General features: G+C 41.8%; 5 protein-coding genes across 12 annotated transcripts; 2 read left to right on the top strand and 3 right to left on the bottom strand.

Moving 5' to 3' along the window:
- Positions 1-30,273: 30,273 nt before the first annotated feature.
- Positions 30,274-43,011, bottom strand: SHCBP1 (SHC binding and spindle associated 1). The gene is made up of 13 exons (XM_048317073.1): positions 42,901-43,011; positions 42,158-42,346; positions 41,439-41,554; positions 40,580-40,788; positions 39,716-39,808; positions 38,750-38,983; positions 38,478-38,643; positions 37,077-37,197; positions 33,246-33,377; positions 32,259-32,377; positions 31,447-31,533; positions 30,966-31,107; positions 30,274-30,729 (listed from the first exon to the last, which is right to left on the bottom strand). Exons 1-13 carry the CDS (start codon positions 43,001-43,003, stop codon positions 30,410-30,412), a joined length of 2,031 nt encoding a protein of 676 aa, XP_048173030.1. The 5' UTR covers positions 43,004-43,011; the 3' UTR covers positions 30,274-30,409.
- An 18,422-nt stretch (positions 43,012-61,433) lies between these two features.
- Positions 61,434-66,463, top strand: LOC125331944 (histamine H3 receptor-like). The gene is made up of 3 exons (XM_048316397.1): positions 61,434-61,692; positions 61,761-61,927; positions 64,147-66,463. The coding sequence occupies exons 1-3, from the start codon at positions 61,467-61,469 to the stop codon at positions 65,032-65,034; spliced, it is 1,281 nt and encodes a 426-aa protein (XP_048172354.1). The 5' UTR covers positions 61,434-61,466; the 3' UTR covers positions 65,035-66,463.
- On the bottom strand, positions 65,992-93,306 carry VPS35 (VPS35 retromer complex component). Of its 4 annotated transcripts, none has more exons than XM_048316393.1 (17): positions 93,214-93,306; positions 85,808-85,906; positions 84,368-84,464; positions 83,756-83,879; positions 82,164-82,346; positions 81,633-81,846; positions 80,804-80,887; positions 80,252-80,361; positions 77,132-77,228; positions 76,892-77,040; positions 76,186-76,393; positions 75,400-75,555; positions 73,575-73,697; positions 71,892-72,071; positions 70,513-70,752; positions 69,682-69,825; positions 65,992-68,387 (listed from the first exon to the last, which is right to left on the bottom strand). In XM_048316393.1, the coding sequence occupies exons 1-17, from the start codon at positions 93,289-93,291 to the stop codon at positions 68,208-68,210; spliced, it is 2,466 nt and encodes an 821-aa protein (XP_048172350.1). In that variant the 5' UTR covers positions 93,292-93,306; the 3' UTR covers positions 65,992-68,207. The 4 variants fall into 4 exon arrangements, with proteins under 4 accessions (XP_048172350.1, XP_048172351.1, XP_048172353.1 ...); XM_048316394.1 differs by lacking the exon at positions 93,214-93,306 and adding an exon at positions 92,781-92,837; XM_048316396.1 differs by lacking the exon at positions 93,214-93,306 and adding an exon at positions 89,150-89,170.
- ORC6 (origin recognition complex subunit 6) lies at positions 92,972-99,057 on the top strand. 2 transcript variants are annotated; one of them, XM_048316399.1, is made up of 7 exons: positions 92,972-93,048; positions 93,484-93,613; positions 94,398-94,561; positions 95,656-95,745; positions 96,546-96,658; positions 97,931-97,999; positions 98,389-99,057. In XM_048316399.1, exons 1-7 carry the CDS (start codon positions 92,984-92,986, stop codon positions 98,553-98,555), a joined length of 798 nt encoding a protein of 265 aa, XP_048172356.1. In that variant the 5' UTR covers positions 92,972-92,983; the 3' UTR covers positions 98,556-99,057. The 2 variants fall into 2 exon arrangements, with proteins under 2 accessions (XP_048172356.1, XP_048172355.1); XM_048316398.1 differs by having other exon boundaries at positions 97,928-97,999.
- A 274-nt stretch (positions 99,058-99,331) lies between these two features.
- On the bottom strand, positions 99,332-131,789 carry MYLK3 (myosin light chain kinase 3). 4 transcript variants are annotated; one of them, XM_048316674.1, is made up of 14 exons: positions 130,763-131,390; positions 116,260-116,325; positions 115,188-115,278; positions 113,560-113,998; positions 110,972-111,531; positions 109,652-109,757; positions 108,489-108,582; positions 108,093-108,202; positions 107,325-107,466; positions 106,514-106,584; positions 105,034-105,162; positions 103,836-103,988; positions 101,959-102,091; positions 99,332-101,000 (listed from the first exon to the last, which is right to left on the bottom strand). In XM_048316674.1, the coding sequence occupies exons 1-14, from the start codon at positions 130,784-130,786 to the stop codon at positions 100,929-100,931; spliced, it is 2,190 nt and encodes a 729-aa protein (XP_048172631.1). In that variant the 5' UTR covers positions 130,787-131,390; the 3' UTR covers positions 99,332-100,928. The 4 variants fall into 4 exon arrangements, with proteins under 4 accessions (XP_048172631.1, XP_048172627.1, XP_048172630.1 ...); XM_048316670.1 differs by lacking the exon at positions 130,763-131,390 and adding an exon at positions 118,406-119,202; XM_048316673.1 differs by lacking the exons at positions 116,260-116,325; positions 130,763-131,390 and adding an exon at positions 131,445-131,789.
- Between the last annotated feature and the right edge of the window lie 12,390 nt (positions 131,790-144,179).

Raw genomic sequence — 144,179 nt, 5'->3', positions numbered from 1 at the left:
GTGATGTTAATGTTTCAGAAGACATAAAAATCCTTAGATATTTGGAAAATTTAAAAGCATTTATTAGCCTTGCCTTAATCTACATTATATTGGGTATTTTCAAGGAACAGGTGTTTAAAGGACTGAATTACATGAAAGTTGTATTCCCTGTTCAACCATCAACTGTATTTAAAAGGTACATAAACAATTTATGCCATTTTTTTAAAATCTCTTCTCTAAATTTATTGTATTTGAAATATTTATTTCACTTCTTAAGCATTCATGTAGCCAATAATTCACTATGCATTTCAAATAGTACTTAGGGTCTTATTTGTTCACAAGGCCAAATACATTAAAGATTATTATTTTATTCACCAACACGTCACCACTTTTTAATTTCTTTTCAGGCCTGACACATTTACCTAACATTTGATGGAATGCACTGCCACGGGCAGGTAGGATGCAAATCAAAGGAAGTGCTTCTGAAACTTCACAGCAAGTAAAATTTCTCTCTTACAAGTGTCCCAGACAGCAGATGCTAAAGCTTGCACTACTTTTTTCTTTTTCAACTTCCCAGCTTTCGTAGAGCTCTGCTGGATCAGGATTTTACACCAAATATGCTATCTACTGCTGATCTACACTTTTTCAACTACAAATGGTTATATAATTAACAGGCAACTGACCCAAAGGAAATCTCAAAACCTCAGACACCTGGCCCATGTTTAAGGTACTCATCATCATCATCATCATCTAGTGACTAGAGTCAGCTTAGTGAGACCCGGAACAAATATAATTTAATTTTTAAAATAACAGGGCAAGGGAGAGAACCAGGATATGAACTCAGCCCCTCTCTCTCGTCCAACTCATTTATCCCAGCTGAAACCATTTCCATGCACCACTGTGGGAGATAAAGAGAAGCCACAAGGAGAAGCCATCTACATTCTAATAGTTTAGACCTCACAGGACATGAAAGGCCAATGTGAACACCTCTGCATTTAAAATCAAACTTCAACATTTGGGTCTTCTCACACTAGGTCAGCACTTTTAACTCCAAAAGAAGTCGGTAGTTCGTGACCTTTTAAGGCCATTTTGGAAGTTTATTTTTCAAATTAAAGCCTTTTCTAACATTCTGGTGAGGCAAATTTTCAGATTTTTCCATCTTCAAAGTAAAATGTTTATTTCATTAATTTTTCATTGTCACGGATGCCTCTGCTAAAGCTTCCAGTTTTGACTAAATTGGTGCTTTTTATACTATTCTATTTGGTTGCAATATTTTTCTGTGAACACAGAACTGCTGTATCTCCAGTATGGCAAAGCAGGGTGAGTCTTTGACAATATTTTTTAATCAGATTTTTCATTTTTAAATACTGATTAAACTGTGGTTTAACATTCAGCTTTCCAGCCAGCCTTTTCTTAAAAACAGAATGGGGTTTTCCCTTCAGAAGGAGCACAGAACTGATTAGAACAACGAGCATCTATCCCAGGCATTATTCAGAGCAGAAACCAATTTCTGCAAGAACTCTGCAGTTTGAAACTAAGTTGTAACATACACTCAGGGAATAATATTTTTTTGTACAGAACTTACGGGTTTGTCATTTAAGAGGTATAATACTGCTATGACAATCCTGCTTCCCACTTTTTTCACTGCAGTTGACACCTTTGGACATCACTGGGAGAAGTGTCACTATTTGCTTTAAGAAACACCACACCAAAATGAGAAATGCATAATTCTCATTTTGCAAAATGCTAACATGGGACTTACTGTAATTCAGAGGACTGGTGGTAAGCAGGAAGGAGAAGAGATGCAAACCACTGAATGCAACACTCCTCCTATAGATGGAGGTAGAAATGGAAGGAACAGGATTAATTTTTTCATGTGATACAGAAAACACAAACCCCTGGACCTTCAGATCAACTGGCTGCATAAGGGAAAAAAAAGACCAACTGTCTATTCTCAACTTCCAAAATACTTAAAAATGGAAGATGTTACCAGGTATGCTGAGCATCAGAATTCTGATCATATTTCAAAATGCATGTGATGCTTTATAGAAACAGGATATCTTTATTAAACTTTTTCAAAATCTTACACGTGACTTTTGGCTTACACATCATAGATTCCCATAACTCCTGATGGAACTTGTAGTCTTCTGATGTCAACAAAACAGTATTATTCAAGGAAATGACCAGAAACACTGAAAAAGTCTTATGACCAGCTGCTGAGAGCTTAGGCATCTCCCAGCTGCCCCAACCTCACAGACAGATCCACTCCCCAGTCCCATTTTACGGACATGCATTAATTTATAAACAGCAAAGTACATTTTGGGGCTATTCTTTCATTTGACCTATAGCAAAGTATTAAATTTAATATTGGAAATCCTGCTTGGAAGTAAGGGTAGAATAACCCATTCTGCACCTTCCTAGCTGCACTTGCACAGCCTTTACAGCCAGAAATATTTTGAAATTGAAAACAATCGGAAATTTGTGCAGACCAAAGACAAAGTAGACAAACAAAAAAAAAAAAAAAATCACAAGTATTGCTTAAACACCTAAAGCTGTTCTAAGCTTCCAAACATCAGGTACCAAAGTGCATTTACTTTCTGCTGCCAGCTGAGAGGCAGCTCTACAATCCAGAGCCTGCCAGTCTTTAATTAGAGACAGTTCAGTGATCCATAACCAGGGTACTTTCTGCAATCATTGACAATTAATTTCCATTTAATTCACAAGGGGCCAAGGCTGCCCTTATCTGTGAGTCAATATTCTTTCATCACCCACATGTTACAGGAGGGCTCACTTCCCATGAGGATTTCTGATCAGAAATCTGTGCCACTGATGTCCCAGCTTTCAACAATCTAATTATGGTATCCATGAACAAACAACACTCAGAGGGGATTTTCTGATGCTTCGTTTTGGGGTTTTGTGAATGTTCCCTTTCAAACATATAACAGTAATGAGTGAAAATTATCTGGCACATGATATGTAACTTAAATAATGAATATTTACTCCATATGCAAAAGTCCAATTGGCTCTAGTGAAAATTTGACATCTTGGATGTGTCACAGAAAACTAAACACCAGAAGGAATAAACCTTTAGTAGAATAATGGCATCTATTTCTAAAATTTGACAGAAATTATTCTTTAACATTATCCCATTGAATAGAACTTTCTCCCCGAGTTTCAAAGGACTGCTACTGCCTTTTTAAACATACTCTTTTCAAACAATCATGCTGGTTTAGTGAATTGTGTGCTCTGTCATTCTGAGATGAACTGAGACAGCAGGGCAGAAAAAAAAAGAAAAAAAAAAAATCCAGCAACCCCACAGGATCTATGCACAGCATGTATCCCAACACTGACAGAAGCAATATATTTTCAGGGCCTGAAAAAAGCAGCACTAGCTGCACAAAAACAAGGTTCAGTTAAATAATAGCCTGTTCTTGTATTTATTGCAGTCAAACCAAGCATCTTCAAGGGTGCTTCTGAATTTTCATTCATTAAAGTAATGTGCACAAAATAAGGCTGAAAGGGCTAAGATTTTGACCTGAGATTGAAATATTAAACCTGATCTAACCCCCCAAAAGTCTTTTAATTTCTGAGGTACTCCATTGAAATAAAACCTGTCTCAAAGTGGCACATCTTACATTAAGAGTCCTCAAATCAAAACCTGTTGTCATTCTTTCTGTACCACATTTATTTCTAACAGTTAACATGCTCCCAAACACATTTTAGCCTCTGCCAGAGATTGTCCATAACCATTTAATCCTCAGCATTTTTGACCTGCTACAGATGTAGGTTAAACTTTCAGATGCATTTCTAGAATGAAGGAAGGCAAGTGAATCTCATTTATCACTTTGAGCTTCAAAAGTTTGTGCTTTATAGATCAAGACACTGTGACTATTCCTTGGAACGTAACATCAGCACTGCTCAAATAGGAGCTGTTCTCATCAGACTGTTGAGCACCTTTTAGGAATATTGTGTTGTTATGAAGGCTGGCAGTTCCTTGGTTAAGAAGAAAATGAGCCATTTCATTACTGGAACCTTGTAAAACACTGCATCTAAAAACCCTTACAGTTTGTATTAGACCCAGTCTTTCAACCTGAAGAATAATGTATTTGTGCATTACTTCTTAAACTGATTGGATGCTGCAAGCTCTTGTCTGTGTGGGAGTCTGCCCACTTTAGAATTTCAACAGCTTCTTTATGAGCTGTATGTTGGGATTCATAGCACATCTACGGTTTGTCGTAGGCAGTACCCTTTATATCATTTGCTTTCAAAGCTGCTTGCTACAAATCCTCTGCAATCAGGTTGTTATTAATACCTTTAATCTGTCCTCAGACAAGAAATCTAGTGCAGTGTGGTTGTGCCAAACAGGCTGAACAGTTATCAGCAACCATATCTGATGGATTATGTTCTCTGTACACTATTTACAGTGAGCAAGGAATAGAAAAACACGCATATGCTCATGCCTTGTGCTACTGTGCATGCAGGCACTGGTGCTGAGTCCATCTGTATTCTCACCAGTATGTTCTCTGCACCCAAAGCAGCTGAGAAGAAATAGAGTTTTGGGGAAAGGTGCCATACTGCCTCTGTAATGGAATGAAATATTCACAGCTTTTATCAGGTAACATAAAAGGTGCTACAAGTTGTTTATAATGTGCAGTAAATAACTCTGAGCACTGCTGTACATTGTTGTCTTTTGCATATTGAATGGAAAATCCAGGAGCTTACTGAAATTTAGGAAAAATGAATACAAGTTTCTGTTCTCCTTCTGGAAAATATCACTCATCACTGCTACTTACCCCTTCAAAATCAAAATCCCTTCAATTTAAACTGCCATTACAGTCATAGTTCTGAGATCCATGTAACTAGAAGGCAGTCCTGTGCTACTAATTTAAGTGAATTTTCCTTTCACAGAACTCATTCTGGCAGTTGTTCCTCCTTTGTTGTTGTTGGGGTTTTTTTGTTTATTGTGTTGGTTTTCTTTGTTAGGTTGTTTTTAATGTATAGCCAAAGGCAATATTCTATGTATATACTCTTGTCTAGACTCTTGGGCCCATGGTGGCTACAAAATTCCTTTCCTTTGTGCACGAAGAGCACATCTCCAAGGTTCTGGTAAATAGCACAAATTTAGCACAGACACAGAAAAAAAAAAAGCAAAACCCACATTCTTTGTCAGTAGAAGTTAAATGAAAATTCGTAGCATGCAGTTTTCAAGCAAGGCAAATCTGCTGAAAATAATACAGCACAATGAACTGAAATGTTGACAAAGATAACAGGAAAACACCCAAGATTCACTTTGAACAAACACACTTTACTTGGAATGCCCCCGCAAAATCCAGGAAATATCAGTGATGAGTGAAAACTGGGAGTCAGCTGAATTAAAGGAGTAATTTCGTGCAACCAGACCTTATCACTTTTGGCTTACTCTAAATCATTATCACTTGTTAATTTTGACAAATTATTTTTCAGCTTCCACTTGAAGAAACTCTTGCTAGAGACAATTACACTTAATTTATAGCTGTACAATACCTGGATAAAGGTTGCTGAGTTAGGAAATTAGCTATGGCCATCCTCTAACTCTCAGTTCAAGAACTGGAGAAGCAAACTAAATCAATGAAGCACAGAGAAAACAAACCATTAGTTATTCAAAAAAAGCATGAGATTACACACTGCAGGACTTGTGTGAGTACCAAAGAACAAAATTCAGCTGAGGGATTTCCCTGCACAGGTCTGGCAGTATTGTGTATTACCCTGAGTGCATTTGGTGAGTAAATACGTAGATTTAAGCATTTGCAGAATAGGCTGGAATTGGCTGGCCACACCAGCAGGGTGCAGGAACTAATTACTGATAATCAACATAATCACGCCCAGAGAAAAATGCCAGTAAACATGTCTCACTCTTACAAAATCTCTCTGAAAGCCCCTTTTCTGAAGTAGTTTTATCTGCCAGATAATAACAGCCATCACCAACACTCTGAAACAGCCAGTAGTTATTTTTATGGAAACAAACACAATAATTTTCATCTGCTGCCTATTGATTTTGTTCTACAGCTTAGGCAGGGTCTGTGTGTTTAGTGTATCTGAAATGTTCACTAATACTGATCTCTAGAGGCTCCCAAATCAGGACAGGAAAAGAATCTCTCCCTTACTCTGTCGTTTCCATTTATTTAACAACACCCCCTTATGCGGTTCTCCTTGCTGTTTTATCTGATCCACAGCTATTTTAGCATGTTACAAGGTGGGGAAAAGGCAGTAAAAACTGGCACTAGAAAGAACAGTATATCCTGATAATAATCTAATATGCATGTAAATAATTACACACTGCATGGCAGAAAAGAATAGATTTTCAGGCCTGACTCAGGATCATTTCATCCAACTGTGTGTACATTTCAGACCACAGATGCTGCAGTGTTTGTACTATGGAACATGTATCATTTTCTGGTGTATTTTAAATTTAGTACATACCTCTCCATTTCAGCAATTCTGTGCATTTGAACTATCCCTACACAAAAAGGCATTTTTCAATCATCAAAGCTAATACTTAAAGTGTCATGAATATCAAAGCATGAACATATTCTATGTTGACACCCTCTGTTTTTCCCCAAGTTCACTGTGATCTGTAGCATAGAAATATCTTCTGAGAAACACCAAAATATGACAGTAAACTGACTGGGCCATAGCAATGGCTCCTCAAGTTCTTTTAGATTAAAAAAATAATAATTGAAAAAGAATCCTTCTTACTTTAGCCAAAATTTTAAAAAAGAAAAGAAATCCTGCACCTCATTTTGGATCCCACAGCTCTCCCTGCTTTTCAGATAAAGGGGTCTGATCATGACTAATATCATTTCCTGAGCATAATTTGCTCACATCAGTGAGATAATTCGACAAAATTCTGGGAAAGATATAGCCTGCCAGCAGGCAAAACTCAGGAAAGAACCTCAGGACTGGAGGCATGGGAGGGGCTTTGAACCCCATAGTACATTTTTCCTTACCAATAGGCAAACAGTGCAAGGACAAAAGGAAATACATGGAATTACTTCCCTTGGCAAGCATAAGAGTTTATTCAGAAGTGCTGAAGAGTTTTGCAGACAGGCTAAGAGTTCACCTATTTTTGCAAAATATTCTGCAGAGTGAAACAGCTGTGATGTAGAAATTCTAAGTCTGAACAGAATCTGATCAACGTTTTCAGAAACTCAGCTGAAGCATTTATTTCATGGAAATCTTCAGAGAAAAAAGTCAGATAGTAAGAACAGACAAGGTTATAGTACATGGGCTTGTTTCATGTTTTTAAATGACTTAGTTCAAATGGATTTCATCCGAAAATATTTCATTTGCCAAGAAATCAAGTTGTAAGCTCTGAGAATCCAAGGAAGACAAAGGTAGTGCCAGAACACTGGAAAAAATGGGAAACAAGGAACTGATCTTTCAAGAGGAAACTTGGGGAAATCATTAAACAGCTTATTTGAGCTCTACCAAAACTCAGAACAAAAACCAAAACAGAACAAAAAACCATCAGCACCAATGGTGAAACAAACAAAACACCCTCATGCAATCAATAAGCTCCTGGAAATAAAACACAATTATATAGCAGGCAACATTGATTTTTTTTTCCAGAACAAACCAAGTTAAACTTAATTTTCCTCTGTAACAGTGCACAAATGTCTAGATACCAGGTTTCCTGTAACTTGTCTGTACGAGGTTTTTTTAATAGTATTTCATGTGACAGTCCAAAGCAAGCCTGGAAATGAGATGAAGATGAAACTATTGCGTGATAAGAGACAAAATGGTTAAACAATCTCATTCCGAGACCAGTTATTCATTATTCCCTGTCCAGAACACACCAGGAAGGTTTCACCAAGGTCTGTCAGTAATTTTGGGAATCACCTGGGTGATGGAATAGAGACTTCTCTTAGCCAAAGATGCACCTGGATACAAAGTTAGTGACCACAGCCATGCTGTAAAACAGGTTTAGAATTCAGAATGAGAGTAAAAAACATTAAAAATGGTCTCTATAGGAAATAAATATTGCTAAGCTCAAGGGCTGATGTAAAAACAGGAATATCCAACAGTGACTAATACAGAAAGAAGGTGGTTAATTAGCAAGACTGGTAAGGCTTGCTTAGGCTTAGACTCTGAGTTACCACGAGCTGAACAAGGTTAACAGAGCAATGCTGTTGGACGAAAGGCAACACAACCAAGTGTGAAGGGCAGACAGGGAATATTTCCATTCTATTCACACTAATGATGTCCCTAATGGGAAACTCTGCCCTGAGATGGAGACACCACAGAGAAACACAACTTTCCAGACTAACTGGAAAGATTCAAGAAATTGATCTCTGTTCTGTGGAAGGAGGTTAAGGCAGTGTAAGCCACATTACAACAGTTAGTAAGCAAAAGCAGTGCTCCAGGCTACATTTCTCTCAGCTTTTGCCAGAGATCAGCTCAAAATTATCTTTAAAATGAAGAAATAAAATAGATAACTCTGTAAAAAGAAGTAATGAAAAAGCTCATCTTAGTGAGGAACTCCATGCAGTCCTTTCTTACTTACACTGGGCATTGGTATCATCTTTACTAGTTAAATGTATGTATTTCTTACTAAAGTACAGAAGCTAGGGCACAAAACATTACCACTCTTGCACTGAGGAGCCAAGTCAGTGTACTGCCAGTTTCAGAGATCAATTTTTATGTGGTACAGGCTATCCTTGTGCCCACTGTTAATATATTTCTTTAGCCCAGGATGAAACTTCCTCACTACGAAAGGCAAAAATGCTGATTTTATCACGTTAAACTATTTCAAAACCTGAAAAAAAATAGATTCTTATTTTGAATAAATGCCACACCAGAATGAAAAGGAGGCACTTCACTGCTTTCACACCCTTATGACTGCTTGATTAACACAGCAATTCACAGTAAGGGAGACGAGCAGCCTCTATGGGCCATATGCAGCTACACTGTGACTTATAGCATTATATTCTTAAACTGGCCTCTCCAGCACCATCTGATAAATCAACACACAAGTCATTAAATGGTTCATTATCCCAGCAATATGATTCATTCTCTCTGTCAGGAAGCACAAGAAATGATGGGCATCTTCTACTTGCAACCATGACTGTCCATCAATATAACAGATTAAGTGTATGAGGGAGTTTAGTTTGGTGTAAAGGTCAATGGGATGCTTCATGTGTCAATTTTTCTTCTGCAAGGCTTGACCTCTTAGCAGGAAAAAAGAAGTGTGGACAAAGAAGAGAATGTGGTTATCCTGCTGTGTAGACAGCTTTTAAAAATAAAATAATCATTACCTTAAAAAATAATAGCCATGACAGAAGAGAATGGAAACAGGGCTTGCACCTGGTCACCATGAAGTCTGGCACCATCTGTGCTTAGAAAAGGTCCAAAACTAAAATCCCAGGGAACGTGCTACAGACCAAGTGAGCTGTACTGGCAGCTTCACATGTGCTGCCGTTTCATGTCTCTGTTCTCTCTAGTCTAACTCCTGCTACCAGTTCCTAAACTTATTTAACTTATTACAGTTACCACTTAATCAGGGAATGCTCTCTGTGATTATCAGCCTGCTAAGAGTTTTAAATGTCTCCCTGAGGAATTTCAGTACACTTACTGTAGTATGAGGGCATTCAATATACTTCTAAATGAAAACACAGACATAAAAATTATCTGATTCAAGTGAAAGAGCAATGCAGCCTTGCAAACCTACACATGAATTACCTTGAAGAAAATTTATTTGAAGCATTCAGAGAACAGTATCCAAGTGGGTGTAGAACAGCTGCTCTACCATGACAGAACCAAATATCACTTCTTTACTATGAATTCGCATTTCAGATTGTCCATGACAGTCAGTAGGTCTGAATTAAAATTACTAGATATATAAAAAGTAAGTCTCTGTCATCAGTGTATTATGCTGAAGATCATGCAACATCCCTCTAAAAATAAAAGAGTTTGAAAAAAACCCTGTGGCCTAACCTAAGTAGAAAAATGTGTATGATCATTAATTCACAGAAACAATGAATAGAAGCAAGTATGTATTCCTACTTCCAGTTACTCATCATATATCAGCATCCATTACAAAATTTAAGGACATGCTGATTTATAAAAAGATTGTGTCTTTACCTTAATCACAGTAACTCAAGCTTTGTCTTCAAAATTGAAGGATTGTTATATTCCTTCCCAAGATTTTAATCGCAACAAGAGTTTGCCTTTTTAAGGCTGGTTGGGGCTTTTTTTTTCTGGTGTCAGAAAAACACTCAAAAAACAACAGCAGAAGCACTTGTAGTATGATACTTACAGGAGATGGGAAAGATTAGGTTTTTCTAAAGATATCAGGGAATTGTGCAAAGCCATAGTAAGAGCCAGGATTTGGGCTACTTTTGTACCCAGGGTAAGGCCAAGCATTTTACCAGAACCTTTGGCTGGAGCTTTCCACACAAAATTAGATACAGAAAGATTCAAAGGATATTTATGCAAATTAATACATGGTGACAGTATTTATATAAATTATTTTATATAGTTACAGCAGGGAGATCTATTCCTCACAAGCAAACATTTCCAAATTTACAGATTATGAACTTTCCTTATAAAACATCACACTTCAGTATCCGTGTAACTATGGGCCAGAGAGATGAAGATGTTCAGGCACAAATTACAATAATATCAGTGTACTTGTATAAAGATCCCATTTTCTGAAAGTTGAAAGCCCTGGTATTTTCACCAATGCCAGCTGCATTTTAACTACAGACCTGTTACATTTATTTCTAGATATCAGCTATCATGTATTTCTCAGGAGGTGAAATATAAACTGCCAGAGCAGCAGGATGGTTATGCTTGGACAACTGGCAAATCAAGTAGATTGTATGGTCTGGCTTTGAGGCTTAACAGAACTGCAGCTCTTACTGCCCAGAAACTCTTAACAAATATCTGCTCCTCTAGCTGGCAGAGCACACAAACACAACAGGTTTAGGAGGCAGTAGAAAGATTCTTTGCTGTTTCAAGTTACTGATCAGAAATAAGCATGGCTCAAAAGGATTAAGTCTCAAAATCATGCCTTATTTTGAATGGCTGACAAAATTCCCTATGGAAAGTAGCAATTCAGGAATTGGAAGAAAAGAATATTTGTTTGCTTAAATTTGGGGGTAAAAAAACTTAACCAAAAAAAAAAAAAAAAGAGTACCATATTCCTAAAGCAACTTAGAACTTGCTGCTTCTGTGGAATACATGAAGTGAAGAGGTGGAAGAAATGAAAAAGGAAAAAAGAAAATGCAATGTATGGACCTAAATTGTTTCCTTTTAATCTAGAGATATTCCCATAATTTGCTACTGGTAATAGAAGGTAACAATTCCTGCCTTTCTCCTTGGGGAAGGGGGACAGAGTTCCAGAGTTTCAGGGCAAGCAAAGCATCTTCACATCTGCTTGGCTGAAAAGTCCTGGAGTGACATGAACAGTCATCAGGTGATAGTCTCAGCTGACATGCAAATTCCTGAGAATCAATAGGTTTTTGGGATTAAAAAAAAAAAAAAAAGCACCATGTGTAGCGTTCCTCTAGATTTGATTTAGTCACAAATGATCATGTTATAAAGATTTACCTCTCTGCACTAAATGGCAGAACTGTGACCCCTCCCAGGCAGAATTCACTGGTTCTTAGGGCAAGAAAATAACTGCTTTAACAAAGTTCAAACATGCAAGGCCCCAGCCCCCCCATTCCAGCAAGCTGACTTGACAAAGTTACCTCATCTCTGTAGCTGCTCTTATGCAGGAAAACCATCAAATGCATGAGTGCCAGGCTCCAACAGGTGCTCAGCAGCCTGCCTTGGATCACTGATGAAAAATAAAAGCCAGAAAGGACTTTCCCAAGAATTCATCACTTTGATTCTTCAAGCTGGCATAAAAGCATTTGTTTTATCTCTTGTCAAAGACTAAACTATTTTATTCTTTGAATTTAATGCCAACCATATTCTGCACTTCAGATTTTTGAAAAAAAAGCATATCCTGTGAGGTTTTAATTTGAAATGTTAGTACGTTCTAAACAGTTCTACATTTCCACAAAAGCATTGATTTCAACTTTTTTCCATCTCACTAAGTGTTCCTAGGAATCAAATGGAAATGACAGCAACAGAATTGGTTGTGAATAATGTATTTGGAACCAGACTACATAAACTAGTATTATGTATAATTAATTGATGTCCACACAGAGAGTTCTGCCTTTCCAGATTCACTTATATAAAGAGCACCTTATGGCATATCTTTGCAAATCTCTTTTCCTACAACTGGGAAAAATTTATATCAAAAAGCAATGAAATGTGACATATTCCTCCAGAGCAGAGATATTAACTTTTTCTGAAACTAGTCTGCATAAAATTTTAAAAATTAGCATATAATTAACATTTTTAAAGACTCCTAATATGCAAAATTACGTTATTGAAATTGACAGCAGTGAGGTTTATCTCTCAGCATAGGTCTAGGAAAGCATAACCTCAGAAGGACCGATGGACCAGCCTCAACAACTGATCATGATTCAGATACTTGGCAGAAGTAGTAAGAAAAAGTAATATAAATAATAAATCTCTTGGAAGAGATTTTTCCCTCTGTCCTGCCAGACAGCGCTTTAGTGAGACTCAGGAAGGGGAAGGTGAGGGTGTAGAGCAAAGAAAAAAAACTAATCATCAGGAAAGATCACATATGAGGAAAAAGAAGAAAGTCGGAATTAATGAAGTTACAAAAAGCTCAAGATCTCCTGATTTTTTACATTTTCCTAACATTTTCCTAATTATGTGTTTTCTTTGTCAAAATGCAAACTTTTAACAAAATTAAGAAGAATAAGCATATTATTCAAAATAATATAATATTTAAATGAGGTTAAAAACATTTCTGATGTTTTAGAATTTGACCTTCAACGTTTAGCTATAATGACTATCAGTTTTCATGCTGACATATACTGAATTTCACAACTTAGGTGATTTCTCCCAGCAGAACTGCCTTTTCTGATCAGGATATATAGTCCTGCATATCTATTCAGTAACTACTGGCAAGTATCAAAGGTGCTAAATATAATGTCACAGAACACCTTTCAAAAACGTTGAGACTGAAATTGTTCCAATATTGAATTCCAGAGGTCTGGGGTGTTTTAACCCAATATGCAACACTGAAATTATTAAATCAGAAAATCAGTACTACAGATGAAGTAAAGAGAAGAGAAGTTATGTTGTTTATTTTAACAATGTTTTAACTTGAAAACGACTGTCTTCCAAACTACTCACTAAACTGGAAACACCTCATAACCTGACTAAACAGAAGCAATTTCCAAGTGCCAGCACACTCCACACAAAACAACTTAGTGTTACTGTAGCAACACATTCCCATTTCTAGACTCGTGTGTCAAACTGTGAACCTCAGCCCTGCGCGAGTGCAGTTCCACTCAAATCCACGGCGCTGGAGTCACAGCGCGCTCGGAGAGATCCCGTGCTGGAAGCAGAGTGTGGTGGGTGAAAAATCCCCCCGGCAGCAATGCCAGGAGCGTGTTTGGTACACCTGTAGAGACCACTGACCATGAGACAGCCAGCCCCCTGCTGCTTCGAGGCAGCAGCACCGCACACGGCTTACCCCGCACACGCGGTGAGCTGGAGGAACGATATTCTCAAGGTTATCGCCCCAAATCAGAGCCAGCGCAACTCTCTTTAGAGAGAAATCGCTTAAAGCCAGTCGTGTTTATGTTTTGTCCTTACGTACAGCGGTGTTTGTAGGCAGCTGAAGGAAGTTTTATACCAGAGTGCCTTCTAGTGGTTACAGAGCTCAAACTTCAGCTCCGAACAGAAATCCTAACACTTGCCAAATAATTATTCACTAAATGAAATCACGAAAGTGTTTTTATAGATGTCTTATGGGAAATATTTGCTGCATGTCACACCCACAGTTTTCCATGGTAAAGCTGTTTATAAAAATAGAAACATAATTCAGCAATAAAAGGGTATTACTTACCAAACAAATAAGCAAGAAAATAACAGATACTAAAATAGAGTGTTCAGCTTTGGGAATACACTTAACCTGAATTGCAGGTTTATGCCAGGTAGGACAATTAGCAATACTGTGAGTTAATTTCATTTAATAACTCTAAGAGCAGTATTCATTAGGAAGACTTTTAACTGTACCAGCCACACATTTACATAATATTGAGCTATAAAAGACATAGAAGTTTACACTTGGATACCAAAAAAAAATTCAGTGTCATCTCAACTGGAAATTCCCTAAGACGTAAAACTGTCTGAAAAGGTGAAAAAGAAATGGTCAGACTGTTCAGGAACCATTGCATTTTTCTCAGCCCATCAACCTGATCTGTAAAGTGTTTTGCAGAAAGTTTGCATTTTTATATTTGCACTGCAGGTGTAGCTGCTGTGTTTAATGTACTTTCACTAATGGCAGCAGGCCTTGGAACAACTCTCTAACTTAAAGTGTTAAAGGAAGAAGTGGAAACTACTGGTGAGGGAAATTTGTGCATCTTCAGTTAACCTCTGAGCTGTGTCAGCAGCACTACACCACATTGGAGTCACTTCTTCAAATATCTTTGCCTTTTCTGGAAACATTGCAAACCACTGTCCAAAAGCCATAGGAAACAATACCATTTCCAAGGAACACCAAAACATGCTGATTATGCACCAAACTGCCGCTGAATTTATTCGAATGTTTCAAATGCACCTCAGAAGAGAAGCTTTATGGTTACAGAAAATGTACGGGGTAGGCTTCATTCTAATTTAGGGTCCACTAGTAAAAGTAGTCAAAGCTGATTACAAAATTCTATAGACAAAAAATAAACAAACCTTAAATTCCAACTCACTTCTGTGACTGCCAACCACATTAGCACACACATCCTTCTTAATTACCTTATTTAAACTCAAAAGTAAATGCTGCTGCTCCCATAATCCCCAATGCAGACCTCTCAATTATGACAGCTTTATACCAGAGGATCTATTTCTCTCCCATTATGCTGTGTTTAATTTATTTACATTTGTTGAAAAACACAACAAAAATCTCTAGTAATTTAGGGAATTGTTTGTGCAGACAAAATCTGCCAACTTTAGACACTAGCTGAAGTACCAGCGCTACTGGAAAGCCCTCGGGTGACCTCTGAGACAATCATTTATTAGGAAAAAATATAGATAAAAAATAGAAAATGAGGCAGCTTTTCTTTCTGCTATGGGGCAACCACCGCCGGGTCTCCCTCAGCACCTGAGGGGAGGAGCCCTGTGGGGCTGCTCACCCTCAGCACAGACATTCCTCCCTTCCCAAGGCAGGGTCATCTGAACCTCCCGGGCCTACCTCGGGCATCCCACGGCTGGAAGATGGGATCCAAGACAGCAATCCCGGCTCGGACCGGGGCCCAGGATCCTTCTGGGACCTGCGGGCTCCACCGACCCCACTTAAAGGCCCGGGAGCAGCGGCAGCGCTGGAGGCGCAGCTCCGCTCTGGGTGGGGCTGAGGCGGCACAGGTGTGTCCTCGGGATTGGGATACAGGAGTTCCTTCACCCTGGGTGGGGCTGAGGCGGCACAGGTGTGTCCTCGGGATTGGGATACAGGAGTTCCTTCACCCTGGGTGGGGCTGAGGCGGCACAGGTGTGTCCTCGGGATTGGGATACAGGAGTTCCTTCACCCTGGGTGGGGCTGAGGCGGCACAGGTGTGTCCTCGGGATTGGGATACAGGAATTCCTTCACCCTGGGTGGGGCTGAGGCGGCACAGGTATGCCCTCGGGATTGGGATACAGGAGTTCCTTCACCCTGGGTGGGGCTGAGGCGGCACAGGTGTGCCCTCGGGGTTGGGATACAGGAGTTCCTTCACCCTGGGTGGGGCTGAGGCGGCACAGGTGTGTCCTCGGGATTGGGATACAGGAATTCCTTCACCCTGGGTGGGGCTGAGGCGGCACAGGTGTGTCCTCGGGATTGGGATACAGGAATTCCTTCACCCTGGGTGGGGCTGAGGCGGCACAGGTGTGCCCTCGGGGTTGGGATACAGGAGCTCCATGCCCTGGGTGGGGCTGGGGTGGCACAGGTGTGTCCTCGGGATTGGGATACAGGAGTTCCTTCACCCTGGGTGGGGCTGAGGCGGCACAGGTGTGCCCTCGGGGTTGGGATACAGGAGCTCCATGCCCTGGGTGGGGCTGGGGTGGCACAGGTGTGTCCTCGGGATTGGGATACAGGAGCTCCATGCCCTGGGTGGGGCTGGGGTGGCACAGGTGTGTCCTCGGGATTGGGATAAAGGAGCTCCATGCCCTGGGTGGGGCTGGGGTGGCACAGGTGTGCCCTCGGGATTGGGATACAGGAGCTCCATGCCCTGGGTGGGGCTGGGGTGGCACAGGTGTGCCCTCGGGATTGGGATACAGGAGCTCCATGCCCTGGGTGGGGCTGGGGTGGCACAGGTGTGCCCTCGGGATTGGGATACAGGAGCTCCATGCCCTGGGTGGAGCGGGGGTGGCACAGGTGTGCCCTCGGGATTGGGATACAGGAGCTCCATGCCCTGGGTGGGGCTGGGGTGGCACAGGTGTTCCCTCACAGCTGGGATACAGAAGCTCCACTCAGTTTGTTCTCTGTGGCAGCACTGACCTGTTGGAATCTCTGCTGTGAGCAGGACTCAGTGCCTGGTGAATCCAGACAGTGAGGGATGCTGTGGGATTTCCCCCCAGCTCCCCAGGTGTGCCAAACTGTGCCTGCAGCCCAACAGTGCAGGGGCCATGTCACCTCACCCTGGCTGTGATAAATCACCTGTGTGCTTTGTTCCCCACATTCAAGCAGCACAACACAGCCTTTGCACAGAGCCCCTCTCGAAGGAGTCGCTGCCTCTCTCACCTGCACAGTCACAGAATTATTCATTTTACACCAGTGAGGCCACATTGCACACATGCAAAGTGAAACACTATGGAAAGGGGAATCATATATAAACTATACCCTTAGCATCCTATTAATGTTACTGAGACTCAATGAAGACTTTTAACCAGAGTCACATTAACTGGTTAACTGCATATGTAGATTCTTAACAGCTGTCAGACAGCTAAACTGACAAAGGTAAATGCTCTCCCCTTGGCATCAGGAATGGATCAGGCAGCCTACCCTATGGCAAAGCAAGCCTTGTGGACCTGCCTCCAGTCTGCTTTTCAGGACTGCAAAGATGGCAGAACACAGTATCCCAAATGAAGCATCAGAAACAAAGTACAGTCTTCTCCAAAGACATTTTCCCAGTTGCAGTCTGGCTCAGCATACCTGCATGGAAAGAGAAGCCAGGTGAGGTCATCTGCCATCTTCTACTTTGGCAACAGTTGTGTGGACAGGCCTGGATCACAGCAACATCTCTTCTTGCTGGAGCTGAACTGTTTCTGTAAACCCACACCTTCTTCACAGCTACTCCTCTCTCCTCCAGTGGTAATTTCTGTGAATTCATAAATGCAAGAGGTGTCCAGTACATAAACATTCCTGCACCCCTTTCTGATATATGCAGTTCTGTGTATATGACTATACTTAATGATTTCAGGTTATCTTTGATTAGTGTACAAAACCAGAGAAATTTCTAATACATGACCACAGCTGCAACTCTCTCCAAACCATTCTGCTCATGAAGAAAATTCCCTCTTACTCCCCCCCAAATAGTCTATGTGCTGGTGGTTATATATTCCTTCTAGGTGGGGGAACGATAACAAGGTGAATTTTCCATACTATGACTCGACTCAACACATCAATAGTACAAGAATAATTCTCTAATACTGTTTCAGCTTCTCCTCTTTCTCCCAATATATTTGTAATACCTATTGTAATAGGTGTATTGTGACAGATTGCACTTTGGCAGCAATTAGAAAGCTTGAAGAGTGTGCTGGTATTTTAGGAACACTTCATTTCAAATCCAAGCATGTTTTCTAAAGATGTTTCCTTTCTGATTTGTTTCAAATGCATATGGAACTTTCGCTGCATCTTCACTCTACTCTGTCCTGCTGCTGGAGTGTTCAACTGCCCGAAGTGCAGCAAACCACACATAAAAGCAGCTAAGCTATGTCTGTTGGTACAGAGACACCAGCAGCCACAGGCAACTGAAATCTTGAGCACTTGGAAATCAAGAAATGGACTTTCAGACATCAGTGGCTTTTTCAAAGGGTGCTTTATGGTTCTGGAAAATTCTAGCAAAGCTATTCATATGCCCAATGCATGTGGGTAGTATTTCCAGCTGAATGTCCTGATAACAAGAAGGGTCCCGTCAAAGACAACAAGAAGAGACTGGGTTGGCTTTTACTGAAGGAAGCAATTAAATAGTATACAACATTTTAAAAAAATCACTAAAAATGCATATCTAGAATTATGGAAATATAAACAGCATTTAATCAAGTGGGAAAGTTTCAATGAGACAGAGCACGGATTTGACAAACACTTTGTTAGCACAAATAAATCCTGCTTTTTCAGAGCTTAAGTGAAGAAGAAAAGCATTGCTACAGCTGAGAGGACTCTCCAAAAATTCTTGACTGAGTAGTAAGTGCATTTTTTACACCAGTACAGATGGAAATGTTTTAGATCTGTTAAAATGGAAAGAATGTAATGTTGGCTGCTTTACCAAAGTAACTGAAGAAATCCCAGCTTTACGGTTTTGCTCTTTATCTATATCTTTTATTAAATTGCTTCATAAATAGTCTTCCTCTGAAACAAGAGAAAGCTCATCCTTCTGAAGGTAGTGAATCGATGGAATGAATATCCATTTCTGATTGCTATCAGGCAGACAGCAGTTTAGTAGAACACTTAAGCTTTAAAGAACAAGCTTAAATCTTACTGGAGACAATTATGTCCTTTGCTAACTGAAGAAAATGGTTGTAGTACCTTTAACAGAGGCTCATGGTTATGTTCAGCAGTAAGAAAAATAGTATAAGTAAAAGGTAATAATGGAGTAGCCTGGGCACAAAAATACATAAGACAAATAGAAATTACCTGCTGAATTGGAGTGTGTTATATTAAAAAAAAAAATGTTCTTCCAGTTCAAACTTATAACCAGTGGGTCAGCCTCTGTATTTCTGTTTGCCAGGACTGAGATGGTTTCACAAGGAACAGAAAAGAATGTGCGTGCAAAATCATTTCACCCCAGACATTCCTGGCACTGAGTTGCTACCTTATCCAGCATTCTTACAGTTCTCAGCTGGAAATAGCAGCTACCAAAATGTTTGTAACTGTGGGAGTTGCTGGTGCTGGGCCAGGAACTGGAGGTGCAATGGAGCCCAGGAATCAGCACTTTGGCTCAGAGGAGAGAATCAAAGCATTTTCTCTCTTTCACACAGCACACCTTGAAGGAGCAGAGATCCACTTGTCAGCATAAACCAGCATGACGAGGATGCACATGTGTTTCTCTGTTAAGGAAAGGGAAAGTATCTTCCAAGAGTCCAAGGCAGTAGGAGGCTGAGAAGGAATCTGTGCCACTGCCACTGTAACCTACTCTCTGTGGTGTTACAGTGGCACAAACTCCTCCTGTGCCATCACTGGCACATTACAGAGCCCATCCAGAGAAGTGTGCAGGTACTCTCAGTGGCTGTAACTAAACCACAGCAGCTCCAGCGGTGAGAATGTTTGCCACTGTCACTGTGCTGAAGGACCAAAATATGCAAGAGACACTGGGCAGTGTCAGCCTCCAATAAATCTCCTGGTCATCCGTTGTGCCTGGCTGCATATCAGAGCTTTTAACCCAAGTTTGTTCATTCTAAATCATGTTTACTTCACATCCTTCTGCAGAAAAGGTCAGTTTTCTCTGATTTTTTGGTGTTAGCTCATCTTTCCTTTGTACATGTGCAGCTCAAATTATGACGGAACCCTCCCCCATATGGTGCCCCAAGCTTTCCTAAATTGATTACAATTAAAATAGACAGTTCTTTGACAGATCCTCTTTTCTTAAGCACAGCTAATGCAGATTAACTGTCCACGGAAAGAGGCTTTAAGTATCCAGTGCAAGAAAAACCTCATATTAAACATTAGCAGTGGCATCACCATGTGTCACTGTCATCATTTAATGCATTGTGCTGTTTGACAATATAATAAAAATGAGCAACTAAAAATACACTTCTGTGCTAAAAGACCCATGTTTTTACTCTCTCTCATGCATTTCATGTGTGCTGTCTCATTGAATGGTGGTTCAGACTACAGCAAGAAGTAATCCTTGGGTGTCCTTCTGTCTAAGAATGACTACAGTTGTAGCTACTGAAAAGTTTGGCTGTACACAGAGCCACAAATTTGAAATTTCTTAACTACTGTTCAATCTTAATTTTCTAAACATATCCAAATACATAAAATGAAAGAGATGTGTAATATGAGAATGAAAACATGACAAACTCTCATATTAGAGCATAATATTTTTCACTACATTCTAAGAAAAAAACCCCACAAAGTGCGAGTACACGTACATTATTAAACCACAGGACTTTCAAAATACGTTTCTTAATTTTGAAAAAGGGTTTTACTCTGTTCTGATGAAAAGTCATGGTCAAGGAAAAAATTTCCAGCAAAAGGAGGCAGATTAATAGAATTTGTACAACTTACTACATAAAAGCCAACAAGTTTTCTGTAAGATAAACTGTGCCCATAAAAAGCAGATGGATGCAAAGGACTGATTCCTAGGATACTGTAAGTGAAATAAATAGCAACCTTGCTCCATTGTGATTAGTCCTTACAGAACAGGTTGATGAGTATCTCAGCAGCTGTTGACAGCACAGCAATCAATGCCTGTGAAATGTATGCAGTTTAAAAATCCTTGCTACTACAAGATTTTTTTAAGTATTCATTTGCTCACCTCCCTTTCTCCTCCAGTGACTCACAGAGCTTAGACTACAGCTATTTAAACCCTCCAAAGACATTCCTGGATACAAGCATGAAAGGCATGAATGAATCCAAGGCTAGGGGAAAAGGAGCATGTTTTGATTCTTAATGTTGCCAGACATGAATACTCAGGAATTACCAAAACAAAACAGAAGGGTTATTCAAGCAAAACTAAGCAGTGGAATGTTTGTCAGTTCTTCCTTAAGAAATGCACTTGTTTATCTATCATCCAATTCTACATGGAGATTTGGCCCAGTTTTGGGAAAGATTTTCACTCCCAAATAATTTCATTCTTTCAACACTTCAGTATCTGAGGAATTATTATCTGAGGAATCTATTAGCTTTTAGAACTAAACAAAATTATGTCTTAAAAATTGCTTTGCAACCACTACTTGCCAAATAAAAAGAATCTTTGATGACTAATACTGCAGGTATTGAATTTGACTGGTACAGAGTTGACAATGCATCAAAATAAATGTCATGGTTAAATTTATCTGGACTCATATCAGTATGACAGCACAACCAGGACAGCCATACACCAGAAATATAGTACCTGCTCATGCTGAACTGGAAGGAAACACTTTTTCAAACTTGTCTAGTATCCAATAAAATAGTTTAATAACAAAAACCAAAATTACGATGACAGTTTTCTGACAGACACAAGCAGCAAGGATGAGCCATGCTCCCTGCAGGCCACCATCAGGCACGTGAACTTTATCAGAGTAACCACACAAAAACCAGCTAGCAGGACCTGTTCATGCTCACAAAAGGCCTGTGACAGAATTTTTCACAGGAGTCTGCTAGGAAACCCAAATAAAGATATGATAAGAAGCAAAATACTTGCTCAAAACTACAAAACTGACCAGGGCATAGAAATTAAAGAAGTAATAATTGGCTTACTGTCAGTATGGCTAAAGAGTAACAGTAATGCCTTGAGATTCTGTACAGAACTTTTCTCAGCAATTTGACAGAAAATAAGAAAATTTTCTATCTGGCCAGCTTGTTAAAAAAACCCACCAAAACAAAACTGACTGGATGATCTGGAATAGAGATGGTAAGCAACATCCAGAGGCACAGATTGGTGGTTTTGTTAGGTAGATTGTGTCCTGCACACAAAATAATTGTTGGGAGAATTGTCGTGTGTGTTCCTCCAGAGCAGAGCCATGGAGTTATGCCACTGCTGCTGAAGAGCCTCTGCCAGGGCTCCTGTGATTGCCATGGCTGGGGGCAGCTCTGTTCCTGAACTGCACTCTGCCAGCTCCTACAGATTTATGCACCCTATCTCCAGAACAAAGGAAGCGTTCATGTAAGTACTGCTAATTTATTATGTCAGGAAAATTCATCCACAAACACCAGAGGTTTATATCCAAAAAGGAGACAGAGGAGTCCTGTTACTTTATTCAAATAAAGGGAGAGGCCATGGGGCATTTCCCCTGAGGTCTCTCAAATTTTTGGAGGGCATAGCCTCCTATTTATTCTAATTTCCCAACCACATTTCCCTCTCTCTTTCCCCATTGGCCAAGGTACTTGAGAGGTACAGACTTCCCGGAATGCCTAAGACTCCCTTCTAATGTATAATCCCCCCTTTATTTTAATTCCTATGGAATTTATGGTTCTTCCCATTGTTTCTTTCATCTCTCAATATCCAATTTAATTTGTCAGTAGACCTATAGTTTATTTGTAAAGACAAATCTCTTCCTTTCCATTCATCAAACAGTGGAATCCTTCCCGTTGTTTCTTTTATCTCTCAGTACTAGTTTTATCTTCCAGCAGGCCCACAGCTTGTTTGTAAAGACAAGTCCCATTCCTTTCAATCATAATCACAAGATGAATTTTAGGCATATGTTAGATTTTCTATTGAAGAAGAAAATTACTCCTGTTCTTTTTCTGAATGAGTAAGGTCATCAGGAGGCAGCTTTCACCTGCTGAATCACAGGGTAGAGCTGGATATTTTAAACCCACAGACCTTTTTTTTTTTTCCAATAAAATGGAAAAGCTTTCCATGCACATTTCAGCACAAAATCCATATAACTCCCTATTCTTTATCCTGATTGCAGCACTTATCGAAGAGAAACATCTGCTGAACCACAAATACTGCAGAATAATCTTCTTTGGGTTAACATTCTGTATTATCATTATGAATTTTGTTTTCTAACCAGATAGCTATAATAAGTTTAAATCAAACTAATGTACTATGATTAAATACTATGATTAAATGAAGGAGAAAATTAAGGTAAGACCATACACACCTCAAGGCTTCTGCAGCATCTGCTCCCTGTTGTACGTACAGGAGGGACTTACTAGAGTTGGCAAGAAATTGCAACTTTCCACAGAACCTTGGCATATCAGAAACATCAGATATGACTTGATGTGCAATAAATGTAGCTTTTAATTACATAACAGTAAACTACTTTGCATGGCATTGTACACAGGTAAGATATCTAAATGAATTACCATTTTTGGCAGTGTCTATCAGGGTTTTTCTGAGATGCTCACTTCTAGCAGGTGAGGAGCAGAATCACATAGAATAAAGAAGGTATGGCTGGGTCAGTTACAGTAAATCCTTTCCCAAACAGAGCCATGAGGTCCCTGGGCCACAGGGATGTGGTTGGTTTCAGCTTGTGCCAAGCTCACCCGCACACAAGGACACCTGCACTCATTGTGCTCTCCATATTTTGTAGCAGCTGTTCAGGCTACAAAGACTGACCACTTTACCTGTCCAAAAGCACCACTGCTTTGGTGGAAAGTCCAGAGCAGCTTTGCAAAGTGATTTGTGAAGTTCCTTCTCTTGCTGGGAACTAGTGTTTTTCAGTAGCCAAATAACTCCCAAGGAAGAAGGCTCAGCGTAAAAGCACAATTGTCCTTCGCTCATGTTCATCCTTTTTCTCCACTGACAATTGCCCTACCCTTTACTCACTACCTTCCTCACTGGCAGTGTTGTTTCAGTCAATGAAGCTGCTGTGGCTTTCTCCTCAGTGTCCCAATTTGAAAGCCCTGTGTCTTGATATATGAAACTATCAAGCTTTACAGGCACTTTTTATGTACACCCACTTTTCCTGGTGTGTTCACCTTGATTTAGTGCAGGGGTTTTTTTACGAAAACAAATAGATGTGTTCCAGGAGAGAAGAAGCACATATGCAGTAGCAATGCTTCTGACAATACACCCTTACACACAAAAATGACTGAGGAAACTGAGAGGACTCAGGCAGAGCACTCCCACAAACAAGTGATTTACACAAGGGAAAAGGGCTGTACGCCCCATGGGACTGGCTTACACGAGCTTTAAACTGTTTGTGCAGAGACATTACATTGGCATGTTTCCCATCTCAAGCAAAATACAAGAAAATAGAAAGCCACACACACAGAGTGAAGTAACAAATTTAAACCAGCCTCCTTTGTCTGTTTCTATAGTAACCAGCTGCAGTAAGTGCTTGGCAGAAATCCTAGACCTAGACTATATGAATTGTTTATGTAATCATATTTTACATGCAGACAGATCTCTGCTTTAATAAAGTCACTGTATCACAGGAGAGATGTGTGCTTCACTGCCTGCCTTAGCAGAACAGATGGAATACATGGCACCACCATGAATACAGCAAGGGACTGAATTTTCACTCTGAATTTTTAACAGTTCTGGCACGTTGTTACTCTATGATGTGTCTGTTCTCGGACGTGAAATGGAGCATTCTGTCCTTAGGGCTGTCAGTCAAGCATATCAGACAGCACTAAATTCACTTGTAAAATATCTAAGTGTTGTTTCTCTTATACAGTAAATATTTTCCAAAATTACAAATATTTTTATATAATCAGAGAGTTTAGAGAAAATAAAAGCCTTATTCGAAGTACATCTACAATCTGGATTGAAACCTTAGGAATGTCCTCAGAATATATAATAGTCAGTCAGCTGTAACTGTTTTGTCTGTGGAGATAATTTGAAAGTTGAAGCCCCCTACAGATATTTTGTTTCCCCTTAAAAAATGTTGAATTGCTCGTAAAAAGGAATATACTCAAAAGCTCTAGACCTTCCTGTTAAAGTCTAAGAGGATGCAAAATAGGAAAGTTATACGTACTTCCCTACACCTGAAACGCAGCATGAACCTCTTTTCAGCATTTATAACAGATTTAAAACATTGCATGTTACAAAGTAGCACATCTAACGAGAGCCTTAGTTACAGAAAAGCACAGCACTTCACCCCTTTACCCCTAGGATGTGATTAGTACAGCCCAAAATACTATTTTCTTACCAATTTGAAAACACTGAAGCAAGAGAAGTTATGAAGTTTGTCTGTGTTAACTCTAAATCCCTTATGAACTCATTTGAAAATAAGTTCTCCCAAAAGAAAGGCGTGAGTAGCACAAAGTAAAAGCCTGTACAGCATTTGGGTGACATATGTCTGTTATTCTGTGTTCATTTCTTCCTACTTTTGGCTGAAGCATTTCAGAATTTAGAACAGTGAATTATTCATAGCAGGCTAAGCTTTATTTTTAACTCTCCACATAATCTGACATTACAGTAATGGATTTAGTATAAATTTAAATCAAACTCTTGTACTGCAAAGTCAGATAAGTCCCCTTTAAAACATTTTGTCTTCAAGAAAGTTCTCCCTGCTATTTTAACTCTCTGCACATTTGGCATAACTGGTTTCTAAGTCTTTTATTCCACTGTTCTTTTTTTCCTCACTTGCTGACACACTTACCCAGGGTAGAAGTTACTGGCTATTAATGATCCTTTTTTCTTTATGTCACTGAATGAGTTTTTCCCCATTATTTGTAGAGTTGTTGTAGAAATAAAACAATCATTCATTCTGTACTTCAGATGTAGCTTCTAAAACATTCTACTGGTGTCATCCAATACCTGTGTTCTTAAATAATTCAGGTAGTTAATTCTATTGCAACCACATCTTCAAAAAGCAATGTGATAAGGCCAGACTGCTGCTTCTGATGATGATCAATAGCAAACAAGAGAGGAAAGCAGAATTAGCAATTTTATACAAAGTTTTGTAGAAACAGCATTACTGCAGTTGCAAAAGTAAGACAGTATGTTACTGGAAGATACAACTGAAATTAGGCTGGCTATCCAACCCATAATAGAATTATAATCTAAGAAGTATCCAAAGATCACATGAAACACAATTCAAGATGCATTCTGAAACTGCTTTCCACATTAACTAGTCCTGGCATTAGGCTGGGAACAGAAATGGTGGATTTCACCATAACAAAGGGGTCATATACATATTATTAGTCTCATCGAGGTTCCTATCACAGCTTTTTATAAGCTACAATATACATTTATCAGAGTGAGAATTTCTTCTGTGCCTTTACTATAATTTCCCCATAACATTAGAGAAGTCTCAGACAAGTTTTCCCACTAATATAGCAATAGAGTCAAAGAAAATTCTAAAACAGCACTAACAAAATAATTATTGGTTTGTTCAAATTACTCTCAGTCAGGGAAGGAACATAAACACAGGTGATGTTTAAATTGAAAACTGCAGAGTAGCATCCTCAAACAGTAGGAATGATCAAAGTTACCTTACATTGAAATTATTAAATTGATTTTTCATTAGGATTAAAAATACAAGTACCTCATATACCTAATGGGAAAAACAAAATCAATGTTCATCTGTGTGGAGGTTTTGGCAATTTCTTTATTGATTTGAAAGAAATTGCAATTTTAAAAGTCCAAGAGATTAATTTATTGTATCACTTTACTATTCAGCAAACAGCAAGAGTAAGCCTGGTATATATGGCCAAAAAGGCAGAATAGAACTTACCACAATGAAATGTCCATGCATAAATGGATACACTGAAATAACAAATCTGGCTAATTCAGCTGCTCGCTCTGAACTTAATTATTCTAATTAAAATCATCAAGCATCTATCTGCCATGAGACAATTACAGGCTTGCATTTTCATGTCCAAAAGAAAATGCAAAGCTTCCCATCTGAAAAGCAATCTATTACTACAGGATACAATGCCAAAAAGAAAAATATGATAACCTATGAAACCTCCCCCAAGAATGGAAATGGAACACAAGACAGATATATCTGAACAGTGAATATTCGAGGCAGTCATGGTTTATGGTATGTTTCCACTAAATCAGGGTGCAGAAGGGAATGACTTCAAAGACTCGAAAAGTGGTGAGATGCCAGCAAGACAAAGGCTTTCACGCCTCCTGTCATCCCATCTTAAGGCTAAAAAGTTTCTGCTGTTTCTTCTTATATTTCAAACAAGTCGAAAAAGGAAGAGATTCTTCTGTACTTAAAAAGACAAAAGTAATCTGGAGTTCTGTCTGCCCTCAAAACACCAACACCCAGCAGCAGGGAAAGGATGGCACACCCTCCCAGGCTGCTTTGTAAATCAAGATCTAATCTTGCAAAACCTTATTCTTTCTGGCATGCCTTATCTTGCCTTCTGTGTCATCATTAGCATAAAGCAGACTTTTGGAATTCAAAGAAGAAAAGAGTAGCATAGTCCAAAAGCTGTAGGTGTGAGGTGGTCAGGAATCCCAGCAATGAACATGAGTTTGCAAACGAGTACCAAGACCTGGGAATAGCATTAAAAGCACTGGTACGGACCCTCAGAGAGCTTAAACAAGAAGCAAGTCATATATCACCATCATACCTTTAAGTAAATCACCCACATTTCCCTGTTACCTTCCTCTCTCTATAAACACAGACAAATCTAAGTGATGCAAGAAGATGCCTTTTGTCCCATATAGAATATTCACCAGGTACAAACATTAATTGCAGTTGGGTTCAGATTTAAATAATGTGTTTGAGACTTCCTGAAAACAGAACCCAAATCTCATCTTAGAAAGTATCTCTAAAAGGACTTGTATCAAACTAAGGAAGTCCAAAAATCCAGAAGCTTGTAGATAGGGGAATGATAACCACAGGAAAAGAGAAGATGCTGCAACACTTTGTACCTCACAAGAGAAAAAAAAAAAGTGTATCAAGCATGTTTTACAAGTGAGTGCATTGCACTTTCAGATACTGATTTCTCCATTTATACAAGGCCCTAATGACACTAAGAATTATTGTCTGCTATTGTTATAAAGTGTAGAAAATAGGACAAACTGAAAGACACCTTTGAACAAGGCAACAACACTCCAATGTGGTGGTGTAGCATCATGGAGTAAAAAGGAAAGGTATTTGCAGGCTGCAAAGTGTCTTAACAGCTTGACAAACACAGCTATGCACAAGTCTACAGAGACATGGATAGGAGCAAAATAGGGTCAGGTATTGGAAATACTTCCCTCAAGTCACAAAACACTATTGATAGTTTAAATATCATTATGGAACCAATATTGCATTTGTGACCTCATTTCAGTTTCAGAGCAATAAAACGGTTGGAAAGCCTTGGAGGCACTGAGCATCAGCCATTTCAAAGGTGGTCTGCCAGGCAAACACCAGCTTTAACCTGTAGTATTTCTCTCCCAAACCGCAGTAGCACATCAATGAATAGCACTTCCTTGTAAGTCCTTACAGGTGACTTTGTGAGGACTAAGAATGTGCTAATGTGAAAAATACCTGTGAAAACCATGCTTCACACTACTAAACATTCACACCATTAAACAAGCACACCAAACCTGGAGAAAAGCATTTGAACAAAAGGGCACATTTTAAAATGCATTTGAAGAAAAGCTCTGAAAGACTCTTTGAGGACTCTCAAGTAACGCGGTACTTGGTTACACTGCTGCTTCCATGTTTTAATTTTCTGCTGAGAGATTAAGGCCTTATTAGAGTGGGTTAAGACCACCCAGTGATTTACCAACAATTACACAAGTGCATCCTACTGTGGGAATGACTCAGGTGCAGTTTGCAGAGCACAAAACACGCGGGTGGACCTACCCAGAGCAGGACCCAACCACAGCAGTCAGGCACGATCAACTACAAACAGGCACAATAAAGCAGCTGGAATAGTTTCTGTATGAGCCACTGGAATGAAAGCATTTGTAAAAAGGAGGAAAGGGTAACTATTTCTGCTAGAACTGGATGATCATTCACGAAGTAAGCTAAGAAATCTGCTTGTCTGTGGGCCTAAGGAGGAACCCCGAGTTGAGGAGCTTTTCAGAAAGCCAAGCTCTCACGGAGGTCTGACCTGCACCCTTCACACGCACATCAAAACATGCATTGAGTGGCCTCAGTGTCTGTCAAGATTGGCCTGTTACACATTTCAGTGATGGGAGCTTTGTCTTCCCAGGCATTTGTAATATTACAAATATTTGGGCAGTGATGGTAGAAGCTGCATTGAAATACCTACTAAACACATATATTAGTTTCCATTTCCATCCACTCCACTTCCATTGTTGTGGTGATGCAATGTTTTATTTAACTTGCCTTCCTCATCCTCCTTTCTTTCCACTATTTATTTTTAACCAGTGTGTCCTCCAGGGCTCAATACTGGACATGCTATTGTTTAACTTACTCATCAATGGCATGGATGAGGGAGCAGAGGCCTCATCAACAAGTTCACTGAAGACACAAAGCTGGGAGGAGCAGCCAATGCCCCTGAGTGCTGTGCAGCCCTTCAGAAGGGCCTCAACAGGCTGACAGGATGGCAGGGAAGAACTTGATTAAGTTCGAAGGCAGTGCAGGGTCCTGCACCTGGGAGGAACAACCCCAGCACCTGCACGAGCTGGGGGTGACCTGGAACAGCTCTGAGGAGAAGGGCCTGGGGGTCCTGGTGACAGCCAGGCTGTCCATGAGCCAGCACCGTGTCCTTGTGACCATAAGGCCAATGGGATCGTGGGGGCCTTTAGGAAGAGCATTGGAGCAGGTCAGGGAGGTGACCCTGCCCCTCTACTCAGCCCTGGGGAGGATCAGCTGGAATGCTGTGTCCAGGTCTCAGATCCTCAGCGCAGGAAAGACACAGGACTCCTGGAGCGGGGCCAGCAGAGGGTGACAAAGATATTGAAGGGACTGGAGCATCTCTCTGATGAGGAAAGGCTGAGGGAGCTGGGCTTGCTCAGCCTCGAGAAGAGATGACTGAGAGGGGACCTCATCCTTGTCTGTCAGTGTCCAAAGGGAGGTGTCAGAGCAGGGACCAGGCTCTGCTCCGTGGAGCCCAGCAGTGGGACAAGAGGCTATAGGCAGGAACTGATGCCCAGGAAGTTCCACCTGAACATGAGGATTTATTTGCTGTGCAGTGACCAAGCACTGAACAGGCTGCCCAGAGAGGGTGTGGAGTCTCCCTCACTGGGGACATTCCACAGTAGTCTGGATGCAATCCTGTGCTGTGAGCTCTGGTATGGCCCTGCCTGAGCAGGGAGGTGGGACCAGACGACCCACTGTGTTCCCTTCCAACCTGACCCATTCTGCCATTTGATAACAAAGCTGATTTTAAAAACAAGACATTATCAAGAGATAAGCCAGGCTTAAAATGAAGTGCAAGGGAAAGAAGTGCTATGTGAGCATCACAAAGGCAGCTCACCAAGGAGATTTAAGGTTTGGAAAACATGAGACAAAAGAACCAAGTGAGTTTTTAGCCCCAGTCCTTTAATAAGGATTACACTTGGGAAATAAAAGTGTAACAACATAGCACAACTCCTGGCATGTGATCTGACCAGTAACTGTACAAATCCTACTGCAATGCCAGCAGGAGTCAGGACAGTCAGAAAAGAAAGATACCAAAGCTTCCTTTCCCATTCCATTTGAACTGATTGCCCTCAACAGAGACAAACATTTTCTGTGACATTAAGTTGTCATCAGCTTCTGTAAAGCCCAGTTCACTCAGTCTTTTCTTGTGCATCTGGCACTTCTTCGCAGAAGTAGCCCCAAGTACATTTGCAATTTCAGAGTTGTTTTCAGTTTGTTCAGAAGTCCCAGCTCGCTTATAAAGCTCCAACTCATCAGTTACACATCCAGGTTGTTCTTGTCTGGAGCCCTCGGCACAGGCTGTCTCATCACCTGCCTGGGTAGGTTGTGTATTCCCTAAGGCAGGAAAGAGTCAATGTCACCAACAGTCATGCAAAACAGCCACATCATTAAGAAATCCTGGAATTAATTTTCTTCAATCTTAGCATTGTCACCTCATCCCACTCACTCTTTGGTTAAGCACTTCATGACAGCCACAAATTTCAAATAAAAGTTATGAATTATGCAATCCAAAAACCTGGGTATACTAGACTTACTAGTTTTACAAGTTTCTTCAAGGAAAAGAAAAATACCTTTAGTTCCCTGTGCTGAAGCATCCTTCATTTCAGAGGCCATCACTGGTCTAACCAGGACCACACCATATCCTTCATTATTATGGATCATATTATTAACCATGGTTATCTTGGGAGCCTCATAATCCTCATCTAAGAAGTTCTACAGAACAAAACAGAAATCCAACATGTCACGTCCAGCTAAAGGGATAAAAAACCTTCCAGTTTTAGGTAGAATCAGTTCTCTGCATTGGCTAGAGCACAATTATTTGCCTACACAAGCAGCATTGCAAAAGGTATTTTCTCCTTCTGGCAGATAAGAAATAAAACCAGGTGACTGCTTTGGTGGTCAGGCCAAAGCAAGCAAGTCCCATTGTCATCATGTGTGACGTGTACAAGTTCCAGCACAGCACAGCAGGTTTTAAGCCAACCCAAACCTACTGGCACTAATGGATGCAGTGATAAGCTTTTGGCAAACCAGTACCTTGTGGCTGGGACTGACCTTGACCAGTATTCCCTCCTTGCAGTGGTGGATCCCATTGTGCAGCAGGGTGCACGCACTTCCTGGATAGATTTCCACACCAGCACCCTACAAGATACAGTTGGTAGCAGTTCACAAACAGTTCAGGCACATTTACAATGGAACTTGACCACTCCATGGCAGATCTTTGTGTTCATCTACCAGTTTGCACAATGCAAAACTCTTGTTACCCCTCCAGCTTCACAGCTTTGCTACCCAGCTCAAGCAGCATTACTCAAGGCTGAGGCCCCCCAGTATTACTGGCACCAGTCCATGAAGGCCTGCTGAAGAGTAGATGCACAGCTTTGAATTACTTGCTTGTTTTTCAGTCATCCCTCTCAATACCTCAAGCCCCATCATTCTACAAAATATCCAAATCAGAGTCCATTTTTGTGTTTATCATCCCTCTGTAAGAATCAAAGGTGCCAAAAAGGGCATTTCACTTGCATAACAAATGGAAATGAGAAAACTAGTTATGGGCAGAGAAACCAGGAAATCACTTTAAAAGTACTGCAGGACATGAATCAGCAATGCAAACAATGATTATTTCACAGATGTCCCCTGTTACTGCATCACTTTGCTATCACCACACACAGACCAGCCTGACACGTTTCACTAGAGGCTACAAGACCCCTGGGACCAATCTTGATTCAGTAACATGTAGCTGTCCAAAATGAATTTGTAAAGTTCTCTCCAGAGCGACAGAAGCCACTCTGTGACTGACTGCACTATTTCGAAAGAGAAACCTTTATTTTCAATTAGGCAATAAGTCAAAGTTAAGAATGAGTGTGTACCTTGGCCCCATAAAGATCTGAGTTTTTCATCAGTAGCTCAGCTGATGTCCTCACTGTTATTCCTGTGGTTTCACACTGTAACACACAATTCTCCAGCGTGGTTTTCCCATGATGGACATCTACATACACAGAAACAGTTATTGCTGGATGAACCAGTTCTGCAAAGACAAACGCCTCCAACACACAGCCTTAGAGCAGCTTTGCAGTGTGATATTTTCATTTCATCCACTTCAGATTCAATTCACTGATTTGTTCGTGTGTGGTTTGAACTCATGCTGTTTTTGTGGTCTAAGCAGAGACAAACTGGTTGAAGATTTGTCTTCAAGTTTTTTTGTCTTTTTTTTTTATGACAGCAGTAATTCTTTTCATTACATTCCTAAGAGACTTCTGGACTCAAAAGATATTAAATACATGCATACAAGTGTTAATAAACTTTTTAACATGTTTAAAACCCAAATTTCTGTTGAGGCAAAATATTAATTAGCATCTTCTGCAAAGACAAGGCCATGCCCAATAAACTCATTGGATACAATTTAGACTTAGTTGAGTGTCAGTTTGAAGGTGCTGGAAACAAAGCCCTACAGGACTCCTACAGCACATGCTGTTCCTCAGTGGAGCACTGGCTGAAGTCAGCTGCAGCTGCATATTGCCATGGAGGCTTTTCTATGGAAAGTGGAATTTCTTCCTTTTCCACTCAGCCTGACACAGGCTGCACAGCACTCAGAGACACAGCAGATCAAGTCAAAAGATCTTATCCCAGTATAAGAATAAAGTGTAAGAGCCACAATAGCTTGAAAGTACAAACAGAAGTTATTTTGATGTCCACATTATGAGCAAGTTAAAAAAAAGAGGGGGAAGACTTGATACTTATACCTGTAGGGCTCCTCTCTACAATATTTTGTCAAACTGCAACACTGGGTCCCCTGCTTTAATTCTAACACTATTTATAGAAGAGTCACAAAAAGGTCAAGATGCTTTTACACTTACTTAAAATCCCCTCCACAGCATCATGTTGTACTAACTTCAAATTGGAGATCTTTATATTGGCTCCTGTACAGTCAAAGAAGTTGTCTCCTTTACCTTGTTTTTCTATCACGACATCATCTGGCAGGCCATAGCCTAAGGGCAGAGGTGAAAGATGCAAGTTTGGAGAATATCTGGTGACAATGAGGTGTTCAGTACGTAACAGACTCTTAAATTAATGAAAGAAGTTTAAAGCTTGATGCTTTAATACCTTGAATAGGATTTTCACCAAGTGGCCAGGCTACACGTTACACCCCCTCTGTGCCAAGGTATGGGCACTCCAAAAAGTTACCTTACTTGAATAGCACACAACAAAATGCAAGGTTATTTGAGAAAGTTGAACAAATGGGTAACTGAGCTCACATTTGCCAAGGCCGAAGTTCTCACTCCCAAAAGTTACAACAGAGAAGGGGGGATGCAGGAATTGAGGACACACAGGCACCTCCAGTCTGCTCTCCAAGGACAGAAGTTCACTAGAACATGCAAAGCTTCCAAAGAACACAGCGGGGAACAGCAGCCACACCACAACACCAGAAAAAAAAGTGGAAAGGGCTTGATACTGTTAGTATGCCTCACTCAACTTCCCTATTTGCCTGGAATTTGGGGAGAAATTCAGCGTTCCTGTGTTGCACAGGCTCCCCAATTAATTCGGTTTAAAAAGAAGCTTTCACAAGCACATGCCAACATTGATTTACTAAGCCATCCACAGTTGTCAGCATTTAAGCACTTACAGGAAAATTTATGAGCATGTAAAGCTTTTATTGCTTGTCACTGACAAGAATCATGATAAGGAAAGCAATAATGCAACATCCATTAAAGCAGCATGAGTCCTATCATTTTCTGAAAGCACACACAAGATAAGAAGGGCCCAAGCAGAATGCCAGCTTTTAACCAAGTACATAAATTAATAAATACTGCCACGTGCAAGTAGAAAGGTTAAAAACAAACAAAAAAACCCCAAAAAAACAAAAAAAAACCCAAAAACCTGTGGTGATGCGATACTTTTACTGTATTTTCATATGTTCTCTGTACCCCGATGGTTCATCCCTACCTTCCCCACTTCTATTCCCAGTTGGCTTGCCCCAGACCCAAGCCGCTCCCCCGGTGTTCCCTATATTGTTGTTCTCCTCCCCTTGTTCCGCATCAATCACCCAAACCCCTCCTGTTATTCCCGAAAGTTCTGTGCCTGTCACCAGAGCCCCCCCTAATTACCCAAATATGGTCCCCGTCAATCCCCCGAGATCCTGCCCCCTCAGATACCTCCCCTCTTGGAGATCCCCTGAACCACCACGCCCCATTGGGGCCTGTGATCCCTTTCCCTCCACCCCTCAAGACTGTTGGTTTATGTGAACGTCTATCCCTGTCCATATCCCTCCCTTAGAGATCCCTATTGGTCCCCTGACAATTCATCCCCGTTGTAACGCCTCCCTTTATAAATTGTTCAGCTCTGATCCGGATACCCTCCAATAAAGTTGGATTACCTCCTGTGGCAAGCCTCCTCACTACTTTTTATCCTCCCCCTCGTCTGGGCTGCTGTGCCTGGAGCTTCAGCTCCCCTGGGCAGAGCTGAACTCCAGAGGAGCAGCTTTAAAGCCGAGAGCCTCTGGTTGCTCCCCACTCCTGTCACACACCACAGGGAGTAGCCGAGCAGAGGAGCGAGCAGTCAGTGCGACACAAAAACCAAAACCCAAACAACCAACCTTTGAACAAGAGTTGGCAGAAAGTTTTAAAGACAGGCAATTTAATGCAAAGTTAAGTGATTGATATTTCAACACATGGTATTACCCAGAAACCTTTTCCCACTGCTATGTAGATTTAGGGTCACCCCTGGAAAGGAGGGGGCATGGGACAGTTCCAGCATGGAAAACACCACAGGACAGCAAAAGTCAGATGTAGCTTAACTTCTCACCACTACAGAACGAGGTTATTATCCAAAGCAGGAGTTTAGGAATGATTGTCCTACAGAGTGCCTGCAGTTTTCTGACTGTGCCTTTAGCTTGCTTTACACTTCACCTCTGAAGCAGCAGCCCTAGAACAAAGGAAGGTTCACCTGCTGCCCAGGGGTGTTCGCTCCCCAGCAGGGCTGTGCCCCTGCCTGAGGCTGAGGGGCTCCACAGGCAGCCCAAGGCCACTGTCATCCACTGACACAGAGCACAGACAGAGAAGGGCTGATGCTGCAGGTTCCCAGCCAGCTTGAACAACTATGGCACAAGCAGAAGGGAAGTTCTCAGGTGCCTTTGCAACACCTTTTTGTCCAGCATGGAAGTTATCTTTACCATGACTTCCTGCAACAGCTACTGCTTTAGCCTTATTTAGCTCCTGAAAGTTTTTATTTATCCCTGACTTACTAATCTTCATACTTTCAACCCTGGTACTGACTTGCACAGAGGCTGGGAAAAAATAAAAGCTCTATGAAGCAAAGTCACATATCTTCCATGAGTCACCCCTTCATCCCAAAAAAGCCACCAAAGCAGTCAGCTGCTCAGATTAGTGCCAGCAAAGTTTGTCTTGATGCTCCTACTTCAAACGTTCCTGGCTGCTCCTACTGCTATAATACCTTATCTAACAGGAGTCCATATAAGAAGATTAAATACCTGACAAGTACTTGTTATTCAGAGCATGGTTTGTACTAAAAATACATATTTATGTGCCTTGCTCCTTAAAATAGAGCAGCTCATCCTTTAATGTGTGGTACTGCACTATTTGTATTTCAGTTTCCTCAAAGCTAGAAAAGCAATAAATAGCACCACACACATTTTAGAACAATGTCATTCTTGAGATAAATAAAGCACTTTATCGAGGTCCCTTGTCCTGCAGGTGCACTGGTTATCACAATATCTTTATAAATCGAACACACACAGGAGATGGGCAAGAAAGAAAATGACGCTCATAAAACAAGAAGGGCGAGAAAAATAAAAGTCCAGAACATCAGGAAATTAAACTCTCAGCCTTCTTCTCATTAAGAAGCTTTGACAAGATAAAAATGTAATTAAATAAGTGTATGAACAGCTGCAGAAGCCCCAGTGATAAACAGACTGTAACACTGCAACAGAGTGCGCCTGCCTAAAGCACAGGAATACACTGAGAAATCAAGAGTGGTGAGACAGCAACATATCCTAGGCAAAGCAGAAGTATTTAAAACACAAATATTTTGCAAGAAAAATTCTAAAATCACATCTGTTGTGTCTGTTTCTACAGAAAAAAATGTGTTAATCAAAAGCTTCCTCCTCCCCCTGCGTGCCTCCCACAAATGCAGTCAGGTTGGCAGCCCCTGCTCCCCATCACTGACATGCTCCAAGTGCCATCACTAAATCCTAAGAGCACCTCCTGGCTCCTTCCTCCTGCTCTCACTGGGGCTGTAGCAGCAGTGGGGCTCAGAGGCTGCCCGAGGCCCATTCAGACATGCAAAGAACCACAAAGACATTTCTCAAGTACTCTTAAGTTAGTAGAAGCCTCTCAGAATAACTTCTCTGTTTCCACTATTACAACAAGTAAGTCCCTTAGGTTTCTGTTGAATCCTGTCTATTACCTGCATAATCACCACTTATGCAGACAAAGAGGAGGAAATTATGAGTTTCTACCAATTAACAAAATCTGCAGTTTATCTGCACTATGGCTAACAAAACAGCTCACTCCACCCTGCATTAGGCACAGCTCTGCAGCACAAACAGGAATACTTTGCAGAAAAAAGCAAACGCTCCTGGCAAACTCTGCAGAGAGTAAATCCTTACACAGAGCTAGTTTAAGGCATTCCATTTACTTGTTTAAGGACCTTTAGACTAGCAAACCTTCTACCTTCTATCTCAACGGAATCAGCAATGCAGAAGACGCCATCGACAACATAATGACCAGGACAGATGATGACTCTGTCTCCTTCATAACAGGCATTTACAGCTGCCAGTGGATCACAGTGAAACTGCAATAGACAAAAAAATACAATCAGATCCCAAAGAATGCTGTAAAAATGGATGCTTTTATGCCCTTAGAGCTTGCTTTCAATTAAGTGCTGCTGCTTTTGCTTAAAAGAAACCCTTTTAATGGCACCAATAATACAAAATTTCTACTTTGAATTCAAGAATTGTAGCCCTCTGTGGACAAAACCAGCCTTAACACATGTCTTTGATGTTTGTGTCATGCCCATTCCCCCAAGAGAAAACTGTGGACACACAGATCAAGCAACACATTCACCCCAAAGCAAACTTCACCACCGCCTGGAGCCAACACTTCAATTGAGCCTAAGTGATTTGCCATGAATTTACCACAAAGAAATGGATGACAGAAGGTAAAGAAAATAAAAACCAAACAATTCAGCAAGTAGATCAGAGCTGGTCTGAATACTCCTGTGTTTGCTCGTGGTATGAGTCACCCCCAAACACAGTTCCAATACCACAGTGGTAAATAGTGTCCACATGGTCCTTTTCCTTGATAAAGAGGGCAGGCTGATATCCTTCACAAACATTACTGAGGAATTCTATACTGAAGGATGACAGCACAGAAAAACTACACCTTTATTGCATCCCAGCAAATTCCAAGGTAAACATAATAAGAGCATTTTTTCAGTTGCCAAGTCAGAAAATCAGATTTATAGCCTGGAAGTTATTCCAGGACCTTCCCCATGGCTCCATCTTGGCAAAGTGTAATTCATGAACATGATCAGAATACAGCAAACCATTTCATCTGGGTGCAAGGAATTCAGCCTGTTCTTAACTGCTGAAGTAGCAAGTCTTGTCTGAGTTCACTGAAACTAAACATAGCTGCTCCTGAAATAAATTATTTCCTACACAGTACCGAAGCAAGAAAATGACATTTCTTCCTTCAAACTCTAGATCATGATCAGCAGCATCAAGAGACATGGGCATTTCAAACCTAAATTCAAGTGTTACACCTTACCACGTTTCACTGTAGAATTATTACAGGTTCATCTCATTTCCTACACACAGGAAGTTAAGTTGCTTGTATAGAGTACTCAATAGGCACAAATGAATAAAAAGAAATTATTTGTATCATCCAGTTTTACCACTTATTGTTTAAATTACAGTGACTTTTTTGTTTTGAACTGACAAAAAAATCCCAGCCCTGTAGTGTAGTATGTTGCAAATGTAGTATCTTCGTATCTTGCACATGGTAAATTAACTTATTCTTCCACATCGTTTCTTGAGAGGAAAAACTATTAGCAGACAATTCCTGTCACTGCACCTGTATTTCTAGGCCTTCACAAGATTCTGGGCAAAGTTTATCCCTTGCCAACAGATGAAGCAGACTTGCTGTCATGGTCCAGGGCACAACATGAGTGACCTTGGCACCCGTTGGTCTCAGTCCTTTAGCCTGGAGGCTGCCATACTTCTGGTAACCAAACACGTACCTGCAACAAGAGCAACACAGCCAACAGCTCTTCCTTCAGTAAACACCTCCTCTAAGTTATGCGATTGCCCTTAGGAGCCTCCTCCCCGCACAAACCTACCAATTACCTCAGCAGAGGATTCTCAATTAGTTTTAGCTTTTGTTTTAAGTGCTCCACTTTGTCATACAATTTTAGTCCTTCCACCATGGAAACATTTTCTGCTTCTGAGTCCGAATCATTGCTTGATATGCTGTTCCTCACATTTAAAAACTTCTCATAAAGTTCTTCACATTTAGCCAACAAGTTCTGATAATCAGCTACCAGCCCAGAAGGCACCCGGTGTTCCAGGACATCATAGTGCCTGCAATTCAGAGCAAGGGGTCAGCACATTCACAATCCACAAAGACCAAACATGAGACTGGAGAGAACCTGAGGAGTTCTGCATCAGTGCTTAAGTCAAAGTTCTCTGCAGTCTGCATCAACACTGCTCCACTTTATTTGCAAGCAGCAAAACGAGAAAATCAGAACATTTTACTTTCTAAATAGCTGCCCATCCGCCTTGAAAGATTGTATACAACTATCAGAAACTCACTCTAAAATAAAGGCATAAGCACAGCCATAAAAAAAGGGTAACAATTTAGAAGGTAATATCTAAGCCTTTATTAGAAAAACTAAGAGAGATTCACACACATTCTTCCTGCAGAATGACCGATTTACAAGTTTTTGTTTACATTCAGCTCCATTCTGGTTTTTATTTTATGCCCAGAGGTAAAGAATGGAGTATCCTATGCCAGCCTTTATTAAGATTACAACTTGTACCAGTGTGAGGGTGACTATTGCTGAATTTAGGGCACCATCTGATGGAATGCCAAAGACTACAGGGAAAAACTGAGGGCTCAGAAATCAAGTGGCAGCCTCAGTTGTGCTCTCTTTCCATACAAAATTTTGACCAGCTGACAGTGAATGCTGTTACAACAAACTTGCTTTGGTTTACGAGTCAACAGGGTTTTTTTACACCTAATTTTGAGTCACTATTCCCACATGGCACATTCCAGTGGTTCTGCCCTAAGAACAGCAAAGGTGTTGCACTCACAGTCTCAGTCGAGGCTCAACACATCGAACGAAGTAATCAAACTCATCCTCCTCCTCCTCGTCCCACGTCCTCCAGATGCACTGGTAGAAGAACCTTTGGAAGCCAAGTGTGAAATCATACAGAGGAGAGCAGAGTCAAGAGCACTGGAAACACCAATGTAACCAATGTGAGAATTCACCTCAAAGCATCACCTTTCTCTAAATTCATGCTACTGTCCCCTAAGCTGCTCAGTACACACAAGTCACCTCTCCTGTTGCTTACCTGCATAAAGAGTTTTACTTTGTCTCTAAGTTTAAAATTCATAATAATTTCCTACTTCCTCAAAAGGGAGTGAACAGCTAAAAGCTGGATTTGAAAAGCAAGACTGACACTCTTCATATTCTGAGGCTTTTTGGTTGTTTGGTTTCGGCCAATCGCCCTTCAGCTAAGCTTTCTTTCTGACAATGTAGGTCATTCCTCCTATTTTAGCTTCTTTGTCCACTCCTAACAGCCAATTTTGTATAGAGATTTCAAACAGCATGTAGTGCCTGAAAGAAAGGAAGATGGAAAAGAAGAAAAAATATACAGAATATGTAAAGAGACACCTAAAGAATAAAGAGCAAATTTAGGGGAGGAGGCAAAATGCAGAAAGAAGAACAGGACCAAAAAAATTAAAAATCCACCAAAATGTTATTAAAGAGAAAGAATAGTGTATTAGGCTGCAAGTGACACAGTCACTCTGGGGTGAAAAAGAGAGGGAAAGCAGTCTCCTCAGAGTACCAGTCATCAGATTTACTTTGGAAAACTTGGCTTGTGGAGCTGCCAGCATGGCCCAAGAATTCAGGACAGGACGCACGGGGTACTAGCAGGGCGTAATTGTCCTACCTGACATGCTCTATGGCTAGTGCTGTCTGGTCAAACTCTCCTGACTCATCATACACAACCCACAGCTCCTGCAGCAGGATCTGATGTTCCTTCAGCTCCAGGAGCTCCTGCATGCATTCCAGGGTAAAGCTGCCATCCTGGGACTCGCACAGGAACGGCTCACTGAGCTGCACAACTGCCTTCAGAGCCAAGAAATTCACACCAACCACCTGTGGGAACAAACAGCTCTGCAGATTCCCTCAGAACTGCAGATCCAGCTGAGGGAGGGGAACATGATGTGCCTCAGCCATGGCCATTCTGGGTCCCAACTGACCCACACAAACCAACACAAATGGCACAGTACAGCCAAGGCCATCTCGACAGCTGAATGATGACCCGGAGTTAAGCTTCTCACATCCACAATGCTAGAGAGCCTTTCCCACATCCAAAACTTCATTCAAATCCCTCATAATGCTCATAGCAAGGCCAGTAAGTTGCTCTCTTTTTTTTTTGTTTTGTTTTGTTTTGCTGTTTTAAAAAAATGGCAAAAGCAGTATCCTCAGACTCAAACAAACCAATACTTCACAGCTCTTTGGGACCCCTTTGAGGCTCATTTTTCAAAGTGCCCACAGGATACAAACAATCCAAGTTTCTTCTTAGTCTGGGCCAGTGACAGCCATTTTTGTCACTAACTGGACAGAAGAGCTGAGAGGCTACAGAGTTTTTCCCTCCTCAACCATGTGATAAAACTGCAAGTTTGAACATCCAAGGTTTGCAACAGGGATGTATGACCTGGACATTGAGAGACCTAGAAAAGTCTGTTGCAGAGGTAAATTATGTAAACTGGAGACAAATGCCTGAGCAGCAGCGATCCACTCACCCCAACAAGGACCTCAAACACATCAGTGCGCCAGATTGCCTGCCAGCCAGAGGGCTCAAGGACCTTCCCCAGGTATTCGGCTATGAACTGCTTCACCTCAGAAGCTTTGCAGTCAGCTAAAAAGAAATTGAAGACATACATTTATGCAAGGAATGGATGAAAAGTCCTCCACATCACTGGAAAATGAAAGTCAACACAATTGAAATGTTCCTCTACCACCTGTCATGTTGGACTTCATTTTGTTTTGCTCGTGATAACCATAAGCATTTTTGCTAGTTTTCTTAGTATTGAGAGAGCTGGAGACCATCTGGTTTGTGCTCCTCTGAAAGACATCCAGGACTCAACATTCCAGTCACTGAAGGTTTCAGTGCCAATCGTATTAAGCACATAACCTCTGCCTTATCTTAAACAGGTTTACAATACACAAAAAAATTCTAGGAAGACCAGGTAAAAGAAGGCACAGAATCCACTATTAACACCTCTGCCTTTCCATCACTCAGATTTTATTTACTTATATTAAAATTACTGCCTCCTGGTCCACCAGCTAGAGCAGCTGAGGTTACAGCATAAGTGATGACAGGACACTGTATATTTTCCAGCCCCCATTATTAAAGGCATCTCGCACCTTAATATACAAGTGATTCCATTTAAACTAGATCGTTTAAAGTCACTACAAGAAAACTGACACCACCTTATTTGCCTATGAAAAAATTACTTACCCAAGATGTAATCCTGGTAAGCTCTGAATCGCTCGTAAAACAAAAGATGATCGGTGTGAAAAATATCTGGAAAAAGCACGTTCCCGTCTGGCACTGTTCTTCCTAAAGTAGTCCCTGGTTTGTCACGACTGCCATAGTCACTCCAGGAGTCAGCACTCGAATCACTCTCAGCATCTTCCCGGTGCAGATCTGGGAAGAGGAGCGGGAGTAAAGCAAACCCCACGAGCTGTCAGTTCAGCCACTCACTGGTCTATTCCCAGAGAACTCCTGTTCAGCCCAAGGCCTATCAGGAACCTGCTTTCTACGGCACGTCTTAAAATTATCCTTGATGAAGCGTTTCAAACCCATACACATTCCTCGACGCCCATTTCAGCGCCCGTAGTAGGCACTGACAAACATACCAGAACTTTACGATTAAAAGGAAAGAAACCCCACCACATTTTAGTGTTGATTTCCAGAGCCATCCCTACGTGCGCTCCCTCGTTTCCAGGCCGGTGCCCACGCCCCGAGCCGGGGGGCGGCTGCGGGGCCGGCCGGGTACGAGGGACGTTCAGCCAAGCAGGCGTTACCCTGCCCAGGGGGCGGCCCGTGGTGGATCCGAACCCCAGCCGGAGCAGCCCGGACAGCACAGCCTGACCTGGCCGCTCCTCGCCTCCACACCATCCACAGCTGCATGCCTCGGGCACCGCCCGAGCGCGGGGCGCAGGCTGCCCGCGGCCCTCCCGGCTGCCCGCGGCCCATACCTCTCTCGGCCTGCTCGGCGCGGTCCCGCGGGCCGGCGCCGGCACCGGCAGCCGGCGAGTCCCGGCCATCCCCCTGTGGTCCCGGCGGCCGCGGCTCCGCCATTCCGCCTGCTCGGCTTCAAACCGCCCGGGCCGCCAACGGCCGCGCCGGCGCACGCCTGGGGAGCTGCCGGCCACCAGCGCCGCGCCCTCATTGGCTGGCGGCAGACAGCGCCCCGTCTTTATTGGCTGGCGGCAGAGAGCGCCCCGCCCTGATTGGCTGGCGGCAGCGGCGGCCGTTGGAGCGCGGGTTCCTCAGCAGCCGCCGCTGTCCCGTGCCTGGCGGGGCTCGCTCTGCAGCAGGGCGGGAACAGCGCAGAGCGGCCGGAGCCTTCCCCATCAGGGCCAACCGAGCCCACGGACTGGTGCGGTCCTGGCAGGCAAGGGGCCGCCCTGCCGGCGGGGACGGGCGTTCCACACACAGCCTGGCGGCCGGGGATGCTGCCATCCCTGCCCAGAGTGGATGCACAGCGCCCGGAGAGAAGGAGCAGACAAGCCGCAAAAAATGTAAAAGCACCCAATAATCAGCACCCTCAAAAAAAGCAAACAAGACAAACAATAAAATAAAAAAACCCACCAAAATTCAACACCAAATAAACGAACTAAGACCCCAGCCCACGACAAAAGGAACGGAATTCTCTGGAGCGCCGGGTAGCCCCGCTTTGCTTTCAGCCCTGGCCGGTTCGTACACAAAAAGCACCTGATCAAAACGTAAAACACGGGTCTGTTTCATGCCCCAGCCCTTCTCCTGACACCACCCCGTATGTTTCGAGCTGTGACCACAAGCACCGATAGGGATTAAAGCCAAAGCAATTGCTCCGAAACAGCCGTGGCCACGAGAGGGCTGCCTTGGATTTCTGACAAGGCGATGGAGCAGCTCCCACGTCAGAGCCGCTTGTGTTCACTTTCCAAATATCGCTTGTTCTGCAGCAGCAGCACCGTGACCGCAGCATCTCACGTTCGGAGTACGCCAACAGCCCAAATTGTTGTAAACGAGGCTGAGACTTTTTGGAAAGAAAAGCCAGCCCGTTTATTTATTAACAACTGAGAGCGGGGACCCAAGCCCAGGCTCCGCGTGACAAGCCACAGTCAAACAACACACAAAAAACTGTGACCCACGGGGTACTCCCTTGGACACTTAAGTTCCACAAGAGGACCCGGGACAGAGTCCCAGGACAATTCTTATGCCCTCTGTCAGTTCATGATTGGTGTGTTTTGGATCTTTCCTCTGATTGGCTAATTTCCAGGGCTTCTACTGCTCTTTATCAATACGCATTTTTGTCCAATCATTTCTTGAGGGCGTCGAAGATTGGATGATTCTTCATCCAGTAGCGGTCTAAGCTGTTGACATCACCTGCATGAGGTAATCTGCTAGTCTATCACATCATCACACCTCAATTACATCCCACTTAGAGTTCACACTTTGATATTACACCCGTACAGTTTCGCAATATCCTCAATTAACATGTTCATCTATTTAACTATCAACTCCCCTCTTTTACTTCTCATGAACAGTAACAATCAACGCCCTGAAACAAATTCATTTATTACACAAATCATCCCGACATTACCGGAGTTGGAACTGCCGTAGGTCCACTGAAACCAACTCTTGCCCATCATAACCCCAGGAAGAGAATGGCTTAGTCCCCAAGACTTTTCTGTCATACGCTGTCAGACTTTAACCATGATAGTGGGCATGGGTGTTTAACCATCCACTTGTAGTTTTGTTCTATCAAAATTAGTTACAAAATTACAGTTAAACACCTAAGCAAAAGCTTATTTTTTGGCAAGCTCAGGCTTTCAGTGCAGCGTGTTTGTAAATAAAGTGTCTTTAAATTGGCACATTTTAACTTGATTAAATGGAGGGAAGGGATGCCATCCAGTGGGATTTTCACAGGCTGAAAGGGGGCTCTTCGCGAAATTCATGCAGTTCTATGAAGCCAAGTAAGGTTCTGCACCTGGGTTGGGGCGATCCCGAGCACAGGTACAGGCTGGACAGAGAATGGACTGAGACTATTCCTAGGGAGAAAGACTTGGGGGTGTTGGTGGATGAGTAACTATATAACCATAAAGTTATGGGTATGGAGGTTTCCATATTATTTAGATGTTTAGGATTTTTTTTCTCTAAATAAGTACAATGAATTCAGGGACTCCTCAGGGCTTACAATGGGAAGATGAGTTCTTCCAAACCAAGGTGAAACACTGGCACAACACTGTGATCAGGACAACCCATTTACCCCTATCTCTTTTGTTTACAGAATAACTGGCAGCAGACTGTGTTCCATTTTGTAAGACTTACACACCATTCGGTTAACTATCCCCAATCCCTGTAAAAGAGCTCTTTTACTTCAAACAAACACAGCCCTGGCAGTGATTGCTGCTGCAAGTGTCATGGACATATCAAGCTCCATTTGGTCAAAAACCTCCACTGCAGTTGGTTTGCTTCCCCTCATACTGGAAATAGAAACAGTCTTCTTATTGTTGGAAACCTTCCACTTTCCAGCTTGCATGTGCATGCAGAGCACAAACCATCAGTTATTTTCTTGAGCTCAAACAGTTATTTTTCTCCCTACAATGTTTATTGATCCAATTTATTATTGAGCATGAATTAGTACTTTCCTGAACCTCATTGGGCAAGTCACAGTCTGTCTCCTTTTGCACAGCACGCTTTCCATTTACCTCAGCTGCTCTATTTTGCACTTTTTCCCATGCTTAGTTTTTTTCTTGTGTAAGACTGACCAGGTCTTTGTGCAGTGCAGAGGACTGGCAATATTGTACATGGAACATTGACACTCAAGTTTGAGAGGATGGAGAGAAAGTGGCTGCCCTCACATTCTGTTCTCAGCTCTCACACTTTTGAATGAAATCTGACTGCTGTTGCTCCTGTGAATGAGTCACTGAGATGTTTCTAAAACCCCCAGCCTTATCTTAGGCCCCAAATAGATTTTTTCACCTGCTGTTTCCCTTGAAATATTAAAACAGTGAGGAGTGCTCATATGCAGAAGTCTGTCTTTTGAAATCTGAAACAGGCCTTCACTTCAAAACTTGACACAGCAAATAGAGTTGAAAATCACAAAAGGTCATTCACTGCTTTACAGAAATTAGTGCAAGAGCCGCTACATAAACCTAAGGAAATGCAGAGAGGAACTAGTGTCTTACTACTGAAAGATAATGGTCTTTTGGTATTTCAGTAATTTTAACTGAAGAAACACAATGGTAAAACAGATCCCACATGTGGGATTTGGCTCATCTGGGTGTCCCAGACACATCACGAGCAGTCAAATCACAGTAGTTCCAATGCAGGTGCCACAAAGGCATCAGTGAGGCTGTGGCAGCTCAAAGCCTGGTGGTAGCACACCCCCCTGGGTAAGAGGAGCCTCAGCTGTCCACAGTGCAGGTGTGTGGTGGCTCCAGTTATTATAGGTAAGAGCATGCAGCCAACAGGGCCAGGACATCCCTGCCTTCTGTATGTGTGCTTATGAAAAAATCCATTCATCTGCAGGAGTGTACATAGGAGAACAAACTCACCTGGTCACTCTCAACCAGAGCTTCATTGTGCCACTGATTTCACTGGAGCAATGTCTGTTCATGCCCACTGAAAATTTGATCCAGAGTTAAAAACCTGAAGAAAAACAGTAGAGTGTTTTAGGCAGTGTTCTTACCCAAAATAAAAAAAATCTCTTTATTCTAATTTGCTGCTTCTACTAGCTCTCTTTTGTGGACATACATATATATCATTCGAGAGCACAGACTATTTCTGCTTTAAGATGTCTTAAAATAGTGTCTTCTTAACCATGTCTCATTACAAGGCAACCTTAAATTACAAATCAAATCCAAAGATCAAATTATTTAATTACATGCAATGAAAAAAATTGTTCGTTGATATAAGGCTTGCAAATCAGAAAATATCTATGAAATATGTGGAATAAACAGCTGAGACAAACCAGCAGAGATGTGATAGTGATGGGAAAGAAACAAGTATGCACAAAAGAAAAAAATCCAGGAAGAGATTGCTATGTGTGACAGTAAAACATTCCTGTGTATTCTCCTCGTTTTGGCACACATTTTCTTTGTTGCCATGGCAATCATTGTAGTCTTTCTAGGCCTCCATTTCTGCACTATAAAATGCAGATAATATTTTTTACTGCATATGTTTCAGTAATTCATTTGCAAACCACTTTTATGGCAGGGGATGGATGGTGTCACAAAACTGCAGATTGTTGTTAATTAGATGGCTTATTACATATTGGGTTAGATAACTGATGTCCTTTGACAGGTATCTCTTCAGTCTTTATATTTTCTTTTGTAGCAGTATAAACTTAAACCATTGTAAACCTAAATGCATTGATTCTCACTAGGAAAGCAATTGAATTTTGAAAACCTGTTCTCAATTTTTTTCAGCATCTTCTCAATATTGGCTTTTCAGGAAGATACTGGCTGGCTTTAGGATTGTTCTAACAGCCACTTTATATTTTTAAAAAAAATCCAGTAACAGCATTGCTTATTTGGATTTTCATGTTTATAGACCATTCTTCTCTTGCAATTCACTTTAACTGCTTCCAAAATTCTTACTGTTTTCCCTGCTGGGCATTGAGTTTTTCTTAACCACAAACATACCCAGTACTGCCAACCACTTAATTTTCAGAAATGCAAGTTTCAGCTGACTGACCTTGCAAACTGAATCTCGTGTCCTCTTATCAAGAAGGTGGTAAAACAGATTTTAGCCCTTTTGCTCACTGAAGGGGATACTGCAGTTCTGTTTTCAAGATCCACTGAAGAGCAGGCAAAGTAATGTTCTAGGAAACCCTGCTTTGAGCAGGGAGATTGGATTAATGACCTCCAGTGGTCCCTTCCAACCTTACCCATTCTGTGATGCTGTGAAAATGCTTCAGTAGAACTGGATGCAGCTGAGAACTGATCTAATACAGGTGAGGCATTCCTTTTTTTCCCTCTTTTTTTCCTTTCCTTATTTTACATATATTGAGACATATCAGCTACTCAGCTACGTAGCTGATACAACAGCTACTCAACCTTGCTCTCATCTGAGAGAACTTTCAATCTAGATATTGATTTACAGAAGGACTCTACATTATGATGGAAAGTTCAAGTTCATGCCGAGTGCTTGACTAAGACTCATTTACAACAGAAGAGCTACCGATCATGTTCCCTAGGAACTGGGTAGATCCCTTCTTCAGGTACTCATCTCTCTGGAGAAATGCCTTAAAAGAGCCAGGAAGCTCTTTTTGAGATGCTTCAAAGTTTTCAGGAGCACCAGAGGCATAAAACAAGCCTCATGCAAGGTGTTCCTCAACTGACTGCAGAGGTACAATAGGAACACAGCCCACAACAAAACGTTTTCTTTGTTTGGAGATAGACAATAGGCAGGCAGATTTTTCCAACAGATGTTAAAATTGAAATTAAGAATTGACAGGAATAAATAGAGACTTTGGGCAAAACCAGAAACTGTAGACAGGCTTCAGCTTTATGACTAATGCTGTGAGCTTCATATATCAGGCATTTAGCATTGTATAACAGAGTGAATGCTTTGTTTTGCTTTATTACTGTCAAAATTTTCACTGGTATCATTGCCATTACTGGCCCCTTAACTTTCTGCTGCTCTAGAGCTGCTGACCGTATCTTTGAAAGAAAAGCTAAGATGCAGTGACTAAATGTGAGGATGAAATCATGATAACACCAGATGCAGAATGCAATAAACTGTTAGGCACAATTAGGAAGAAGGCATGGTTGAAGAGAATGGAAATCACTTGCACTAGTGATTTTGCATGATCACTGCACCTCTTCATTCATTGTAAACAAAACAAAATTAAATTTACTAATGATGCAACAGAATGCAGCTGTTGGAGATGGGATATGTTTTAATCTGTGCTTCCTTTCATCTCAGTTAAAATTTTGAACATGGCCATTTAAAAGCAATTCTCCTATAATTTTGTGATAGTTCAAGTATTTCAGCTTTTTTCCAGAGGACAGCTGTGTTGTTATCATGACAACTAATGTGTAGTAATGACAGATTTAGGTTTTAAAAATTAGCTACTAAAGTGTGTCAGAAAAAGAGATAAATTAGCCTGCAGTGATTTCTGACAAACACTTGTCAGTGGGTTTATGATTGTCTTAGCAGATGGCAGTTTGGGAAGTTGGAGCTATCTCAGTGTGCTCCCTGCAGTGCCAGTTAGAGCAGAGACAGACACTTCAGTCTGGGCAACAGAAGCCAGAATAAGGAATGCAGAGTACAATGGACTTGTGTGTTGGGAATTATGGGATCAATAAAAGAACTATACAGGCAATAGGCCTGCAAGCAAAAGGCCTGTGTGAGAAAAACTGTCTGCATGAGAAAAATCCCTGTGTGAGAAACAAGCCTGAGAAACAAAGAGGGAGTTTTGAAGCGATGCAGCTGTGCTGATAAGATGTGCTAACCGGGAGAGAAGGAAGGCTGAACTCTGAATTCTTTTAATCATAACATAGCTGTAGAAGCTTGCCAATGTAAGTCCAATTAGGTAGAAGCAGAAATTCGCTTTGATAGGTTTTAAGCCACTTAAGAGTTAACAAGCTGGTATACTATATCAGTGCCTTTGGATTGCTAATAAACGGAGCTTGCTTTTATCAACCATATTGGCTGGGTCAGCAATTTCTCCCCCCCTCCCGGAGTCCACGGACTTTTTTCTTTTTTCCAACACTTGTGGATTTGCTTTTCTGGTGTTGATTTGGTTTTCTGCAATCTGCTTAGCAATTTGTGCATGATCACAATAATCTTATTACATGCTCCAATAATGACACAACATTTAACTACACACACACTTACATGATAAAGCCAATTCTTGTTCTAACAGAATTCTTAAGATATTTGGGAATTATAAAAACATATTGAAGGCCTTTCAGGAAAAAAAAAGTTTCAGACAAAATACATGTTTTCTGTTCAGTACAGCAGGTACTGGGGTACATTCTAAGGTCTGTGGTTTATAAAACAATAGAATATGTGACCCAGTGATCCCCAACAACTGCAATCTATTTAATTAACAGAACAGCTTGTATCAAAAAAGCAGCTTTTTTTTTTCCTTCAAAAACATATTTTGGTTATTTAGTGAAATGCTTCAATTCAAAAATGACAATGAAAAGATGCATTTCTACCCATATACACTATCTTTAAATTATACCCAAATAAATAAATAAAATAATTATTAAGTAGGGTAAAACAAAGTATTCTTTTTCTCTTTAAAAAAACCCTTTCATTTTATCCAAACCAATTTCCTCTCTGGTGGCCCTTTAATTAGCTGCAAATCTTACCCTTCAAAATGAGACCCCTATTTATTTAAAAAAAAAAAAAGATCTTAAAGTATATGAAGCCACTGCATTTCTTTCCTTTGTACATATCCCCACCCTGGAAGACTGTCTATAATGTAGAATACATTCCACTGAGATGGAAAAAGGATCTTGGCCAGCTAAAAAGAAAACAAAATTAAATTAAATTAAATTAAATTAAATTAAATAATTTCCAAGTTCTTAATGTTGTTTTTATGCTCTTTTTTTAGATAAACCTTTTTGTTGGGAGCAAACCAAAGCACTGTGTGCTGATGAGAATCCATTGCTCTGTCTGTATGGTCGGGCTTCTTCACAAACTAGAGATTGTCCTTAAAATGGGACTGCTGCTAATGAGCTCTCTCCCTTGCCAGCTTCCCTCCTTGCTTTCCAACACAGAAAAAAAATTATATTTTATTGCTTTTTCTTTTACTACATCCTTTTAGACTCCCTCCTCTGATACCCTTGTTCTCTGAATACGATACCTGTCATGGTGTTTGAAATAAAGGGCAACTTAAAAGCAAAGAGTATTCCTGAGGTAGAAAGCTCAGCCCCATACATGGCAGGACAGTGACCCCACCTGTTACTGGAACAAAGCTTGGGGGAAGCAAGCAATAAAAATCCAGTTAAAGCTGCATTAAAGCATAGGCAGTAGAGGGTGGCCTAATTCCCACAGCTCCCAGGCACTATTGCTGTGGTACACTCAGCACCTGTTCCAGGAGCTGGTGTCACATGGAAGCATGGATGTGCTCAGGTGGGTGGTATTCCCAGGGGATGACAACAATTTCTGTGTGTTCATGACAGTGCTGATGAATAAAGGCTGACTCACCTCCTATCTCATCTGTAACATACTAAATATGCAGCCTCCTGCTAGACAGATAAAACTCCACTATTCCAAATCTTGTTCATAAAAAGCATCTTTTACTAACACCCTTCTCTTGGTATCAAGCATTCTGCAGCACTTGTAACCACATCCCCGGCATGTGCTCATCACTGACTTTTTCATCCCAGATTCCCTCCATTCATTAACTCCATTCCAAGTACAAAAATGCAGAGGTTCCCATGTTGTCAGTGGCAACAATACATCAGTCATCCCTACCACAGCACCCTGCATGACACACCAGCTCCTGTTTTCCTGCTGAAGTCTGGAGGAGTGAGCAGGCATTGAAATACAGCAGACGACCTGAAAAGCCTTCACAGGAATATCATCAATATGCTTCTAACAAATGTGCCCAGTGAGAGATCCTGCTTTTGACAAGGCAGCAGACAGACTACTCTCAAAAGCTGCCAAGAAATGGCACAGTCCTCATTCCCCATATCACAAAAAGGTGTTGCTGTCCAGGAGTTAACACTGGTACTGAGCCAGATCTTTCACCTCTGAGAAGATAAGGCTGAGAGGGGCAGGGAGAGACAATGTTTTTGTTCAGAGCTCTGCTACTGATAACAGGAAGATAACAGCAAGTGGTTTTCTCTAACTATCAAACAAACCTGGTCCAAACGGGAATATCCCATGTTTACATACATTTACTTTCTATGTGCCTCATCCATCCTGATCTGTAGCAATTTCCTTGAGTTTATCAAACATTATTCTTTATAGAACTCTGCTAATACCAACACACAGCCTGGCTTTTCAAAGTATATAATAGGTGAAAATGAAATGTCCCAGATATTGCACTGGAAAGATCGAAAGGAGTTACTGCACTCATCACTTGTCCAATTAGCCTGGGAAAAACAACTTGTCACAACTCCTTGCCAGAATTGATAAATACTTGGGAATGATAAAAACCAGTAGCTCTTAATAAAAGGGCAGGACCAAATCTGGTTATTTTCAGTGTTAATCACACGTACATTGAGCTGTTGTACTGCATGAGAACCAAAACGTCCTCCAGAAACTTGCATAGCCAGGACAAAACTCAAAGATAAAGCATAAAAGTAGGAGCTGAAAGACCAAAACAGTAGCAGAAATCCCAGCCAAAGCAGTGAGTTTTAAGAGAGGACAGAAAATGTATTTGAGGTGTGTCTGTACCTATGCATATAAACATGCACAGAGAAACCTTACTCAGTCTAGGAAAAGACAGCATGAAATCAGTAATAGAGCAGATTATAGCTGCACCCAAAAAATGCACAAGTGATACAAAACCCCTCTCCTAGGTACTAGAAGGGGAAGTACAGCAAATATTTTACCTGTGACTAGAAAAGGGACTGACTTCTAGTGAAATCAGGTTAGCCTAAATACCGTAGATATATGGGATGTTCTTATACTTTACTCATGATGTTATTCATTTAAGCTTTCTGAGGCCCTGGATACAAATAACATCATATCATATCATATATCATATCATCTTAGTCTAAGGTAAGAAAGCTCAGCCTGGCACCACTGCTCTCTTCTAAAGCATCTCCCTCCAAAGCAGCTACTTGGCATGGCCCTTGTTGCAGGCTTAACACCCTTAACACTTACTGCAGAGCCATGAACTGTAACTGAGAATTCCTGCTCAGAAACAGGAAACCTTGCCCAAATAATTTGTTTGCATAGTTTGTTGGGATCCTGGTCTCATATGGTTATCTGGGGATAGAAGCAGATCCTTCAAAACATGAAGGTTTTGTTGCAACCAAAACAGATGGAGACACACAGCCTACTGAAGCAGCAGCTGGAAAAGGCAGCTGGTTCATTTGAAGCAGGCAGCAGCTCTGCTGGGTTTAGGTAGTCTTGTCAGCAAACTGGAACTGGAGGGGAGACTGCTCAGGATGTGGTGATGAATGTCCTATTCTGCTGCCTCTGCAGCTGAGAAAAACACAGGCTGTTCAGGGAGCATCCCTCCTGACACTGGCTTAGGAGCAAAGTCTGTACAAGATTCTGAATAAGAAAATGAAGCTGCTAACAGCTTATCAAATTGTGATAGCTAGTTAAAGCAAAGACTATGGCCATAGAGAACAAAACAACCCTTATTTTCTTAGTTTCATGTCACAGATGACTATGTAGAAAAACATTTTAAGATTACACCTTCTGGTTGGTTTTATATCACTGACCTGCTGATTGCCAAGAATCCCATCCATTGTGCATCTCTGCTTCTATGAAAAGTTCCTGTGCAGCCACAACCTCTGCATGATCACTGAAGAAGAGAATCCTAGGAGGGAAAAAACCAACAAAACCCAACAAACCAAAAGGTCCTGAAGAGACACACAAGCAACTTCCACAGACATTGATGTATTTCATAGGAAGGCAATGGGAGCTTTTTCTTATGTAGTAGATTCTTCTTAGCCAATAACCTCTTATTGTTTAAGTGTTCCCATTAGGGCTGGACTCAAAAGGGTGGTCACAGCCTGAACAGATGCATCAGAGCTTGATTCTAACTGTAAGGAGCCCTTGAAAACCTACACAGATGAAGAGAAAAATGCCAAAAATATCTATCATTAGTAATTGTACTATCATTTGTCATTTACCATAGTGTCACCTCTCAGAAAAACCAGCATGGATCAGTCATGATCAGTGTAGGGGCTAATACCTTTGAGTATTTGAGAAATGTTATACCCTTTTCACCTTAAAATTTTAAAAAAATTCTTCACCCTGTCCATGGAATAAATAAAGCTATTGCTGCATCAGAGAAAATCTGAAGGTTGATCTGGTGGAAGAAAACTCATTAATCTCTATGATGAGATGACAAGTTCACCACCTAGCTAGAAGTGCAGCACCCGTGCTTCTACTCCATTTCAATTATATTCTTTGTACAAATAATAAAACTGAACTCATCATCAAAGGATGAGTATCAAATTTTAATACAGCAGATTTTTTATTTTCCTTCTTACAAGCAAGATGAAAAATTAATTTGATGAATCTACACTATGTCCCATCAGACAGACATGCATGAATGAGTATTCACAGGAACTTCAGGCATCTAAGTCAAGTTCCAGTGTTCAAAGCCAAGGTCACTCTGGATAGTCTTTGGGAAGCACAGACCCCAAACGTTGGTGTCTTGATTAACGCTGGGAGGCAACTACTTTACAAACTCAGCAGAATCTGGTTAATTTACACCAATACCCTGGCAGAGCAACAAATGAAAAGGCATGTAATTCACTTAAAATTTAGACTGGGATGTGAAGCTGCATGAAAAAATGCAGAAGAGTCTCATTGCTTTCTATAAATCCCAGATCAGTGTCTTCTTCTGACCATCTCTTAAATATTTCATGATCAGGACCAAACAAATATTCCACTGAAATCTGGATTTTGACTCTCTTTGACAGCATACACGGGTTGTTGTGGTGACAGTTTGAAAGCTACAAAAATGCAGAGCGATGTCAGAAGCTGTTTTTTTATTAGTCAGACATAATACACACACATTGAAATCCTTGAATTTCTTGGTTGAAAGGTCAAAACTTTAGGGAAAGGCTTAGGGAGAAAACATGAATTTTTTTTATAAACAGGATGAGGTCACTTGGAACATGGAAGGAAGTATAAATGAAATCACAAGTTATATCAAAATGCTAATATTAACAGCTGAAGGAAGATAAAAGGGATGGAATTCCCATTCCTGAACTGACACTGAAGGCTGGTTCAATGACCATTAAATACAGTGCAAATCTAAGGGCAAGACAATCCCCCTGACAATAATTACCAGGTGTTAGCAAGAAAAAGGCATTTTTATTATTACAGATGTACCTAGCAGAAATGTTATTATCCATTAAAATCCCCTATTATTCTGCTGTCAGTTACCATCTGTTAATGAAGTCTTCATGATCTGACAGCTCATTCTTTAGTTGTCATCCTGTGCCAGTCTCTGGTTCCCAGCCACACTGTGAGCTGAGCCTTCATATATTACACATATCATGTGCTGAGTTTTCCAGGCCTTCACCTCTGACATCATCTTTATCTCCTCCTTAGGTGACATCCTCCTATGCAGCCAGCCCATGGCTTCAGAGAATCCTTTGTAGACTGATAAGTTACAGACTTCTGTGCTATTCTGACAGTGTGGAAGAGTATCCTTATGATCAAGCATTTCTTTCATTTATAATTCAGAAGTTTGCAAGTCTCCTGTGAGACACGTCTACTCGAACATTTGTCATTAAGAGGTATTTAATGCTAATTATCCTGCTATTCCTTGACTGTCTCTCAAGAGTAGTTTTTAAGTTTCCATAGATACCAGCTCTGTAGCTCTGTTAAATAGTACCCTTTCACAAAGTTGTATTTTTTCCCCTCAAGAAGAGACACCTAGAAACCTGTACAACTACATTTATGTTGTAACACCTCCTATGCACTCTGATGCCTCTCAGATGCTCCTCTCCCCGTGTGATACTCCCACCACTACACAGAGTGAGGAGCTTCGGGTGTCACACTGTATGTGGCATTTTAAAAAAAAGGTCCACCAACATGCAGCACACTGAGAGGGAAGCCACAAAAACTAGCCAAAGGGAAACTCTCAAAGAAACAGACTTTAATTACTTCTTTTCTCAATTTTAGATGGCAAAATCTCCTTTGCAAGGAGTCGTGTATATGCTGGAATTCTACAACTAGAGCACTCTCCTGGGGAATAAAAAAAAGGCCAGGGGTTATTCATCAAAAACCAAAGCACATGTCCAAATAAACAGGTTGCAAGTCCCTCTTCTCCCTGCAATAGCTGTCACTGCAGCACCTCTAGAGATGTGGGGAACTCAAGTTCAGTTTTCTCCTCAGTCTTTCAGCTTCCATCCTGAACACGTGAATGAAGAGAGGACTAAATGGTTCTACCTCTGCCACATCACAGAAGGAAACATGAGCCTAAGATATGTTGCAATATAACCAAATTTCACCCATGTAACTCAAACACTTTGCCTTTTTGGCTTTGAATGGTCTGACATCAGGCCAGGTCTGCGCACTGCTTTCCAACTCAAATGGCTAATTCTGATACTCTCTTTAATTTCAGAAAATGTTTCTGATATCCTTTCCTCCAACACACCAGGTATCTCAGTTTATCACCTTATGAATGTTTTCAGAATTGATGGTCATTTATTATTTAATCTTGCATTGTCCTGCTAGATGCAGGCTGCTCTCAACAGCAAACCCCTAATTATGTTCCCCTTTGATGCATGCATTCATCATCTGGCTCTGGTTATGATCAAGGCAGAGATTGTGAAAACCATGGGCTAACATAAGAACCTCCAAACAGATCAGGCCTTAAATCCTGTCTCCCACAGAAAGCTTTGCTGGGAAAAGAGCATGAAAACAAAGCAATCACATAATGAAACTTCCCCAGAACATCCTCCTAGTCTCCAAGGATTTGCAGCACAGGCAATTCTTGAGAATGAAGTTGCAGGTTTGTGTTCAATTACCCTCAATGGATGAATTATGGTCAGAATTTACATGAACTTTCAGTACCCACTATGCCCAGGGACTTCTGATACAATGATAAAATGCATGTTTAGAGATGCTGGGGAGAATATTATAAATCTGTGCTTATTATCAGCTTGCTATGGAAATACCTTCCTGGCTGGGGCCAGGGGAGATACAGAAGGCAGATGTGCTTCCAGCTTATTCCTGGGGAATGCTGGACCAGGAGGAGACACAGAAAGCAGCCATGCTTCCCACTTATTCCTGAGGAATGCCATCTCCTGGTGGAAAAGAAGGTGTTGTGCAAATACATTCAAATGGTAGAAACACCGTTGCCTAGAACTTGAGTATCACTCTGGCTAGAATTGCCAGGTTAGCAAGATTATGTATCTGGACATTGTCAGTGCAAATGAAAGAGGTGACAAGCCGGGGGAAACAGAACTTTTCCAAGGATTAAGGAAGAAGGAACTAAAAATGTGAAATAAGCTGCAGTCTGGGTACCTCTGATTTTTGCAATGCTCTCATCACCAATACATTGTTAAGAGATATTTTGGAAGTCTGTCCAGCTCTCATTGAGTGTAACCAGAGAACATTTGGTCCTCTGTAATGTACTTGCAGCCAAAACTGTGATGACATCCTTTGATGCTGGCAACATAAATGAAATTGCCTAAGTGAAATACTGATGCATGAAGTATCCAGGATGGGAAGCACACCAATGCCAAACATGCCAGACTGCTGCACTGGTAATACAGGGTACCAGGAATAACAGGTGAAACTGGTGAATGAATCCAGAAGGAGCAAAAGGAAATAAAGCTATTTGTAGTGCCTATGTTTTGTTACCATGCTTCTCAGTGAGAATAAAATTCTGGTGTAACCTTAAGGCAAATTGCCTATGGGATGACTATTTCTACTTGTTGCAGCCTAATTATCCATGTCCATTAGTTAAATCATATTTCAAATCTCTCATCTGTATTCATCAAAATCATAAGTCCTATTTCTTGACAAATTTTTATTAAGACAATAAAGCCAGACATCAAGGGGGTCTCAGGCTTGTGATATTTGGGTGAATTCCCACGGAATGGGACATGGCAATCATGGCCTCCCCTGGAGTGCACAACACAGAGCAGACCCCAATCACCGCAGGCTGGCTCTTCTTACCTCCCTGATTCTGCCTCTCTTCCACGTGTGAGCACAACAGGGTTTCATTAAGCAGCAAGTCACACGAGAAGAGGATGGAAACCAGTTTCTTGATGTCTGAGCAGGTGACAATGCCTCTCAAACCAAAAGGGTTGCAGTCTGCTTTTTTTGTGCTAGAGCCATTCCCTTCCAAGTGCCTTAAAACTGGGCTGGGATAACTCCAACCAGCTGCTGCTACTGACACCTTCACCAACATCCCTATCCCACAGCCACATCATTCACAGGACTAAGTTCTAGGGGATGTTTCCTCACCAAGGAAAATACCTCTTTAGTAAATGGTAGGTAACATTGTGTACTCTGAAGCAGATGCCTTTCCACTGGCACGCATCAAACAGTTGACTTTCCTCTGCATGTGTGGGAACAGGTAGAAAATGTGAACTGTATCATATGCAGGAAGACTTCTACAAAACATTAAAAAAAGATGAAGGGAATCAGTATGCAAGCAAAACCCTGGCTGGCAAAGGGTATAAGACTAATAGGAAATGCTCATGGCAGAATTTAGTTTTCACCATTCATTTAACTAGGATCAGCTCCAACAGCAGGATTTGATTTCCCAGGTGATAAAGCCTTATATGCATTTTCTCAGAGAGTCTAAAAATCATTCTTTTTTCCTGGCCAAAATACCAATCACTTATAGCAAGAGGATAGTTGACAACAACCTCTAAATACTAAATGGGGCTATTAACAAGCAAATATTTCTACAAGATTTGCAAAACTACTAATGTATAGTTCCTTTTAAAGAAGTGAAGGTTCCAGCTATGGCATCCCACTCTTGAAATCTGCAATAATTGCCCTTCAGTTCAGTACAGAGCAAAGCTTCAGTAAAGCTTTGGTACCAGAGAGCTTGTGGCATACTGAGAAAACTGCCCTGCATGTGAAATCTTCGGACTGAAACGAAGTATCTCTGTAAAGAACAACAAGAAGAACATTATGTACACTGTGCTATTTGGCAAAAGGCACAATGATTTAGCCTTGGGTTCAGATTCAAGCAAAGACACAATGTAAATGTATTTATTACCTTACTTAACTGTCTGCAAAGAAGATACTAGCTGAGAAGGTCTTCAGCACCCTGTGGCCCAACAGGCTCTCCAGCCAGCTGGAGTGTAACCCCCCCTCCACGTGGTTTCCCAAGACTTTTTGGAAGCTGATTTTGGCCTGTTCTGGGAAAAGTGTTAATCTGTCTATGGCGTGGGAAAATCATTCTGTTTTTCTGTCATTGCTCTGAATATATTCACCCACATATGCTCGAGTCACGGGAAATGGCATTATTCAGACAGCTCTCAGAAATTACTGAAGGATGTCTTTGGAAGTGAAAACACTTATCAGGAAATCACAGGAAACAAAAGTTAAAATTTCAGAACACATCAGTATTGATATGACTTGGAAAAGAACACTACATTTTTCATTATTTTCTTGGGCTATTGTCATTTCTCTTTACTGACTCTAATAATTTATGTTTCTTGCTCTGAGGATTAGAGAAAGATAAAGAACAAAATATGTTTTCAGAAAAAGACAGTAGCTCAAAGGACATTAAAAAAATGCTTTTTCAGAGTAAAAGAAAATGCTTGAAGTCTGGATTTTATAACCTGCTGTTCTGAGAGTGCTACCCACCTAATGCACACTTGGTCTCTGGACAGCACTAGCACAGTCTTCAGCAAGAAGTCTCCAAAATGCAGAGTTATGGACTGATGGTTCATGTTCTTAGAAACAGAGTTAAGACATCACCCTTGCCAAAGCAGCAATAATAAATGAGCATTAAAAGGCAATAAAGGTAATTATGGGACTTACTGAGAATCTCAAAATCTGCAAGGAGGTAAAACACTACGAAAGCTACTTCACATAAAGAACACAAGTTTACATGCTGCAAACTCACTGAGCTATTGTAAAATTACTTTACATTAGAGGAGTTAAAGAGTATAGCAGTTATTCATGAAAGAATAAATTCTCCCATGTTTTCCTGGTGCTTGAGATATTTTTCTCTTTTGAGTCTCTTGGCTGACTCTTTATCTTTTATATACCACAACACAATCAGAGAGCAATAAATATTACAAACTTGATCTTGTCCAAACTGAAGTGAATGGAAAACTGCCCAGTTGAGCTCAAACGGTAGAGAAAATGAGTCCCCAAACTAGAGGTTAATAAAAATAACTGTGGTAACAAGCTTCATTGCTCCTTTCACTTTTGTTTTGCATGGCTTTACTTATTTGCTTTAGGGAGATAATGATGTGGGGGCATGTAAAAAGAGTATTTTTCTCACACACGTTAGATATGCAGATGCCGTTTCTGTCTATGGACTGGCCGTATCATAAGCAGTGTAAATTGCAAAATATCCTCAGTGGAGTTCCTGATTTCCAGGGATTAACTGGCCTGGAATTTTACTTCTAGCATTGAAAAAGACTTGATCTTTTCCCCTCAGTAGAAGGCCGGTCCACTGTTACCCTGAGAACACATGCTCCAACCCAGACAAATAATAGAGAAGTTATTCAGCTGCTCTTGTCTTACCTGATGCCCATTGGAATAGTTCTCTTCAGAAAGCTGCTGTAATTGCTTCTAAATTTATTTCAAACTGCTGATTTATGCAAATCTTTTATAAAAGAGGAGTTTACCACATGAGAAACACTGGCTGAATTAAGGGAAGATTATGCGTTGGTACTGAGCAAGTTCTGTTGTCTTTTAGTGATAAAGGGGCCCTACCGAAGGCAGCAAATCCCAAAGTGCTTACAGCCTCCACGGAACTCTCATGGAAAGGGAGGCAAAGCCCATCCCTCAATGGCCACGTATTTTAGGGCAGATGAAGATCCAGTGGGTCAAATCAGGAGAGCAGAGGTAAAGCTGTATTTCCTCTTCTGAATTACCCTTCAAGTAAACAAACCTCAGCAGCCTGAGCAGCTCTTTCAAGGGTCACTGTGTCCCCTCGTGCTCCCCAGGCCGCCTAAGCCATCTTGCCAGCGGCTGAGGGAGGCCCTGGCCCTTTCCTGGCCGCTCCTGGGTTCAGTTTTTGGAACACACCTGCCTTCTGTAGTAAAACTGGCTGACATCACTGCTACAATGCACTTTAAACATCGTCCAAGTCCCTTTTTAAAAGAGACGTCTCAGAAATACCTCATTCCAGCAAATTTTGTGAAAACGAGTCGCCAGGCAGAGCACTGAGCCCTTGTTAGCGCTGCCACGGAGGGGAAGGCTGAGGCAGCCGGAGGCAGAGCTCAGCAGAGGCAGAGGATGGATCCCCTGAGGGCGAGAGGGCAGAGCCCGCCCGGAATGGCAGAGAGCAGAGACCATCTGAGAGCCCCGCGGGCCATGGGGACGAGCTGAGGTACGGCGTAGGAAATGAGTCACAGGAACAAGGCAGGCAACCGCGGCTTCCCCGGCTGCAGCTGCGAACGGACTGGGGAGAGACCGGGAGAGACGCTGGGAGCGTCACGGCCGGGCTGGGGAGGGGCGGGCAGCGGGCACGGGGCGCTCCCGCCGAGCCCCAGAGCCCCGGGTTTCAGCCGCGGGCAAGAGTTTAGCGGCGCAGTCCCCTCCCCCAGCGGCGCCACCGGACTCCGGAAAGTTTTGCAGACCCGGCGCTGTCTCCAGCAGCAAGTGGCTCGGGCTGGGCTGGGCTGGGCTGGGCAGAACCGCCCGGCCCCTCGCTCCGCCCGGCGGGCCTGAGCGGGGCGGGGCGGTGCTACAGCCGAGAGCCAGGTCCGGGTAGCAGCGCGGGCTGTCCGCCGGCACCATGGGCTGGGACGGGCTGTGGCTCAACCTGTCCGGCAGCGCCTGTGCGGCGGGCGGGCCCTTCCCCGCCGGCACCGCCGCGCTGCTGGCCGCGCTCATGGGGCTGCTGGTGCTGGCCACGGTGCTGGGCAATGCTCTGGTCATTCTGGCGTTCGTGGTGGACCGGAGCCTCCGCACGCAGGGAAACTTCTTCTTCCTGAACCTGGCCGTCGCCGACCTGCTAGTGGGTGAGTGCCGGGGCGCCGCGGGAAGGGGGCTGCGCTCCGCCCGTGTCACCGCCGAGCTCTGTCCGCAGGCGGCTTCTGCATCCCCCTCTACATCCCCTACGTGCTGACGGGCGAGTGGAGGCTCGGCAGGGGCTTGTGTAAGCTGTGGCTGGTGATGGACTACCTGGTGTGCACCGCCTCCGTCTTCAACATCGTCCTGATCAGCTTCGACAGGTTCATCTGCGTCACCAGAGCGGTAAGGGCTGAACAAGGGGTGCCAGCGGGGGCGGTAGCGGCTCCAGGGGATGCCCTTCCAGGCAGGGTGGTTTGCTTAGGGCGCCTGGCTTTCAACGGCCTTGACCCTCTCTCAAACAGCACATGAGACAGGGGTGATCGAGGAGCTCCCCTCAGTCCTGAAAATAGTTCTGGGAGTGATCGGCTTTGCCAGAAAATGCATTTCCTTCTCACTTTTACGCTGGGAAAGGTACTCTACTTTAGAAACAGGCAGAGGCTGTGTCTGCAGAGGGAACAAGGTGTACTTATTTCCTCCTCGAATAAGCTTTAAAAGTATTACCCAGCTGAACCAGATCTGCTCCCTCAGGACATGGCCGTGCCCCTGTTGGCAGCTGATAGCCCACGGCAGCCGAGCCCCAGCCCAGCCGTGGCACAAGGCGGAGACCTCCTTGCAGTGGGTATCAAACTGTCAGGGGAATTCCATGTGTACAGCCGTGTCTGGGTCAAAAGTGGCAGATTATAAATTAACATCTTTCACAGGATGCAAATGCTATTTCGATGTAAGAGACACAGAAATAGCTCAAGCCATGCCTGCAGCATGCCAGTTATTAAGAAGGGAAGATTAGACTTTGCACTTCATTTTCACCTAGACCATAAGGCCTAAAAGTATTTTGGATGATGTCAAAATAACACATTTTACCTGTTAATAGGTTTCACACTTCTACACACACTTCCTGATTATGTTCCACCCACATTTTCTTAAAATGCGCATTTAGTTTCGTTGCTCATTGTATATCACAAACAGTACAAAGAGGCTGGAGAATCAATTCAGCAGTTTATATGCACCTTGGTGTTTTACCAACTTCTTTTCGAAGAGGGAGAAATGAACAGATTAATTCTTAAACAGTCAACACTCAGAATTCCTTTATTGTCTAGGTTCTGAATTAGCCATGAATTTTTCTTTCATAAACCAGTCTCTCATGACTACGCACATAGTATAAATATATAAACTAGATGGTTTCAGAAACAGAAACGGAAACTGGTCATAATAAATGAAAAAAATCATCCATTTTAAAATACTTCAAATTAATCCCTCATGTAAAAATCCCTCCCCAAGCAAGAGTACAGAAAATGACTGTTGGGTTAGGGCAATATGAGAACATATGAACAGGAATATCTGAAGTTCCAAATTATTCTCCATCTCAATGAATATAGTAACTTCCTCCAAGACTGCTCCTGAAATCACTTGTATTTTTGTTAAGGACTCCAAAATCAGACCCAATTCAGACACACTCAGGTTTCCTCAGCTTTGTGGCTCCTCTACCAGAACAGCACTGGCTGTGGAGATCAAGGCCCACAGATGGGGGCAGTAAATACGAATCCTGTACAGAATTTCAGGCTGAGGATTTCATATTCCAAACACTGTGCGACAACACTGTGGAGATGTGAAGGGTGAATTCCAAGCCACTGCTTGAGTCCAGTACCCCAGGGAATCAGAACAGAGAAGTAGGAGATCATGACTAAGATTCTGATGAATGCTGTTGCTCATATGGCTTACTGACTCAGTATTACTGACACACTTACTGTTTTTGCACCTTAGCTTCTCTATTTTCCAAATAATGGAAATCAGTTATTCTTCTGTAAAGTACTTTGCAGACCACAACTCCATCTATACACCTTAACTGCAAATAGCAATACTGCAAGTACTTCATGAAAGAATGAAATTAAGTATATCAAACAGAAAAAGATGTTGTATATTAAAATTTTTTCGTGTGATTTTCGCATTAAGAAAAAACGTCTCTCTACAAAGTAGAAAGCAAAAAGCTTGCATGTTCTGTGAATTCAAACTGTTTTACGTATTTCAAATGATTTAAAAAGTCCAAATAAAGGGTCACTTTTCCAACCATCCTGTAAACAGGTATCACAGGTAATGCAATTAAATATGAAGCAACTGGTGACAACCAATTCTAGGAAGAGCAGTGGTTATTTGCTTTGAAGGAGACTTGGTTTGCTAGCTTTTAAGATCTGAGCACCATTCTCAGAACTTACTCAGTCACCTTGATAAGGTTTCTTGGAAGGCATATTTCAGAAATAACTTTTCTGTGCTACCAGTAAGCTTGGTACAACCCTCATCCCAAAACCGGTCTCTCACCAGCCCTCACAAGTGACTGAGGGCCATGTTCCAAAGCAGCCACATAACTTTCTGAGATGCGTGTAATGTATGTGACTTCTGTCCCTCAGGTCAGCTACAGGGCTCAGCAAGGGATGACCAGAAATGCAGGACTGAAGATGATGACTGTATGGATTGCTGCTTTTCTCCTCTATGGGCCAGCCATTCTCAGCTGGGAGCACATTGCACAAAAGAGCATCCTCCCTGAGGGAGAATGTCATGCAGAATTCTTCTACAACTGGTATTTCCTAATGATTGCCTCTACTATTGAATTCTTTACACCTTTCATCACTGTTATGTACTTTAACTTAAGCATTTACCTCAACATCAGGAAACGCACATTGCTCAGAAATGAAAACCTCTCACCTGCTCAAGAGGACTGTGAAATGCATTTCCAGGGGGGAAAAAGGGAGCACACTATATTTTTTGTAAAGCCAGCTAACAGAGACAAACACGAGAAGAGAGCAAGCAGCCTTCTTCCCCCAAGAAACGCTCCAAGGCTTCAGGCCACAGCTGAGCTTGGCAATCAGCCATCAAATCTGAATGTCAGTCATGACCTTCCACCCCTCCAGGTGGATGTAAATACCAGGCATCCCACAAAAGGCTTCTTCAAAGCAACAGAAAGCCTTTGCCACCCCAGCAGCAAAGTGGACACTGCTAACACTATGGCAAACAGATTTAGACTTTCCCGGGATAGAAGAGTAGCAAAGTCTTTAGCTGTTATTGTCTGTGTGTTTGGGTTGTGCTGGGCTCCATACACACTCCTGATGATCATCAGGGCAGCCTGCCATGGGCACTGTGTGCACTATTCCCTCTATGAGATCTCATTCTGGCTTCTGTGGGTGAACTCGGCCATTAACCCTATTCTCTACCCACTGTGTCACATGAGCTTTAGGAAAGCCTTCATAAAACTCCTGTGTCCACGAAAGGCCAAAATTCATCCTGACATTTTGATGTGAAAAGTAGGCAGGCTGAAAAGTAGTACATTTTGTATTTTGGTGGGAGCACCAAAAAGCAAGTATTGCAATACCTGCAAATGTTTATGGAATACTGGTAAGTAGGCACAAATGTAGATATTTATGAATATGTAAAAATACAATCATCCACATAGCTGGAAAAGTCACAGCAATTAAAAGAAAGGTCATTTCTTAAAGCTCTTTGGGAAAAATAACACCAACAGTATATTTTCTGGTAATGGGGCACTAGTGTTGAAGTGCTAAAAACAAAACATAACTTCCATTGCTAATAATTAGAGTTCAGGCTCTGTCACTTTTAATAACTGTAAATATTACTGGGATTTCATAAAGCATTAATCTTGGATCTGCTACATCTTATCCCAAACCCACTCTAAGACACCAAGAGTCTCAGTTGTTAAGTCTAGGATGCTTTCCCCTCCCCACTTAGTGGCAAGCCAGACAAGACATGACCAATGAAAAAAAGTAAATACAGGAAAAGCATGAGACAGGAGGCAGCACAACAGTGATGTTACCAGAAAAGCTAAGCAGCTGTAGCAGGTAAGGGAGAACTGATTTGAGTGAAAAAGGTGATGGAGACAAAAGAGAGTGGAATATTTAGTTGGAAAAAAGTCCAGGAACAGAAGTATAAAAGGGTTTTGAGCTTTGTAATAGGAGATACAAGAACTGGTAACTTATCCACTGGAAGAGTTTCACTAGGCATTAGCACTGACTTCCTGCCCCCCACCAGGATCCTGCATGGGCAGGAATCTACTGAAGTCAAAACTCTACTCCTTACAGGGCTGAAGGTATTACTCAGTGTTTTGCTGTACAGATAGAGTAAGCCTAAGTAGTGTATGAGGCCCATGACAGAGCTTTAGGTAAACTTCCAGGAATTTTTAAAACATTTACAGTTGGACTTTTACTACTTCTGGCTAGATTTAAAAAAAAAAAAAAAAAAAAAAGGTGTTGTTTTCCCCTGCCCCACCCATTGAATCTTTCCATCCAGCAAGTCATTAGTGGTCAAGAAAGTATCACTTGAAGTGTTTAGCTATTTCCCAGGTTATGCATCATAACTGGCATGACTCAAAGTCTGTTACAATTTACAGCCTTGCTACTGCCCAAGAGTGTTTCTGCTATTGTGCTGTCCACAGGAGCAGCTCACACAAACTGATCCTGAGTTTGGAGTATATTTGTCCCACAAGGTGTCACATTGAGCATCACTAATGATACAAGTTTGTTCCACCATCACTAGCACTAACTACATAACCTAACAGACGCTTTCCTTTGCTGACAAGTGATAGTTACTGTACAGCTCTACTTGGCTATTGCCACAGTCAAAATGCATGGTAATACAATTGATCTTAAAGTTTACAGGCAGTATTTTGAAATTGTTTACTTTGTAAACTTTCAATAAAAGTAATTAAGAGCTGTGGAAGAGTCTTAACTGTGTAGCCCTAACAAGTGGGAGAGGGGGAAAAAGCACCAGTCTACAACATTTGGGTGACTGCAGCTGAAACTGCAAAACTTATTTCAAAGACACTTCCTAAGTTACAAGGACTGACACTGAGGACTAAACAAACATGGTCAGCAAATACTGTAAACCAGGAAGGCAGATCCCTACACTATGAATGTATCCACATGAACATCATCATCACATTCTCCTATGGATGTGCTATAACAAAACAGCTTAACAGTTCTACAAGGAACAGCATCAACACATACAGAGGAACGTTAAGATTTTTGAATTAGCATTAATTATATCCCTGGGGAAGTAAAGCCTTTAAATTATCTCCCCATTCATTCCTCCTCCCCTCCAAACCAGACTATTCATTAGTATATTAATGATCTAATTGTTGTCTGCTCTGCAATTGTTTCCTAGGATTGTATTTGCCTTTTTCAGAAAACAGGTAGCACTAAATTATTGAACAATCCCACCAAAGTCAAATTTACTATCCAATCAAGCCAGGACACATTTTCAGAGAACAGTGGTCACTCAAAGAGTAATGCAATTCAATCAGTTATCTTTAGAACACCACATTCAGTAAAGGCAAACCAGACAGGTCAAAACTTTCAGCAACTGGCATTAACCCATGGACTGGACCAGTTTCACAGGAGCTGCCACTGGCCACGCTCTACTGCTCAGTTTCCTACAGCATTGTCATTTCATTGGCACTCAACTCTCTGGCACACAATCCAGTAGGATTCTTCCTCACTCCAGGTACATCATAAAAGCATTCTGAAATGGGAGCACACATCACCTCAGCATCATGTGGAGAAGCACTGGGTTTGTATCACAAACTCCTACATTAGAAATGCCAGCAGCCGCCCAGCTTGGCAGGGTTAACTATGCCTTGATTTTCTGTCCCTACAAAAGAAAAGTTCTTTTGCTTTTATCAGAAGGTTCAACATTAGCTTTGGGTTCAACAGTGAGCTCTGAAGAGACATGAAACAACAGGTGTTAATAGCAACTTTATTGTTTCACTGGTGCAAAATCATGATACTGAATAAACTTGTGTAATGCATTTTCCCCTAAATTTACAGTAACGAAGGTTATACATATCTATATAGATTGCAATTTCTCTATTTTTTTTATACTATTTGGAACAAAATTATCTTGATAAATATGCCCTGTGCACAGTACTGGCCCTCACTGAATGTCACAGAGCCTTAATATGCAAAATATAACTTCTGTTTTTGAACATGGTACTTTAAAACTCTCCAAACATGCATTAATATATTCTAGTTTTAGGGAAAAATATTACACTTAGTCTTAACTTGCATTAAAAGAAAAGCACAAGCAGAATTTGACATACAGTAATCCCAAAAATCTGATGCTCTGTAAGGATCAGACACAGTTTCAGCTGACAGTCACTGCCAGTTTAGAGCTCTAGTGCTACAGAAGCAACAGTGAATAGACAGGAGAGAAATCAGAACTGAAGAGCCCTACCATGTCACATGGATTTCAAAGAAAGTCTCAGCCATGCTAACTGATGAAACCTGTAGTTGCTGGTCCACCCTTTCAAATTTGTTAAGAGTACCCAACGCAAGTGTTTGAAGTGCCAGACTGAACACATGAATGTTAACTTAACTTGACATTTCTGAAAGGCACAACCTAGGAACCTATCTTAAAAAAAACATATGGTATGTAAATGAAAACAGGTACAGTGAGTGTCTTTCTAAAGAACAAGACCTTCATAAATTGGCCCCTCAGATTCCGGTGATTCCCTCCTCAGACGCAAGTGCTCCAGTGTGTTGTGAAAGTGTTTGTTAATTTGTTCTGTTTCTTCAGTAGACTCAAGGTTTGGGAGATCTTCTCTGATCTTCTGTATAAGCTGATTCAAAACCTGAATTGTCACCTACAGAACATAAAACCAAAGTCATCAACACCACCTGTGTTGCACTAACAAGTGCATAGACATTAGTTTTATCTGACTTGTCTTCGAGCTATTTGTATTTGGACAGTCCTTCAAAATGCTGATAAGACTGTATGCAGACAAACTGCTGGTAACTGCCTCCTCTGGTTCCTCACAGGACCCTTCCAATTTCAGAGTTCTGTGGAAATTCACCCTCCCCAGAAAATGTGAAAAACTTGTCATTAGCCTGATAGCTTTGTAACTCTTACAACAGCATTTCTCTCCAGTGTATTCAATACAAATTTTAAAAGCTTCAAACAAATGGCATACACAATCAGATTGTATCTGCATTATCACAATCAGTATATGCACTGTAAGATAATTGTTTCTTACAGAAGTGAGTCAGGATGGTAATATCAGATTTAAAGTTCCTCTTAGAGAACAAGTCATGGCTGCCTACAGGCTGAAGTTCAGCACTACACAGAACACCATGGCACAAAATGCACTGCAGACCACCAGAGTATCCAGAGAGTATTTTTACATCTGCCAAGTGCTTTGAAATTCAAAGCTTTATTTTCATCTCCATCAGATACAGCATCTCCTATACTAGACCACTCCTATAGTAAGAAGCCAGTTGAGTTGTTGGAAAGTCAGAAAATTCCTCAAATTTCCTTAGGAATTCTCTCAGAACTACAGGGTATTCTTTCATGTCTGCTCTCAATCAATGACATCAGAGGAGACACTGATCTCTACTTGACCAAGCACGTTTTTCAGACTGTGTAATTTTCCTAGTTACCTGCTAACAGAAAATGGATCAGGTAACTATCTCAGATTATACACATGCAATTTAAGCTGAATACATGTGGTGTCATACCTATTTTGTGAAATTAAAGCTTACACCAACCTGGCATAGTCAGCAGTGACCACGAATACCTGTAAAGAATTTTCTTTCCCTTATGTACACATTAAGTTAGGTACCTCTAAAGTTAGACTCTTACTACTTTCTCATCTGAGTTCCAGTACATTTTAATCTAAAAATATTTCAGGTATACAAGTCTCACGGTATTTAAGTTCATAACTAAACTGCAAACATTTTTCCCCCATGTAAGAAGAGCGAAATTTAATCCAACAGCTTTACTAGCACATCAAGACTTGACTCCTCTGTTATCACAAGAACTTGTGCATCTCATCAGAGACTACAGGGCAAGTTGAAGAGAATTTGTGGCATAGGTGTGAATGAAGAGTTTAAAGAAATGGTCCTTAAAAAAGATGCAACAGAGAATGGATTTCCACTCACCGCCTCATTCTCTTTTTCATAAAAATAGATGTATCTATTCAGAATTTCTATGAAAAGCTGGACTTGCAGAGAAGGGTCCATGCACTGATTTGCTATCTTCAGAGCCTTCTTTAGGCATTCCATCACTCTTTTTCCTCCATGAAGCTAGAAGAAAAAACCCCAAAGTTACAAGAAATAAAAGAACCGTAGGGAGCTCCAGTATCTCACACAGAGCATTTCCTGGGGTCTGCCACAGAAACACAAAACTACACAAACTGCAAAGAGCAAGCTGTCACTGAAAGCCCACCCTGCCTGACTGCCACCAATATTAGATTTTGTTAAATCACACAGTAACTCAAACAGTTGTTGAAAGCCTTCAATTATGAGATCAATCAACTCAATTTTGTAACATGTACTATAATGCATACTTGTTTCAAACACTGCTCTTTAAAATGACAACAGCTTATGTGGCCAGCCCTGAAAAAACACACAGGATTTTTTGATCTTTACTTCAACAACTTGTATATTTAATTTGGAAGTTTAGTAGTTCACATGCAAACTACACTAATGTAATAAATACAAGCAAAGTGCAGCCCAGTCAACTAGCCTTTAACTAGCTGACACCAAAAAGCTTGCCTGGTACTTCCATCCTTAAGTTAGCGTTTTCTCCATTTTTTATTTATGCAGTTTACACTGCACTGAGTTTTAGAGGTTTCACAAGTTTTCAAGTTATTAGAATAAATTCCAACCAAATCTACTTCACTGATGTACCTACTTTAGAAGTGTCTAAAGAAGAAAGGCAGAACTGTAACTGAGGCAGGATGTGTCCTACTGTTGTCACTTCGTTCTTACCTCCTCTCCATTCTTGTCAGTGTTTCGGCCAGACCAGAACAGATGGGCACAAGTGCTCACAGCTCTGCACTGGTCTGGCTTCTTCAGGAGTTTGGAGGCTGCCAGTGCACACTGAGTCCTCAAAGGCTCGTGGTTCTCCTCACTGAAGCACTTCATCCTCTCAAATGTCCCAATTATCAAGGTGATTGCAGCCAGCTGTGCTTTTGAGTCACTGATTTCATCTTCATACAGAGAGAAGGCCTAGATAATAGAGAGAGCAAGACTCAATCAGAACACATCAGAAAAACAAAAAATCACACCTGCTACTGACACAGCAGAAAACTATCCCATTTTACATTTGTTAAAAGCTTCAGGCAGGAAAAAAGATCTTTCATTTAGAGTGTCAAAATCAAGTTAAACCCACAGACCAGAAATAAGTCTTAAAAGAAATAGTATTCAAGTGGTCATAGCAAACAAGTGTGATCCCACATATAATCTGAAGATTGGATTCTTCCTCATTTCAAGCACCTGTTCAAACACAGAACTTCAGCAGCAGAAATAGTCCTTGAAGATTTGGTTCTTTGAAACACACGAAACAGCAGAGCAGAAGTTGGTGAGTAGGCAAGAAAAGCACTTGCACTGCTGCTACATGGATGAAGAATCTTCAGAGAATAGAAAAGCTTGAACCATATCTCTAATGGAAAGTACATAATTGCCATGCTGCTCTCATCATCAGAACTGTGCTACAACAGCACCTGATACAACACAGTGAGAACACTGAGCTTATCAGCAACTCTGTTTAAAAACATGCATTTAGTAGCAGTATTAGAGGAAAGGTTAGGACAAAGCTTACAACACGGATAAAATGAAATACATTGGTTCTTTATCTGATGGGTAGGAGGAAAAGGTTGTTGCAACAAGTAAGGCTTAAGACCAAGTTACAAATTCAAGTAGATTTTCAGAGTGGTTTATAATAACAAGGATTCTAATTGGGAAAGCCCAGCATAGCAGTTGTGAACACTGCAAATTTTAAAAAACTTCCGAAGAGTGCTTGTGGTCAGGGCAATACCAGCTGGATATCAGGTGCTGGAGACAGAAGCAGTGAAAGAGCATTTTATGCTGAGAAAACTACACTCCTCCAGTGAGCCAACTACACGAGCAGGAGGCAGCATTGCAACATACCACATGTTGTCAGACTGAGTATTCAGATCAGTAGCAATGGAGCTTAATTCCACAGCAGCCTGGGAAGCAAGAATGAAATGAGGAGTTTCTACCTAGAAGCATTGGCTGTCCATCACTTCTGGTGCTTTAATCACACCGGATGGTTCAGTGTTCAGCAAACCTACCCAGGTCAACTTAAAGGCAGCACAGGACACCAACTCCAACAGCTGAACACTCACCTGGGACATGAACTCATAGGCCACAGTTTCATGATTCTCAAAGCCAATCTCTCCCGCAGCCAGTGCTCCCTGCAGGAAGAGTCGGAGAGGCAGCTCTGCCAGTTCTGCTTTGATCAGAGCACTGATGGTCTGATGAGCAAATGAGAAGATCTTCTGGCACTTCTTTTCCCATTTGTCATCCTAGACGAGAAAAACAAGTAAGACCTTGAACAAAAGTATTGCTACAAGGAAAAGGGAATCTGAACTGTACCAAGATCTGTTAAGTGCTCCAGTCTGTTGCCCTCTGATGCCACTGCAGTGCCCAGCAGCACAGTGTTGGCTTCAGTGGGTCTGCACAAAGTATTTATTTGACTTACAAAAATTTCACATCCATTTCTCCTACCAGCTCATAGGAGCCTTCCTCAGAAGCCTACACTGAACTGCAGTTAGGACAGCTGTGCTTAGCACATAACTAAGCAAAAGCCTAATGAGCCAAAGGGAGAAAAATTCTGTACAGTTTAGAGCAATCAGAAGTGGAAGAGAATTTTAAAACCTTCATTTTGAAGAGTATTTTAACAAACAGCATTTAAACTTATTTCCCCACAATAATGGAAATATATATTTAAGGTAACTATCTCAATCAGAAAGCATTAAAGAGCCAAAATGGATCAGTCATTATTTTAACATACACTTTTACTACGACTGTGTAAGTTCAAAGCAAGTGCTTTTCTTTTGTATGTTTAGAAACATTAAAATACTGTAGCTACAATTTAGAAATCGATGAATTTCAATAGCCAGATTTAAATCACTTTCATGCCATCAGTTCTGGTCTCCAGTAAAGGCACATAATCAGTCACCTCAATGAATAAACAAAACTAGCTGATTTCTGCTTCATCACTTCTCAAGTGCTACAGTAACTGTCCTGGGGTGATGTTATGAAGCCGCTTTATTCCTTAACCACCCGCTCAATGCCCAAGGACACTGTGCCCTTAAGATGGACCCGGGGGGCGGGGCTGGAGCCACGGGGCAAGTGCGGGTCGGTTCAATGGCTCAGTCCAAGGCTCGGGGCTCCGGCGACTCAGAAGGGAGTGTGCCGGGAGCGCTCCGCTGCTTTTTGGGTTTCTTCTGTGTTCCACTAGCTGGAAAAAGGTTCTGTTGGGTTTTTCCTTGGTCTTTTCCTTTCCCTCCCCCCTTGCCTCACTGCCTCCCTTCCTCCCTTCCTTCCTCGTGCATCTGGGAGGGCCTGCAGGGTGGCCCAGCTGGTCCAAGCCCGTGTGTCTGTTCCCTCTCTGGCAATTTGTTGTATTTTGAGGTTTGATTTTTTTTTTCCCCCTGTTCTACCCTGTTTCGTTTTGTGTTAATAAACAGTGTTTTTTCCACTTTCACTTGCTGTGACCCATTTGTCTCATTGGTGGAGATGGAGAGGCCCTTCTCCCTTTGGAGGAGGTGCTCATTCCAAAGCACTTCCTCCTAAAATTTTGTCTCCAAAACCCGAGACAGTAATTTACTATGACTTGATAAAAATCTTCATTAAATTAGAAAGCATTCAAACCTCAAGCAAAAATCTGCCTTGAGAAAAAAAACCCCAAAACCAAAACTTGCCTTCTGTATCAAGTCTGAGCATACTTATGTAGCCAGACAAAATGCATTTTTAAGAAAATAAAGCCAAGCAAGCATACAAGAGCAAGCTAGAGGGGAACTTACCACTTTGGAGTTCTCTTTGTAGCGAAAAGCGAGCTGGTATGCAGCAAAAACCAAGGGTGGCAGTGTGAAACGAATGCGCTGGTTCCCCCCTGCCCCGAAGTGCTTCCGGGCAGTGTTGAGGATCTAGAACAGAAGCACTGTGAGCTCAGAGAGTTCTTCACAGAAACAAGCACTCAAGTGAACCTCAGTGCCCGATTCTACATGTATTTTTAGATTAGATGTAGAATTCATGTAAATAACCTGAATTTACAGAAGCCTGTAATCACCCATTATACACTGCGCTAGCCACACTGGCTAATATACTTGGACTAGGGTGTTTGAATTTACATCTCTCATCTCTTCCATATAGCATACATAATTTAAAGCGAGATACTGTGAAAATCCCATAGCCTTGGATTTTTTCCTGCTGCTGCTGTATTGGAGAAAAATTTGATGCGAGCATTTGTGATGCTGAGGGAGCTATTAAGCATTTTTACTTGGAGGTGTTAAGTAGCTCACAGAATTGTACCCAAAAGATAATGTGACAAGTCCTTTGATGGCATTTAAAGGTGGTCAATCTGATTAAAGCAAAGCACTGCTAGATGAGAAAGACAGACTGACATTCAAAATCTTTGCAGAAACAGCTTCAACATCTCTAGCTATGTAAAGTCTTTTGGGGTAGAAACATCAATTTCCTTGGTGCCAGCATTCCTTTGAGGGAAGCTTTGCTCTCTGTAAGAAAAAAAAAAAAGCCCACCAAAAAAACCTTCCTGCTTTACTCCAGCAATATTCAGGAACAATGCAGCCAGTGACCACAAGGTCCTGAAACACAACTGTCTCCAATTCCTGTAAAGCTATGCTTCTCCCCATTACACAAGTTTTATTACACTTCAAGCAAGACTTTTTTATACCAGACCTTAAAGCCAAGCTAGATCAGTGCTAGTTGTCTTATGCATAGCTTGCACTTTATTCTCTTGCTCTATTCTCACTGTTTATACAGTGTGATGCTGCTGCAACTTCAGGAAAGAGTCAGTCAATTTTATTTCAGGCACTAACTGTAACTTCACAGTAGTCCCTAAAGCAGGTCTGACTTGAGCTAACTGTGCCATTTGCAGCAGCATCCAACTTCAGCACAGCTCCTGCGAGCTTCTCCAGTGGACTTGGCACAGACAGAACCCAGCCTTCTACCCTAACACACTTCTCAAGATAGGGAGGTAATTTAAACTTGAAATAAACTACCAGATACAGCAGATTAACAACAGAGACCTACATAAAGCTGCCGTAGGTCAACTCAAACCATTACAAGTACCATAATGCAGAAGTTTCAAGGACATGACAAATCTACTGTTAGAGATGGACCAAACAGAGAGGAAAAGCATTTGGAACCAAGCAGCAGGACACTACATGCTGTATGAAGACCCCATCCTTACAGAAATTTAAATCCCTGAGGCCAAACACACTAGGCTGTATTTTCTGAGGTTTTTGCATTCTCTTGGTATTAAAATACACAAATAGCAGAGTACGCCAAATAGCACTTGCTGTATTTTCAATAGAGGGTTATATGAAGTTGTCAGGACATTAAAAGTTCCACAAACTAATACAGATAGTTGCCACCTCATGGGATGGAAACTTTAAATCAACAAATCCTTAAGTCCTCACCTGCTTTTTCTAAATAAACAAGATACCATCCTACCATTAGAGGTGTTACATAATGTTCTCTACCGAGTTTGTAGTGCCAGAGCAGCAACACCCCAGCTCCCAGTTTCACTCAAGTCTTGTATAGTCAATAATGCAAGAACTGTGACAGTTCAGAGAGCACAGACATTGAGAAGCAGCAGTCACCAACCAGGTACTGTTGGTCAGGGTCATCAGAACGCAGGAGATGAATAAATCTTCCCACAAGACTCTGCTCATCAGCAAAGTCCTCAGGGTCAGGATCTTCAGTAGGCTGATCTGGTTGATCCTGGATCAGGGTGGATACCAAATTCATGATGGCATCAACCTGTTAAAGGCAATATAAGTTCTGTTTAGACTACAGCAGTCCGTAAGCATAAATTGACAGCAGTTGGGAACATCTTTACAGCCACTTTACACTTTATGTGCCTTACACCCTGAAGCAGGGTCCCCCTTAGCACAAGTGGGAAAGGGCAGCACAGCAGTGCAGAGGAAATTCAGATTCCAAAGGCTGTGCAGCCTTCTTTAGGTAATAGATCCAGTTTTAAAGGGATTCAGGATCTTTGTTCACACCTAACAGATTACTGTCTAGGCTGAGGTGTGGTAAATCAGCAGTAACCTCCAGGATGAGGTTAGGTGCAAAGGCATTTAGGAACACAGGAGGAACAATCACCAAGTGGGATAAAGCCTGTGCCAGGGGAGGCAGGAACATGCAGGCTAGGAAACAAAGCATGCACTGCATGAAGTCACTCAGTGTGCGTTTTCAGGTCTTTGAACAGTCATTTCAGTGAAGTGATATCAGAAATTAAACATATTCAAATGACAGAAGAATTATCATCTGCTTGTGAACAACACAAACTTAATTTTGAGCCAATTTCCACCCCCTTGGTCACTCACCTGTCAATTAAAGCAATAATTGTATTTTTCACATTCACATATAAGTTAACTTATATCATACCTGTTCTTGGGACACAATTTCTGTGTTATAATCCAATACGTTGCTAAGCACATAACAACTCATGCTCTTCCTGGACTCATAATCAAAGTATTCAAAGAGCGGGTGAAAATGTTTTAGTTTCAGAACTGTCAGGATGTTGTTGTAAGTATCAACAGGGATTTTCAAAAGTCTAGTCAGCTCCTTTGAAACAGCACTGCTTGTTGCAATACTAAAAGAAAATATATGCAAAAACCCACAATTAATCAATAGTTCACACATGTAGACAGGTTTAAAGTCTGCTTCAGAATATCAATTCTGAGGTATACAACAACAACTAAGCAACCTGCTGCTAGGGAGAAAGGAAACAAGTATCAAAACAAGTCAGATCTTGCTCTTTGGGACATACAGTGACAAATGCATGTTTTAAGTTGCTGCCAGCAGAAGCAGAGACTGTGGCTGCAAATGCAGAAATAGCAGAACTCTAGTGTGCTGGAAGGGATGCCTACACAATGCACACACATTGTGTGGCTGTACAGCACAACTTATGCACAGGGAAACAAGTCGTGGTTAGTCAGGAGTTTATCAGGACTGCTGCAGCTCGGTCCAAAAGCAGTGACCTTACACATCCAGAGCATGGCTCTGCTATCTTACCAAACATGGTGAAATGCAGAAGGCCTGATTTTAGGGTATTAATTGCCATGCCGAAGAAAATGGAAGAGACACTTACTGTTCCAGATTAAGTTTGTTGAATATTTCCACAGTAGTCTCCAACACCTTGTCAACATAGTCCACTCGATCTGGGTAGCATTTCATAGCCAGGTTAATGAGAGAAACTTGCAAAGACACCACATCCTCTGAGGGCATATCCTGCCGAGACTGAAATTTAAGACAGCATGAAGTTGTTACTAAAGCACAGGACTGGGCAAAAAAACACCCTCAAAACTGCATGCAGGGATACCAAACATACCTGTATAACAGTAGCAACCTGCTGTGAAAAGATGTCAAACAGTTTGATATCTGCTGGGATACCAGGTCCATCTTCACGATGTGCAAATAAAGCTAACCTGGTGGCAAAGCAAGGAAAGTAGCTTGGTCAGGATAGCTTTTCTATTCCTCAAATACAGACCAGAAAGAGGTACTGGCAGAAAAAGCAAGTCCTTTAGGTATATTTGGAAGCTCTATTACAAGCAAAAAGGAAATTAATGGAAGTCAGAAGCCTTATGAGCAACTGAGCCTGGTAACTATCGGTCCTGGAAAAGAGTGCTGACAGAAAAGCCAAGGTGAAGAAGGAACAGGAAAGACACTCCATAATTGATGTTCTTCAGCTAGAAGCAAGTGCTCTGTTTTTTCCAGCAGATAAAGAGGTATAGAGTAGGCTGACAGAAGAGCAAATATCCCGCATTTACTCAGTGATATCACTGAAATTAGACGCCCAATAGCATTCTCTACAAAACAGCCTCCAGAAAAAAAAAACCCACACAGAAGAAATACGCTGACTTAACTGTTCTTTGTCTCTAAAGACACACCAACGTGTTTGGAACTTACACTATTCGCAGAGAACAAAATACAAAGAGAACTGAGAAGAACAGATAAGTGAAGAATACTTTTGGGGGGAAGGGGGGGGGTGAGGAGCACAAAATTGCTATCCAGCAAGCATTCAGGAGATAACAGGTATTTCTATCTGTAAGAGGACAAAGTCATGCCAGCCATCATTTCTGCAAAAATGAGACACAAGACAAAAAGCATCACTATCAGAACACTAACACCTTACCTAAGTTGCAGCTTAAGAAGCTCAGCACTGCTACCTTGACTTTCTAATTATTGAGATTATTCTACTCTAAATTAGAGAAAGAACTACAAAAATATTTAGGAAAAGGCATCATATTAGAATTTTTAAAATTCTTTCTACAGGGTTTCTAAATTTTGATTCTGAATGAACTCTGGGTCTAAAATAAAGAGATAGATAAGAAAAGCCCAAAAAACTTCAGTGCCAAGAAAAATAAGACATTGAACTACTCTTATATTTGATTAGGGTGGTAAGAAGCAGACTTTCTAAAGCCAGGAACAATCACTGCCTTTTCTCAGAGGCACACAGCAGATTTCCTTGGCAACAGCTGGGTGTAAAGCCAGCAACACTACAAGGTATGAACAAGCTGCAGGCAGATGGCAGCATAATTAAAAGCCATGAATAGTTTAGTAAGGCAACAAAGATCCCAAAGCAGCAAGACTACTCGCAGAGATTCCTTTAGCAGGAAAGCCCCACAGGAATAAGGATAAAATTTTCACAAGCTTCTTCAGCAGTCACTGATGTTCACATTCAATTACTCAATGCCAGCTGAAACGAAGATGAGAAATGACAAGAGGCACAACCTTTACCAGGCTGCTTCACATCTGTACTACACAATGCTGAAACTCTTGGCCATTGCTGCTACCAGCTCCAACACAAACACAAGAGCAACATCCTCCCTACATGCATGGATTCCAAGGACAGATCCACTCATATGCTCCAACACTTGCAGTAACATCACAGTCAAAATCTCAAGCTGCCATACTACAAAGATCATCATGCTGCCACCCTTCTGTCCTTGTTGTACAGCCCAAAGAGAGGGCTCTGGAAGCCTTCAGTGGCCCAACAAACCACAGTGGTGGTACGTCTGGGAGGACAGAGGGTCACTACTGGTCAGTCACTTACTGGTGTTTGTAATAGTAAGAACACAAAAAACTTACTGTGGAGGTAATACCGAAGTTTAACATGACAGCAAAAGCTACACAAGGAAAGCCTTCCCACAAGAATGACACTGCCACACTCCAATGTAAGAGCCTAGCAAAAGATCCCCCGACCTCTTTTAAAAGTAATCAAGAGAGTCTCAAAAATCAGTTACAGGCAACATTTCTTGGGATTTGGGGGTTTTGTGGTGTTTGGGATTTACAGTTTTGGGGGGTTTTTTTTAAGCTAACAAAACTATGAAAAATCTGAGCCACAGCATGGAAGTGTGGGAAACCAATCAACTCCTGTGAACATCTCTATATGAAGTATGAAGGCAGCATGCTGTCTCTGACAAATGCACAAATACTGAAAGATATTCCAATAAAAACCAAGTCTTGAACAAATCAATCTGACATAACCTGGAGAAAACAAACTACAGACTTGATAAGTAAACAATTCAAGATCCTAAGTTATACCAGTCATGCCCAATACACACAAGTCCTCTCCAGGCATTAGGGATGATACAGTAATCCACCCAATGCCGAATGCCAGGGGACCCAAGATCCCTGGAGTAACTGAAGCCCATACACCAGTATATGGACCAGATACATGAAGGTACACGTTTGTGTGCAAAGGCAAAGGACAAGGCTTTTCTTGAGGCTGAGACAAGCCATGCAAGCACACTTCCTTTCTGCAGCAAGAAAGTGCAGGTACTCACTGAAAATCTGTATTTCCTTTCAGCATACAAATTAAAACTTCAGTTTGACCTTAACAGTTTTTTCCAACCTAAAGAATTCTATGATTTCTCCCCCAAATCTGACCTCAGTGCAAGCAGTTTTAAGCAGTTCCTCCACAAGAAAAACGTGCTTTTGGAAGAACAGTCAAGATGCTAGCGGCAAGCTAAGAATTAAGAAGGTAGTTCCATTTCCTACTAGCTCTTCTCTGAAGAAGCACTGTTATGGTCTCTGATCAAACCTGCAAAGTAAAGTATCCCTAATATATGATTTATCCATTAGGATCTTCAAGTTTTCAAGAGGTACCTATGAGTGATAGGGCTGTCAAAGCAGGGCACTGCTGTCACTTCAGTTTAGAAGCATGAAACTGCTCAATACCAAATGGGCTGTTTCCTGGCTTAATCTGTTTATGAGTTTTAATCAGTCCATAAAGCAGGTTTCATTGGAAGCTGTAAAAGCAGAGTCCAGAGAGTAGAAGCTACAGAAATAATATTCTTCACAGCTTTAATTACAGCTGATAGAAAGACATTGAAACAGTGAAGTGGTATCAGAAATTAAACATATTCAAATGACAGAAGAATTATCATCTGCTTGTGAACAACACAAACTTAATTTTGAGCCAATTTCCACCCCCTTGGTCACTCACCTGTCAATTAAAGCAATAATTATATTTTTCACATTCACATTTTGGTGCAGCTCAGCACAGGCTCTGAGAAATGGGTTCAGGGTTTGGAGGTGAAATTCATCTGGGAAAACCTGAAGTTTTAGATCAATAGTCATCAAGTTATAAACTGAATTTGCCCATTGTTACACAGAAGTAAAATGCAACAGAATAATTCTAAAGCAGATAGCCACATAGTAAATACACTCTGGCCTATGAAGCTGACCTTGACTGGGTAAATGCATGAAGCAAGAGATGTAAGACAAACGGGTAACTTGAGGGCCCGCCTATCTATTACAACTCACAACACAGGCACTGCTGCTCAGATGCTTACAAGCTACTGCAACAGAAGGAGCATAAAATGGACCCATCTCGACTCTGCCCATCTGGTAAAAAATATAGGACAAGCCACTGTGCACAAGTCCCAGTGATGAAGTTTTCCAGTCCATGAGGAAGATGTGAAAGCTGCCTGAATCTGCCTACGCGTATAGAAGTGTCCCCGTGTCCCATCACTGCAATTGAATTTAAGCAGCTCACCTGTATGATGCACTCCATGAGGTACTCCTGAGCTAAAGCATCTCTACAGTTCACAACTTGCTCCAGTATTCCAGGCAGAACAATCTGGAATGGGGGGAAAGTCTTGCAGTGATCTTACAATTACCTTCTAGGTTTATATTCACACATGCATTTAATCGAAGCAGAACAGAATTTCTAACAGTTCTCAGCTGATTCTCTACATAAAAGCTTTCTGATAAAAAGTCCCATTTTTCTGCAGTTCCATCCTTTGGAGAAAAAAAATCTACTGATGTCAGAAGTCTGTCCTTTTCATACATTATGCAAGCTCTGATTTCATAAGTCAGTGCTACTGACTTTGCTGGCACAAACTCAGGGTCTCAGCAGCACCACTCAAAGTCATTTTCAGCAGCTGTACTGTAGAACTTACAAGGGACAGACTTAAATAATACATTTCCTTCACTGTCATTTCACACAATAACAGTTCTCTTGAATGCTTTGGGAAGGACAGCCTCACAACTTGTGAAGTCTACCTAAGAACACTGGATGTGTACACATCCCTTAGACCAACCGATTATTCTGCAAGGAAAATGGGAATTGGGAAGGAAACCTTTAGAGCTTCTTGTCACAGTTACAGACAGACTTACAGGAGAACGCGTGAATCATGTCCTTGGCCTGAGAACACACTGTATACAGTATTCAGAACTTTTCCTCAGATGAAGAGTTTGAGGAGCACTTGGATTACCGAACTTTTAGCAAAGCTATAACACTTCCAGCTGCTCATCTGGAAGTCCAAACTAGTTTAGTTGCAAAAACGTTGGCAGAAGTCAGAAAGAATGGACAGCCATCCCACCTGCTTGTATCGCTCCACATTAACCCCTTCCAGCTGACTGAGGCGAACCAGGTTTGTTCCCACGAGGATCCTCAGCTCCTGCCTCTCACGCTCCCTTTTCTCTCTGTCCCGACTGTGGCCCTGGTGCTGCATTCGCACCCAGAGTTTGTTCATCTCAGCAAAGTTCAGCAGCACAAAATCCATCGAGTCACTGATATCTCCAGTGGTTTCTTCACTGCAATTGGTGAGAGGTTAAGAACAAAAAAGCTTGTCAGAGGTATTCATCCTTCCAGCCACTGGTGAACATACAAGTTTTAAGAAGATTAGAGGGTGGGGAAGTGTGAGGTGGGATTTCTGGGTTCATAAGAAAGGTTCATATCCTCACTTGTGAGAAGCTTTAGTGCTGGAAGGGAATTCTTAATGGACAAAACACCTGTCAAGTCTATGGAGTTCTAGCATATCTACTTCTCCCATATCTGAAGAAAGTCAACAGAAAGTTTAAATAAGCTCTATTAACAGTAATTTTATCAAGTTATAGCCCATCCTTCTTACTCTGCTTGCTCGCCTTCATCTGGTAAGATATTCCTGGTACACTGCAGGAGATAGTTTCTAAGAAAGAGGCCTCTAAGAGGATGCTGCACTCCACGGCACATCTCCACCAGGTCTTTTAAAATATCTTTCCTGGACTGTGGAAACGACTTGACATAGACAACACCTACTGTTATCAGCAGATACCTGCAAAAGGCACAGAGTCAAACAATAAATTATTAAGTAACAACATCACACTTAAAGGCAACAGTTCCTTTTGTCCATTATGGCAGGATTACCAAAGCACAAAAAAAAGCAATAAAATTATCACCTGGGTCCCATAATTTTGCATATTTAGTCAGCTTTCAACTCCTATTCTCTGCTACAGAGCACAGCAAGTCTGAACAGCCACTAAACCTCATTACAATGCTTGATACACTGAATGTGTAAATGCTCACAAAGCTCTGAATGCTCTCAGACTAGCTCATTTATACTTCCAGCATCCCACCACGCTGGAAAACAGCACTGGCACACACAGATTAGTAACCTATGATGGGGAAGTAGTTAAACCTCTTTCACACTGTACTCTAGCAGGATAGGAACTACTCGCTTTGTACTCATTCCCTCAGCACCTCTGCATCAGGTAACAGGCAGCAGGAATATGTGAGATGCAGAAGACTGGTGCTCCAGTACATTTGGACTCCCCTTCAGCTTAGAAGACAAAAACTACAATACTCAGAACCTACAGGTTTAGAGGCCTCACCCCCTCCCTGCATGCTCCTCAGCCTCATGCATAGGACCTCCAAGAAAGCACCACAAGTTTCACCAGAGAGAACCAGAGTCTACAAGTAGACAGGAAGATGACTCTGATGGTTACACACAGGGGGAAAGACATCGTGGTAGCCATCAGCCAACTCCAGAAATTGCATGAAGATGCAGCCTAGTGTGTCCAGAGCCTCTTCCTGGCATGAACACAAGGTCAGGAATGAAAAACTTCAGCACCAAGCAAAATCTAAATCTGACTATGTCGAAGATGTACTGCAGCCCAACGGTCACATATTTAAAGATAAGCCTTACAGGCCTTCAGCATCATTTCTGGCGTGCTATCACTTTGCAAAAAAAAAAATATTCAGAAACACAAAGACTCTAAGAGTGAAGTCACAAACTTTCAGCTTCTTCCCATTTCTCATTCTCTAAAAAGGCAGAAGGCTATGAAGTAACTACTGTGTGGGAGATGCTAAGATCTAATCCTCAGGTAACACAAACAGTTAATAAATGCATAGTCAATCTCCCTGATCAGAGTGTGGTACTTGGTTAATCTTCCACTGACCAGTTTTTTACCCCAAATCCAACTTGACTCCAAGATTAAAGTGCTTTCATTTTGGTCATGTGCAAAATTAACACACTGACAGGAACAACTGCCCTTCTGCACCTGCACTATTGGCCTAATCCCAGAAGTTTCACAGTAATCCACTCTTAAGACAAGCAGAAATACTATTGACCATTGTAAACTGATTGAGAAGTCAATCATTTTCTGAACCCAGAGCTGGACAACTACTCACCAGTTTAAAAAAGAAAAAGCAAACAAAGCCAGACACCAACATATACACACTTACAGTCTTGGAATGATATTTCCAGCGTACTGTACTAGCTCATAAAGGTCTGCCACTTTCCTGCCTTTGGCAAATTCATCTGTCAGGTAGACTTCCAAGTAGTGCAGCTCATCAGAAATTGCCATGTCTTTTTTTCATAGTTAAGGATTTTAAGTTAGAATGTCTACAACATTTTCATAGTAATCTGCACACCCAGGAAGAAAGATGCTGTACCAAATACAAACATGCCCAAGCAGGCAGTACTCCTGAACCAGTAATCACTATTGGGATAAGTGTGCAAGATTAACCCCAAGCCTTCAATCAATTTTTAGCATATTAGAAAAGGGAATAAAAGAGTTGTTTCACAGAGCTGATAATTTTTTTAGAACTAGACTCCTGAAATTTCCCAGAGGAAGATATTAAAGACAAAAAAGACTTGCTTTTACCAGATAGAAAAAATGAACTTACACAGTGAGCAAGGTGTATATTCTCCTGCGATATATACACGTAATTGAATACTGAGGAGAAAAGTGCTAATAAATATCTGACACAGGATACCATTATACCAAAAAAAGCAGATGAACATCCCATTCCAAATTCAACATTTCAACTATTAGTTTCCTCTTGAAAGGATACAGAGCTCATAATAGCTCTTTGGAGATAACATAGAAGTCCGCAGCTCCCCAAGCATGTTGGAAGCATGTTTCAGAGCATCCATGAGCTTGTTCTTGTCCTTCAGAGGAAGAAAGAGAAAAGTCTGTTAGAAATGAAACTAGGCAACTGCAGGATTTTTTACCTATTAAAAAAAAAAATCAAGTGATTTAGTATCTAGTTTGTACTACACCACCCACGCTAAGTGAACATTTTACCTGAAGGCAGTAAGATGATGCATCTGAAGACAGAGCTACAGTAATAAACTGCAATACTAATGGTAGAAAAATCTAAAATCATTCTGCTTATGCAGCAATCTCCACCCAATACTCAGATTCTATCGAGTAAGCAAAAAGGAAAGGGTTCCCTTCCCCCAAATCTGGTCTGTCATTTGCTCAGATCTCACAGATCTCCTAGAAACCCCTAGGAGACAGACAATACACACTCCCATCAACACCCTCCCCTACTTCTCACCACAAAAAACACCTCCCTGAAAGGCACCACTTACTAGTCTGCATCTAACTTACACTTCTGATGCATTTAGTCACCTGGCATCACAGGATACAACCACAGACCTCTACTCCACCACCTATACAGACTTGAGCAACCCATCACATGCAATAGCAGTAAGTTTTGAGGGAGAACAAAAAAGAATTGCTAGTGTGACCCACTTAGTGTATTTATACTGTCACTTAATGACAGATAGCAGTGAAAAGTTCAGCTGCAGCTACTTAAAAATTTCCAAAGCATTCCATTGAGTACAAAAGTGGAAGAGGTGTTAAATTTCTTCCTACTGTCATTTGGCTGCAAACAAAGTTCCCACATGAAAAGAGGAGTATTTAAGTTTTCAATACAACTTTAAGCAGTTTCTCCTAATAAAAACAGAGGCTTCTCAAACACAAGAAAGCTATGTATGATTACATAATCTGCCTGAATTGGCTACAATTCCAAGATAAAAATCTCAACACACCACTAGCCAGTGGTGTTTTCCAGTCACAGAAGAATTCACACGTCCCTCTACAGTTAATCACTACAAAATTGATCCTATGCAGCAGGTAATTCATCAGCAGCCTCTCAGTCTGACAGTCACACCAAGAAAAGGCTACATGAAAAAAACAACAGAATGGTGGACATAACAATCTCATAGTAAAGTTCATCTTAGGTTTATTTAAATGCAAGCACATAAATTATAAGGGTACATCTTTAAGTTATCTAGTCAAATACTGGAGCAAAATCAGGAAGACATATTCAAAGAATACCCAAGGCTCATTCTCAATGAGCAGCTGCCTCACTTATTGGAAAAGGGTCTGGCACAAAGATGCATAAAGGGTTAATTTTCCTCACAGCACTAGAGGTTGGTATTGATTTACTGTTTTATTCCTAGCAGGCAAGAAGCTTCATTGCATTTTTAAGTCACATTCTTACCAAGCATCTCTTCATCTGGAACGACTGCACCTTCACAGCCTGAATGGCTTCATCCAGGAGCTTTTCCTGTTCATCCTGAGGAGATTGCTGTGTTGTTGGCTGGAGGAAAAAAGAAACCAAACAAAACTGAATTCAATTATTTTTATTAAGCTGTTTATGACTTGACTAAAACTGGATTCCCACACTTTAGAATGCACTGCAAGTGACACTGCAGTGTGACCACTCAAGAGTTGTCAGAAATGGTTGTGTGACATGTAAGGGAGAAAGTTCAAGTGCTCTGCAAAAACCTGAGGGGAGGTTACAGGTAGCCTGTGAGCACCCCTGCTTCCTGGAGAGCAAAGCCATGGGGACAGAGCAGGGCCAACTTTTCCTTTCCGACATTTAGAGGTCAAGAATCCAGTGCAAGTACATGAGAAGAAAAGCTCCAAGAGAATGCAGAGACATGACGATGCTGAGAGGAAGCACTGTTATTACTTCTGTCCACAGAGCTTCAAAGCAATGCCCAGACCACACACTGCAACTGCACAGATGCTTTCTGCGCTCACAAGTCACAAGTTCTCAACTGCTATCTGAGCCATGTCATTCCATTCAGGACAAGTTTCAGATAAGCAAAGGATAAAGTACAGTTAGTGCATTCCAGAAGGTAGAAACTACTTGCAGACAGGAACAGAAAGCTGAAGAGAAACAGCAACTCTTCATATCTCCTTGTCCCAGTCATTCTGTCACATTGTCAGAGTGACTCTCGTTTCCCCTCGGAGAGGCACATTCTAGGCCTTCAACTGAAATTTTCACCACCTTTTGACTTTCCAAGGTTCATACTGCATTTTCTTAAAATATTAAATAAACCCATTGCTTACATCCTTAGATTTCCCCTCAATCCAGCTACAACAGGCCTTCTCCTTCTGCAGCTGCTCCCTTCCCTCTACCCGAATAATGAGATCAGTTTCTACAAGCATCTTTAAGCTATTTGCTAAGATGTCCGAACTGACGCAGATCAGAACCTCTACTGCTGTCCCCACCTGCACCCAGCCTTCCTCCTAAGACTTTACAAGGAAACACTGCCATCCACCTCTTGTTCGGGATCAGCCTTCAACACCTCATTAGAGCATCTCCACTTCTCTCAATCTTGCTGTTTGTTTTCAGATGAAATACTGTGGGAGATAAAAGCACTGATGTGGTATCTCAGCTACATCTTCTCTAGTCTTGACAAATACCAAGCACATAGTGATTTAGCACAGCAGGTTCTCTGAGCCTACAGCAAATTCTCAGCTATTTATACTTGTTCCCTTCATCCACTGTGCTCAGAAGGTCCCTGGTCTCCTCTTTTTAACTGCATTTCAGAAACAAGCTGGAAAGCCATGAATTACATCACCCTAATGTTTTTAAAAACTCTGTCTTCAGTACCAACTCCCACATGCCCCATGCGTGGAGTCCCCAGAAGTATCTGTTGAGGACTGAGATTAAAATCGAGGCCTTCATTAAAACACAGAAGTTTTACTTTAACACCAATTTAATGGTTACAAAACATTTCATACCCCTGTTATTTCCCATATTTAATTGAGTTCTTGTTCTGCAGTTGAAATCTCCCCACTATCCTCTTCCACATACAGAAAACAGAGAGTGCTCTGCAATCCTGTTCTTGCCTTGACCATGCCCTAACAGGCAGTGAAACTCCGCTCTTGAAGCTCTGCAATCACCCAGGTGGACAAAACCAAGGCTGATCTGATCCAACACTGGTGACAAACCTGCTTCAAGGAGGTTATATGAGATAAAGATTCCTTCCAACCAACACTTCTGTGACTCTGTGCCTCAGTAATATTCCAACTATGGACAACAACCAACTAAGAAGTGTACTTCGTCCACAGAAAAAGCCATCTCTGCTAGTTAGAGGTGCTAACTGCACCTCTTACAAAGCTCTCTCTACATATAATTAATCTATGTGCAGGTCTTCTGAAAATGATTTAAGCATAAGGAAAAAGCAGTAACCATGGCTAGATGATCCTATTTCCCGGGCAATTCAATAGCTACAAATCCTCAGACAACCTCAAACTGTGAAACAAGTATGTTCTGCCAGCAGAAGTTTGCTGTAATTGCTAAGCTTTAATTATTCAATGGAAGATCAGACTTTTAAGGAACGTGAAATGACAGTGCTGGGACTCGCGTGCAGTAATCAATACCAGAACATCACATAACAGACTTGCTGAATTATGTCTATACCAGAATGTTGGCTACACTCTACAGCCCCCTGAACCCATACCAGTGCTTTAGAGAAAATGAATCACTACTGAGCTGAATGCCCTATGTTCCGACCACATCAAATCTATATGAAAGCACAGCTAGAAACAATGCAGCAATGCTAACACTGACCACAACTTCCTAAGCCCTCTTCTCCTGATGGGCATTAAGTTTACATAGCTACCAGCCCTGCTCTTCCATCCCCAGCTGTTCATGGGGCCAGGTAGTGCTTGGAGAGCAGTTAAGGCTATAAACCATCAAATAAGCTGTAAGACAAGCCCAGCTGATTAATAGATTACCATTCACCTAGTTCAGCCTAAAACCACACCAAACACTGCTGTGAAAAGAGGGCTTTTTAACAGCAACACCGAGCCAAAGCATTTATTGAAACATACACTTACTTGCTACAACCCCAAGAAGTATTTGGTTGAGTCCATGTGCATTGGTTTCCTTATTTTTGGTGTGCAAACATGCTGGTTATGGAATCATGGCTACAAGTTTGGGATTACTGCTTTCATGATACCAGCTATGAGCGCAGCAGATACATCTGTATCTTCTTACAGAACTTTAACCGCTGTAGTTTAGCAGCAGCTGGGGAAAAATTGGGAGTTTCGTTCATTTATAGTGTCAGCTTTACATCAAACTCTGCCTGCATTAACAGAAGACAGAATACTTCCATTTCTGCTCTGAATTTGAACAGTCGGGGCCCACACTCTATTCAACACTAAGTACTGAATTCATCAACAGAAGCATTTTCATGTTAACAGGAGATATTAACTTATTTCTTCAGTATCTCTTCAAGATATAGAGAATTAAGAAAGAGGGAAGTTCAATTTGTATCAGTGCTCATTTGAAGACTGAGAAGGCTATCAGTCTAAACAAAGATGTCTTTACTACAAGGACACTACATTTCATGTCTGAAGTGGCACCCGTAGCAAAATAACCTACACTACTGTCAAAAGCATACAACGGGAGCAGTCGTGTTATTTGAAGGGTTGTTTGTATCAGCTTTACTTCTGTAGGAATAGAAAACATCTTAACAGCAGCACTACTGAACAAGTTCCAACTCTTTCTTACTTTTCAAAGTCTGAATATTCATCAGCTTACCCCTTTCTTCCAACTTCAGAAGGCGAACTCTTTCAGCTTTAGAACTGTAGGGGTTCCCAAAAATAATCTGGTTATTATCAAGTGATACACAAGACCACATCAAGACATGTATATCCTGCTAACACATGCCTGAAGTTTGAGGATGTGGTGACAAAAGGCAAGTGAAGGAAAGAGAACATACAGCAAAAGCCTACCAGTGACATCCAGCCGGGCACACACTGAATCAGAACACAGCTCTGTCAGATTCCATGTTGAATAAAGCTGTTTATGTTCTGTATTTTCCACTTAAATTACCAACCTAGTAACACAAGATGGTATTTCCAAGTATCATTTTATAAAAAAAGCAACCATGGAGTCCTAGGCACATCTACAAAAATAATCTTGAACATAAGCTTTTGAAGTGGAAGATGCTTTGACACTGGGCAAAAGCAGCAGTACTCTGTAACTGAGGCACAAAATATCCTGCCTTGTCAACTACATGCACAACAAGGTATAAACCCCTGCATGAACACAAGAGAAGCAATTTACAACGATCACACAAAATGTCTGAGCTATACCCACACCACATACACGGCAAATGTTGAAGAAAAAAAATACAGTTGATGAGAAGAGTTTTGCTTTACTCATTTTTTCCTCTGAAGCAACAAGGATGCAAGTGAGCAATGCAGAAGGGACAGAGGACTGCCTCTCCCAGCTGCACCAGCAGTTTCTGCACAAGAGACAAAAGCCTTTTGCTAACTTTGAAGATAAGGCTAGCATAAGTTACCACATGCAAGTTATGGAAGTCAAAACTCACAGCGGATGAATCTGGAGGAGGGGGGAAATCTGGCTTTTAGGTTTTTGAGCTTTTTGGTGTGCTTTTTTTGTTCCTTTCAGGTTTTGTTTCTTTGGTGCTTTTTTTTTTTAATAAAAAGGTAAATTGTTAAGTAAACTGTAAGCTACTAAACTGTAAGTTGCCTTGGAAAACAATTTTTTTAAACCCAAGACAGCTTCAAACCAGCTGACCAGAGTACTTAATACAAGTTATCCTGCAGATAACTATTAGGGAAATGTATTATTGCAGCAGCAAACATTATTCTGGATCATGCCTATCCTCATAACAGCAATTACTCCTGAACATACAAACCAAACATTGCACCTACTGTGTAAGATTAACTCATTTTCTAACACTCAGTTCCATGAGACTCATTTTTAGCTCTGTATTTGACACTAAGCTGCACTCTAGAGATGGCCCAAAATAATAACCAATGTGCTGACGTATTTCACTTGAAAATCTGGTACCTTGCAGTATTCAAGAATGACACAGTACTGAGAGCAGAGTTCAAGGGAGCTTGTTCAAGCCTAAAAGCTCACGTTCTGACACACAGGTACCTTAAGCTACATGCAAAGTATAAATAATAATGAGTAAAAGGTTTTGCTTCCATTCCATTCTAAAGTGCATTTTCATCTAATCTCCAGAAGTCCTTTTCTTTAGCTAACTGATGTGCTTACAGCCTATTCCACATGGCACTTCCTTGTATTTGCTCCCATGCCTGTACTGAATACCACAACAAATGACATTTACCCAAGGAGGTTTTCCTGCCTCCTCCCAGCTGGATATTATTAAGACCACCTACCAAAACATCACTGTTGAGACATCAAATTACTGCTACCCAAAAGAGAGGATGGGTGAGCTACAGCAGCGGGTCAGGACACTGCCAGCCTACAGCTGAAGCCTGGATGCACACAGTGCACTGCTGGGTAACATATTGAGGGAATTACCCAAAAAAAAGGCATAAGCATTTGATACCATACAGGAAGCTTTTCTCTGCAACACTGTGGGCTTCAGAACTTCTATTATATCTCACAGTATAGGAGCTCAGAGATAAACCAGAGAGATAAAAGCATTTTTCACATGTTGAAACTGGTACTTACTACCACAGGAAGCCACAAGACACTATTAAGTATTAAAGAGATGGACTTTTTATTCAGGGTATGATCAAAACCAGCCAGAGCCCTCTTAAAACAAGTCATGTTAAAGGTACTTAGGCATTCAGCTTCAGGGTTTAAACCAAGCTCAGCCACAGGAAATCACAGGGGAGCTTAATCTGGTAGAGGGAATTATCCCATGTTCAACACCTGTGATTATCCCATGTTCAACATCTGTAACTTTAATTTTTCTGAATCACCTGACAACAGCTACTCTTAGAAAGAAGCCACAAGACCAGACAAGTCTCCAGCCAGTTCCCATGGAAATGACAGGCAGAGAAAAGCAGTTTCATTTCTGAATTAATGACTATCACACAATATTTGTGTGGGGGACAGAGACTGAGGGCTATATAGATTTAGAATTTTTCATCACCCAATTCAGTATTTACCAGTCTTTCAAGTAACACTACAGGTTTTACCCACTCCCAAAGATACAGACATCAACATACATATAACTTTAAATAGAAAGTCTCTTCTAAAAGCCTAAGAACTGTGCAATCCCTTCTTTATAAAGCATTCAGCTATTTTCTGCCTCACTATATACTACTAGTACTGTTTACACTCCACACTTAGGCTAATTACACATTATGGTGGTTACAGCAAGTGCTACTTAAAATTTTGTTGAATATTACACACCGCTGAAGGCACATTAAAGACATTTGTGTTTTACTAGGAAACCTGACTGTCCCCTTATTTTCATTTGATTGAAAAGCATTTCTCAGTACACATTATTTCCATGTGGAAATTTCAGGTTTCACAAAATGAATGAGGTTGGAAAGGACATCTGAGATCGAGTCCAACCTACGGCCGAACACCACCTTGTCAACCAGACCATGGCACTGAGTGCCACGTCCAGAGTCCAGTCTTTCCTTAAGCACCTCCAGGGACCGCGACTCCACCACCTCCCTGGGCAGTCCATTCCAATGTCCAGTCACCCCTTTTGTGAATAAATTCCTCCAAATGTCCAACTTGAACCGCCCTTGGCACATCTTAAGACCCTACCCTCTTGACCTATTGCTAACTGCCTGGGAGAAGAGGCTGACCCTCACCTCGCTGCCTCCCTGCCTAACAAACACCAACATTTGCGGCAAAGAGCGCTAATGAGCTGCGCTTACCAATGCGAAACCACCTCTTCTGCCGGAAAAGAAAGGAAGTTTACTCGGGAAGCCTACGACAGCAGTCTTGGAAGGTCAGGAGGGACTGGAGCACAGGCTGCAAGGCGGACAGCCACGGCACACGTGCACAGCACCAGCAATGACACAAGCCCGGGTTTAGCATAGGGGCAGCACAGCAAAACAGACCGAAACTGACCGCTGGTACGGCCGCGTTGCCCCAGTAAAAACACCACTTTCCTCTGCGCCCTACGAGCAAATGGGCTAAACGCAGCGAGGCGGTGACCCGGCCCAGGCCGCGGGCAGCGTTACCACCGACACGACGGGCCCAGCCCGCACCTCAGCCCCGCCCGGGCCGGACGGTGAGGCCTCCGCGCCCGCTGCAGCCCCGCACCCGGCCGGGCCCGCCGCGCCGCCGGCCCAGAGCGGCCGCTCAGGGCGCTGCCCCGGGCCCAGGCCGGGCCTGTCCCTCGGCCACCGGACCCCTCCATCCCGCCGCACCCCTGCCCGCGGCAGCGGCTCCCCGCGGCCCCTCGGCCGGTGCCCCTCACCATGGTCGCGCTGCCGCCGCCCCCGCCAGCGCCGCCCCGTCATGTGACTGCGCCGCGCGCGCCGCCCCACCCCGCCGCCGCGCCGCGCACCGCCCATTGGCCCGCTCCGAGGAAGAGCCGCGCTGCGCGCCCATTGGCGGAGCGGGCGGTGATTGGCGGCGCGGGCGGCCAATGGGCTGCGTGCGCGCCAGGCGCGGCGGGCGATGGAGGGCGGGGCCGTGCGGGCCATGGCGGCTCGGCTGGGCCTGGCCGAGCCCGCCGTGCTCAGGTACCGCCGGCCCTGCCGCGAGGCGCTCCGCGCTCCCGTGCCCACAGCCGGCCCTGCGCTATTCCCGCCCGGGTCAGCGGGTCCGCCCGGGCGCCCCCCCCCCCCCCCCCCGGCCCGCTCTCCCCCGCGCTGACTGTGCCCGGCACCGCAGCAGCGCCACCGCACCCCGGGACAGCCGTGCCCGCCTTGGGTCTGGTGGATGTGGTAGAAGTCCCAGAGCCGTGGGCTCGATGAAACAGCCATCGCCAGCCCTGCAGTGCTGAGCTGCTGCTGCTGCACATCATCAGAGAAGGGGCGGCGTTGCCCCTCCAGCACCCCGGGCCCTCAGGCCGTGCTGCAGCCGGACTGCGACTCCTTGGCTCGAGTCCTGTCGGGCATTCTGTCTTGTAGCTGTCGTTTTGCTGACGAGGGCTTTGTGTTCTGGGTGTTTTGCAGAAAAGCTGAGGAGTATCTGCGGCTGTCCCAGGTGAAATGCACGGGGTTAATGGCTCAAATGACGGCGACAAGCAGTGCTGTGATGTGCCTGGACCTGGCGGCCAGTTTCATGAAGCAACCGGTTGACAAAGTAAGATAAGAGTGTGTGGCTTGGCTGGTTGGTGCATTCTGCCTGACTCCACAAAACCGTTGTTCTGTAGTGTGTGTTGGGAGCAGGAATGGGATATAACAACTAACTTTCCCCTAGATCCCGCAGTTTGCTGTGTTAGACCTTTCACTGTTCAGAGTTTGAAACAGCACAAATTGAGATCAGTGTCATAGTCCCTTCACAAATTGAGCTTGCTTTGGTATAATTTCAGCTTAATTTCTACTCTTGTAGTAACAAATAAATTACCAGCAAGGATGTTAAATTTAAGATCTCTCCTTTTACTGTGGGAAGAAAGCAGTTGCTCCAAGGAATCTGTCACTCTGGGGGTACCTGTAAACCTCCATCTGCAAATCTGTCAGGTGAATAGCAGTGAGCTGTCAAAATAATGCCTGATACAACATATTCATGATTGTCCATTTACAGCAGAGGAGAATTTAATTGGGCCTAACCCCATGAAGATGTTGCTTATGTCTTCAACTTGCCCAGATTTTGGTAATTTTGTCGCTACCTACCTTGTGATAAAGGGGCCATATATGGACATGTCAAACCTCACTTCCAGTGAAACAGTCTAAAAATATCACTGCATTAAAAGGTGTGGCATTCCTAGGTGGTTAATCTTTTTGTGTGCAGTCAAAACATACATTATTCATTGCACAAACTTGTTTAATGTAGCAACTGAACTTTATGGTGTTGTGTTGGTTGCCTTATTAAGATGTCAGGAAGGAATCTTGCTAATTCTTGGGGTTTGTCTTTGACTTCTTGACAGAACTATTGTGTTAAACTCTCTGGTTTGAACAAGACCACCTACCAGAGCTCCATGAAGTCTTTGGAATGTTTGCTAGAGGTGAACCAAAGGCTGGGGATGCGAGACTTGGCTGTGCAGTTTTGCTGCTTAGAGGCAGTGAACATGGCTTCAGAAATCCTGCAGAGGTGAGGAAGCTCTCATGAATACACTGGGAACCACAAGTAAGGTTCTCTGTTCTTTAGATGTATAAAGAGCTTGATGTTTGAAAGGGTCAGATATCTCCTACTGATTGGAGCAATGAGGTGAGTTCTCAGCACTGATGATCCAGCCATGAGCTGGGCCACTTTTTAGAAGACCTGTTAAAAAGATTTAGTCTGTGAATCTCAGCAAGTCATTGTCCAACCATGAATTCTTCATCTAGGAATAGCGTAAAAAAATAGGACTCCTAATCCCTGTATTTGCCCATAGAATCACACTGTCATTCATTTAACTGCTGATCATGGCACAGTTCAGAAGTAATGCTCAGTGGAAATAAATCCTCCCTTTTGGGGACACAGATCTCTTAAAATGCACATCACTTGATCTGTAAAACCAATAGGTAGAACACTTCAGTGGAGATTCAACAGAGTTAACTATAATTTTCCATTCTGTATCATCTGCTTTAACCAGAGCAGTCCCTGAAGAGCTCTGTTCTGCAGTGCTGTCACCCTGACAGCACATGTTCAAATGCTGTTAGGTCAGAGCACAAAGGCTGTGCTTGCTTGGTGGTGCTTAATACAAACTGGAAAAAAAATAGCCTGGGGCAGGTGGACAACAAAAAATGACATTCTTCAGTGCTGCACATCCACTGTGTCATTTTCCATATTTAAGCTTTCCTCTGTGTAACATACATACTGCAGGAATCAAAGAAACGGTAATGCTACCTTCTATTGTAGGGATGGATTTATGCAAAGCATCTCATTGTAAATTTTAGATCTTAGGAAGAGCTAAAAGTGGTGTGTGGATCAGGAGCACAAGAAGCAGATTTTCTGACATGCCTTGATCCACATCTCCAGTTTAAAATACCTCTAATTCCAGAAGAGGAGATCATCTCAACTGCCTTCTTTTCCCTCATCTCTTTTGCTCCTCTGAGCCAATAGCAGCTTCTCTGTTTGACTGGCTTACAAAGGCCCAGGTGCTCCAATAGACCTGTTCAGCTGCCAACTGCCATGCAACAGATGGATTTCAGCAGCTTCAGTGAGGCAAATACACTGTCCAATTCTCACTTGCTGTTCCTCAGGTATGAATGCAGCCTCTCTGAAGCACAGCGAGTGGACCTGGATTTCTCCAAACCCCTGTTTATAACAGCTGCGCTGTGCACTGCATGCAGGTGAGTGTAGCCTGGGAGACCTTTGACAGGCTGAAATGCCTGCTGAGACTCCAACCAGTGCCAGCATTCAGGGTCTTGCTTAGCATGTCCCGCTGCCCTGCTTCTGAAAATGGAGACAGCTGGAGCAAACCAAGCCTTTCCTCATAGCAAAGTCTGGAACGTGCACTGCACAAAGCAAAAACTTCTATGGCTTTTGGTGAAATACTGCTCAAGATGCAAGAAGGGCTTCTGAGCACCAAGAAGCAGCCATTATGAAGAAGGAAAAACTCCAAGCCCTACGCCATCATGTCCTGGTGCTCTAGCCTTTGGGAGATGGCTCTGATAACTGTAGGCCTGTGTCAGCTAAGAGAGGTGTGTGACTCAGCCAGCACTTGGGAAGAATTTGCTTATATGCAAAGATCTTCCTCCCTCAGCATTACACCTTGTGACAGTCTTATTCAGCAGCACAGGTGCTGTGTAGTTGCACAGCTCCTGACAAGGGCTCTCTTGACAGAGTGACATTCAGCTTTTTGCTGTAATGGCATTTTATCCTGGTTCCCTGAAAATCTGAAAAGTTACCTCTTCCTTATACAATTCCTTATGTAAGTTGAACTCACCCTGAGTTTCAGTTGAGCTCTATTAACTGAGTAGTGTAGGGGTCTGGTTTTTAAGCAGATTTGTTTCTGTGGGAGACAAGGATAGGTAGGACAAAAAGGCCTGCCTTGCTCATGTCACAGGCAGTGTTGGTACAGTAATTATCACCTCACTTAAGTGATAGTTGCTGGAATGTTGCTTTGTACAGAGATAACTTTCTCTTGTAGGTGTTTGAAACAAAAAGTGGACAGAACTAAAATGTTGGCTACATCTGGAGTGAAAAAAGCAATATTTGACCGGCTGTGCAATCAGCTGGAGAAGATAAGCCAGCAACTCAGCAGTAAGTTTTTGGCTTTATCCCTGTAAGACAGCACACCCATCCCATGGCCTCACAGTGCCCCATCCTGTTCCACTGGTGATTTCAGTCTGATCACTTTCAGCTGTCCCCTTTTAGCCAAATCTGCCCTCCATTCCAACATGTTTCCTGCAGCCCAGTTCCCACTCACAGTCCTTGCTTCTGGAGAAGTTGCAATAGCTTAGCAAGGACGAAAATAGGAAAAAAGTGGCAAGGACAAAAATATTTTCCTCTCTTCTTGAATGCTCACTGCTCTTTACAGTCTCTGCTGCTGCAATTTATTCCTTGCTTCTCCCATACTACCTTGACCTATCTTGGATTCCTCCTGCTTGCTTGGTTTCTGCATCCTGTTAACATGGCAACCTGACACACGAATTATCACAAACATCTTCCTCAGACTGACTCACTCCTGTGCTTTCCTTTCCCTCACTGCAAGATTAACCAAGCATAAGCCTTGCTGTTCTGGTACCAACTCAGCCATTTCCTGACACCACCTCTCCTCATACATTGGGCAGATGTCAGGAATATTTCTTGCCCATTGTTGAGCCTGCAGCTCTCTCTGCTCCTCTTTATGGGGGAGAAAGCCTGAAAAACAATACATGCACTAATGTCCTTGTATTTCTGTTGCTTCCTCTTTCTCCTTTTTCCTTTCTCAGGCTTTCATTCTTACTTTCCCACTGAAAGTTACCCCGCCTCACTATGTCTTCATCCCCTGATGTTTTCTGCAACATGCTGCCTGAATCTAACCCAAAAGCTGCTACTTTCTCCTAGGTGTGTGCCCTATAAAAACCCGAACAATACCCCAGCACTAAAGCAACTAAAGGCAACTGGGAATTGCCATATGAATTCAGGGAAGAGTGTGCATCTGCATACCTGGACAGCTCCCTGCATGTTGTGGGTATCTATAAAAATTGTGAGAATGGAATCAAAGGGAAAGAAATAATTGATAATCCTGCCTGAGTTACCTAGAAGGGTAGCAGTGTGGTTTTGGGCAATGAACATGGTGGATCATTGTGGTTACCAATGCAGCAGCAGCTAATTAGCAGCCTGCTAATTAAAGCAGCCAGTCAGTCCATGCCATACTTGAAGTGCTGGCACCTCTTGTAGAGCTCAAGTATCAGTCTGGACCAGGGAACTGCTCTGACTGGACAGCACTACTTGTGGAAGGTGGCACTGCTGTCAAAGAATTACATGTGGCCACCCTTGGAGCCCCAAATACCATTCAAAAGTAAAGCAACTTACTTGTTTTTTTAGAAGATGTTCCACTGGCTGCAGAGACACCTGACAGCTTGCAGACTGCCCTGGAGCAGTGTGAGCAGGAAGAGGGTAAGTTGTGTTTATCTGTGAATGAAAATCACCTCACTGGAGTAGTTCTGAGCTTTCTTGCTGCTCCGTGTTTTACTTGTGTGATGGGCCATGATGCTGCAGTTCACAGCAGCTCTCTACATCCTGCAAACCATGGGCTGTGGAAGCACAGAGAGAACCTAGCAGGACAGTGGAGTTTATACTGAGTAGTCCTAGAATTCAGGACAGATGTGGTGTTCAGACACAGAGGTGAGGAGGTGACTGTCCCAGCAGGTGAGGGGAGCAGTGACCACAGGATTAGATAACAGGGACAGGCCCCTGCTGGTGTCTGAACATTTGCTCACTGCCTGTTATCCCCAGCAGCATGTTGCCCATGGTGGCCTCTCATGGGCTTTCTTGTTTCCTCACAGGCTCTGAAGAGGATGAGGAGATGCCATGTAAACGACCAAAGACTGAAACAAAGCAGGACTATGAAGAATGGAAAAAGAAAATCCTGGAAAACGCTGCTAAGGCACAAGGGACAAGGAGTACTGACTCTGTAATGCCACCCAGTAATGCAACTGCTGCTTGCTCTTAATTTTAACTCTCTCTCTGCTCTAACAAGAGATCCAGTAGCATATGAGTGATGGCTGCCTGGCAGACAGCTGATTTTATTTAGGTTTTAAGTATTTAAGAACGTTATTTGTAATAAATGACACCACGGATTGATAGGAATTTACAGGAAGCCTGTCTGACTATTCAGCAGGCTGTGGCATTAGGGGTAGAATAGCTTCATTCTCTTGCTGCAAGAAGCAGGTAACATTCTAATGCTACTTTAAGTGTAAATAAGTTATAAGTTACAGGCCATTGGGCCCCTGGCTGGAACCAGTCAGTGAAATAAGAGGGAGGGGACTAACAGTGCCTTGTTAAACTGCAATGCCAGCAGAGAAATTAAGCCTTATTTTTAAAAGGTTTTTTTTAATAAATATTGTTTAGTCATTGAATTTGACTTATTTTCATGTGTATAGGAACAAAGTCTCTTGTGCTTTTGTAAGAGGTCCCAAATATTCCAAGAAACAATAAAAGTACTGGAAGGAAAAGCTTTGTCTTATGATATCATGTTCTTGGTACACATAGTTGGAATGCAAAATAGAAAACACGGAGGAGATGCCTGTGCCTTAAGAAGGAAGATCTCCAGGGGAAAAGGACTGGGTAACAGGTTTTTTTGTGCCTTGCAGTCATAAGCTTAGAGAAGAGGTCTGTGTTCCTTTCTCTTGCATATTTTCTGCCTGGGCTGTATCTCTGGACCTACCCAGAAATACTTTCAGGTGTGTTTGGCAGCAGGGCTTAAACCAAAGTTGATGAATAGGCTTGTTCCACTTTCATGAAATTTATTAGTATTAATTCAGAAATATACAGACCAATGAATACAATGACATTCAGCATGCAGAAACACTGTGGAAGGAAAACATGAACAAAAATGGGCCTTCATAGAAGGTGATAAATTATCAAGATTCTTCTCTGTCCCAATTCTGGAAATGCTGCAGAAGTCGGGACTATGCAAAGTGAGAAGCACTTGAGTGGAAAAGATAGCTAGACTGGGGTAAGCCAGTCTTACAAACCTCATCATTAGCAACCAACACTTCTGTAAATTCAAGGGATGTTAAAGTCCGTAAAGTTCAAAGGAGCTTTATAGGTGCCTTTGATGGAAAGCTACTTCTAGTAGTATTAGTTTCCATTTTTCCTAGAAGGCATCCAGTTCACACTGAGTTTTGCAGAATCCAGAACAGGAAACCACAGGTTTAATAAATAATGTTATACTTTTATCTGAGAGATGGTAAGTGGCTCCCACTCTACACAAAAGAGTTTAAAATCCAAAATAAGTTAATATTGTGAAGAGAAGGTTTAATGTTCAAGAGCAAGGTGAGGGGGGGAAAAAAAGGGCTTCAACCTCCTAACTGGACTAAAGGCAGAGTCTGGCAACACTGTTTCCCTGTCACTGAACCTATTAGAAATGACACCTGTTTTGCATGTCACACCATACCAGCTTCTCAGACTTCACTAAAATTTCCAGAGAGGAGAAACAAATCCTCAGACTAAAACTTAGCAACTTAAGTGCTGCAGTCACAGACAATGAAAAGCACTTACAAGTTTTAAAAACATAAAATCTCTGGAAATCTCCTTTTCTCTACAACATGAGATCTTTCTGCATAGACCCAACAGTCATTAGGTGATTTGTATTCATGGCAGTTTCACATATCTCCTTCCAGAAGTTCAATCAGTTTATCTCAATTCAACTTGCCATAACAAACAGCAGCAAAGGACCAAATTAATTTGCTTCAAATCAGTTCCTAACTATGCAGTGACTATTTTTTAAAGGAGAGAGTAGAACAGTAGCAAAACAAAACCAAAACCATCCAAGCTGGAGTTGCACTGAAGCATCTTCATGTTGTGGGGAAATTACCTTTTTGAAAGAAATAGATAAGATAACAATGCTTGTATCTTTTGTTTTAAGTAACAAACACCTGAGGGACAAGTTGTGCCACTCTTGTGGCAGTTCTCTAAAGCTGGTAACATACATACATCAGTCAGGAAGAAAGTCTTTAGAGATCCCATGCTTGGTGTGAGAGACCAGAAAACTGCCAGGGGTTTTCTGCTATTAACACACCAATACTCTGCAGAATCAAAGCCTTCAGCAAGAAGTCAGCCCCTGTAACAGCCACGATTTTCCTCCGCTATATAGAACAACTAAAAACTTGTAAAAACAAACAAAGTAGCTTCTGCTTTTAGAAATCTTGTGCCTCTTCCTTAAGGCACTTCTGGAACCGTAGCACTAACACACCAGATAATTGAGGAAGACAGTCCCAAAACTTTATGTTATAAAACAGGGATAGAAATCACTGGAGACACTTGAGTCCTCCTTCCACAGCTTCATGTCCATCTCCAAGAGCGGTGGAGCTGTCACACAAGCTCACGCGAGCTTGACAGACATACTCTGAAATCTCTTCAGCCTGTTAGCAGCAGCCACCACATAGAAGTGTTTCTGTGAACAGAACAGAACAGTCCAAGTGTGAGCACAACCGAGGCAAAGGAACTTTGCTGCAGCTGACAGGGATTTTTCTTCCAGGTAAATCCATTTCCTTCTAGTGACCCCCAGCTTGTGTGGGTTGCAGTGGTTCCTGCACAGCAGCTGGGGCTGTGAGGTTCTTCAGTTGTATTAGGAATTGTATAGTGATAGGTCTTTAGATTATGTCATCTTTAAAATGCAAGTGCAGAACTTTGCCACCAAGCAGTTGCAGTGCAGGACTGAATGAAGTGTAAGCCTCTGGTTTAACTCCTTGGCAAGGAATTGCAACTTCCCAATGACAGAAGAGAAGGAAATGGTCGTCACTGAGTTTGCCTTACAATTCTTTTTAACAAGATCACTGTGTTCACCTTTTAGGATCAATTATCTACAATCAAATAGAGACTCAAACACAAATTATTATCTTTCACTTCATAAAAACTTAGTTCAGAAGGAGCCTGGGGTCATCAGAAAGATCCTGAAGAGTTCTCTCAATGGGTGTAAGCCTAATTTTTTTTTCTCTCTCCCACACTTCTATTCTGCAGTGGGAGGCACAAACTGCCTAAAGTTGTATCCCTACTCCATAGTGACAACAGATCCATGCAACTGTTACCAATGGAAAGAGTATAAAGAGAATGAACATTTAATATAAGGCAGCATCAGAAGCCTCTGAACATGTAGAAAGAAAGTATATCTTTCTAAACTTCTAAACACCAATCAGAAAGAGTGAAAATTGAAACCAAACTTGCTAGAAACAGAAGCAATATCCTTCTGCAGGACAAAACAACTTCCAGGTAAAAATAGACTTCACAACTGGTATTTACAATCAAGAAGCCTGTGGGCACAGTGAGCCCACACACAAGGGGAGGGAATGGCTCTGCCTGTGTTGTGCTGATGTTCCCTGTGGAAGCAGATTTGCCAGCCTTTGTGTATTTACCTTCCATTTCCTGTGGGCCATGTAACTCTGCAGCAGCAGCTGGGACTTCAGGCGGAGCTTGGACTTCTGGGCCTTGGCAGGGAGGTTGTTGAGCCACTCGTGCTTCAGACACTGCGTCGCGCTCATCCGGCAGCTGCAGGGGAGGGATCTGCCGTGAAAACCCAGCCCCCTTTGCTCATTTCCTCACTGCCCTGAGCCCCTCTTTATTAGTGATAAGGAAACTGCCTCAAATGAATGAACACAGTGAAAATGCTGTTCATGCCCGTGCATGGGATCCTAATGGCATCCTGCACTCTCCAGCAGGAGGGGCGAGTGGGATGCTGGTGGCTCTGCAGTGGCTTGGTTGAGCTGTGGTTAAGTTCATGAGGTAATGTATCATTTTATGATGCAAATTCAGAACTTTGCTAACAGAAGAATAACGTTTGTGGTGTTACCTGTCTGCCCTGACAGCACAAGCCCATTCTGTGCCTCATATTTAAAAAGCACAATTGTCTATTCACCCTAAACTTGGATGAAGCTAAGCATACTTTATATCCTGACATCCAAAAATGGGCCAAAATGCCAGAGGCTATCCTAAAAGCTTTGAGAAATATATGGTAATAGTAGAAATCTTGAGGTACAGATGTTGAGAAAAAAGTTTAATTTGCCTTTTTTCAAATCAAAAGCCTATGCCCAACTCCTGAGCTCTGTCTGAGCTGTCACTGAGATGATGAGAAGACAACTCCTGCCTGCTCACCCCGATTTCAGCAGTCAGGGGAGGGGGCTGCAGATCTTGCACAAGGCCAGACCCACTGTCCCAGTGGGGCAAAGGTGCCTGGTCTGCAGGAGAGCAGGGGCTGCCACACTTTGTGAACAACTGGGCCAACTAATCACTGCTCTCTGCAACTCACTGATAACACTCTTCTCTCACATGCTCGTTTCATTCACAGCTTCTAACCAGACCTTGCAGAGTGTCCCTCTGGAGACCCTAATCCCATTGCACAGAAAAATTGAAGACTCCAAAGCAAAGTTTACAGTATCACAGCAAATCATCATCACAGTCTGAGAAGAAATCCTTACATTTCTCCTGCTGGCAATATGCTAAATTTCAGTTAATTCTTTGCTTTTCATAGGAACCTATTGTTTAAAATGTAATTAGTACTAGAACTGATTTGTCTGATTTAGGCAATGATCAGAAAGTTGTTAATATTCTAAGCACTCCTTTGAATTCCCCTCAAACACACAATCTGTTTTACTGTATGCATCATTTCCTGGTTTGATTAGTTTTGTGTCAGTACTCAGCAAGAGAAAAATTTCTCCACCCAGCCAACCCCCCAGTCGTGGTCTGACATCAATATCATCCTCATTCGCTTCTTTGTTTCATATGTGCAATCACTTTTTCTAACAGTGGAGCCAAGAATGAGAAGCCACATGCAGAGTTAAGTCCCAAACACTCCCTAATATCTCCCAAAAGCCTGTAGACCACTTAAGAAGAGAACAATGCACATTCTCACAGCTGCAGCTTCCATTTATCCTCCATGGCATTCAAGCGGCATTTTTGCAATTTGTGACAGTCCAAGCTAACAATAGAAATAGTTTTTGCTCAGAGAAGCAAGAGCTTTAGAGACCGATTCCTATACTGCAAATTCTTCCAGATTCTCAGTGTTCTGCCTGTATTGATGCTACTGTGAAAAGCAGCTTTCCTCAGTCAGGGTACATGGACACTTTCCTTTAAAACAAGGGCTTCTGAATCACTGAGGAACTGCCCAGCAAGCCCAGAGACAGCACACAAAAATGTCACATAGTAAGTTGTCATTGTTGGCTACAATCCAAACAGCTGCTTGGTAGGAATTTAGTATCATTGGTGCTACTGTCCCCACAATCAGACACAGCGGTACCTTTTCTCCTTCACAAGTAGTCTGGAAATAAAGTCTTTGGCTTCCTCCGAGAGCTGTTCAAATGCTTCTGCATCAAAATCCCAGCTGCAATTGACTACATAATTCATTGTCTCTGCATCAGTCTCTCCCAGGAATGGGGACAGGCCACTAAGCCTTAAAAAAAGAAAGAAGGGGAGGGGAGAAGAGCAGTTATCATATGCAAGATGTGTTTTTTCCTTCTATGAATCCTCTGCTTTATTACTGTTGTTATGTTATGAGGGGGAAAGGCTCCTCTCAGCTATGGAGGATTCCACTTCTCAGTCCCTGCCATGATAAGGCAACAGTCTGGGGCAATAAATTCAGCATTACCCCCTAGCAGTTCACTCAGGTCAGGGAGCAACATTAATAGAACCCCAAGGAATGGATTCAGTGAGGATTTAGGTACATCCTTCAGTGTCTTCCCAGCTAGAAAAGCTAGAGGGACTCAAGAGCTTTCCCAAATCAGGGCCCGTACCCATATGTGGGTTGAATTAAACAGAATTCTGAACAATAGATTACTTTTTACAATTAGCCTCTAAGCCCAGATTTATTGCTTCCATCATCTATTACTTCATTCAGTTGGGTTTTGGCTAACATACAAATTTAAACCAGTAATTTATCCAGTTCACAGAAAACATATGTGAAAGATTCTGGGATGCAAAACAAGCTTATCAAAAGGTGGAGACTTTGGACAGACAAGCTGTCCATGGTTGCCATCCAGATATCAGAGAAAAGTTTTAGCCCTGTTCATGACAGGTCATTTCTTAGACCCATGGCCTAACACAGACAATATTAATTCTCCTGTGCAGATGCACACCAAGTCTAAGATCATTAAATTATCAGATTACAAATTTAAAAATTAATTCAAGTCCTCAAAAACACAATCAAAATTTAAATTCTCACATATTTTGGGCAACTTTTCAGGGTTAAAAAAAAAGACCTGACCCATTTTACTTTGCTGAATAAGATGATAAGGGAGAAGAACATTTACATATTTATCAAAAGGATCATTTGCTGTTTAGACACTCTGGACACACAGCGAGGTGCCTCTGTATGAAAAGCTGGGGGGTTGAACAGAATTAATTAGGAGGAGTCACAGCCAGATGGGCTCAGTGGCTGCTGCATTCCTGCCCTGTAGGGCCCTCAGAGCCACCACACGACCCCTGGCAGGGCCACTCACAGCATGTACGTGATGACACCCACGCTCCACATGTCCGTGGGGAAGGAAACAAAGTCGTAGTTCACCACTTCGGGAGCCAGGAACTCCGGTGTCCCGAAATTCACCTTCAGCTTCTCACAGGGTTTGTACCTGTACCAAGAAAAGAGCCACAAGTGAGGAGCTGGGGAGTTCATCTCACCAAGGGAAGAGCAAGGTTTTTGGGAGCATGGCAGCGGAGCAGAGCCAGGAGGAAGACCAAGGACACTAAACCTTGCGAAGGGCTCTCCCAAAGAGTGGTAGCAGCTTTATCTCTGCCAGGCACCACAGGATACGTTCTAGCAGATGTTGTCCAAAATCCATAAAATATAAAACAAAGCATCTTTGTTTATACAGGATTTGGAGAGCATTTGATTAGTGGGATGTACTCAACTACAGCTCAGGATAGACATCTGCATCACAGATATGAACACAATACAGCTACTAAGGTGGAACTGGAGAGGATTACAGTGACCCCATATAGGGGAAATGACTCTGTTCTAGTGCTTAACAGGGAAAGGTTATGAAGCTGAACCAGTAACAATTGACACTGATGGCAGTTGGAGTAACATCTGTGTTCAGGCAGAACAAGCCACTAAAGCACTGCTTTTAAATCTCTTTCTCCTGGAGGATCTTGTTCGCAAAACTGCTTCAGCAGAAGTTTGTATCTTTACCCTCCCAATTTAAAAAAACAAACAAACAAAACTCCAAACTCAACGTACATTTTTTTTTTCTTTCTGAAGTATTTTATGGAAACAAAGTCCTTCAACAGATACTTATATACAAACACATAAACATATATATATATATATATATAGGCATGAATGTACCAGCTTTTAGCTTAAGAAAAACCTCAAAGGGTTTAAAAATAAATAGATAAATGTTATTGTCTTACTGTCATAGTAACAGAAATAATTCCTTTTTATTCTAGGGCAATGGACTCATGCTCTCACAGCTTTTCCTTAACAAACTCATGCAAGCAAAATAAAAGAATGGAGAAAAGTTCCTATTTCTCTGAGGGTTTCCTGTTTCACATGGGATGACTCAAACATGGGGATTTTTTTTCTTTTTTTTTCCTTCAATCAACTTAGCTACTTAAAGAGTTTAGCAGATAATTTCTACAATTAGAACCTGCACCATGAAACCCTGCAGTCAAGAAGTCTCTGGGAGCCTTCACAGTGTCCCTAGAGTAAAAGCTCTACATGGGGAATAATTTTGAGATAATTAGAACAGTAGTATAGCCTTATCCAAGAGAAATGTTATTTGAAAAAGTAATTAGATAATTAATGCACACAGCAGAAGACTCATGCCTGCAAAAGCATAATGCTCAGCTCCCTCACACAGAATTATTACAAAGCCATCAAAACACAACCCCCCACCAAAGAACTACCAGAAACATGTCAGAGGTTTGTGGGTTTGATTTGGTTTTGTTTTTTAAAATAAATTCACAACTGAACTTTCTTACCTCCTTGCTAATCCAAAGTCAATGATTTTAATCTGGTTTCCTGTGTGATTTACACATAGTATGTTTTCAGGCTACAAAAAGAGAAGATGGTATTTTGAGTTAAATGTTTGAGACAGAGATCTAGCAAAAGATGGATAGTATAGATGTCCCTCCATAAAAAGCCACACAAAACAGATCAAATGCACCCAAGTTTTTTTTTCCCAATAAGAATATTTTTCAAGGTAGGGATGAGGGGTTGATGGGATCCAAATGTATTACAACTGCAGAACTGTCTACGAGTCAACCTGGTCTAATATCATTTGTGTAAGGTGCTGTGTAAACAAGCAGGAAAAAAACAGTTTGTATTTCTGTTTAAAAATTATCAGTTATTAAGGGACCATTAGGAAAACATTGCAATTTTGCTGCAGGTTGGTTCCAGGCAGTAAAAAGCACAGACTATGGAAGATGATTGAACAGGTATTTGAACACGGTTACAAAGGGATAGGGGAAATGGAGGGAAGACTGTGGGCACTTCTAGCCAAGGAGGTTTTGGGTGGGGCTTTTTGTCACTGATGACAAAAGGGGATTGCTTAATCTTACAGAGAATGAAAAGCTTCTGATTTAAGAAAGGCAAAAGCCCAGAATCCTGATCATTTTACTATTCCAAGCAAGCTGCTGAACAGACATTGGAAAAAAGTAATGAATCTCTAGAGCTCCATTCATTGTAGCTATTAAGTCTATTCCTTTATGACGTGAGTCCATGAAATGAGAAATTACTCCTCAGTAATTAGAGACTCTGTAAACCAGCACCACTAAAGCACGAACAACTGACCTTCAGATCTAAGTGGAGTATATAATGCTGGTGCAAGTAGTGGACTCCTTCACAAATCTGTTTGGTGAACAGGATGGCATCCAGCTCAGTCAGATGGTAGTTTTCATCTGTGATCCGGTCAAATAATTCCCCACCATCAAGACTAAAATTTTGACATAGAAAAGCATTAAAAACCCTAAAATGTTGCATTAGCCCAATTTATTTCCAAATTGGGAATTAGGCTCTGTAATCGAGGGTCCTAACGAAACATCCAATATTAAGTGTATCAGTAGCCTCAACGACTTCAAGAGACTTACTTCTCTTGAAATTAAGTATCAATCTAAATTTGAAAATGGAAATGTTGTCACTAATATTTGAGGGGATACATGTCAAACCCAAAGCCACATGACCTGGTGATCCTATGGGACCGGGAGAATCTACAGGGAGTACTAAACTATATGTTATTCACTCATCTTATTAGTCAAGGCAAAAAAAGTCTTCAACCTACAAAATTTACTAAATGGAACTTCTCAAACTGAAAGCTGTTTTATACGAGCTGACAACTGAACTTAATTCTGCACGGAACTTAAGAGAAAATTAGTCAGAGATAGAGCTCTGACAAGAAATTACCTTTAAAACATTGTTATTTCCTTCTGAAAGTGAGATCAACTCTCTCTCAGGCGGGGAAACTACTCACCTCTTCACAGCTCAGAATTATCATTCCCTATTTCGTTTAGTGACCTGAGAAAACCCAAACATCTGACAATTCCCAAGATCATTTAAACTTACTATTCCATGATCAAAGTGATATTATTTTTGGCTTCAAAAGCATCATAAAGCTGGATCAGATTCACGTGATTTAACTGGTTCATGATGTTAATTTCATTTTTTACTTCCTCCTGAAAAAAATAACGAAGGGACAAAAAATGAACAAAATGCACTCCTTAAATTTCAACATACCAAAACAGAATTATTTGTAAAGTCCAACAACAGCTACATCACAGATCTCATGGGGATTGGACGTTTCATCATGAATACAGGAGATGATGAAGATTGACACCAAGCCCAAGATTTTGCAGTATTTGATGGTACTCAAGGATGAGCTGCCCCTCCCAGGGCAGCTTGGGGCAGTGGCGTTGGGTCTGGCAGGGAGGGCAGGGTCAGGGCTCCCAGCAGTGTGGTTACCTTCTCCTTGGCTCCTTTCACTTTTATGATTTTGGCTGCCAGGTTGAGCCCCGTCGATATTTCCGTGCACTTGTGAACTTGCCCAAAACGCCCCCTGTGGATGCCAAGGAAAAGATGGGAAACCAGCTCAGCAGAGCTCAGCACAGAAACCTCTCCTACGACTATTCTTATCATGAGCAAAAATAGCCCGGTACAAAGTGAACGGAGTCGGGTGGCCAGCAGCATGGAGCTCCTCTTTCTCTCAGCTTATGAAGGATTAGTTTTATCTTTCCAGCCAGTTGTTCAGTGCTTACATTAAAATATTAAGCCCCCTTGGTCCTGCTGAGGTATGATGGCCTGGCCATGCTCTGGCTCCCTTCTGTAACTGGACCCCCTCGCTGTCCTTCAGGGATGTGGTAGTGGGTATATTAACAAGGATATTTCTGTCCTGATCTCAGAACTTTTTAAATGAGCATAAAACCAGTAACTGTAGCCACTCCGCAGACTGCATTTCTGGCGTGCTGTAAATTCTACCCCATGTCACACAGATACGTTAATGCCCCTTGGGATGATTTCTAAACACCATCTTCCCTGCTGTTGCATCACATTGCTTACACTTATTAAGCCATATTTGTATGTGGATCAATGTGTAAATCAAGCCTTCTTGTCACATAAGTAAGGATACAAGAATACAAAAGCTGAAGCAGCTGCAGACTTCCTATGAGTGAAAACAAAACATAAGGTCAAAATAATTATAACTCTTCCTCAGTTTTCTTTAATATGCAGCTCAGCATAGCAAAAAAAAAAAAAAAAAGATTTTGGAAGTTGCCTGACTTAAAGGGCTTTGTTGCTATCAGATGCTCTGAATTTGTCTGCCTTAAGGGTACAGGTTTTTCTCACAACACTGAGGCCAGGATTATTGTAACAAATGAAAAAACCAGTCATCCAAGATGGCAGTCAGGCATCTGAAAATGGAGCTGGGGCAGAAACCAGCCATCTAGGGCACACTCTTGATGTAGGAGCAGCTGTGATGGCCCGAAGGGCTCCAGGATGAACCCCCTCCCTCTGGCTGCAGGGAGCTGTCTGTGCCGCTCACACGCACACCCTGGGGCCAGCTGTGGAGCTCTGCAGCTCCCTGCATTGCCCCAGCAGCAGCAGCACAGCATGGGGACAGCCACACTTACCCCCCCAGGACCTCGTGACGACACACGGAGTAGCACGCGGTCACCTCTGCTTGCTTGACGCTCACGATGCGGTGCTCGAAAGGAGCCGGAGGAGAGGGGCTGTCATCTGCACAGGGGACAGGCTGGTCACTGACACCTCTGCACACATCACTGCCCTGTGTCACCTCCTCACACCACGGATTTCACCCCACTGGATGTGAGGGGCTTTCACTGCTAACTCCCTTTTACAGATGAGGAATAAAGTCCCAGAACTGAGATCAGGATCCCACCTCCTGAATCTCCTCTCTGCTTTTAACACAGTAAACCCACTGGACACCCTTAGGAGACCAGCATCTTAGTTTATGCATTAACAGAAAGGATCACTTGAAAAAATTATCTGAAAGCTTGAAAAAATTATACTCGATCATCTTTTAATCATTACATGACAGCCAGAAAAACCAGCAAAAATACACAGCACTGAGGAATGAGGACAGTGACTGATAAAATCATGAGGTTCCTCTTAGCAGCAAGAATTTTGGAGACAATTTCCAAATTAAAGCTGCAATTATTAGCATTACAACTATTAAGTTTAGTCTGTTTGTGGTAAGCTAAATTAGTTAACTGCGATTACTTAATGTCCAAGATTTTCTAGGATAAATCTTCATTAAACCAATTTTTGATGTCCCCCATTGAAAGCAATTTTATAATTAATCTCCAGGTATGTCAGGCTACAAGTTAATATGTTTTCAACTCATCTGCAGCCACTGTTCAGAACGCCAGAGCAGTCAGGTCATCTGCCCATCTCTGTACATTCTGGAACATACACATGTATATGCTGCCAGGAGAGAGCACTCCCTGAGACACTGCAACCAAGTGTCCCTCAGGAACCAAGAGATCCATGGCCAATAACAAAATAGGCCATGGTAAGAAACATTTCCTGCAGTACTTTTCGGTGCTCTGGATCTCCAGTCCAGAGTTGCTAACATGCGCCTGGTTTGCACACTCTATCTGAAGGAAAAAATGCTTCATCTAAAGAAAACGGATTTTTTCAAAATTCAAAATTTCAAAATTCTCATCTTCTGATCACACATACACTTCACCCTATTTTATTTTAAATTTTTTTTCCCCAAAACACACTTTAAAAGGAAAGTTACTATTTAAAGAATCTGTGAATTGTTATTTACATAGTCAAAGGTACCCAAGGGAAAATGCTCTTGAAGTGTAAGACATGGGGGCTCTACTGAGCAATACTCCTGCTCTTATTGTCTATACAACAGGCACAAAATATATGGCACAAAATCCTCAATGTACAAGTTTCAAGAGTAACTGTGAACAACTCACCGATAATTTCTCCCTGAGTGGGAAGAGCTCTGCCAGCTTCCAGAGCTTTGGTCTTCCCCGGTGCCTCTCCTGTACACTGCCGAGTATCGTGCCCGCTTCCCCCCGGAGATGCAGACTCAGATTCTCTCCTCTCAGGCTTGGTATCTGTTGAAGATTTTTCTGCTTTTGCTGTTTCTTGATGGATTTTCACTTCTACCCCTGCACCTTTCACAGGCTCCTTTGCAGAGGTATTCTGTGAGGTTATGGGCTTGCATTTTAATTCCGATTTCTCTTCAGCCTTTTTACCTGGTTTGGGCTTGCTCAGGAATGGCTGTTGCTTCCCTGTTTGAGGTGCAAGTTCATTTTGCTTATTGTCCCCTTTAACTTCTGAATTTGGCTCGGAGCTGATGTTTTTAGGGCTCTGTTGAAGTTTTAATTTGTCAGGCAGCTGTTTGACTCCTTTCAAGTCTGCTGCTGTGGATTTCACTTTGGGACCTTTACCTTTGTTGTCACTTATGTTTCCCTCCTTGGCCATCTCAATCTTTTCTTTCATGTCAGTCATATGCACACTGATGGATATCCTGCAGAACAAACAGGAGAAATTTGATATTGATGCAGGTGGCCAGCCTGGTTTTTGTAACTTTGTGGAGGAAGAAAAATCTGTAAGTTTCCAAACCCACAAATTTCTACAGCATTGATAAAACCTAACTGTACCAGTCTTGCTGGGAAAGACTCACAAACACTAAGGGGAGAGCACCAAAAAGCATACTGATTCTTCTTCTGTGTCCTCATCTCTCTACATGTCTGCCCTTCTGCTGAACAAAATGTCTCACCCTGCAAAGGGTTAATCCCACATTTGAAAGCTTAGCACTTTTTGCAATTATTACAGTTGGGCTAATAAAACACCACTCATCTGGGCAGAAATAGTGATTGCCTTCCCAAATTACAGGCTGATTATCTAAATAGCTGGCTGCTCATATGGCTCTACAAATCTGATGGTTTGCATCCTCTTCCAGCTGGCTGACCTGCACACTCAGCCAGCTGGGTTTGGGTCTTCTGATGTGATAGCATTCTTTCCACAGCTTTCTCTTAAAAATCTAACTTTGATAAACTTTCTCACTCTATCAATACAATTTTCCTTGGCATTTTAACTATTGGAAAAGTTTAATGATTTTTTTTCCTCTTGTGTTAGAACCAATTCTCTGTGCTCCTAAAGTCCATCAAAGGCATTTGTGTGATAATGTTTGAGTCAACTGCTACTGCTCCAACCGTCATGAACAGTCTGATTTTACAGAGGCTGAATTGAAACTTTTGAAGTTGTAAAGTAGATTTTATACAATGGCAAATGAAGACAGTTTCTGATGTCTGGGAGAGAATGTATCTCATTTTCACAGAGGTTGTTATTGCCTCTTTCAGTGGAGCAACCTCACTACAAAAGATGTTATAAAAGAAAATGCTTCTGCTTTCGTAAAACAAGAGTCTGAAATGTCTCATTTTCTGCACCTTTAACACCCTTGTGCTGTGCTGTGGATCTAAGCTGCTCTGGTGTGAGCTATGAGAGCAGCTGAACGCAGCTCTGAGCAAACACTTCCTCTGCTATCTAGACAAGCCTGAACTCAGTGGGACTCTCGGGCATTTCTCCAAGCTGGGGAACACAATGTTCCTTTGACGCCTCTGTGTGGGCTTACAAACTTCATTAGAAGTTGCATCCATTTTAGAGAGGCGTTTACCACTCTCATGTGACTTCACACTCCAAACCGTGACAGTACCCTGGGCAGGATGGCTGCAGCTGCCCCTGGGGTTTACTCCATCTTCTGCCTTCCAGTTACCTGCTGACCTCCCTCATCCCCCAGCCAAAATCTGGGGCTCAGACACCAAATTTGAACACATGAAACACAGAGAAATTCCCCACCCAACATCATACAAACACACGTAGGTGTGTATGGATGAGTGTGTCTATCACCCCCCCACACACATATATAAACCACTTTATAGCCACCCACCCAGACAGAGAAGGCATTAGCAGTTACAATCTGCTACAGAAGTTCCATTTATTGGGGTTTAGTTGGCAGGAGTCTTTTGGTTGAGGGGTTTTGTTGTTTTATGTTGTGTGGGTTTTTAAAAATTTAAATAAATGGGATTAAAATAAAATCCTAGATAAAGAATTCCAAGGAAAATGGACTATGAAGCACCTAAATGAAAAAATGAACAATCTTTAGATGACCAAGACACTGAAAACACTGAGGACAACAAACACAAGTTCTTTGGTTTTGTCATATACTAATAAATATCTCAAATTCCTTTCATCCCCAGCAATAAAGGAAGGACTAAGTGGTTTATAACTACTTGAGCTCCTCTGTTGTGGTCACCTTTCTATGTCAGTACACAGAATGCTGATACATCAAACCCCTCCCTCCCATCTGACTCCTGGGTTGCACAGAACTTTACACAGGGCCCCTTGAGCCTTCTGCCTTAACCCTCGTAAAGTCTCCCCACTCCTATCCCCTCATGCAGGAGCTGCCTCCTTTAATGGCCTGGCTTTCCTTCTTTCCCTTCTAACACATGAAAAGGTTTCAGGTCACACAGAAAGCTACCAACAAGGCCATTACCTGGTATGTGTCACTTCACACCCCGTGTCAGATATGGCCCGGGATGTGGAGGGCACAGCTTCCCGGGATGCCGCACTCGGTGCTGGAGGTTTGTTTTCATTCTTCCCCGGTTTCTGATGAACAAGCTGCCTGTGGCACTCATCAAGGCGTGGGGCTCTATCCACGTTCTGTGCTTTAGCAGGAGCATTTTGGCTGCCTGCATGATCTTGATGTACGAAGGGAAGACCATTGCGTTGATTCAAAGCTTTGACACCGACGTCCTTTTGCTGTGGAGAGCTCTTAGAGCTCTGTATGTTGCCAGCACTTTCTACTCCTTGCTGCTGTGCTGTCCTCTCTTTAAGCTGTGGTTTGGAATCAGCTTTGTGGGCTATAGCACTAGAAGAGTTCACCTTCTCACATGCTCCCTTGTTTTCATCCAGCTTTTTCACGCTTTTTGTCTCTGAATAAAATAATCCATTACTAAACTATCCTTGGCAAATGTGATGGTAAAACATAGAAAGAATAAAGCAACACACCTCTCAAAATAACCTACAGAGTTACACCTGAAAAGATAGCAAGAAACCCTCCAAAAGGTTTAAAATCCTTACACCCTCAAGCTCGAGATACTACTAATGCTCATGGCTTAAAACCAGAGATTTACCTGCTCTGTGGCTTTCCAGCAGTGTCACAGATTGAACTTGGATTCCTTAAAGCAAACGAAAACCTGCAAGGCTCAAGCTCCTTGTATCTAAAATCTGAAATCACTCCGTGGGCAAATATAACGGGTAGTTAAGGCACTGTAGATCCTGCAGGACCCCTCCTGATTCCAATACACCCTCTACCCTTTTAGAGACACACCCAGCATTCATCACCTTCCCATGACAATGGCTGTGACTATTAACATTCAGCATGCCCAGACCACCAGCAACCAAGGTTTGCTCACAACTCTGTGTAGCTTTTGAGTCAGAATTGTGACCATTTGCTTTGTTTTTGTCACTTCCAAAGCGATGAAGCTAAAAAGGAGATTGCCCATAATGCAAAGGATTCACTGACAATTTGTGAAGACAACGGCATGACAGGGCCTGCTCAACATCACATTCACCCCTGTTGCAACTCCACAGGCATTAATAATGGATGCAACAGGGCAATGCCCTGAGAGATGCACCCTAAATAGGAACCTGGCCCTGACATGCCAATGAAACTTGCTGATCAAAAAAAGATATTCCCAGTGTCAACACGTCCCTTTTACAGAGAGGGTGAAGAGGGGGGCTGCTTCAGATATATTAATGGAAAAGAACTTACTAGGTTTGCTATGTGATATGGCCACTATCTTCACAGTATCTCCAAACAAGCTCTGCTCTCTGAATTCAGCTCACCAAAACCCAACTCAAAAACCCCCACCTCTTCAGCTAAACAAAGGTGCTCCTTTTAATTTCTGTGTCTTCTAGCTTTTTGTGGTGCCTGATCCTGGGGATAAATCATCATGTGAAGGTGGTGAGAACAATTCTATTTTCCCAGTACTGAGGGGCAAAGTTACTCAGTTCCATTTGAGTAATTCAGGTAGTGGGAAATAGTAGGCTATTAATTTCCAGTTTGTCTGCTGTACATTCTAGAGTCAAAGCTTGTAGCATGCCTGGAGGGATACATACCTTCCAGAGGCTTCTTGCTTTCAGTCTGGGTTCCTCTGTTACTAAGCACATGCTTAGGTTTTGCACCACTCTCCTCAGACTTATCTTTGGCCTAAAAATGACAGGGGAACACAGAAATAACAGTTACAGCCGAGAGTGTCTATTTCCCACCAGGTTCCTCCAACTATGTAGGCATTCAGACTCTGTAACTTGGAAAGTAACATCTCTTAACTTATGAATTATTAGTCACTGCTGTGTTCACTTCCTTCTTCCAATCTCCCCCTGCCCTTGCAGGCAGGCATCCTTTTAAGACAACATAACACAGATTAATACATTAGCTCACTGCCTTCCAAAATTTTCACTGTCGTAGTTTTTGCCTCCTGTCATCTTTATTCCTATTGATTAACAAGTATGACATGTGAAACATGACACAGTAGAAAAAGAAATGCCACTGTATTTCTGTAGCTTTTTAGCTAGAGACAGAATGAAAAGTAATGTTTCTGAATGTATTTGTCAAAACATATTTGTCTCAAGGTATCTAAAAATTTATTATTTGACCTGATAGAGGTGATACCAAAAAAGAGCCTCTAGCTTTATGGTAACTCTTGTGTATGTACTTGACATTTCACATGTCACCTTTAGAATGATTAAAAACAGATTAAAAACGGAAGCAGATTTTTATTTTTAAGCAGTGTTTTTCCCCCAATTAGTTTGAGAGGTATTTTGTTATAGGACCACTAAAGACTTCACACAGCAATACATGTGAAATCAAATTACAACCGAACACTATTTAGCAAAAAGCATTACACAAAATTAGGAAAAGGCATAGTATTTCCTGTGGTTGGCATATAGTTAAAAAATCTAGTGATGAGCAGCCTCCTATCCTGATTTGTACAAGCAAATAAGCACCATGTAAAGTATTTCTGCAGGTAACTGATTACAAGACAGCTGCACATCAGCCCTTCACCTGTTAGTAAAAGCAGTTAAGGATTTCATGCACCAACCCTACAAATTGCACAGAGCCTCCCCATCTCCCCCTTCCCAAAAAAAAACTCAAAACACCCAAAGAGTAAAAGTAGGAAAAAATCATTACCCTTTTTATTACAGCTCTAAGCAAACCTGCAACAATGACCAGGGTGAACATTATTCTTGCACAATCCTACATGCAAAGAAAGCCTTGGGTAAGTGACAGTTTAATGCCAGTGTGTTTTTCTCTGGTTTTTAAGTAAGAAGTTAGAGGTTTGGAACATAAGAAGCTCAATTCATAGTCTTTTGTTGACTCCAACCCCATAAAACTTTTCCATAAGCATTCCCACGGCATCCCTGGAATGCTGTCAACAAACAGCTTCACCCAGAAATGCAAACACAGCCTCCCCACTCCCAGCCCATCCCAAGCCAGCCTGTGATAAGCAGCGCCCTGTTACAAACAGCAAAGGCTGGAAAGCAGGAACAAGCAGGCAGCAAGTTCTTTTTCTGTGCTCCCCCTGCAACTGTGGAGCTCTTTGGCCATGTCTGTGCTGCTACCACACAGCAGGCTGCAAAAACCAGACCCAAGTTAGCACATGGCTCAGCACAAGGTAATTTGTTCTTAAGTTCACCTGTGCTTTGCTCCACATTTTCCAGCCAGGTCACGTACACACACACAGAGCCTCACTAATTCGAGCCTAGTTCAGATATCACTCAGCAGTCTGTGATCAAAGCACAGACTTATCTTAAGGTCTTATAACTGACCTTACGCTCCAATTTCAAAAAGTGTTCATGACCAGAAACAAAAAAGGAGGACAATGATGGTCATATTGCAGTTTGCCATAAAACTGCTCACCCAGTACACCCTGACTGTTCTCCAACCAAGGCACAGGTTAGAGCCTGGGACACAGACCTCCACCCCATCCCAGCCCACCAGGTTGTCACCAGCAGGTCATCTCACCTCTCAATTTCTATCTGCCCATGCACAAAATCAAGCAAAGGACAGTATCTGTCTCCAGGCATTTTGCAGTGACTGCAGACAGTGACTGTAACAACACAGCTTTACCCAAAACATATGAGACTTTTCCATTTCTCCAAAAACCTGTAGAACTGAAGTTGGAACTGGAAGTATGAGCTTTATCCAGATTTTAGGTTGATAACTAATGCATGATTTATTGCTCTCAACACTCATTGAAGCACTTTATAAGTTCTTCTGTCTCCTAACAGCCAGCTCACTTTAGCCGCTGGCACTTAAAAAAGGGAGAGCACTGAAAGCCTGAAAAGTTACACTGGCATCAAGCACTGCCCTGTTCTTCTAAAGGGTTAGATGTACCTTCTCATCAAAACATTTTAGTTTTGGTAAAAAATATTTGGATTAAGATACAAATGGACATTTTCATTTGAGCTAAATTCTCCTTACTGTAATCACATCTCTACATACAACCAGATTCTTGGAATCAATAAACATATTCCAGCTCTTGCAGTTTTCCTCCCTTTTGTCCCCATGGTGGGATAGAAGCCATAGTGAAAAATGGAAACTCCCATTATAAAGAACTAATTCCAGATGCCTGTAACTTTTAAAAAACAAGGCTAATCTATTTCAAAATACCATATCAGTTAAGTATTGGCCTTGCTGTTTCTCCCTCCCTGTCCTCAATAATTAAGAAATGCTTAGGAACGGATGTCTGGGAACTTGCAAACACAAGAACTACTTGTTTTCAGGAGTGAACGATGTCAATGGAGTTGACGAAGTCACAGCTGCATCAAAAAAATGTAGCTAAGGACAACTAAGATGTCTAAGGACAACATAAATTTCTCAGTAACATGACCATAAGTCAGCACAGGTTTCAGGAACTGGTGTGGATTCAGAATTTGTGAATGAACAAAGAAATAGAAGCTTCTCTCAAAAAAAAAAAAAACAACCCAAACTTCTAGTATGTTACTCATTCTTTTCTCTGGGGCCTCAATTCAGTCACTAATTTGGGTGACATTGCTGAGCTCTGAGCACCGGTAGAAGCTGAATTTTCCTTTACAGTAGCAATCTCCTTCTCACACTCATTACAGGACTGCCCAGCACCCTTCAGGAACCTCAGACACTGTTTTGAGCTTGCTCCCTGCCTTAAGAGCCTTGCAATTTGAAGGTCCCAGCAGTAACCTGTAGCAGCAACATAGAAAAGAAATCTTGAATTAAACATCATGCAAGAGATTGACAGGAGAGCTTAAAGCCCTGCTATGTCATAAAGTGAAATGAAGAACAGTAAAACTAAACCAACCTCAACAGGGATTTCCAGCAGACTCCCCTTCTTCCAGGGCACAATGCCTTTGAGAATGAAATCCACTACTTTAGAATTTTTTAATACTTCTCCCACAAATGTAATAACTTTATCCAGGGTATCAACCCTTTTCTCTATCTTTGCCAGCCTCTCCTTATGCTTGGAGGCATCTAGCTGGGCAGCTTTCATCAAATTCAACACTTCTGAGCATATGCTCTGGACGTCAGCTTGGGCAGCACTGTCCGGTACCTTCAGGCCCTTTTGCATTGCATCTGTGTCATCAGGAGCTGCTCGGGATACTGTGAGCTTGTTACTGCCATTTCCTACATCAGCAATGCTTCTGTCAACTTGCTGCAGTTTGCCTGTCAGGTCTTCTTGGAAATGCAACAGTTTGTCCATCTTTTCATTCAAGAGATACAGTTTTTTGTCCACCGTACTTAAACTGCTCACTTTTGTAGGCTGAAACTTTGTCAGGGCGTTTCCCTCTGCGAGGTCCAAGCTCCCCGCAGACATTGTGTCCAGACAGCAGGAAGTCAAACAGATTAGGCTGGCTTTTCATTAAGCATAAATTAGAAAATGAGGCTCTGAAAGTTCATCTTCTTCAGCTATTCCTATACCAGACAAGCTCACTTACTGGAGTCACTAGAACGTATCATGAGATAGCTACTGCACAAAAGATTTATTTCTGTGTTATCTATTTCTTACTGTGGGCTTTCAATGATGGAGGCAACTTGGCACCAGACTATGTTTTCTTGTGCCTCCTTGACGTCACAAAACCATTTAAAATTCTTTCTCGAGTGGCTGTTGATAGGCAAGCATCTTAACAATGGCCAATGCCTGCACAGGCCTCTGGAGGGAGGGGAATTGTTTTCATGACCGATTTTAGTTCTGTGATAATGAAAAGGTGCTAGAACATTTCCCTTCATTAAACAGGAAAAACATAAAAGTAAATTGGCTGGCCTTGTGCTTCAGCTTGGAAGAATTCAGCTTTGTAGCATGGATGCAGAACACCCAGCATCAACACAGGGTGCTCTTTCAGTTGGCTGGCAGTTGAATTTAAAAATAGAGTACAATGACAATGATCTGAAATACGTATCTAGCACCAGCATGTCTTTGTCAACTGAAACTTCTAAAATTAAATCTTTCTCCCCGGTTATAAAAATGAACCAAGTTAAAAAAAAAAAAATCATTATGAAGGCACAGCAGAATTAGTCAAACTATTAGCAATGAAATCATTAAATCATAAATCTTAAACAATTTGTTACTGACTTGCTTTTCACTTCTGAATCACAACATATCTGCTACACAAATTACATTCCCTAGAGAACAGAAAGAGTCACTTCACACTGCACAGGCTCGACTGCCACAGCTCTGAATGCTTTAGAAACATTAATGAATGCACCCTTACAATACCACACAGAAGGGGAGTCAGTTCCCTGCCACAGAGGATGAACTGTGGCATCAAGAGAGAGCAGTCTGTCCCATGCCAGATGTGACACTGTAACACGACAGTGTCTGGTTTTCCCGGGTCCGTTTGTAGAGCAGGGAGGAGAACAGTGGGGAAACCCTGCTGCCACAGGAGTCCTGACAGCAAACAACAGCAAAGCCCCGGCCTTTGGGATACTGAGCATCCCTCTGTCTCCAGTCCCTTCCTCATTTTTTGTAAGGGGCATATGGAAAGAAAATGTCACTCTTAAAGTGAATTTCCTGTATGAGATAGGACATCCTAGACATTAAAATCCTTCCCACAGAGTAGCAGCAGCATTAAAATTACCCTCTCAAGACAATGTTGAGTCCTTGCCACTTCCATAAGACAAGAATTTTTACCTTTACAGTAAAAAAAGTGTTACATCTACCAAGGCCATCATATAATTATAGCCAACCTGGTGGTTCTGTGACATTTAGAGGCCAATAACCAGCTTTACCAAACACAGCAAAAGCTGTGAGACTTGGACTATTCATCACCTTCACGGGAGAGTTTGAATACCAAGCAATGACTTTAGAAGAAAAATTGGCATTTCATGCCATATCACTTCTCCTGACCAAAAAGGTATTTTAAAGTCACTGGTGGTGGGGATAGAATGGTGTAAGTTTTGTGATATCCCATACAACACAGTAAAATATACAGCTCTATCTTGAAGGACACTGGCAATGAATGCCTTGCAACTCTACTACTGCGTTTAAATAATGAGAGTTTTTAGCCAAATACCTCCAAGTAATTAATTCTTTCAAGCCTATAAACATGCTTGATGACAAAAGATAGAAACAACCAATATAATTCACTAAATCTAGAGTACCTGTTGAATGTTGTCCTCTTAGGAACAAAAAGAAAGTGGTAGAGTCATTAGAGTGTTGTATTTAAAGTCAGACAATGCAGAGCAAATACTTCAACAAGGAAACAGCCACAGAAAGTCATCCCCAACTGCACACTCAGAACTCAACTTGCCACCACCAATGTGCTATTCCAGGCACAGCACACGGCCAGGAAACCATGCAAGTACAACCAGCGAGCACAACTGGCCTCTGGGCATGCTTGGGGGCAAACAGGACTCCTTCAAAACCTGGAACTGCCTTCTTAGTTATTTAACTATTGAGAGCAAAAAGCATGAATGCTGCCCAATTGTTATTAACTAGTGTTATTATTCATGTAACTGCTGATTTAATCCTCCTCACATGCAATGGACTAGTGGTAAATGTTGTGTAAAGCAAAAAGTGGGGCTTCAAAAAAAAAATCCCATCCCTTTCTCCTCTGGATTCAGCCACACGCACTGTGTATTCCAGCTACATGGAACAGATGTCACCACCCAATAACTGCTCACACAGCGCACTTAGAGATGTTTGAGATAATGCTCTACAGAGAATTCTTGCTAAAAATATGCAGCAAATATTCCTTGCCAGTGTTGTCTGAGGAACAGGGAATATCCTGCCACAACTGCCTCCTACTCAGATACAGCTGTTTGACTTATTACACTACTTACATCAAACTGTGCATCCATAAACAACTGCAAAATTACAGATGGGTGAAGGACAGAGAAAGAAACCTCATTTGGACCAAAGTGAAAAGTTTTAAACATCTGTCACAAAGTTAAGGTCAGCTTTTCTTTTTTGTTTTCATTTTCTCCTCCACACTCTCCCCTTTTGCACTGCTGGCAAACACAAACAGAAAAAAAGGCTCTGGCAGGTCTAACAGTTTGTCTTGCCTTCAGGACGATAATACGTTGGGGTCTCCCCCCCTGCCATGTGGTCCTGGGAGAGGGGCCCTGGGGGGAGGCACGGTGTTTCCCTGCCCCTGGTCAGCCTCATTCCCCATTGGTTTTTTGTGCTCCCCTGCGTGGGCAGGGACCCTCAGTCCCGGGATTGCAGCAGTTCCTCAGCAGATCCTCAGCCATGCGGCTGGGGAAATAAACATCTCTGAAACATCTAGCAGGAATCTGTCCATAGATATTTCTTTTCCACGGGGCTCGTTGTCTGATACACGTGTTGGCAGTATCCCCACTGTAACAATAATATGCTCAAATACTGGCAAAAACCCTTTTATTCCTTTTGCTTTGAATTACAATAGCAGGCAATTGTTGTTCAGAACATTGATTTAGTGCCCAGTGTTCAGATCTTGCTTGAGCAGCCTGGAGAGAGTATTTATTTCCATTGCCAGTCCCAAGCCTTTCAACAGTTACCAAAAAATAAGGGAAAAATCCTAAAATGCCCGACATCACAAAAAAGCACAGCTGTTGTGACAAGTGCCACAGCCTATTAAACTCACTTTTTCTTTGTGAGGAGCTACTGCTTATAATGACATTTTGCACTTAGATACCACAACACACGGTGCTTCATCTTCAACCCCCAAATTTCACAGTGTGTTGTATGAACAACAAATACCAGGGAATGCTGCAGGACTTCTGCAGAGAGCAGAGCTATGCTCAGTCACCCCAGCTGGCATTGCCAAAACTGGTTGGTGACCCACAAGACTCCATCCCAGTCTGGATGTAACTTGAACAAAGTTTCTGATGACCATTGGTCTCCTGAGGCTTCCTGTTCATTTCTTCCAGGCAACAAAAAACGAGCTCTGGGATCTGAAGTGCGCAGGCAACTGCCTTGATTCCATTGTCTGCTGAACTGAACTCTGATCCCTTTAGAACACCTCCAAGGTATCAGGTATCTCAGGAATGCAGAGAAAAGGAACACACATGCTGGAGAAACAGAACTACAAGTGACCTTGAACCAATGATGCCAAAGAGACTTCTATTCTCAAGGGGGAGAAGAGTTTATTCCTCTTTGGCTCTCACCTCACACACACTCTCCCAGTTGTGAGAGAGAGGTGTCAGAAAACAAGAGAAAAAGTCACATTTAACCATAGAAAATCTATCATATAGCAGTTTAGTTACAGTTCCTCCCTGCTAAGTCTGACCAAAAGGAAGGAAAAAATCCTCAGACATGGAGTGAATAGAAAACAAGAAGTAAAAAAAAAAAAAAATCTACACCATGTACTGAAGTGACAGCAGAGACTTATACCCCAAACAAGAAATGTCACAGAGGTTAAAACCAGCTGCTCAAACAGATCATCTCATTAGATTGTTGCATTGCTTCCAACAACATTGTAAAACTGGAGATGGCTGACAATACATAGGAAAATGAAAAAATAACTTTTTATATGGCCTATAAAAAGCCAAAACTTAATAGAGAACTTAAAGGCTTTGGGGAAAGTTTGCAGTGCAACAGAGTTCTAAGAAGATGGAGAACTCAATGTGGCAAAACATCAGGAGCTCACAAAAGGAATAGCCAAAGCAAATAAGCTCAGAGCAATCTGGCTACATCTGATAAACACTGCTCAGGCAGAAAAAAAAAAACACAACAAAAAACCTAGCAAATATCTTTTACATATTTAGAAACCAGATTTCAGCTTTTTCAAGTTATAATGAAAATCTACTTAATCTACATCTAATTGCTGCAGCTCATTAACATAAATTTCCTACTTTTCCCCCCAGCAGATGAAAGGGTAACTGAACCTTTCTAGGGTACCTAAATTTTTGAAACATTAAACCTAGTTTCTCATGAACAGCACAGAAGGTAAACTTTTTATATCCACAGGGTAATGGTGCAGCAACAGACCAATTCTCACAATGGCAAATACAAAAGAGGCATTGGCTCTAACTCAGAGGAATAACTTCCAAAGGCAGGATATGCCATACAGCCTGGATAAATCCATCTAGTCCAATGGTTGGCTTTCCTGCTGGGACCAGATCACCCCGGGAACTGGGCCATACCAGCTTTAGAAGGCCAAGAAACCCACATTTAATGTACCACTCATGTCACTGTTGGTTGAAATCCACCTGCCCAGTAAAAGGATCTGTGGAACACTATTGGTATCCCCAAGTGACCCTGGCATGATACAACTCAATATTATCTCTGTCACAACATGACTGTGGTGCCAGGTACACTCAATCTTAGCCACCACTGTAGAAACTTGGGGTTTCTATGTATTTAATGACAGAAAGCTGATAACACAGTAGATTAGGAAATACCCTTGCAAGTCCTGACTTCCTCCCCCACTTCCATTTCATTATTTTTCAGACAACTGAATCTAAGGAAAAATCTCCAGGCAGCAGCACAGCTAAGGATAGGTTACTGAACCCCAGATCATGTGCACTACTGTAATGCATCTCAGTCAGGCAGCTGACAGCAGAGAGCTGAACAGATCAATTATGACATTTCATTTACATCAAAGTGATGAGATTTCTAGATAACACTGTTTACCATTTGCCTGCAGTCCTTCCACCAGGTTACTCTGCCTCTCAGGAGGCCAAAAGTGCACCTGTTGTCCATCCACATTCACTCACTTGACCCCAGAGCTTATTCTCACCACCAAGTCTGTTACTCACAGAAACATTAAGAAGCTCATTACTTTGAATTTTCATCCTTTCAATTTATTTTCTTTTTAAGCAGCTATTAAACTATTTAACTAACTTGGAGCAGAAGAGTGGCAACTGAGAATGTTTCCCTGGGATAGTGGTAAGGATTCATGCTCCCACTCCTCCACACCCTCCAACAACGACCTCTCCTCTGAAAACTGAACAAAAAAGTCATGCTGTTCCTGCTTTCTCTGAATTTCAGCAGTTTTATATCTAATGCAGTCAGTTCCTCATAAAGCCTGCTGATTTAAAGCCACAAAAGCTTCCCTAGGATTCAAGAAGCATCTTATTTACAAGATGCTTTCTCAGTACTACTGGGAGCTCAGCAGAGAGCCCTGAGGCCCACTTGACACCTGCCAAATGCTCTTGTGTCAATGGCAGTTTGCTCAGGTACAAGTAATTCTAAGTCAGTAGGGATCTGCCACAACACAGAAGAGTAGCCCTGGCTGTGCAGTAATGCCAACAGGAATAAAATCAGTAAAAGGAAATTCTTGTCACGGAAGCAATGGGATAGGGCTCTCATGATAGACATATAGGGAACATACCTGTTGCATAAGAAGGGGTTATTACTAGACAGTCAACTTTTCTGGAAAACAAACTTACATAATCCAGAGTTTGCTCCAAAACACATTAAAACCAGTACAATTGTTCTTGCTGACTTGAAATTTGACTGGCTTCAAATCAAATCCCTCAGAAAAGCCTCTGCTTTGCCAGCAACATGCTTTTGTTTGAGAAGATGAAAATCCCCTAACTGCACTGTGCTTTCTGCACTTCTGCTCCCTTCCTACTTCAGGAGATCTTTTTAGCTTCAAATCTGAAAAAAACCAACAAGAATGCACACTCAGAGCTGTACTAACTTGTTAATCATTTCCATGTTGTAACCATCATTTCCAACTTCACCTTTCCCACCACCATGACTGACAATTGTTGCAAGAATATATTACACTACTTTATTTGCTTCTCCACTTAAATTCCCATGGTTAAAAGGCAAGAACTCTGTCCTCCAGCCCCCCCCCCCCCCGCCCTTCATGGATACTGACTGAGGTATCATCACCTCGAGCACAATTTTACACTGCAGTGGTTTAGGTCTTTGACAGGTAAAACACACAAGCACCTCAAATCATGCTGGATTGCACTGGAATTAAGTGATGGAAGTGTTCACAGGCAGCCTTGCAATAGGCAGCCTCCAGCCTCCCAAACCATCCGACTGGACTCCAGCATGCCTTGGCTACTGCCCCACACCCTTGGAAACTCCTCCCAGGTGGAGCTTACAAAAGCAGTTGCTGCCATCATGTCGGGCCTTGTGTAAGCTGGAGCCTCAGTCACTGAATTTTTTCTCTCACGTTCCCAACTGTGGTACAACAAGCACCAAGCACTGTGGTCACTGCTCCTTGCTAATAATGGTCTTTACAGGACCTTAACAGCACAGGGATTTTTTTAAGTAAGAACACTCTTTGACATTTCTACTCCCCACTAAAAACCAAAACACGATGTTAAGGAAATTCTAGATCAAGTAAATACTTATCTGCCCTATAATGAAGTCTGTTATGTGCTGTATTCACCTGCTGATTTAGATCTGGCTGATATTTTGCTTTGACATCATTCACAAAGACAGGAATAACCATCAGTTCAGGCTTAGTCTAGACACAAACTACTTTGAAAAAGATTCAGAATAAAAGAGTTTGTGTACAAAAAGCAGTGGTTTTGCAAACTCTTCTCAGTAATTAAAAGCTCAGATAGAAGCCACTTGCTCTCCTTCAGGTGAATGTTTCAATGTCTGGCAAAAAGCAGAGAAATTGCTGCATCCATCTGTGAAAAACATCTCCAGCTAAACTTAACAGTAGTTTTCACCAGGTTGGAAGAAGTATACAGGAAACAAACAAAAGAATGTGATCTACAGAAAAGCTTGCCTATAAGAGCATTATATCACATGCCAGTGGAATTGCAGAAAGCAACTAACAACAGGAATCAAGCTTCTCAGAGCAAGGAATGAGAAAGCAATTTTTAAAGTTTATCTCTGTAAAGCAGATAGCTTAAGAACAGCTGGGTGTGAATGAGAAGCCTTGAATTAGGGCTCCAGGGGTATGATTAGCACAGTGATCTATTTTTACATCTGAGGTTAGTATCTCAGTACAAATATCCAGTAAAAACAGAAATCCAGAGCACATTTGGTACAGCCATTTCCACTCCCAAAACACTAAGTACCCCCCCAGTGCCTCTCTGCAAGGCTTCTATCAGGACTCAGGAAGTTTTGCTTCTGAATCACCTTGTTACCTTAAATCAGCCGTCTACAGACTCCAGAGTATGAATTTTCCTCAGCTACACAGACATTTCTCTGCACTCATAGGAGGCTCCTGAATTAAAACTAATAAATCATCGATTTTGGAATTCTGCTATTAGATCTCCAGCTGCATTGCAGAGACAGCTGTAGTGTAAACGCAGACACACTGATTATCAGTGCTAGACTACAAAAACAGCCCCAAGTCCTGGCACCATAAAGCCAAAAATCACTCAGAGGAAAGCAAGCAAATAACAGTGCTGATAAAAGATCCAGGATATAAATTGTTTGGATTTCATATTAGTTGATACCATGAGTATTTGTCACTAACAGGTAGTAGGGCAGTGCCAGCCAGAAATCCAATTACAGCACAAGATCCTCTCAGTGCAAGAAATTAGGAGAGGAGTTAAAACACAGGGCTGGATGCTGGAAAATACTGCAGCAATATTCCGCAGAGAGGTTAAGCAAGTTACAGCTGGCAAGAGTCTCTTCATACAGTCCCTGAAAACAGTGAAATACCGGGGCCTCTTGCTCTTGTTCCACCACAAAAGAAGAAAAGGGAAAATTCTGACAAAGTTTGTCTAAACTGAATCCAGTGAAAAGTGGATTCTGTGCTGACCATAACACAGATAAAAGTGCCCACAAAAACAAGCTCCGAGGCCCACAGCAATGACTGGCAGCTTTCTACCTGCCTTACCAAGACAAGCCATCCCTGCTGGCCATGGTGACAACTGCCTCATGCAGTGGGATGACCCACAACCATTTGGTAGCTTGTGCCAGTGTTTTCTGGCCCTAAACCTGATAATTCTGCATAAAGCAAACCCAGAAACAAGAAAGTCGGTCAGTCATCAAATCTGTAGCAAACTGTTTTCTTTTTATAGCAAGACAGGTCAAGGAAGATGTGATTCAAGCTGTGCTGATTCCTAAAGAGGTGCTGAGAATTAACCAGAACCCTGAAGCTTCCTACACTGGGCTCCTGGGGACTTCAGCTGAAACTGGGAACAGGAACCCACCAAGAAAACTTCCAGAACAGAGTCATTTATAGAAAAAGGGCAGTTCTTTTCAACTCTACCCAGCCCCATACAATATCAGTGAACACGCAATGACAGTGCTGGCAGGAATCAGGTCTCTGAAGGGAAGCATTGGGGACCTGAAATCAGAAGTATGCCTAAGATGGGTCAGTCAGAAAGCATATGGACTGCTCAAGCCTGAACAACAAAACAAGGACACAAATGAGAGAGTGAAAGGTGAGCCACAAATATAGAAGACAACAGCAGGAGGACCTGTTAGCTCCTGCTGTCTCAATTCAGCCATGGAGAAGGTGAAAACAAACCTGGATTGTAATGTCAGAGACTATATATAGTTTACTACTTTAGTTTCTGGGATATGAACTGTCTGAAAGGATACTCAATAGAGTATATTTAGACTGCAGACCACTATGGTGCAAAATTTAAATTGGAGCACGTGACATCTTCCTCTTGAGTTCCCACAAAGCTTGGGGAAACAGCGTTAACAACTGAGCTGGTCAGAAAGTTTTCAATCATGTATTTTTCTAAAAGTCCCAAACCTTCAGAATGGCTTCCTTCTTCCATTCATTTCTTTCAGTCTGTCTGCCTGTCTGCGAGCTCTCCACAGCAGTGTGCACACAGCCTGCCAAGAATCTGGACCCTGGGAGGGCTGTTTGGGCCCTGCAGTACATGAACTGTCCAGAGCCTGGATCCCAGAGCTGCTCTGCTGAGGAGAGAGAGGAGTGACTTCCCAGGTAAACAGGAGCCTGAACTGCAGGTACCAAGGCCTGGTCTCCATCAGCAGCTCTGCTGTCCAAGCATCCACAAAATGGGAGACAACTGTTTAAAGAGATTAAAGCAAAGGTAATTGTTGCACAGTGCAAGACATTTGAAAACAATCACACGAAGTTCAAGGTGTGAACCAACACTACCTGAGGAGTTCCAAATAATTCTACACATGACTCAGAAAAAATAACTCTGAGTATGAAAAGCAGCAAGATATTAGCCCCTCCAAAAAACCCCCACAGAGTGGGATGCATACCCCCCCCATAAACATGACTGAGGAAAGGAGCATCAAGATTAATTTATGTGAATGACTAGGTAACTTCAAATATCTCATTAAGTGTCTGTGTCCTAGTTAGGTCCAGCAAGTCAGCAGAAGAAAGACAGCATTGCCACCAAGGCTAAAAGGATTGATGTAGGTGAACATCAAAGCTGTTCAGTTCTGAAAGGAAAAGCCTGAAGGAAGTACAGGCGACTTGATCTTCAGGCACATGTTAGAACACTCCTATCACTGCCTCTCCTAAGAGCCCAATTAATTTCAGAGACAAAAAATGCCTCATCTTATTGCTTGAGCACCGATTTCCCCCTCCACTGTACCTCTGAGCAATAACAGAGTTGCAATCAATCTGTAAAAACATGCAGGGCACTGTTACAGAGCTGCCTGGGGTTGTGATCCTTCCACAACAGCCCAGTCAGCTGAGCCAGCCCCTTGTTGGAGCAGCAGCAGGCAGATCCCCAGGTACTGCACCAGGAGACTCCAGCCCACAAACATGCAAACAACAGGTTCCCCCCTGCAACTACCGACATCAAAACTGTACACACACCCAGCAGATCCTGCTGGGACAGTCTCAACCCTGACCTGTAGGCTGGCACTGGGAGAAGAGAGCTCTCACTAGGGTTAATGTTAAACTTACACATTAGAGAAGTTCTCACCAGCTTTACTGAGAATTGCACATGTGGTCCAAGACTATTCATCCTTATATGTTCTCTGCTGGTCACATCCTCCAAAAGCATCCTTCCCTTTGCAATGTTCCATGAATTTGAGTACTAGCTTTGTGAACAAAACAAAGAATGATTTTCCAAGAGATAAACGTAATGAGTTTGGTAAATTGGCCAGAGCGATGTAATCCAATGTGAGACATCCAAAACAAAGTTGGTTTTGATTGTTAGTGCACTGAGAACAAGGAAAACCAATGAATCAAACTAAATCTAAGACAACTTTTACCCGTGGATAACTTTTACCTTAATGTGCTTCCAGAAGACAAGCACCATTATCACTAATTTTACGGAAAAGGAAATTGAAGTAATGAGTATCAAAGAATTACTCAGTCACCCAACAGATCAATTACAGAGAAACGAGACATTCTGAATCTCATTATAGTCTTCATTGCAAAACACTAACTCTGATCTGCACAGAGCCAAGCCAGAGAATGCTATGGAGACAGATAACTGCAGTACTGACTTATTTTCCCCCAAGACACGACTAGTCAAAAAAACCCTGGCTCATTTGTTTTTATGGTTCTAGGGCCACCTTCTGTAGTCCTTCTGAAAATATCTTCCATTTGCACTCCTTCAGAAAAAAGCAAGAGAAAATTGCATGTATTTCAGGCTGTTTATTACCTTTAACAAAAAGCTGAACACAAACAATTTAAACACATCATTATCTCTTCAACATGAGGAACAGATGAGTAGTATATTCAAATTAATAGACCAAAATGTTTTTCTGCTATGTTGCCATAAATAGACAACAAAGCATGCAGTCACTGGGATATGAAAGGTGTCTGGTCTTCTGAGCCATTCTGTTTCTTATGTAATATATGATAAAAAAAAATCATATTATACTCTTGGCTATTAAATCCACTACATGTCATTACATTAGAGGAATTTAAGACTTTGAAACAATATCTTACTTTTTGAAATTAGTAGAAATTTTGTCCTTTCTTCAACCGAGCCAGAATTTGGTTTATTGCTGTTGATTTAGTTCATTTACTCCACTGGCTCTTTAAAACACAAAGATAATTACAAATACAAGCTCTTTAAGAAAACCCATTACAGCTGTTATTGAACAAAATACATGAAGAAATCCTTTCTTCAAAATTTTGAAAGAGAACAGTTTTAAAAACCCCACAACAATTTGATCTATTCTAATTTAAAATGCAACTACTACAATTATTTTTTTTTAATTTCTTGAAAATTATTATATGTACATGGAATTCTTTTTAAAGTTGCTTAAGTACATTTTCTGCTACTGATCTTTTCAGCAGCTCAAAAAGTAGGTAAATGCAAACAAGCTGCTGAAACCTAGACTTCCTACCATGGTAGCAACTAAAACTGAACTTCACAGGTAGCTTGAAAATACAGTGGGTTTTAATGAGTAGCTTACAAAGGTAGAAAAGCAGATTCCCATTCTCTCTTCCACCAGTGGCGTCTGCACGTCTCTCTGCGCTTACAGGGTCTGTGCTCTGCCCATCAGCTGAAAGCTTTGGACACAGCTCTCTTTTGCTTTGTTCCCTCAGACCTTTGCACAGTGGGGTTCTGATCTCACAGCTTTCCAGGACTACCCCAGAGCACCCTTTGAAGCACTGAGTGCCCACCGCTCAAGGTGATTACACTGCTTTTACCACAGGTCAAATGGGCTAATGCAGAATTTGGCTGCTCATTAAATCACCTCAGTGTCAGCCTGCCCAACAGAGTCGTTGTCTTAAAACTCACATATGTCACATATATGACAACCAAAGCAAAAAGCTGTAACAACCAACCTCCACATCACGTGAATGTCAGTCTGCCATCCTATACAACAAATATTCCAGTCAGAATTAAAGTTTTAATATGCCAAGGCTCTCATGAAAAGTAAATTTATTTACGAAGGCAAAGCCGCAGTCATCATTTCAGAAACACCTCCTTGACACTGGCAGGTGTTCTGCAAGCCAACAGGCTGCACAACCTGGCCAAGAATGTCAGACACACAGAGCATGTTATAAAAGGCACAGAAACCAAATCTGTGCCATCCAGAAAGTTTTCACTTTCAAACCAGGTTTACAATAAAGCACTAAGGAGTCCCTTACCGTAAATCTCTTTATGTAATCAGAAACACAAAATCCTCCCATGCTCAAACGTAGGGATCTGTGCAGGGCAGATTCTTGATATAAAGTCCCCATTCTGTTTGGCTTGTCTGGTGGTCACCCTGGTAGCCTGCAGCCTTTTACTGAATAAAGCTGCAGAGTCTCCCTGGATCTTGCTAGAATTCTGCTTGCATGATAAACCAGGCATTTCATCTTATCTGACACTACACCAGGCATTTCAATCATTTCACTGCCTTATCAGCAGTACTAAGTTCTATCCATATCCCAGCAGTTCACTTCCTGAATCACCGATAACAGATACTCCAGGGCACGGAAACAATACAAGATGACAGCCAGACCTCTGGCGTCACTGAACAGTCCCTTCTTTGCATTTCTTTGTTCCTTCGCTGATTTTCATCCAATTTTACTTTGCTTTAGCTGTAACTTAAGGACAGCACCTTGGCTTCAGCCAAGCAATGACAAGACTGCCATTTATCCAAGTGCTATTCTGTTTTTCAGTGACACTGATAACTGCTGCAAGTTATTTGCTTCAACACAACGGGAATATTACACATTGGGAATTTCTTGTGTTTCCAATTTCTTTAGCACAGGAATTGAGGGAACAGTGGATGGACACAAAAGGACCATTCAGGAGGGTTCATCCTCCATCAGAATTCACATACCTATTTATGCCTTAAGCGCTGTTTCTACACCTGATGCTATGCACACAGAGCCATTCACTTCAGTCTGTAAAACACCTTACCTACTTACACAAGTGTACATTGCCATGAAGTCCATGTAGGCATATTTGTGAAGCCCTAGATCTAGGATCTTTTAATTTTTTTCTACCTACACAGTTAAATATACAGCCACAATGCACCCAAATTATGTTTCTCGTGCATTTGGTCCTCAGCTAATGAATTCCTTTTTATTTTGCCCTGTGTAAAATACATTTTCTTTTAATAGAGTTCTGACCCGTAAGTTTGTGTCCATGGAGGACAAATATACAAAGAGAACAGATACCAACATGCTGGATGACCTAAGAAGGAAATAAGTTCTAGAGAAGTAGAAGCAAATCTGTTTTCAGTTTTAATCTGTGCCTTCCTTTCCCACTTAGCCAACAAGCTGTAATAGAATTATCTCTGATTACAAGCTGCAAGCGATCTAACATTAAGCTGAATCCATGAGGCATGGGTACACAAAATGACAGCCTCTCACTATGGCCCTGCCTTTGAGCAGGTGGACAAGCACCTCAGGCAGCCGGCCCAGGGCCTGCCATGGGCCACGTCTTCACTGCTTCAATCACAACAGAAGTGCGTTCTACCACAGGATGGGTGCACGTGCACTCTCCCCTGAAACAATCAGGTGAGCAATGGAGATAAGATACTGTACCTTAATCATTATGATCTAAGAGATGTCAGGTCCAGAGGTGTGGGTACAGAGCTGGCTGCCCCTCTCACAGCAAAAACAAGTGTTGTGTTTCCAGCTGGGTTTGTATAGCAAAATAACAAATATGCTGTTAAAAAACAGAATGAAACCAACATAAGTACAGACAAAACTAGAAACAGGTGAGGAACTCTTGCAGGGCCAAAGCCATGGAGTACATGGCCATGCTTGCTCTGCTGCATTTTTTACTGCCAGGCAGGGAATGTTTTTCAGGCTAATCAACAAACAAGTGAACAGGGGTTGCCTGGAGTACAGGATGACTTGAGCACAGCTCATACAGGCGAGATAGTTCTACCAAGATGCTGAAAGTGTAACATTCTGCTTAAGGGATATTAGGCAACCTGAGGCTGCCCCAGATGCTGGACTTAAACCTCCAGAAATGTGAGACCAGTCTCAACTGTCAGACCCCTGCATAATTCCTAACTCCTTTTTTGTGCCTTGGCTTTCCCACCTGTAAAACAGAGTTAAACCTTTCCTAGCTCATAGAATATTTTCATAGCGTTAATATTTATTATTACCATTCTGCCCTTTAAAAGGGCAAAACTAAACCATAAATTCTAGGTCAAAACTGCCCCAAAATTTTTAAGACACATGAGCTTGGTGTATGCAGTGGCACAGGAATACTGGTGCCCTCTGAGTTGAAAGCCCTGCCCCTGCTGCCGAGCCGTTCCACATGGAAAGGGCACAAATGCTGCCAGCCTTGTGGCAGCACCTGAAGCAGCATTCCTGGTACTGGGAACACCACCCAGCCACTCTCAGTGGAACAGGAGACCATCCACATGGGCATCAAGCTCTTGAACATGGCCTTCAGCTTTTTTACTAACACATAACTGTGGGAATTAAACACCCCCATTCCAGTACCTAAGAAAAGAACAAATATTAGAGCTTTTCAAGAGGTGCAGGGCTTAACAATGACCCTAGACCCAAGGGAGGGAAAGAAGTATTTTTATATATTTGTGACTTATTCCAATAGCACAAATAACCATGCAGTTAGTGTAGATTTAGTAAAGAGACGGTATTACTTAATGTGGCAGCAAAGGCACGTACAGCATGCAAGCACTGTGCCATGGGGGAAAGCTTGCATGACAAAGAGAATCCTTTAGAAACTTTGGCAAGAACTCTGGAACGAGCAATGCTCAGCCTGCAACCTTCCATTAGCAGATCTAAATACAGAAGCATAGTGTAAAACAACACCTTCCTGCAGTATTTTCATTAATTAATATTAAGAATATAATTATTATGATGAGTTTCACTGACTGCTTTTTTTCCCATTTAGTTTCCGAAAAATAACTTGGAGCTTCTCTCTCCCCCAGTGTAATTTCCAGTCTCACAATGTCAGTTCTGGACTGTGTGATTCTGTGAGTATTAAAGGCAACAAATTAGTAGCAACTATAGAACTTTTAATCCACAAGGAAATAGTCCATTTTTCACGAAGTTAAATGTATTGCTGTGACAATGGACACAGCTACAGTTTCTTCTAGTACCTGGGTAAAGTCTAATGGATTTTACATATAGGGAAATACAGAGCTTGGTGCCTTGACCTAAAATACTGTGAGCTCGAGGCAAGGAAAGTGATCACTGAGTATAGGCTTTGTAGGTGTCACGAGACACCATTTACTTATAGAATAAATGCAGAACTTTACCAAAAATCATGCACGTTAACATCCAACAAATGAAATCAAGATCAAGGTTAGTACTTTGGCTTTTAGAGGAATTCTTCAAGTCTGCTATTCTTACACTCCAGAACTCCTCTTCCAAACGAGAGAAGTTAGCAGCCCATCATTGCATTTGGAGCACAGACCAAGACAAGGGAAGAGGTAAAGAGGTTATCAGAACTGGATTTCCCAGCCAGCTGCTGACACATTTGCCAATTCCTGCACTAACTACAGAGTAAAGCGAAGCGGCTCAGCATTTTTGAGGTGACCTCTCTCATCTCCCAGCACCAGCCTCTGTGAATTAGGAGGAGGTGTGCTGGCCCACAAACATCCCATTTCCAGGAAATTTATAATCTAAACAACATTCCTTAGATCAAATGGTTAATACAAAGTATCTTTCTTCCTGAAAATGAGGGGAAGCTTTAATCACTTGGCACATTTCTTTTACACACACTTAAGGGTTATGAAATCACTTAAGTATTTTAGAACCTTTTTTCATTAATAATCAGGGACAGGGAGCTACTAATACTGATGTCACCCAGCCTAAGTCACCGTGACTATGCCCTAAACATCTAACTGAAGGTTCCCAGTTCTCTTCCAAAGGCACTTCCAAACTGCACTGATAACTTACCCTTTCATTACGCTTCCATCCATGCAACAAGCTAGAGCTGGAAGCCAGCATACAGGAGTATCCCCAGGGAAATGCACACAGAATCAGCAGGCAGGGTATTGATACCAGAAATGTTCAGGTGCCCTTCTGTGTCTGATCAGGACAAGTATTCAGGAGCCTGTGAAGACTTTGACTGATGAGGCATTTCCTAAGAGCAGTCAATTCCTGGTTGTCTCTGTGCCAGTATCAGCTCATTTCTAGAGCCACTCCACTCACAATGGATTAGTATTAAAGGACAGGTCTGCAAGCCTCCCCACCTCATTAATATTCATTTTATGTTTTAAATTCCAGTTACAGAAGGACTCATGCCCAAGGCTAGGAGCCTCATAAATTATATTCCATTTTTAAACCTGCAGCATTTGCTCTCATTGTTTCAGAAGGAAAACACCAGCAGAGACAGCTTTGGGCAGGCTGCTTTTGTTTAAAAGAATACTATCTAAGGCCCTACTTTAACTTCATTAGCCCACAAAGATTTGCACTACAACAAATCCTGCCTACAAAGCACAAATACAATTGCCAGCAAATTTTTATTCTTTCATTATTCTGCTTTTGTTCCAGCTGCCAAAACAAGTGTGTATAATGTTTGCAGCTGAATAAACTCACAAAAGACAACTTACCAAGGGAAGACTTGAAAATAGCTACAACCACCAAAAAAAGAAACCAGATTAAGAGGCAAAGTGACTCAACATGTACTTTGTCTCCCGGCAAATACGGGTGGGTGATTTAGATGATTTTGCATTGAGAACTACCACATTACACAGCAAACCTGGATTTGATGGTCAGAAAAAATGTCCAAAGGAGAACACATTGAAGTCTTCTCTGTAAGGATGGGGCCAATTTTTGGGTAGCATTGTCTTCCTTCTGTGAAACACCGAGCCTTGTTACACAGGTCAACCTGACAGCACCTGTACCCTTCTAGTCTCCACTAGTGAAGGAATGAACAGCAAAAGCAAAAGGAAGGACAAACTTTTCTCATTTTACCTTTACAAAAAGTTGCTGTAGTGCAGATTTCATGTTCAAGGGCCTATTAGTTTAAAACACGGACAGGTAACTGGAACCAAAATTATTTGACATCATTCTTCTACTTGCCTTCTGAAAAGCCTTCAGCAGGGAGAGGAGCAGACCGGGCATGTTTCCCAGCATGGGATGAATAGGTTGTCACTTGCATGGGATGATAGATTTTTATCAAGTTCCTACTCTGTAGATGCACTATCCTGTCGTTTTTATAAAGAATTAACACATATCCTCTTGCCCACTCTGAGGCAGTCACAGAGTTGGTAATTACAGCCTCTCATTTAATGGTTCGTTAACTAGAGGAGACATCATTTAAGTGAGCAAGCCCCATAACGTACACATGCAGCACATGAATATACATGTTGAAATCAGAATTACAGAATCTTCTATTCTGAATTTGAAATTCAAAGGTAAATATTTTAGCTGTATTTTAACTTTGGCAGCCTGGATTGATGACTTTTCCCCCCCTATCTTTAAATCAGTGTCCCCTAACTAGATTCATTCTAGCCCTCAAAAACCTTCTTCACAAGATATTTCCCCATTTTGACTTAGTCCTGAAAAACACAGATTAACACTCTCAATCCCACCCCCAGTGGGGGAGGGATCTTGTTCACCTTCCTTATCATGTCTGAATCTGTTCCCCACGGAAAAGCCCAGTAAATTCTCAACTAAGGATACAGACGGGGAAGACCCAACACAGGAACAAAAGAACACAGCCTCTGGAGAACTCCTTTTTCAAACCACTTAATTTCTAGGTATAAAGGAACTGCTCAACTCTGGGAACAGCTGGAATAGCAGTATCCTTACTCCTCTACAGACGCAGCACCTCTCCACTCTCCTTGTTCTCCAAACTGCCCTGCTGCTCCTCACAGCTCCCAAGGGCTGATACAATGCACTGCTTCCTTCAGTGATACCCTACAGGTTTCCATGTCACTCTCCCAAACAGCCTGAACACACTCATTGTTAACACTAATCATCAGACCTTTCTCCATTCTCTAGCGAAGTCCAGCTTGTCTTTTTCCTACCCTCTCCATTCCTGGCTTAGTCTCTCTGCTCCCTGCCTCCCGCTCGTGTCTGGAGCAAGCCACAATCACCTTCCTGCCTTTGCTATATAAGGAAACCCCACAGCAGCTCCAATGCTGGCTAATAAGGAAAACTGCATGCCTGAAACCCCAGAAACTGAGATTACTGTAATCATAATACAGTAACAGTCTGACAGTGGCCTTTTAAGTCACTGTGCTTTTGAGTATTACTGCAGTCACAGAGTGCAAGCTGTCAAAAACCCATTAATCTATCACAGCTTGATCAGCAAAAAAAGAACTGGTAAACTGACAAGCAGCAATCTACAATCAGAACTAATTAATATAATCTCAACCCATTTTTTAGTCTCACAAAGCATAATTTTTATGGCTTTCTCAGATTCCCAATGTTCAAATAATGAATCTTCCTGTTTTTAAGGAATGCCATTTGTAACACAGGTATTCAAAATAGAACATGTCCCCTGATCTTAACCATTTGCTGTATTTTTATTTTTGATCATTCTGTAGTTGGTAGGAATAGGGTCCTGTTCATTTGGATTTCAAATTCTTGTAACACATTAACAGTCTACTAAAGATTTTAAAAGACAAAATATTTGGAGACTCATTTTCCTATGTACTATTGCCATCAGTCTCAACCACTGAACAGTACAAATTGTTCAAGTATCTGTTTCCCCTTCCAAACTCCTTTAACCTTTTATTTTTTTCTAGAACTACATTTAGATGCACACGCATGAGCTGTAAGCAAACGTGAGCTTCCCTGTTGCTAAGTAACTGTGTCAGAGCCAGCCGTGCCACTGTTGTAAGCAACAGCACGGCAGCTGCCAAGTTTGGAATCCAGTCAGCATAAAGAAATGTAAGCTAAGTATTTTGGATGAGACTCCCAATCTTCTTAAAATGGGTGTGAGCAACAATGAAAGAAAAATAGATCTTGAGATGACCAGATTCATGAGTAATCCTAATGTTTCCCTATCAGAACACTTAGGCTGTATTTCAGAATGCAGCTATTAGTATTTGTCTAAATTAGGCTCCTTGCTCAATTTCCACTCAGCCCATTATACACTGCTTTGAGGTATTATTTTCAAAACACTGCTCTATGTAAGTGTTAGAAATAATAATTGTGATCATTCAGCTAAATAAAAAGTTTGTTTTAAAAGTGCCTTTTTGAAAACCTTTCACTGGATGTCAAGACCTGCCACTGGAAAAAAATCTTAAGAGTAAATTCTAATGCTCATCTTCTAATCTTAAGATAGATTTGTCCACACAGTTTGGTAGGGAATTCTACTTAAGAAACTAAATTAAAACCTTAAAAAAAATTTTTTTTCACTGCACGTTGTCAACATAATCAGAGGTAAAACTACCCCAGGACCAGGCTCTGAATCAGTACTTGGCCAAGACTCATTATATCTCTTTCTTAAGCATTTCCTAACTTACTGCACCATTTTTCCTTCTTTGGAATTGCTCTGTCCTAAAGAACAGAGAGTTTTGTTAGTTTTCCAAGATGACAGGAAGCAATCTTTATCCTCCACAGTTTCAGAAAGCTACAGTAAAAGGCACTTATACCTTAAGTCTCAGTCCACAGTTCCCTGGTGAGCTTATACAAATTGAGCCTTATTCCAATTTCATTCACCTGAGGTTACACACTAACATTTCAGTTTTAACAGTCCCCAGCCGAAAGGCTCATGCAAAATAAACAGCTGTCCTTTTCCAGAGCTTCTCACACTCGTGCCTTTCCTCTGACTCTGTACAACAAAACCTGTATCACCTCCAGGACACTGTGTGTGGTTTCACAGATAGATTTAATACCTAGTGCACTTTTATGCAAGTTATGACAAGTCTAGATCTAAAGATTTCTGAACTCTGCTGTTAATAAACTGTATGCCATTCCTTAAAAATGTCCTTTAACACATCAGAATTTTTTATTTGCTGAAGAAGTCACCAATAAACGCTACTTTCAAATACACAACTGTACCAGTAAAATAATTTATTCATTTTACTGAAAACCAGAACTCCTGGGTCACCTCTTGCCCCAGCAAGTTCACTGACCCTGAAATGCATCTTTGGTGTTGCTGAGAACCAGGACCTGGGACCCAGAGCACCTTCACAGCAGAGACTCCAACCTCTCATCACTACACCTGCCCTCATGGCCACACACACACACACACACACGTTTTGCTCCACAACTTCTCCATATAAAGCAACTCTGACCTCAGTCCGAAGATTTCTCTTTATTAGCATGATATTTTCCATTAAATATTCATAAGTTGTTTGTTCCAAGACAAAAGGGAAACCACTGAAACTTGGTAAACTGCCAGTCTATTAATATTTGTACTTCTGGTATCTGGAACACTCACTGTTCTTAACAGCATTTTATGGTCCTCAACATTGTCCAGGATTAAAAATAGTATTTAATTCTTAACTCTAATTAACAAAATTAGTAAGTTTTAATTGAGAGAAATAACACATAGTAGGAGACCAAAGGCAGTAAACGAAGATAGAGCTCAGGTTTGACGTACAATTAAGAAGTACCAAGAAAAGCAGCTTATGGGGTGGAGTGAGGGGAAGATGAAGAAGAGGTGCCTGACCTTTTCCTGGGGAAATGCCACATGATGACACCAAATGATTCCTGTGAACCATGTTCTGGGCTTGAAATTTTAAACAACTTTGATGAAAGCAGGTTTAAGTTTTCTTCTGCAGAAAAAAGGAAATACAGAGATTTGTCCATTTTCATTGCCTCCATCCTAATCAATTCCTTGCCTCTTACGTAGATGGCACATCCCAACCAACAGCTGGCAGCTGTCAGAAACCCTTTTAAAGTAAGTGCAGGGAAAAAAAAAAACCAAACACTTTAGTACACTGATCCACAGATATTTTCAGCTCATTATGAACTCATAATATCTGTAGAAATCATGCAGTGTCTGATCTGCCATAATACAGAAAATTTTATCATCTTCATCTCAACCAAAAACCCTCCTTAATCATTTACAACTCTAGGGCGACCAGACTTAAAATTCTGTAACTAATAGTTTGTTTTAAAAGTGATAACATAAAACAAGAGGAAATAAAATTATTCCATTATTATACAGAGCTGTCCTACCACCACTGCAACCAAACTGGCAACCTCCATAAAGGATAGGCAAATAACTGGGGAAAGCAATGCCTTGGAATGCTGCAGTTAGATTTGCTAGATGTTATTTGCCAGAATCCACAGTAAAATTAGCAAGAAGCCTACTACAAAAAAAAAATCTGACAGCACTGTCAATACTTTGAAGGAAAAAATGCTTTTAGACTCACCTGAAAGGTTGTCTGTACACTGGCTCTGCTGTATTTCCATAAGCAAGAAGTGAGGCACAAAAGGAGATCTGTGGAGTTAAACAGTTGGTACTGAGAGCCCAACACGTGCTACAAGTAGACCTGGTCCTGCAGACCAAACACCCACTGACAGCTAAGAACCTTCCAGGTCAATTTTCCTGTAAAAGTCATTTCCATCCTGCTCCCCAAGACTACTCCATGATGCAAATCTAAGCACTGGGAAGTACAGAGTACCATGGGATTTGCTTGGAACACACTCCCCACCCAAACAAATGCACTTGCACAGAGGCACCCAGAGCTTACAACACACCTGCACGTGTTCATGTACAAACAGGGATCCTTCCCAAAAACAGCAACTCAAACAGGCCCAAACTAAACTGGGGCTTAACCCAGCTTTCTGGTTACATTGTTTAATCACAGGTTGGCAATACCTTAAAGGTTCTCAGAAGTAAAGCACCATGTCCTGCTAGGCAGTAAGATACTAAATATCCTTGGTAGTACAGTCTAAGAGTCCAAGATACAAGGAACAGACACAGTGCTGCTAACAGCCTACATGATCACTGCTTCAAACACCCAAAACCTAGAAAAACTAAAATCAAAAAGCACTATGTAAAACCAACCTAAAGACCTTGTTTGGGAACTGATATTCAAAGCCAGTATCTCATTTTTAGTCTCTCTCTCAATAAATCCTGTCCAAGCACAGGGCAATGATAATCTGCAAAGTATTCCCCAATACCTTGTCCCAATTTCAGCTTCTTTTAATCAACTGTAACAGTATCAGAACAAAAATAACTGGAAAATTAAAAAATGTTCGTAAAATTTGACCAAAGAAAACTTACATATATGGGACTTCCAGGGGAGGTGAAGCGTTTCCTTAAACTATTTTCTATTTGATTACTAATTTAAAGGTCAGAATTCTCTGGTCCTGACAAATTATCCAACTCTACCAGTCCTCACACCTTAAGAACTGATGTCCCACACAAGTGATGAAGCAGTGTTTCAGTGCAGACAGCCAGTAACACTCATTAGCAGAATTTTAATTTCCCGTGTTAGGTAGGAGTTGATGTTCCAAAGAAAAATAATCTTTCAGGTTGCTTTCACTGAAAATTAAACGCTACCCTCTTCCGGGTCTCCATGGTGAGAATGCCTGAACAACAGTGAGCTGTTTAGAATACGGCTGCCACCTAGGAGCAGAGGAGAGGAAATGCAGAGAAATCTCAAGCCAAAATTTGAACTGTGAGCCCACTTGATGGCCAGACATGCTATTACACAAAGCTATAAACACTGGAAGCACAGATCTTCAGGGGAAAAAAAAGGAAAAGAAGCAGCAGAAAGCCACTCATTAACTGGTGGTTTACAAAGAGGCAGTCCCCAGTAAAATCCCAAACTATTCAGTTCACAACAAAAAGTTTATCCAGTCAGGCAAGTCAACATGTACAGAGGTGCAGTGGTATTTCACTTGATCTTTTGTTCATTAAAAAACTGCAGCCTAATTCACTTTTTCTGAAAGACTATTTTTCTGTGCAAGGTTGCAGGGTACAAAAAAATGCAGTGAAACAAATGAAGTCAGCCTGAACCACAATGACAGTCAAAGGCAGAGCCTAAAATCTTACACTGAAACTAGAGTAACAAAAAAAAGCTCCACGTAAGCAACTTCCTGAAGCCTTACCATATTTATTCTTGCTTCTCAGAAACTATGCAGCTTCCAAGCAAGTCAGAGCTGCAGTACATAGAATTTTACTCTTTCCTCATTCAGCTGTCACTGGCTTTATTTTAGTTTCATAGACCAAGAACAAATACAATTTACAATTATAATCTACAGTGATTTGCCAGTGTTTCATCCATGGCTCATCTCTAACACACAAAGAAAGAGCTCTTGAGATCCATCATGTTGATGCCTATTTTGTACAAAGCAGATACTTTCCAGTTCACTTACTGAATATGTTCCAAGAAATCTATGTCTTGGCACACTATAGCTACCAGGGATTTTGGAAGAGGCCAAAATGTCCTGTCTATATAGGAAAAAATTGCTTGTTTCTGGTTGGTGGGAAGAGAAAGTCACGTTTCTTGCTTTGCCAGATCCCCTGGCAAAGACCCACTCTCTCCCTAGGGTGCTTTCAAGGCCACCTGCTTCCACCACAGCTTTCTCGAAGAAACTGGAAGCCATCAGGAGAAGTAACATGACAATATGTGGGAAAGAGCTGACAGAAGAGACCTGCAGAATACAAAGGGAACTGTTTCAGGAGAGCCTCCACCAGTGAAGGAGAAAATATGGCCTTGCATGTTTGAGAGGTACAAACATGTTTTTCAAAAGTACTGATTAGCACCAATCTAAATGCAGAAATTAACTTACAATTTTGTCACATCCAACAGCATTAACCGGTCCTGTGACGGTAACAAATTCCATATGCAGGAACATAAAGAGATAGAAACCTGTAGGAAAGCAGGTCAGAGCACCAAAGAGACTGCATTGGCAGCTCCCTCTGTCCCTTCCTAACACAGCACATCTCATTCCAGCAACAGAAGCAACACCAGCCTGATCATATCCTTAAGTCAGAACTTCCCTTTTGTCACTGTGACTTTAACAACTCACCATGCAAACATATTCTCTGTCCTTAAGATCCACTCATCTGTCCTTACTACTGGTTTCTGTGACAGACTACAGCTCTGGGAAGCAGAAGTTTAATGATGCAGAGAAGTAGGTCTTGTGTTTGTAATTTCTCATTTACTGGAATAAAGACAAATGTGTATTAATGGCTTAAGCACATTTCCACACCACCTCTCTCACCCAGTGTTAATAAGGATACAAATTATTCCTTAGGAGTTAAGAAAGAAAAACCACTTTCCATGTTTCCTGCTTTTACTCACACAGTTTGCATGTGATCAGTGCCTTGTGGCTTAACTTGAAGCTATCACGGCTCCTTCTGTTAATCACTAACTAATAAATAGCCAGTATTTGATACTCCAGCTTTTTTAATAAACATCTTGGCCTCCACCCAGAGATCAGTTCTGCAGCAGAACCTCATTAGACAATTCTCACTACTCAATGTGATACTGAAAAAGCACCAGTAATACTGAAGAAAAAGACATTTAGTTGCACTCTCCCTCCTAGAAAAGAGCAAGTGAAAGGTGACAAAACCCCAGGGTGTCAGATTTTATTAATGTAATTACCTCCTAGCTCAGGAGTTTACATAGCTTGAGGCTTTGGGTTTTTTCTTGGTAAAACAAAGCCCCCATATAGTTACTAAAGGAAGAGTTTTGGCTCCAATTGCACTATACCACTTTAAGAAAGATTACTTTGTTGAATGTCTTCCGCAGAACTATTTCTATCAAAACAGCTCATTTTTGCACACTCAGGTAGACTTTGCTTTGGTATTTACAGTCAGCAATCCAAACACAATACCAATAAGAACTACGCTTTTAAAACACAGACATAAAAAGCTATGGGGAATAAAAGGAGTCACCACATCCTCGTGTTTTGGAAATACCCGTCACAAGATGCCAACTGCAGATCTACATTTCTGGTGTCTCCTTCTCTCTCTCTCCAGTAAATAATGGGCCAAGAAAGAGTATGGGACAAGAACACACCAGCCGGACAAGGCAG

This window comes from Corvus hawaiiensis, chromosome 12 (genome assembly GCF_020740725.1).
Source record: "Corvus hawaiiensis isolate bCorHaw1 chromosome 12, bCorHaw1.pri.cur, whole genome shotgun sequence".
NCBI lineage: Eukaryota > Metazoa > Chordata > Aves > Passeriformes > Corvidae > Corvus > Corvus hawaiiensis.
This window is presented reverse-complemented; position numbering and strand designations above follow the sequence as displayed.

Coding starts and splice junctions, on each gene's coding strand:
- VPS35 (XM_048316393.1), bottom strand. CDS start 93,291: ATGGCTGTTTCATCGAGCCCACGGCTCTGGGACTTCTACCACATCCAC. Junction 80,362..80,803: donor TCATGGAGTGCATCATACAG/GTGAGCTGCTTA, acceptor CTAAAACTTCAG/GTTTTCCCAGATGAATTTCA. Junction 77,041..77,131: donor AGGTTGCTACTGTTATACAG/GTATGTTTGGTA, acceptor CTTAAATTTCAG/TCTCGGCAGGATATGCCCTC.
- MYLK3 (XM_048316670.1), bottom strand. CDS start 118,918: ATGTCTGCGGGGAGCTTGGACCTCGCAGAGGGAAACGCCCTGACAAAG. Junction 115,279..116,259: donor TTAGAGCTGTAATAAAAAGG/GTAATGATTTTT, acceptor TGTCATTTTTAG/GCCAAAGATAAGTCTGAGGA. Junction 107,467..108,092: donor ATCACTTTGATCATGGAATA/GTAAGTTTAAAT, acceptor TCAAAATTTTAG/TCTTGATGGTGGGGAATTAT.
- SHCBP1 (XM_048317073.1), bottom strand. CDS start 43,003: ATGGCGGAGCCGCGGCCGCCGGGACCACAGGGGGATGGCCGGGACTCG. Junction 41,555..42,157: donor TTACCAGGATTACATCTTGG/GTAAGTAATTTT, acceptor ATTTCTTTTTAG/CTGACTGCAAAGCTTCTGAG. Junction 39,809..40,579: donor CTAGCCATAGAGCATGTCAG/GTAGGACAATTA, acceptor TGGCTTCCAAAG/GTTCTTCTACCAGTGCATCT.
- ORC6 (XM_048316398.1), top strand. CDS start 92,984: ATGGAGGGCGGGGCCGTGCGGGCCATGGCGGCTCGGCTGGGCCTGGCC. Junction 93,049..93,483: donor GCCGAGCCCGCCGTGCTCAG/GTACCGCCGGCC, acceptor GGTGTTTTGCAG/AAAAGCTGAGGAGTATCTGC. Junction 96,659..97,927: donor GATAAGCCAGCAACTCAGCA/GTAAGTTTTTGG, acceptor TTGTTTTTTTAG/AAGATGTTCCACTGGCTGCA.
- LOC125331944 (XM_048316397.1), top strand. CDS start 61,467: ATGGGCTGGGACGGGCTGTGGCTCAACCTGTCCGGCAGCGCCTGTGCG. Junction 61,693..61,760: donor CGTCGCCGACCTGCTAGTGG/GTGAGTGCCGGG, acceptor CTCTGTCCGCAG/GCGGCTTCTGCATCCCCCTC. Junction 61,928..64,146: donor TCATCTGCGTCACCAGAGCG/GTAAGGGCTGAA, acceptor TCTGTCCCTCAG/GTCAGCTACAGGGCTCAGCA.